Source organism: Crassostrea angulata, chromosome 2 (assembly GCF_025612915.1).
Source record: "Crassostrea angulata isolate pt1a10 chromosome 2, ASM2561291v2, whole genome shotgun sequence".
NCBI lineage: Eukaryota > Metazoa > Mollusca > Bivalvia > Ostreida > Ostreidae > Magallana > Magallana angulata.
The window spans coordinates 22,763,033-22,907,211 of record NC_069112.1 but is presented as its reverse complement, the minus strand read 5'-3'; the positions used below and the strand labels follow the sequence as shown (position 1 = coordinate 22,907,211).

Here is a 144,179-nt window from a genome sequence, read left to right as displayed (position 1 = left end):
AAAAAGATAAATAAAATCGAACCCAATCAAAAATTCGGAGAGGGTTACAATTTATTCTAAGTGCGTTACCAATTGATTAATGTAGACATGTCTATAGCTGGGGAAATTTAACACAGCGTTGTAAGATTTCAGGGTATTCATGTTTTATTCCAAAAAAAAAATGTTTAAAAACATGCCTCTATGAAACTAAAATCGGAAATATCAGTTTTCACGAAATTCTCTAACTTTAAACATTGAAATTAAATGAATTTTGTTTCAAGGAGGCAGTTTTCACAATAATGAGAATTCCCCAATTATAAATTGTGAAATCTGCTACGTTTTTCTGCGTCACCAGTTTCAAATTTATTTATCCAATGTTAATAATGGTCAAAACTGACAATTCCTGCATATAACATTATTCCACGCATATTCCTATAGAATAAGTAATCTTAATCTGCTCGAAATTGAACTACCTGAGCCATTCATCTTTATAGAGTAAAATATCACAAAACAAATAGGTATAATGCACTCTGCCATTTTTGTGACTTTATTAATTAACAAACGTTGGTTTTGAAATAATCGGGGAAAAGATGATTATGTAACAATACGTTCTATTTTAAAGTTAGCTTTCACATTATGAATATTTGATTCTTTTTGCCATCAATATTTACAACTAAGATACTCAATAACTCTCATTAATCATATAATCAATGATGTGATTGATAAGATAATATTTCCAAACCATAATCCTTGTGGTCTTGAAGGACCAAGCTAAATCAAAAAATAAAAGTACTGATTTTGTTTTATATATGTATACTAAAAAAGGTGGAGAAGTGGATGTGGTTTTGAAAATTTTAAATGCTTAGCTATTGGCGTCTTAAACGAAAGTGAGAACTTAAGCTATTGAAATAACGCTACCACAATTTTACCGCAAAACAAATCCATTGGTTACATCCTGCGACGCCGTTTTTGTGTCCATATTTGAAGCTGTTGTATAAATTTCACAATACCGCAGCAACATTTACTCTCGCAAACTAAACAGAAAAAAAAAATCAATATGCATTAAATATCTTAAAATCTAAAAATTCCTTTACCATAACTGATAATGTCCAAAATAGACAATTTCTGTAAAACAACAATTATGTTAATAATTGTATTTATGTGTTGAATGCTATAATTTTATTTGCTTATTTATTGTATTTTTCATGTATATGTTTGATTAGATAAGTTGCATTTCTTTCCCAGGCCTTGTAGTGGTCGTTGGCCATATTATGTAATTTCCCTGCAGTGGTCACTGTCCATGTCTATTTTTAGCCCAAATTCTTAGTCTAAAAACCTCCAAGTGACCTATCATGTAATTGATAAAAATCCAATGGTGAAATTCTCCCCAAATTTAATTTAATAGCCAATCAAATTAAGCGATACGGTAACGTGGTTTGATGCGGTCAGTATCTGACCGGTGAGATTAGGGTCATTCTGTCTTCATCTCTGATAGTGTTAGCACGAGTAATGTTTTGATACAGTAAGTTTTGAAACGCAGTTTCTAGTTTTTTGTTGTATGCGATATCGCATGATTATTTGTGCTGGTTCCGGTTGGGGTACAATATGTAAACAATGAGTATTTTAAATGTGTGCGTGATTGGACATTCTTACATCAGAAGATTAAGAGATTATGGTATGCAGACAGAAACAGACAATCTAAATTTGGACCCTGAAGTGTTTAAAGTATCATTTAGAGGAAAAGGCGGTTTGAGATTAAACAAGCGTGTCTTCAGATCGGAGATTCTGCATTTTGACTCAATTCCCGATGTGGTGTTTTTACAGATTGGTGAAAATGATATCTGTGAAAATACAAACAGTGAGCAATTAGCTAGGGATATTATATCTGTGGGACAGTATTTAAGAGATGGGGTTGGAGTAAAGGTAGTGATAATAGGCCAGTTAATTCGCCGAATGCAGTTTGCATCATGCCAAAATTTTAACGTCTTTGTGGTTTAGACTAATGAACATTTGAAACGTTTTGCTGAGCCACTTGGTGGAATTTATTTCTGGGGACATCGGGGTTTTTGGAAGGATTTTCATTATTTAGGCCCGGATGGTGTCCATCTGCTGTGTACCCCTGCCGAGGACCAGCCCATGAGGAAGTTTCGCCGCAGCATTAGGAATGCGGTGATCCTGCACTCAAAAGTTTTGAGGCCAGTATGATTTTAGATCTTATGTGCTATCACTCTAGAATAATGATATTCAATAATATGTGAATGTATATATCCATATTGATATATATTTACATTTTATTTGTTTGAATTAAGACAGTGTAGGGGCACTTTATGTATTAAGTCCCTGAAATTTAAATGCGTGATTTTTCGTGTTGATGAGCATCAGTTCAAATTCTACCTTTCATTTTAATTAAGCGTTTTGGCTGGAACTGATAAATTTTATGTTTGTTGAGTTTGCATACTAAAGAATGATGAAGGAATATTGGGTCTGTGTAACCCATATGGTCAGTGGGACATGTTCCTTACAATTATGAATTTAATGTTACCTCGTAATTAAAAATCAGGTTGAGAATTTTTAGTTACATGAATGTTTGGATCTACATGTACTGTTAATGATGAAGGAACATTGGGTTTGTGATACCCATATGGTCAGTGGGACATGTTCCTTACAATTATGAATTTAATGTTAATAATGTTATGTAATTAAAGTCATGTTGTGACTATTTAGTTACATAATGTTTGAATCTTCATGTACTAATAATGATGTAGGAACATTGGGTCTGTGTTACCCATATGGTCAGTGGGACATGTTCCTTACAATTATGAATTACTAATAATGATGTAGGAACATTGGGTCTGTGTTACCCATATGGTCAGTGGGACATGTTCCTTACAATTATGATTTACTAATAATGATGTAGGAACATTGGGTCTGTGTTACCCATATGGTCAGTGGGACATGTTCCTTACAATTATGAATTACTAATAATGATGTAGGAACATTGGGTCTGTGTTACCCATATGGTCAGTGGGACATGTTCCTATTATTATGAATTTTATGTTAACAGGTACATGTAGATCAAAATCTTGTTGGTATGCGCTTAACTGATCAGGTCAAAATACCAAGTACATGGTTGAAATCATCTGTTAATGCAAAAGTTGATTATGGAAATTTTTTTTTATGGGTTAGGCTAATCATATATGTGAAAGGATAGGATTCATACCTATTATTCTTATTATATATTTAGCCATTATGCCACCCAAAAAGAGAGCCAGGAGAGATGATGTGGCAACTGGAGGATTACCACCAACAACACCACCAACTGAAGTAAATAAGGGGAAAAAAAGGGCCAAAAAGAATCCTTCAGCAGTTCAACTTGTTTTACGATATCATAAATCACAAAAGAAAAATGATCCTATAATCATATCTATAGAAACCAACCCTGTTTCCAATTTCTGTCCAGTACAGTATCTCTACAGATATAGATCACATTTTCAACATGTTTCAGGCCCCTTTTTTCAATTGATCAATGGCTCTCCAGTCACATATTCTTATGTTAGCAGTGAGCTTTCGAAAGCCATAGCATTTGCGGGTCTTGACCCCAATAGATATAAAGGGCACAGTTTTCGGATAGGGGCAGCAACACATGCTGCACAGTTAGGCTATTCTGAGAGTTTTATTCAGCATTTAGGCCGCTGGAACTCCAATGCATTACACAGATATATTAGAATACAATCGTTTCAACTGTAATTATTTGTATCTACAATCTTTCTTACCCCTGCAGTTTATTTATAGCAAGCCAGTGAGTAACTGCTGCTATTGATCTGTACCAAAAATGTCCTTATGTTTGTTACTTTTTCCATAAGAGAATCTTGTGCGTAAAATACGGAGGGTGTCTCAATTAATTTTGTTAGTTACAGTATGTTTACAGGTGTAGTAATGTGTAATGATAGGTCAGTGTTTAACTGCTATTTTGTAGTTGCACATTGTGTCTTTAGATATTGTTAGTACAACTTTTAAGTTAGTTTATTAGAGTGCCTGCGGGTTTCACCTTGGAATTGCCATTCATGTTACGTTTGTACGAGTTATAGTATAATGAATTATATGCACTTATTGCAAGGTCAGTGTGTAACTGCTGGTAACACTATGCCAAGTCAGTGTTTAACTGTTGGTACATTTGACTATAAACTGTGATTTGTGGATGTGTTCACATCAGCATCAACAAGTGCACAACTCACCTTGGATGGCACAATGGAATTGCCAATTGTCATTATGCAATTCACATTTGGTGGCATATTTAATTTTTGAGGTGCCATCTTTTTGCTGGTTTTGTATATATTGTATATAATTTTGAACAAAATATTGTTTTTCTGTATTTTAAGGGGATCAGCATATTGATAAGTTATTTAACATTTTGTGTGAACAGCTTTGGATCTGATCCCCTACTATGTTGTTTATATTTTTCTTTACTTTCGTCATTTTTAATAAATGACATATTTCATCATGCACAAGTGTTGAGTTCATTTATCAGACAGCAAAAACCGAGCTGCGGTGGGGTTGTGCAGCATGAGAAAACATAAAACAACAATTATGTTAATAATTGTATTTATGTGTTGAATGCTATAATTTTATTTGCCTATTTATTGTATTTTTCATGTATATGTTTGATTAGATAAGTTGCATTTCTTTCCCAGGCCTTGTAGTGGTCGTTGGCCATATTATGTAATTTCCCTGCAGTGGTCACTATCCATGTCTATTTTTAGCCCAAATTCTTAGTCTAAAAACCTCCAAGTGACCTATCATGTAATTGATAAAAATCCAATGGTGAAATTCTCCCCAAATTTAATTAAATAGCCAATCAAATTAAGCGATACGGTAACGTGGTTTGATGCGGTCAGTATCTGACCGGTGAGATTAGGGTCATTCTGTCTTCATCTCTGATAGTGTTAGCACGAGTAATGTTTTATTACACCCACCACCATCCCCGTTTCACCACTCCAATATTCGAAAGTTGCATACATGTACAAAATATTGTTCTTTTGCATATGGCATATTTTATTTTTGAGGTGCCATCTTTTTGCTGGTTTTGTATATATTGTATATAATTTTGAACAAAATATTGTTTTTCTGTATTTTAAGGGGATCAGCATATTGATAAGTTATTTAACATTTTGTGTGAACAGCTTTGGGTCTGATCCCCTACTATGTTGTTTATATTTTTCTTTACTTTCGTCATTTTTAATAAATGACATATTTCATCATGCACAAGTGTTGAGTTCATTTATCAGACAGCAAAAACCGAGCTGCGGTGGGGTTGTGCAGCATGAGAAAACATAAATAACATTGTTGCACGCACTTGCCTATGAAATAATAAACTCCATCTGCTCGAAATTGAACTACCTAAGCCCTTCATATTTATGAAGTAACACATCTCAAAACAAATAGGTGTGTTGCTCTCTGCCACTTTTGTGACTTAATTATTTAACTTAATTTGTTTGCAATAATCAGGAAAATGACAATAGATGATGTTGTAAGAATAAGCATATGATACTAATTATCAACATATGAATATTTGAATCTTGGTGCCCTTACTCTTCTGATCAATAATGTGACCAATTTGATGATTTATCCTAAATATAATTCTTGTGGTCAGAAAGCGCCATTTACTTGATAAGTTCTAATTATTGTAAATTCCTTATATTACGCAAGTACTTAATTCCCCCTGTTTTGTATCAGAATATAAAAGCGGGAACGCGGATTTTTTATCCTTATTTCTTATAGTTTTCAACTCTCAAAATATAATGGCGAGATTTTAAAATCCGCGAAGGGTGCTCCTCGCGATTTTACGCGGATATATATATTCCTCGCGTTTGCATAAGAATCAAGAGTAATGAGGTTCAGACGCCAAATTAAGGGAAAGTTGATTCCTATACCTTTAAAAGTGGAATAATATTTACCAGAATTTACATATGCCTAACACACATACGTCCTATATAAATGTAAAAACATAACAATATTATTAATGTAGGCAGCCATGGCCAAAATCGCCAATAAAATCATTATGAGGTAATGTTTGTATCGATTCTTTATTATTCCTACACTTATGCATCTTTAAATTAATTATAATAACAATACATTTTTAGCATTAAAAACATTAGGGTGAATTTTTTTTGATACGGACAGCCAAATATTGAAACGATGTCAAGGACGAAGAAAGATTTAGATATGTACGATGTGTCGTAAAAAAAAAAACAGTTTAAATACGAAAATTGAAACGGCTTTGGTTTTTCCCCAATGGAAGTTTGGCAAAGTTTAAGATCAATTCTATGTAAGAATCAATGATTTATAAAAGGGTCTGGCCACGCATAGTCACCAATTTTCCTTATATTTCATACATTGATACACCTAGGTGTAAAACGCAAAAAAACACTTAAAGTTGGTTGCTGGGGGTAACCGTTGCCATGGAAATCGAGGCTAAAGATTGGAAAATAGCAAAACATACCTACTTTGAAGCCATATTAGAATGCTTTGCCCACTGATGTAAACTATCAAAGATATAAAATAGCCCTTGTCCTTTTTTCAGTAATTTAATATAAGAACATTGATGGAGAAACAAATACTTTTAAAATGTTACCATGGAACCCGTTACAAATTTTTGAAATAAGTTTTCTGCGTTTTTTAAAAAGCCCAAATGGGAAACTGTTAAATTTTTACATCCATATCAATGTCCATACAATATATATTTTATCATGAAAATTGACATCCGTTGCTATGGCAACAAGGCCAAAAATTAAGAAAAACTGAGAAATTGAACATTATTTTGATATGCTTTCATTCCTGATTTTAGAATTAATTTGCAGTTGTTTCAGTTGGAACTTGTAAAAATATATCTAGATTTTTATTATACACCACAAAAACCTTTGTTATGCAACAGAGAAGTATTGTTGCTATGGAAAATTAAGTTGAGTAAAAAATCACACAGAAATTCTTACTTTTTGAAAAGTCAATAGCAACGGCAGTTATTTTTAGAAAATTTCAGATTTTTTTCAAGTGTAATTAAAGTTAAGGACATACTTTATTTTTTTCTCGCATTTGATTTTATATATTTATTCATTATAAGTAAATATTATCCATTTAAAGATGCCTAAAAATATTATAATTTTCCTTATTTATAAGCTTTTTACCTTAGCAACGGTTCTCAATTTTTATATTTAAATTTTTAATTGCACAATCATAATAGTATTTACCAAACAATCCAAGATTTGCACTTTTTATTCAATTTAGATGAAGAAAACAGATTTTAAAATTTCTGTTTAGTAACCATGGAAACGCTCTAAAAATATGCGTTTCTTCATGATTTTTTTTCTTTCTTTTGAAAAATGACAACTATTTTTAATAATATATTCTACCCTGGAAACCAAGCTCTGCACATTACTCACAATAAGCATTAAAATGCCATTTTTACATCTTTACCCTCGGTTACCATGGCAACGGGACCACCTAGCAACAAACAAATGGTGTTAGGCTTTTTTACTCACCAAAGCCTATCAAATTGTCAAGTATGAAGAAAATCCGTGACTATGCATGGCCACCGAATTTTGATTCTTACATAGAATTGATCTTAAATGTTATAAAGTGCAACTACAATACATGTAAATTGCAAAAAGGATGCAATTAATAGGAAGCTTGTTCTGAATTTTTTCATTTCTTGTTTTGAGTTGCCCCCACGCTTTATTGATTTCAATCAGTATTGCTTTATTTTATCTATGCTACAATTGAGAAGCCATATTGGTATCATAACGTGAACTACACCTTGGTAAATTTTTGTTGATTACTTTGTGAAAACTTACCTGATTCCTTTTTGCGCCAACGACAATCTATTGCATTTCTAAAACACGCACAATAATATAACTCAGAAAGAACTAGGTACAGTCATATTTTGCCCAGTCTCAGAGTGATTTTTGAAAATAACAAAAGGAATTGAAATGTAACGTTGATTAACACAAGAATACCCATACATGAAGAATCTATAAATAGCACAGGGCGAAAAACCATCTGTAAGCAAGTCCTTAACGGTGGCTTAAAGGTGACTTAAAGGAGCTTAAAGGCTATACAACCTTTAAGCCGCCTTTAAGTCATCTTTAAGCAAGTGCTTATAGGTCCTTAATGTCCAAACTTCTTTAAGCCACCTTTAAGCCACCTTTAAGCATCTTTAAGTGGCATTTACGCTCTCTTTACACTGCCTTTACACTGTCTTTAAGTGGCCTTTAAGTCAATATTGATCAAGCTGAACAATAAAAACATATATTAAATGCAAAAGCTCTTTTATAGAGATGGGAGGGGTCATCCGAGTGATAATATAATTTCCAAGGAAGGGGGGGGGGGTGTTCCAGGCGGTTTTAGTCGTCGCTCCATTAAACATAGATCGCTATCATCAGCACCGCTCCGATGGACACAGGTTGCCGTTATAAAATTCTTTATAATTTTTGGGGGGTTTCAAAACTATTGTAGGGATGAGCGCAGTCTCTGTATCTTAATATGTGCATAAAACTAATTAAGGTATGTTTGTTTCCTATTATAAATTAATCGGTGAAAAATCTCTCTCTCTCTCTCTCTCTCTCTCTCTCTCTCTATCTCTCTCTCTCAGTTCATCCGATTATTAAACAAAATAAAAATAATGAACCAAAAATGCATGATTTAATTTGATAATCGGTTTAAGGTTTGTATTTTTTTTTTTCAATTTTCATTATTTCTAACTCTAGATCTGCTAGATACATGTTAAAGATGAAAAGACTCTCAACTGCCTTTGTTATATCGGGCAGGATATTACTGCTTTGTTTGTCTAGAGTGACATAGTTTTGTTTGTTTGTGTATATCTAATTAGAGTTTATTGTTTGTCCAACTTAAGAAAACCCCTGGAACTAACACAGAATATACAAGATATACACAACAGTTGTGTCGTGTGCCCAGGTGCATGTTTGTGTATATCTAATTAAAGTCTATTGTTTGTCCAACTTAAGAAAACCCCTGGAACTAACACAGAATATACAAGATATACACAACAGTAGGTCGTGTGCCCAGGTGCACGTCAGGGTTTCTAAAGGCGTTGAATCTTAGTATGTACGAGTATACGATAAGTCTAGTGAATAAAAGTTAATTTACATTTGTAATTCATTTTCAAAGTATTATTTCCTAGCTCTGGGTTTCAAAGATGTTACGTCTACAAATTAACAATACATGTATGTAAGAGTAAAATCTTGAGGCTAATTAATTAATGTACCGGTGATCATAAATAGGGGTTGATTATTTGAATATATGTATAAGGGTAAATATATCAAATATACCCGGCCTGGCACATCATACAATTGTATGTACAAGTCATTTGCAATTGCCACATGCAGTAAATACGTCACCGGTAATTGGTATTTTTGTTTGTTATAGAATTGATAGTTTAAAAATCATGTACATACAATTACATGTAAATATTCAAACATATTGGAACGGCGCCGCGATCATAAAACCGGGAAATTGCGGGAAATTGAACAAATACCCTAATAGTATCAATGCATTTAATAAAAGAAATGATTTCATTTTCTTTCTTACATTTTTATAGCTATAAATTAGATGAACGTATATCTACTCGGTTTAGATTTATTAACTAAGAAAGCCTACTATAGTGAACCTAACGGTTCATTTATCCATTTAGGTATAATATATTTTTGTTCACTGAAGACCAAGTTCCGTATTTCATTCTAAATACATGCATGCATGTAATTTATGAATAAGATTTAATTGATTGTTACAAACTGAATGGTTTGTCAAAATCTTTTCAAGTAAACACATTCAATACAGTGATTCAATATCCACTGATTTATAGGATATAAAAACGCTCATATATATGTAAGTTGCCGTGGCCCAGAGGAAGTGTGGTGATGCTAGTAAACTAAGGGTCTAGGGTTCAATTCTCGCCGGGGCCCGTTTTTTTGGTGTTTTTTTTTCATTTTTCTTTCTAGAACAAAAACCGTTTTAATACCTTTTCTTTCATAAAGTTAATACATTTTGTTGGAAATTAAGCACACTATTGAATTAAATTTTTTAATGGCTTAAAGGTGGCTTAAAGGTAGCTTAAAGGTGGCTTAAAGGTGGCTTAAAGAAGTTTAGACATTAAGGACCTAAAAGTTGTCCTTAAAGGTGGCTTAAAGGTGGCTTAAAGATAGTCTTTACGCTGCCTTTAAGCCATCTTTACGCTTTCTTTAAGCCACCTTTAAGCAACACATATAGCTTAAAGGTGGCTTAAAGATCGTCTTTAAGCTACCTTTAAACACCTTTAAGCTATCTTTAAGGAGGACTTAAAGATGGTCATTCATCCTGTGTATTTACCTGATTAGACGTTCACAAGTTAAATTGTGACGTAACAGTCAGTGCATTTTCCCGTTCTTTTAAAAAAAAAACGAGCAGAAGACAGCAGTTACTTAGTAATTTTTTCTTTCAATAGATAAATATGTCCGCAGCTGTAGTCCACGATGAAACTCTCATAATAACTTTATTTTGCGACATCACATAAAATATATTAATTTCGTTGTGGTTGACTGCTGCGGACACATTTTCCTCTTCAAAAATGTAAAAGAAAATGTGCCATTTTTCATCAGTTTTTACCAAATCTTAAAAATATGCCAAAATGCATGTATAGCATTTAGTAAATATTAAGGATTGAAGTTTTTGCTAAAGTTGATAAGTTACTTTTATTATACCTTTGTTAGTATTTTCTATGTTAAATTACACCGAATAAACAAGCTAACAAGCTAATATATCTAACCGTGAACTAGTTTCCGTGCTAACTAACTATGGTGAATAATCATCGAAAGTATTCACCGACGGTATTCGATTTCTCTCTTTTTTAAACTCGGAACACCTCTTACATAATCTAATCGCTACATAAAATTCATATGGTATATGATGTTAGTTAACCACAATGTGCATTCATTTTATTAAAATAAAATCATGTTTTATCAAAAATCGTGAAACGTATTAAATTACCTAAAAGGATAAATTTTAAAATTAATGAACTGATAAAGAAAAACATAAAAAGAAATTCAATTTATGCTTAAAATGTCCATGCTCATTGGCTGACAGATTTGTTTCAAGCTGATATGAGAAACATAACAAAATTGCAGATTAAAAAGTTTCGTCTCCCGCACGAACAATTCCGTAGACGCGGAAGATCATAATTCGATTTTTTATAACTCTATTTACTTTTCTATTTAAACGTGTGATAAATGAACCCACAGTTTCAACCAAAACCCATTTGGCGGAAAAGGTAAATACTTGTACAAAAGCATCATTAAGTTCTGTAGACTCGAGATTGTTCAAATCATTATCCCTGGGGTAGTGTTAACCACAATGGAAACCCCAATTTTTACATATGTTTAAACAAGAAGAACACTTGAAAACGTTTCTTTTCAAAAGTCAATTGGTTAGAAAAGTAACTCAAATTATGATCTCAAGGACAGTGTGGGACTACAATAAGTGATCAAATTTTCACATAATGATAATTATAAGAAATATTAGAGGTTTTTTTTTACTTAAAAATGCCAGAAAAACTGTAACATTTGCGAAAGTATCATTTGTTGGAATAGACTGAGGTTTGTTCAAATCATGATCCCTGGGGATGGGGCGAGATTGGCCACAACTGATGCTCAAATTTTTACATTTGAAACTAATAGGCAAGAAAAGCTGTTATTACCGTGAAAGAACTAAATTCATTTTTTTTTTATCTCAAACCCTGATCCTCAGGGGTAGGGTGGTGCTACAATAGTTGTCAATTTTTCTCCTAAGAATTTAGCAAGAAAACATAAAAGATACTTTTTGACAAATAAGTTCAGTTAAAAGAACAGTTTACTACGATTTAACAATTTATACCTTGACTAATGTTTGCTACATTACAATTTCATAACATCTTTATATAAACTTACGTCAATAATTTTAGGCCGGTCACGTAAAGAGAAAACGGTGATAAGCTGAGGTACGGATTACAAATATATAATATAACGTTACCAAAACTTTAAAAAAATATTTTAGTATTCAAACACCTCAACACAATTCTAAAAAAAACTAACTTACTGTGTTTTAAGATTCACGAACCATTTAAATCCATGCTTGATCAATTAAACCTTTAGCGCTTATGCTCGAATGAACAAGTTTATTTTTATGGAAATGATTCAAAAGTACTTTGGTTTGACTTGGAATTTTATGACAAAGATTCAGATACATGTATACAGTATTTGAATAGAAACCCATTCAAAATGACAAAAACGTTGAATACCAACATGGCGTTTGTCCAGGGATTTTTTTGGACAACCCTATAATTCATCTATTTTTAAAAATATACCTCGGACCCCCGTCCCCGGCAATCACAATTATTTCCCGGACTCCAACCCCCTCCGAAAATGTTCTGGATCCGTGCATGCACACATAGGGGCTCGGTTTTTGATAAATAGAGTTCCTTAATATTTGCTCTCGAAGACAAAAATGATAAAAATTATTAACCTTAAAGTGGTTTTTTGTGTATTACATTAAACATATTTACAAAGACTTCACTGAATGTTGTAAAATGCAATATACAAAAATACACTTATATTAGACCTAGTACATGCTGATTCTAATCAAAAACAAGTAATAGAGACCTCCAGTATTCGGTAACCGAGGCCCTGTGAATGCACCCCTTAAAATATTACGTGCCATGTCGACATCTTATTGTTAATTTGGATCTGAAGTTTTTAGTAAATATGTTTAATGTAATACACAAAAAACCACTTTAAGGTTAATAATTTTTATCATTTTTGTCTTCGAGAGCAAATATTAAGGAACTCTATTTATCAAAAACCGAGCCCCTATGTGTGCATGCACGGATCCAGAACATTTTCGGAGGGGGTTGGAGTTGTTTCAATTCTACGCGCCTATATAAAAAAGGAATTTTTCTGGTAGATAATTACTATACCTAATATGCTAACACCACATTTGATTTATATCTTCACATTGCTGTCCTCTCTGGATTTAAGAGAATTTCATTTTTTTTAATCATCATAAAATTCGTATAGTATTGTCGATATAAAATTAAGGCATATATCATTTTCATTTCTTATTTGGGAGAAGCCGAAATTGTTTATTAATAGTTGTTCATCAATCCAAAGACACAATCGATATAATTTCAAATCACAACCAATATGTACGATCCTTTCAAATCCTGATGTATTTGCATGGAACCAGAATATCTTGTAGTTCATTTCAAGGGGCATGGTCACGATTTTGGTCAAATTTTGTTTTTCTGTTTTTATTATTACCAATGCTTTATGAATGCATTTCTAATGATCAAGTGAAATTTGGGTGCCAGTCGATGAGTTTTAAGCAAGATACAGGGTTCACAAGTCATGTAAACAAGGCTCGTGCCCTGTTTTTGTTTACATAGGTTCAATATGCCAGTAAAAAACTGTTTCAAGCTGATTTGTCTATCTTTTTATTCATTTTAGGCATATATAAACAGTTTCTAACGATTAACACATTTATTTGAGGTCTAAAACTGGAATTTCCACTTCAACATCCAAAATGTAAACAAAAGTTTTGTTTACATAGCGAAGAATTGTAAGCTCTGTAACTCGCTTATAACTTTACAAATGTCAAAATTTTGTTTGCCTATTTAAAATGCCTTACTGAAGCATTGTAAACATTAAAATCGGAAAAATTATTTTTGACCAAAATCGTCACCATGCCCCTTTAAACGTTTGTTTTTGGCGGGTCACACTTTTTGATTTCTTTTTTAGAATCTGCTGAATAGATGAAAAAATGGCTTTATAATTTTCAATACAATACTATTGCAATAAAAGCAATTAAACAATTAAACGTCAATCAGAAATGGTTAGAACTATTTACATTGCATTTTTTTTTTATTTACTAAGCACATCCTCTAAAAAATCTAAGGGGCATAATAATTCATAATATATCCTTTAGGATTGATACGATAACAACCCCTGATAATTCAAATATATTTTCAAAAGAATTTAAACCATTTGATATTTGTGTCCTCATTTGGTTGACGACCAATAACCCTGATTTGAAACAACGTATCAAATGCTAATTTCTCATTTGGAAATAGCAGAAAATGTTTTGCACACTAATTCATCCTATTCATCAAAAGCGATTGACAAATAAAGGAACATTTATGTTTCAATTTGTGGGACATGGTATTGATTGATAGGTTGACATAAGATGTATATAAATAATTAATTGCACATTTGTTTAAATGAATGGAGGAACATTTATCTCTTTTCTGGTATTCTGTATAATTGTATTTTCCCGCGTTTCGGTAGTAATAGCGGGAACATGTTATATTTCCGGAACGGTGCATTATTATGGAAGGGTCCATTAGTAGCCTATAGAATTGGAGAGTAGAACAGGTTTTAGACAGGTGTTATTCAGGTATTCACTTCTAGCCGCCGCGCGTCAGGAGTTCTACAAAATTTAATAAAAATACCATATATGTTGTGAGGTCTGTTCACAACCTCCCTGCATCCAGCGGCACCTGGCAACAGACACAGGTTTTTTAGAGTTTGTATACTGCGATTTTTATCGTTTTATCTCTAGTTTTTTCCTGGCCGGCCCTGATGCATTGTGTAAAGGGAGAATAATATGAGATATTTTTTTTATGACTCTGATATTAATTTTTGATGTATATCGGTATACTACTAGTAGTAGTTTTCATATTTATATATGCTAGTTCATCATGATGTTTCTCTGCAAGTTTGTCTATATAGATAGCAATATTTAATAAATCAAAGGCGTCCAGCAACCACGGCTGGCTGTCAGGCATTTTGATGTTTGTGTTTGTTTTTTAATGTAAGTAGTAAAGTTAATACTGTGTGGCGTTATGTGACTGTGACTATCTGTCTATTTTCAAAAAAAGAAAATATTGAAATACATATAAAAAGCAATAATAGTATTTATTTATTTAATGTCATAATATAAATTGTGCCTGTGATGTATGAACATTTAGGGAGGTTGACACCTTATATATTACATGTAGTAATGTCAATCATCCGAAAACTACTTGGATTTAAAGATGGGGACATAAAATTGTCATTTTTTTGTGACCCATGTCACTTGCCATTTTTTTAAATATAGGGCGCCAATCAGAAATGATTATTTGCCTGAACGTTTTGCTAAAATTTGTCATGGAAATTTATCATTTGAAGAAATCAAACAAATATTTATAGTTTGACTCATAATTTAGTTCTGATTTTAATACAGTTTGAAGTTGAACACATATAGTGGCTATAAAAGTAAATTTTAGTCAAGGTTTAAAAAATCTTGCCTTACTGGTGGCTTCAAAGGCTAGTACATACATGTAATAAACACAAAAAAACAAATGTTACAAAATTTTGGAGTAAACAGGTCATAACGCAAATTAAGAAATAAATAAAGTAATGTCATCTCTCCACTACTTTGCATACAAATAGATATACAATTAATGGCTCATTTAAAAGCAAAACAAAGTAGAGGTCACATCTCAAACATTTGAGATCTAGCATGAAATAAGCTAATTTTTAAATTGGAGCTAATTTTTGTCTTTACTTATATGATTTATATAATATGCCGAAATATATCGATAGAAATATCAAAATATTGATGAAATATGTTTTTAGAACATCATGAATATATCGTAATACACAAACTACATGTATCTAGAAGTTTGGTTTGCTCTGAAATGGGGAGCTTAAGTAACAGTACTCTAATACTAGTGAGTTATGATTGTTCATTTCATTCTTGAAAACACTATGCCACAAATTTTAGTCTCTTACTAAAATCTGTAAAAATGTAATTTAAAACAAAATTATTTAATAAAGTTTATTTGACATTGTAAAATATAAATATACGACTAGAATGAATATGTGGTGGAGAATTTTTAGATTAAAGGTGACCCAAACTGGTAACCCAAAACCTAAGGAGCGAACCTCTTTAACTTTAAGCAGTTAACTGACATACAGTTGAGAGCATGTTTTCTGTCCATTGTTAGCAGAGACAGACTTGGTATATCAGATAGCAGGAATAATGAAAAACTCATCTTTAGCAGTGCTACTTAGGGGAGTAGCAAGTCATACTTGTAAGTTTTTTTTTTTAATTTCTAAAAGGATAATCAATAATGCCCTGCAATTGATAATTAGTTCTCATCTCAAGTCTGGTCTGCGACAGTAAAGTATAATGCCCTTTTTTCTCACAGTTCATATGGGTAGACTTCTATTCTTAATATTTCTTCTATAAAACGCCAAGGTATTGAAAGGAATCAATAAAATGATTTTTTAAATTATGTTTAAGTTTGATCATTTGATAGATTTATTTTTATTCTATTTCAAAAGAAACTGTATTTTCACATTAAATAGACTATTCATGTTTATTACAGCAATATTTTGTTAATAAAGCAGATATTAGAACAAATAATGATCACTCAGAACTATCGATTTTTATTCTATTCTTGGAAACAATTTATAAAATCATTTTCCCCATTATAATTGACTTTTTAATTAATTTCAATTTCAAAATTTTAATTTTAAAAAAATCGAAACAGAAACAAGAGGCCAAATTGGCCTTAACGGTCAACCGAGTAGCATATAACCCATACAAATACTTGTCGAGGAGTCTCATACATATATGCATTAAATTAGGTTTCATTCTGGAGTTGAAAAATTATGAATTTGTAATAACGATCACCTCCCTGTCTGAAATCTTTCAAAAAAGAGCTGTAAAACCTATAATTTTGGCGAAAACTTAAAGATCTGGTCTACAAAATCATGAATTTAGTTATCCTTTCAGGTTGTGGGAGTAAAGAAGTTAAAATGCATTAACACCCGTACATTCATTTTGGCCCTGCCCTAGAGTCAAAACCCATACTCGAGTGGAATGAAATTTAGAATTTCAGTAGATGACTTCCGGGTTAACAATATTATACGTCAGTTTTTTAATACAGATGTGCGAGAATAGAGAAGAACATTTCTAAACAATATATCAATAAACACTATATTGCCATTTTGCCCCCCCCCCCCCTTTCATGTCCTGAACCCCTGACCCAGGGGTCATACATTTCACAATTTATGTAGAAGAGTCTGTGGACATCGTAACCATGTATTCAGTTTTTTGCCCACATGTGTGGGAGTAGATAAGTAGATTGTTAAATATTTAATACATTTTTACTTTATGGCTATAGTTGCCCCACCCTAGAGCTTGAACCGCTGACACAGGGGTCATGAATTTCACAATTTTGGCAGAGGGTTCCATGGACATTATAACCGGGCATTTAGTTTTTGTAACAAAAATCAACAATTTTACCCGGCAACGAGTCTGTAACTGAACGGGCAATGGTTTTAACTCAGAGTAAAAGTTGTTCTTCCTGACATACGATTTTATGTATACAACAATTAGCTTTATTATTATAAATCAATATGCAATATACAACAATTAGTTTTATTATTATAAATCAATATACAGTATAGGCCAGCGATATAGCCAGACTAGGAGGTTTCATAAGACGTCGATATATAATATCTATAGAATTGATCATATAAAAATTCAGTACATTTTACATCAATGATGAAAATACCCTCAGCGTAGCCTTTTTTACTACAAGAAAATCACATGGAAAAGAAATATATGTTTATGAGCTAGGGTCATGATAGTTTATACCTCTCCTAAACTTTTGTCATGTCTCTCTGTAAAATCACACTTCTTTTTTTAACCTTTATAATTTTACAAAATATCAACAACATCTCCCAATGTTTGAAAAGAAAAAGTGGAAGTCATTGTAGTATTTTCCCAAAAAATCGCAAAAATATTAATCATATACTACTAGTGAAAACTTTCATATAAGTTTCATAAATTAATTTGTGTGTCCCGTGTTTATTTCTGACAAATGTGTTAGAAGAAATCTTTCATGTGTATGTATGATATATTTACTTTAATTATATAGTGCTGATTCGTTTTCCTTATCTTGTCTGCAAATTTACAAAGTTAGTGCACGACAAGTGTAATATTTATAATGCTACTTCTATTTTCTTATGTTGTCTGCATATTTATAAAATTGGTGCACGACTTGTGTAATTTTGAAATAAAACTTGGTAGTATCAAAAATGACATTGTTAATTTCTTTTCATTAACATTGTGCCTTCTAAGAAAAATTTTGTATTTTTTATTTTGTAAAGCAAATAAGGATAATATTTAAGTTTTGGTTTATTAGACATAGATAAGATTGTGATCTTAATGATTATAACATACATGTATATAAACCACGTGAAGAGTTAGGAAGAATTTTGTTCCTCTAAATCTCAAATTATTAACATTTATTTTTATCGCGGTAGAGCTAAACTATTTCATTATAATTTCATTATCTTGTTTTCATTTGACAACAAAATTTATATAAATAAGTACAGATAAATAAAAAAAAAATATTGCCTATGATATATATTGATGATAGGTCTTACATTATACACTCAAGCGAAAGTGCGAAGTTGCGAAGGCGAAGGAGCGATACTACTATCGCTCCTTCGCCATCGCGACTTCGCACTCTCGCCCTCGCATCTTCGCGTTTTCGCCTTCGCCTTTTTATTATTGTGGATTTTTCCATCGTTTAAAGACAATTTTAGCTGTATAAAAGGACATCTTAGGCAGACGATGAATTTTTTAGAATTTATTTTCAACAGCCTGCGCAGATCCATAACTTATTCCAGGGGAGTCGAATGATAATTTTGTTTGTTGGGGGTGGGGGGTGGGGGGGGAGTCCGAGACATATAGAGATTTTATTATATATAGTTAATAAAATCAAATTTTCCCCCTCTCCCCCTCTTGATCCATACATGAGCAAGGAGTGTCGCATAATGAAATTAGAATGTTACTGTTTTTGATCCACGGTAAACAAACAGCTGGTAAGTGAAAGGAGTCTGGAAGTGCATAATATGTATACATTATGGCGGACATTATATTTTATATTGAGCATAATAATGATTAGGCATACACATCAAAATTTTCATAAACATTCATAGTAAGCACAATGGCCTAGCGCATGCGTACCAATAATGGATTAATCGGAAAACCTTGGCGAGTACGGTGCCTGCATCAAATTCTATGTAATCGACGGAGACTTTCTGAATGCTATCAAAAAAGGCATGGGCGAAAGTGCGAAGTCGCAAAGGGAAGAATGCGAAGTTCCGAGGGCGAAGGAGCAATAGTAGTATCGCTTCTTCGCCTTCGCACTTTCGCAATCGCATCTTCGCTCCTTCGCCCTCGCACTTTCGCCTTCGCAACTTCGCGCTCTCGCATCTTCACTCTAAAGGCAAAAGTGCGAATGTCGAAGTGGCCCATCGGAACACCATTCAAATCCGATATTTTCTTCTTGCTTATTTATTAGATTTGTTACAATAACAAACTGTTAATAAAACTATAAAAATTCCTTCATAAGAAAAATGTAGCAGCAACCAATCAGGTTCTTCAATACTCCCATTATCAATATGTGAACGTTTTGAGTTGGAAATAATCAATATACATGACAAATAGCAAACCAGTGCACGTGTAAAGACAAACAAAAATAATGAAAATTTCTGTTGACATGAAGAAAAGCAAAAAAAAAAACAGGCGATTGAAATGGTTGAAATCGATGAACTTCATTTATTAAAAAGAAAGGCAATTGTTTACATAGCTTATTAGGTGATGGTTATTGTGTAACGTATTTTACTGGCAAATTCCCTATATAGGAAATGAATTACTGAAGTCCATATTACTCAAATTCCCAGTAGAAATTGTTTAGAAAAGAACTATATTTAATATGAGTTAAATTTGCCTCCCATAATTCGCAAGTTTAAAAATTTAAAATTTTAAAATTTCATCAAATTCTTATGTTATTTTTTGGAATAGTTTATAGATTGTTTTGTGTGTTATGTCCCTTAATTTTAGTTTTTACATTCGCTTGCAGTATATAACATCAAAAGTACGCTATTTTTGCAACTCAGTCAAAATCAGTCCAAATCTAACATTTTTCTTTCTTCTTTTTTTTAAGTGATGCTTTACAAAATGAACAAACTTTTTGCCGCTTATAAGTCTAGGATAAATACATCTTTGATGAAACTATTTTGATTGTTTAAGCAATTGTGTAATATTTGTTGAACAATTATTTGAAAATCGGCCGTTTTAAAATTGCTGGAATGCGGGAAAGGGTTTAAATATTTATGTCATATTTAATATTCATATTACAAATTCAGAGGAGACTGTACAGATTTGCTTATTAAATCTTAACTGCACATTTGGATTATTTGATTCCCCTTTGAAGAGAATAGCATTCTCTGAAAATGTTAAAGGTTTTATCCCGTCATTGTTAGGAGTAGATTCTGATTAATTTTGTTTTATATTTTTAAGGTCCTGTTACCAGCAATTTTTAGTTTTCCTGACCAATCTATATATAGATGTTGCATATCTTAAAATCCCTTATTATTCTATTCAAAAGTATCAGATACATTTCTTTCTACATGTTAACTTACTGTACTTCATTTTCCTTGTAATATCTTTTATTTGTTCAAATACGCATCAGCTGACAGTTATTCGTTCAACTTAAATTGGCGCGATGAGTAATAAATTGCAATTCATTTCCCATTATTACAAACTTGTTATACCTGTAGTAACAATAACATGGACTTCCTCTTGGTGTGTACCTTCAAATTGAATACATGTACATGTATAATAAAAACATCTTTTTCACATCTACACTCTCTCACATCTCATGTTCATAAAATGTGATTGTAATTAATAAAACCTACTTCACCAGTACTCACATATTTGGTAATAAGCAAAAAATAATAATCTATAACATTACGTTAACACAAAAGTACAATATAAAACAATGCACGTTTTTTTTAATATCTATTAGCAGTTATGCTGGTTATAAAATCTTGCCTCCCTTTTTTAATGATGCAATTAAAGGCTTCCTCATTAAACAATAAAATGGTCAATCAAACATAATTTTCATTTTTGAGTGGGTGAAAGTTTTAGGGATTTTTTTTAATTTTTACGCTGAATGACTTAAACATGAATTTAGTATGTACCATAATTTAATTATAAAGAAATTAAAACAATGAATTAGTATGTTTCTATTCGCAAATTAGTAACAGTTATTATTAAAAAAATGGTATATATTGTTGAATTTAAAAGAGGCTGTTGTATAGTTTATATACGTGTAGCAGACGCTGATTTCCGCCAAAAATACTATACAGAAAAAAGGTTAAATAGTATGCATTTACTAATGTTGTTTTTTTTCAAACGATGTGTTGCCAACTGGCTGTCCTCAGATTAAATATAAAATGTAAGCATATTGATCAATGAAAATGTCAATAACAAACTGTCAACCATCTCATAAATCCATAAAATGAATTGCAACTTCATAACAAAGCATCACAGATCTCTAACATGTATTCCTTTTAAAGGAATGATCGGCAATAATGATATATTGATAGCTAGAAGCAATCAACATGATCAGTTTGATGTAAAATAATTAAAAAAGTACTTTTTTTTTTGTTTTTTTTTTTTACAAAATATAGAATATTTGGAATCTGTACACCATAATTTCATCATTATAAACCGTCAACAAATTTAATTATGAAATAAGTTTTGGGAAAGCCGTTCGTAAACTCCTTGTCTAGTTTTTAATTTTTAACGTAATTATTAAATGTTAATGTATCTTCTTCTTCTTCTTCATAATACAGAGTAGGGCTCTTCAAAGAGCATTAACACGTACACAAAGAAAACGTTGTATTAAAATAATTAAATGCGACTCAAAAACATTGAATGCCATCATAACGTGCTATTGAGGTCGCATTAAAACGTAACCTTGTATATAAATCAAGCTGTCTTCCTAGCTACTATTATGCAACATCAATAGATCGAGGTCAGTTCATGGAGCATCTTCCTATGATTGAGGTCAGTTCATCGAGGTCAACTGCATTACTGAATGAATCTTTCGATCGAGAATCTTACGCGTGAGACAAAATGTGCATTCTTGAATTAACAGGTTGAACTGTATTTTATATATGTTTGCATCTCTTAAGGTAAATGAATTGCAATAAAATTGAGTAAAATGTTATAAAAATACTAACCCAAACTTCAAGTTTTTATAAGAACTACTTATGCAGGCGGAATGTGTGCGCACGTGGAAGCATTTGCCGGATGCCTCATATGGACACAACAGTAATCGGCCGAAGCCGATCACAAAAATAGGGATAGGATCAGCTGCCTAGGAAAAGTGAGCATCCTCTACTGACCGGTCACGCTCGCCGTGTGCTTCTCGTTGTATTCGGGAAAAAACGAACAACATAGGAAATCCTCTCTGTATATAATCTGTATATAATTAGATCTGTTTATAAGGAGGTCTAACCATTACGCATTTTTTTCACAGATGAATGGCTTTAAATGAGTACACACTCTGTCATTCCATTTCCCATTTCTAAACACGTCGATGCAGTCACGAACCGCAGCCTTATCAGGGGCGCCTAAGCTTGGCTCTGTTGGTTGCCAGTAAGAAAAGCCGATTGTCGTGTTCGAGTGGTCCCACACGTATTGACCTTCAGAGTCAAGGTCATTCCCACCGGTCCAAGCTGAGCATGTTGTGTAAACGTTAGGAGGACAACTTTCTGAAATTTTATAATCAATTCCTTTTGAAAATATAATTAGCTAAAAGACATTGTCAAAAAGCTGACGGTAATATTTAATCAAAGACATAGTTTGAAAAAAGCAATTTATGGGAGGCATGCGTTTCTTGGACATTTAAAATGATTAAACAAACACCGAATGTTAGAAAAAAATGTTGTCTTGCAGCGAAACACAGTAGACATTTCATTTCGTTTTGAAAAGAAACACTGAGCATTGTTTATGTTTTAGATAAAGCAATGTACAAATGTAAAGATATTGACATACTATTTACAAAAGAGTAATGCTTAATGTGAAAGGCATGTAACCTTGTTTTATGTTTTTAAATATTAATATTAGTCATTATCATAAAGCAGCGATATTTAACAGAATCTTCTGTCAATTAAACACATCTGTAAACCAAGAATAAGACTCGTTGTTTGATAACAAAAGAAAAAAAGCTTAACTTTGTCTATCTTTTTAGGTAGAACATAGCATATAAACCAAATTTTTTCTATAAGTAATTATTTTTGAACATATATTATTTCGTACCTTTTTATGAAACCAATATTTGTTGTCATATAACAGAAATTTGATCTCACATGTTCATCTATATTGTACTAAAGGTATCCTTTTAATATCCGTTCATTATATTGTAAAATGAAACGAAAAAAAAAATTCTAAAATTTAAATATGCTTCAATCAAAGCTTTAATTACAAGAATAAAATATTTTTCTTAAATATATTAATAAAATGATAAAATCACGACCCTTTACTGTGTTTATCTTAAATTAAACACAAGTTTACCATGTAAAACCATTCTCTGTTTTAAGCAACATTAAATGAATTCTAATCTCTAAGGAATATATCTGATATGGGCTTAAAATGACATCATAAAAGGAACTCCCTTATTTTCCTGTAATTCTTTGTTCTATTTGTACAGATATATGTGAGTTTTTTGGATAAATTTCATTTTGATTTAAGTGTATACAATTTAGAAATATGACATCGGTAAGATAACCTTGATGAACAAACAAAATATTTTCATCAGAGATGTATCTAGCCAGATTAATAAGTGATTAAAAACTTCTCCTTGTTTAAAACGTCGCTCTGTATTTCCCATGCGTAAAAAGATAGGAGAAAATGGTAATTTTCGACCGATTTTGATTGACTTATAAAAATAGCATCACTTCTGATGTCATATACTGCCAGTGAATGCAACTGAAAAACATATTCTATAACAACTCTTCTAGCAAATCATATAAAAATTTATTGTATCCAAAACACTTTAAAAATGGCGAGTTATGGGGGACAAATTTGACCCATATCATAAATAGTTCTTTAAAGAAAAAATTATGCTTTTTTTTATTTACAAGGTTTTTCCCTTAAAATGGTTAAAGGAAATACCATGTTAATACTGTATCTTTGTTTCTTTTAAGTGCGATTTGTTCCTTCAAAACACCAACACTCTGATGTCTGTTTAATGATTAGACTTATCAAGTTACCTTTACTACTAAGTAACATGACTGTGGTTTACCTTTCATAATAAACGTAGCCGCCAACCATTCCGATTCTTCTTGAGTTTCAATTTCTACCAGGTATGCACATAGTTTCTGGCATTCTAGCTATTAATCAAAAAATCAAACATTTAAGAAAAAAAAATGAAATTAAGGAATAAGCTGAATAAATACCTAACTATTACCTTAGCTACTCTATGAACAAATACTCTCAAGAATTAAAAAAAAAAAACATTTCCCAAAAATGAATAAAATAGGAAACCAGGGACAATTTTAATACAGCAAGAAGCCGTAGAAAAAATCTTAAAAGTTAAGCGTGAAGCGTTTTATTTCTTTCTAGGAGGTGATTTTTTTTTTTAAAACTATGAGAGAAAATTTTTTCGGAACAAGTCATTAACTAATTTAGATATCAAATTGTATCAAATTTTACATTTATTAACTAATTGATATATGCTCTATTAAAGAATATTAGAAACTGGAAGTTCTAACTGGGTATTTTAAGTGAAATGATAGGGTCAACTAAGTGAAATGAATTCTCTAATTTAGCATTCCTTTTTTTTTTTTAATAAACAAGCGTTTTCTTCTTTGATGCTATTATTTTACTTATATGTCTTTAAAAACTGAATGTCACTGCGTCCCTGTTGTGAATACCAGAACATTACAAAATATGATTAATTTTATATTGATATCATATCTTCCCGATTACGACAAAGAGCACACGGTTGGTGTGACCGTTCAGCAGAGTATGCTAGCTCCTTCTAAATGTAGGCACCTGATCATACCTCTTTTCAGAGTTCCGTGTTGCTCTGCTTTTGGATTTGTATTTCGTTACATAGATTTTTGAGATGGTTTGTTGTTGTCATTTTTCATATAGAAAATATTAATAAATTTTACCGAGTCTTTAAAACCCTTCGATTTTATGTCATTGAAATTTATCTGCTAAATGTAGATGATGTTATCTCAGTGATGTAAGCTACCTCTATATCTGCACGACACTTCAAAGAAACAGATTCTGGCACGTTGCGTGAATTACTATTTCCTCTTATAATCCAATTCCTAACAAACAACCCTTGAAATTATCACTTATTGTCTCTGTATACTATTGTACTTCAATTTCCTATTTTGACGGCAACATTACGTTGTTTGATCATTACTGTACCTTTGTAACACAGTTTCATTATACAAGACTGGTTGCTCTTTGATATTTTCTTTTTATGTATATCGTTTTTGTAAAAACAACCACCTTTTTTAAGAAATGATGTTTTTAAAAAATGCAGTTGTTGTCAAATTGATACTGAAAACTGAATACCTTATGTTATTACAACTGATTTGGTTTACCTTTAAACAAGAGTGCGGGTTTTTTTTGCAATAAAAAAAACATTAAAATCGGTCATTTTTCAATGAAAACATTAAACTAGTTTCGTTAAATAAAAAAGCAGGTTTCAGGTACACAAACACTTCGGTTGCAGTATTTAAATGGTTATTTTAATTTGTAATGCAATAAGAGAAAAACATGGGTTTTGAAATTTAAAGAAATATTGAACATACAACAAACTAAAACAAATACATTAATACATGTAACAGTAATATTACAATACCTTAGCGACCGCCCATGTTAGTTCTTCTTCTCCATAGAAATAATAGTGGCCAGAATGTTCTACCCAATTAATGTCTATAAAGAACAATGACATAAAGATAAGCTAAAGCAGACAGTTCTTTTAAAATGTGACTTATAGGCTTATACGTTTGCATTACTCTCAAGAAATTTTTATGAGTGAAAATATAGGATCGCTTTACTACAACATGTTCAAAACATTTCTGCACAGTTTCTCTTCTCACCACACATTTTAAACATGTTATGTTTTCTTAAAATTGATTCAATATTTAATCCGAACTTAATCAGAATTATTTTACTTATAAAAAAGACATTGATTTTTTATTTTGGAACTTACAAGCAATATGTTATTATACATATTTTTTGTAAGAAGATCGTTGATAAGTCAGCATGTATATTTTGTATCAAATCGCAAGAATATAAAATCACGAACGCAGAACATTTATCCATAGTTCTTATAGCTTTCAACTATAAAAAAATAATGACGAGATTTTTACATCGCGATTTTACGAAAATATAAATTCCTCGCATTGAATTAAGAATTTACAGTATTTTCGTTATTGTATGAACGACACGTAATGGCATCTAAACAAGTAGAGTATTGATAATTCATCTCAGAAAGAGAAAGGATTCTTTGCAAAGAAATATAATAAAAAAAGACTAGACTCTAGTTTCAAAAGCAACAAAAGATTACCTGTTCTTAGATACATGTACATGTATGAATCTGTGAGATATTGATTCTTTTATCGGGGAAAAATGGATATAATATTTACTGTGAAGGAAATTTCCAGAGCTTACTTTCATGTAAAACAACAAAAATAAAACAATAAAAATTCATATTCTGGAGTACTTCCTGTGAAAACCAGAAGTTACGCCGATTCAAACAAAACATGTTAATCACATTGACATACATAAGTCGTGTTCGTGGTAAAAGAATTGATAACAAATTCAATTGTTTTCTATAATTTTAATTCATTCAAAAATTACTTCTCCTTGCAACTTTCATTTCATTATGTTGATCTTAACTTTTCGTTTTTGACGTTGCGCTGCATGTCGAATTTATGATCTAGCATGCTTTCATTTCACTTTTTTTTATACCAAACAATACTCGGTTTGAAAATATAATTTAAATGCAAACCCTTTGCGGCACAAATTTAATTTACCGGTGTCTTCGATTAACTAAATAACGCCACTTGACTACGTTAATTTGGGACAACCCTCGTATTGCATAGTTTTTTAACATAAATGTCATGAAAATATTACTTAAATAAACGGTAAACTGATTTCGAAATAATGATGCCTGGCTTATAATGACACTTAAGGAAACTCATGCTAACGAAATGAAACGAATTGTTTTTTAGTCTGACTTCGAAATGATTAACATAGCACGTTATATTGAGAAGAGCCCGTTTCTAAAAGTTTGGTAATACACCTAGCATTTTATAATGCATAAATGCAACTCAAGCATTACAAAACAAGAGGCCGATGGGCCACATCGCTCACCTGAGGAACAAGAGGTATGATAAAATCAGCTCAATGGAGTCATAATACAAACTATCTGGACAATGTACAATAATTCATGTAAATCCTGTATAAATAAAATCCATTTTCCCCTGGATATTCTTATGTTTATAATCATTAGTCCCTTTTCTAACAGGATGATTTTATAGTCATATCATATGTTGAGTATTGCAGATCTAAAAAAGATCCCTAACAATAGTTTATATATGGGATATAAACGTACATCAAACTCTGAACCTTCTAATTGTCCTGGGGCCAAAGTCTTAACAATTATAAAGAATCATCTGGCTGATTAGTTTCTGAGAAGATTTTTAAAGATTAACCCTATATATTCCTTTGTTAAACTTTGACCCCCCCATTGTGGCCCCACCCTACCCCTGGGGATCATTATTTTCACAACTTTGAATCTACACTACCTGAGGATGCTTTCACACAAGTTTCAGCTTTCCTGGCTGATTAGTTTCTGAGAAGAAGATTTTTAAAGAATAACTCTGTTTATTCCTATGTAAAACATCGACCTACCATTGTGGCCCAAACCTACCCCCAGGGGTCATGCTTTTCACAAATTTGAATCTACACTACCTGAGGATGCTTCCACACAAGTTTTAGCTTTCCTGGCTAATTAGTTTCTGAGAAGAAGATTTACTGTATATAATCATATGTTAAACTTCGATCCCCCATTGTGGCCCCAACCTACCCCCAGGGGTCATGATTTTCACAACTTTGAATCTACACTACCTGAGGATGCTTCCACACAAGTCCCAGCTTTGCCGGCGAATTAGTTTCTGAGAAGAAGATTTTTAAAGATTTACTGTATATATTCCTATGTTAAACTTCGATCCCCCATTGTGGCCCCACCCTACCCCCGGGGGTCATGATTTTCACAACTTTAAAATTTACACTACCTGAGGATGCATCCACACAAGTGTCAGCTTTCCTGTCTGATTATTTTCTGAGAAGAAGATTTTTAAAGATTTACTGTATATATTCCTATGTAAAACGTCGATCCCCTATTGTGGCCCCTCCCTACCCTCGGGGGTCATGTTTTTCACAAATTTGAATCTTCACTACCTAAGGATGCATCCACACAAGTGTCAGCTTTCCTGGCCGATTAGTTTCTGAGAAGAAGATTTTTAAAGATTTACTTTTTATATTTATATGTTAAACTTCGACCCTCCATTGTGGCCCCACCCTACCCCCAGGGGTCATGATTTTCACATCTTTGAATCTACACTACCTGAAGATGCTTCCACACAAGTTTCAGCTTTCCTGGCCGATTAGTTTCTGAGAAGAAGATTTCTTAAGAGTTACTCTATATATTCATGTTAAACTTCGACCCCCCATTGTGGTCCCATCCTCAGGTGAGCTAAAAAGGTTAAGTTTACAATTCAATAAGAACAGATTTTGAAAATTTTCGTAATAAATATTGACAATTTTTTATACTTTTTTAATCTTTAGCTTTTAAGATCTGTGTACAAACATAAAATTGTGAGCAAATCTCTGTATCTTGCTTATAATTCGAAGCTTAACACTCAAATATGGTTAGTAAATAGAAATTGTAAACAACATGCACTACATGTATAACAAATAAAGAAAACAATTTATTTTTTCGAAATAAATCATATATAATACATGGATATACCTACATATTTCCGTAAGCGATATCAAACTCTATTTAAACTGAATAAACTAGAGAAAATGCCGAGCATCTCAACAAAACCTATTGCATTAATCTACCATTACGCAAAAGATAATGCCGAATTACCGATAGAATGAATTGTATTTCAGTACCCCTACATCAGACTTTGCTTAATATGCGCAGGTAAACAGTTAACGTAACTGTTTGATTTACCGAAGTCTCTGATTGATTTGATACGAAAAATCACGAAATACAGACGATAGTTTCCAGGTTACAAAGCATAAATAATGAAAACGAAACGAAAATCAGAACAAGCTAACACCAACGTCATGTGTGAAAACTGTCAACGCATTGAAATATTTAGCCTCAATTTACTTCACAAAATCGGCACCAATATATTTTTCATGTTTCAAAACTTCCCTTCATACGCGAACTGTTGCACAACAAGCAAATTCATCATAGTCAGATCGACCCTTTTTCGTATAATGTCATGGCTGCTTTAAACAAAGAACCTCGTTTTAGAAGTATGGAATACGAGTCTTGGTAAAATGGGTATGCAAACCCGGGCCGTGGCAAAATAAATGCCAGGGCAGATCGGCAATCGTCAATTCCAAATACGCATTATTTTGCAGCAATATCTACAGCGAATACAAATATACTAGTCCATTAAAAATCCTGAAATTTTAATGAGATTGGCAGATTAATAACTGCCAATCTTTTGTTTTGCCTACCCATTTTACCGGATGCCGAGCCCGATTGAAATACGCCTTTCCTTTATTATTATTTTCGTAATAACTTCGATTTGAAACAAAATTACACCTTAATTTTTGCAATTTATATGTTCCTTCCCATAAGGATAATTTATGCTAAACTACGTTGAATTTGCCTCGGTAGTTCTTGAGAAGAAGATTTTTAAAAATGCACCCCCCTTTTTCTACAGTTTCAAGGTTTTCTCCGCTTTGAATACAGATCGGACTTTAATTTTTGCAATTTATATTCGCCCTCCCATAAGGATGCTTTGTGCCAAATTTGGTTGAAATTGGATAAGCAGTTTTAGAGAAGAAGTTCAAAATGTAAAAAGTTTACAGACGGACAGACGGACAGACGGACGGACGGACAGACGGACAGACGGACGACGGACAAAATGTGATCAGAATAGCTCACTTGAGCTTTCAGCTCAGGTGAGCTAAAAATTGAACAATTAGCTCGGTGATATTAAAAATGAAATTACAGAAAAGAGATATTGGGACATGTCCAAATTGAATATCAATTAAACATAAGCAAAAAAAAAAATCCAGCCTAATAAACGATATAAGATATTCCGTCGGAGTTTTTATTCATTTTTTCTTTGAAGTTTTAAACTTATTTGCAAGTGGCCCTTAAAATATTAAAATAGAATGTTATATACAACTGTGGTTTTATCAATATTCTTTGAATACGATTTCCGTGAGTTTTGCTGTTAAGCCTACTGAATTTAAGTTCATTGAGATGCAAATACAATTTCCACTAACATTTTGTATTGATATGATCATAAACCACGAATATACGCATCCTTGAAACTGTTTTTTTCTCATTGAATCCATGAAAACAGATACCCTTGAATATTTCTGAAACCACAGTATTAGTATATTTTTGATTAAAGATTCACGAATTTTGTGTCTTAATATACTATAAAAATTGTCAAAATAGAATAATATAATTGGATATTCATTTTCATTGAGAAATGACGATTTACCTTTTTCATAGTGTAGACATTGTAGAGATTCCAGGACGACATACTGGTACGAGGAGCTTCCCTTTTGTACACAATGTAGTCCAATACACCGTTGACTCGTCTCGCTGTAAAGAATCTCAACACAGTATTCGTCTACCAGACAATGTCCTGCACAATGAGCAAGACTTGATGCGCCACTTAAAAACACTGCAAGGGATGAATTGGCCACTTGTTTATCCAATCTGGAATACAGAAATTGCCTTTGCAGACAATGAACTGAAAAGAAGAAACCAACAAGAAACCAACACGATATTCTGAACATGGTCTAAAATATATGGTAGTTTACTGTTATTAGTAAAATGTTTAAACTAAAAGCAAATTATGAATAAAATATCATGGCACACAAATTCTAGCATTGATATTTAGCTAACCTGAGCCGAAGGCTCAAGCGAGCATTTCTGTTAAAAAGTTCGCTGTTTCGTTGTCATCAATGATCTTGTTGTAAACTTTTCACATTTTCATCTCATTCTCCAAACAACTGGGGCAATTTAAATAAGACATGACACAAAGCAGTATAGGGTGAAGGAGATTCGTGTTTGTTTAGGTAAAGAGCAACACCATCTATAAAGGGAAGAACATTTTCTATCATTGAAAATTCGTTTGTATGTTTGAAAATTAGAATTTTTTCTCAAAAAAATCATTTGGCTAGAAAAAATTAAACTTTCGTGGGAAAATCACCAGGTAATGTATATTCAAATGTAGCCAAATAACGGTCCCCATGGGTTGTGTGAGGCCATAAAGGACAGGAGGTCTATGTAGGAAAAGACAAATAAAAATCTGTTGTTGTTATTTAAAATACTTATTGGCCAGAAAATCTTACTTACTTACTTTCGTAAATCGTGCCCCCAAGGTATATTTTATTTAAAATTATTTGAAAAAAAACTAATCTTTTCAAAAACGTATATGTCCAAAAAACCTGTAACTTCTGTTGAGGCATTCTCAGGTATTGTAGATTTGTATAAATTGTTAAATAAACAAATAAATTCAAGGGTATAGAGAGGGGCTTCAATGGGGGAGATGTCATTTATTTGTACAATGCAATACAATATATATTGATATTTTAAAAAGAATTCTCTTATTAATACCTATTTGCTTTTGTTCAAGTTCATATTTCTGCAAATTAAAATAAATAGAGCAAAATCTTTAAAAATGTTTTTCTCCGAAACTTAAACAAGAAAAGGAACTCAATATTTAAGTTAATACTGTTAGAAATATTCTGAAAGTATTTTTAATAAAAAATATACTAGGTTATTTTAACACATTTTGTATTTCATACAATAGAGACCGTCAAAAGTTTTTGTTTTAGCCCCTAGGCCCCTTTGTATACTAATTTACTCCTTCCGATTGATGAAATTCTGTTTAATTTGAAACCACAATCCACTTCTGCTATTCCCAAATGAGAAATTCAAATATATTTCCAACATTTGAGTAATTGGCAATTAACAATACGGTGACTCATATTGTCCAATTTCAAAGAAAAAATGATTTGCAGTGTTAGTTTCTAATCTATCATACAAAATATATAATGAATAATGAAGACCTTTCAAATTCAGAGAGAATAACAATAAATATTCGTGCTTTTATACCTGTATGTACAGAGATATGTATCAAGGTAATGTTATTCACATTGACCCTCTCATACTGACGTTTTACAGTATATCGACTTTTTCCCAAAGGTATTGTAAAGTTATGAACAGTATATATAACCTTATACACTTTTTTCATGTAATACACAGTTGATTCAAGATTATTCAAATTCTGATTCCAGGGGGTATGGTTGGATGACAATAGGTAACGGTAGAATTATATGATAAGAAATATATCGCGAACGTCTATTAAAAACTTCTCGGCACCAATACGACGAGAAAATATGTTACTTATATGGACGCATTTTTAGGTTGTAGTTTCAAACTTGTATAATTGTGATCCGTGGGGTAAAAACGAGGCAACAAATAAAAGGCTATTTTTAACTATTGATATACTGGAAGAAACGTTTTCAAATTTTTCTACAAACACCATATTGCCACAGAAGGTGAAACTTTTGTTGCGGTATTTTTAAGTAAAGTAAATATAATTCAGTTTAAATCATGTCACAGGAGTATGTGATGTAATATGGGGTGGGGGCTTTTTTACAAGGAAAATAAAGAAAACATCTTTATAAATCTTTTCTTTTCAAAAACAATTTAGTCTGATATGTCGGCAGTTGTGTAGAAACATATTTAGGTAGACTGAATTCAATTTTGTTAAATGATTCATGGAAATGGGGAGGGGAGGGTGAAAACCATAGACCATAAAAAAAAGATACTTCTGTTGAAGCATTCTCTGGTAGTGTAGATTCAAGTTTGTTTAAATAGGGATTTCCGTGAATAAGCTGGGGCCTCAATGGTGGAAGGGTAAATCGTTTTATAAAGAATTGATACAACATTTTAAAAGATATATGTTTTTATGAATATTGAATTTAAAGGTAAATGTCGATCCAGTATCGAACAACATGTTGTATTGAGGGTACTGTCAACCAAGAATCTAAGTGTTTTTGAAACTCTCATTTCCAGCTTATAATAATTATACCGGAATGCATGAATCATAAATGAGTTATGACATCTGATTGATTAGAAACCTCGATGTTGTCATGGACGAATCATTTTGAGTTTATGTATTTGTAAAGGAAATTGTTGATTGTAAGAATAAGATCTCTTTCAATTTCTTTGAAAGTTTTTTATTTTGAAAAACAAGTCACTTTTATATGATTTATGGTTATAAACAAGTGAAAAAGTTTCTTTGGTGTCAGCAATTGGAAGTGTTGGATTATTAATGACAACAAATTGTTTTACTCATTCCATCTAACTTCAATGGATTTTTAGTAGGTTTGATTATGGAAAGTAACAAGTAAACAAGTCAATTACATGGTTTATGGTTTTAAACACTTTGTAAAGTTCCTATGATGTTAGCAGTTAGCACTCATGAACGAATGGTGATTTATTTTTACTCATTTAGTCATTCTATCTAATAACTGTACTCATGCAGTAAAATATATCGTTTTTTATGAGATTTAGTTAGACCAGTGTTGGGGAGGAACTGTACACGAGCACATGTGCATACACTTGTTAAAAGCACCAGTTTCGCTAAAGTTCATACATGTGTTTCTTCTAAAGTTTTTTTACAAGCACCTAATTTAAACACTGGGATTGGATCAGCTACTCACAGTTGCAGCCAATCATAAAACAGAACTTGTCACCGACTTTCTGTAATGAGATATGTCAAGGGTTTTTGGGGAGCAGAGTTGACCAAAAAACCTTGGCTAGCGAAGATGATGTCAACCGAAAGCTCTTTCAAATGATTATAATGGCTATTACTTTATGAAGGAATTATAAATGTCATTTAAAAAATTCTGCTTATCATTTAAAGATTGATACGGATTGAAAGAAAGTTAGAATTAATAACTGGTTTAAATATATTTATTGCATTTTATAAGCTTTCTTTATTGTCAATTTATTCATATGCATAAATTTAAGTTGTTTATACTGTAACTTAACCAGCATGTTGTCGTAAGAAAAAGCTAACTAAGATTGAAATTCTTAAAATATATGAGTTACAACCCACTTGTTTTGAAATGCAGTATTTGGACTAAGATCAACAAAATGAAGTCAAATAATATGTTTTTACTATCCTCACTCTAAAGGAACTCAATTCAATGATTTTGCTGCTAACCATTGACCGAGAAAACGAGAAAACAGAATCAGAGTGATGTATGAAACATTATATAAACCATGTGTCTCGTTTTACTTCTAATGTTTAAAACATGTGCATGTTAAATCGAGGTAAAAAGCATAATTCAATCGTACGACATAAGATAATCAAGTTATATTTTCAACAATCCATTTTTCTTATAGGATTTCGAATGATGATTTACCAACAAAAATAATTGCTAAAATTAATAATCACTCTAATTGAATGTAAATGGATTTGAATGGTTTATAATTACACATTCTTGTATTTTTGTCAATGTCAACATCGCAAATTCATTTTTCTGTAGTTTTAAGTCAGATACAGGTCTCACAATTATGTGTCATGTAAACAAGGCTCATGCTCTGTTTTTGTTTACGTAGGTTAGATAAACAGTAAAGTGTTTTACAAACTGATTTTTTTATCTTCTTATTCATTTTAAGCATAAATAACAATTCCTTACGTTTAACATATTGAATTTAGGTCCTAAACTGGAATTTTAACTTAACATTCAAAATATATACACAAAGAGTTGTAAGCTCTGTAAATCGCTTATTACTGAACGAATGGTACTCGAATTTTGGTTGCCTAATAAAATGCCTTAGTGAATCATAGTTTACATTAAAATTATGATTTTATAACATAACGTGACAATGCCCCTTTAATGTGTTTCACTTTTCAATCTGTTTGTTTATTCGGCTGGTCTGTGTTTGATCACCACGTGCAAGCAGAAATCTGTGTCGCCTCAGTGCACACATATCTTGACATAGATATCCCCTGGTTACTTTTGGCTGTAGATCAATTCCTGTGCAGGCACTGCATTAAGGTGTGGGGGGGGGGGGCAAGGAGGGGGGCCTGCTCCCCCACCCCACTTTTTTTAACAGCAAAGATTTTTCTTAAATTTCAGATACAAAAAAATTGATTCAAGATGGAGTTGCCTCCCCGCCCCCCAACACTTTTCTGTGACATATTAAAATTGAATTGAGAATAAGGTAATAAACAGTGAAATTAATAAACTGTAACCTTGAAAATTAACCTTTTTTTTCTTTTCTGTTTTTTCTTGGAAGGATTTTTTCTACAGCGACAGTTGTTAACCAATAATAATCTTATTCGAAGTCAATCACCTTCACATTTAAGGTGCGATATCGTAAAAAGAATGGGGTTAATTGAACTGTTGAATTAAATAAACTATAGTGATAAATAGAATTGACTATATATCAACTAAAACGTCTTAAATAATAATTATTTGTTTCAAAGTTTTAAAAGTTTTGAAATACATTATGCAAGGCAATCGTTTGCCATATAAATACTGCAAATGTCGACAGTTTTTGTTTTCTTTGAAATATCTTGGAACAAAATTCGTTAGACATACAGACTAGCGACGCATTTACCCCTCAAAAATATATGCATCTCTTAAAAATACACTTTAGTGAGATAGATATGTGTTCTTCGAGGGATTTATTTATTGTTATATGCACATTGAAAGTTACATCTTGTTAATGAAGTTATGAGGTTGACATAAAGCCCTGCAAAGTATTTTATTTTTAAATATTGCTTGTCAAAATGGAAGATTGTAAACTTGTAGCTTGTCAACTCGAAAACAGTCTAAAACAGAAGTATGACGTTGTTGTGGCTTACACTCCATCTGCTGATACATGTTTACAATTGTGTAAAGGTTTTTATTTCATTCTATACCAATTTTTTTTTTACCTCTAACTTAGAACTGTAGAGATTCAGTATCTTATCTCTTAAAAAAAAAACAACTTTTGGAAAACATTTAGAATTACTTATGAACACAAGTCTATGAGGAACCATAAATCGTTCTTCGTACTGCAGTAAAGTGGCGAAACGAATTTTGATCCAGTGTGAACCCTCCAATTCTTTTTTTTCGCAGGACTGTAGCTCCTAGCTAACTTGGAGCTACAGTGTCAATAATGGAAAAAAATGTGTATTAATGGCACACAATAACATACACTATTTTGTGACTGATTAACCTTATGTATACGCAATATCTGTTGAAAAACATATTACAGTTAAATTCTTAACACAGGGCGAAAAATCACGTTTAAACAAGTTCGTAAAAGTAGCTTAAAAGTGGCATAAATGTGGCTTAAAGGATATGTGATCTTAAACCCCTACACACGAATGTAAGTGTTCTTGAAACTCTCATTTTCACAAAATTCACCAATAATATTTCCAGCGAATATTAATGATACCGAAGCGTATTATAATCAAATTTAATAAATGCGACCGATCGATAATAAACCTGGATAGGAGTCGTGGACCAATCATATTAAGTGTATGTACATGTAGGAGAGATTATTGATTGGAAAATTAAGGTTTGTTTCAAACTCATTAAAAGGTAATTCTGTTGAAAAACAAGTCAGTTACATGATTTATGGTAATAAACTTAAAAAGTGTTTCTTTAATGTTAGCAATTAGTAGTGATGGATTATTGGTAAAATGGACCTTTTTTACTCATTACATCTTACCTTACTCAGTTTCCAGTAGGTTTGAAACACTATTTAACATTTTTTTCAAAACTTATAAAGATTCAAAGAAAGGAGATAAAAATGAATATAAATAAATACGTGTTATCTTTATTAGTAGTCAAAAAAATATAATACCCTAACGTTTATTCATTTATCATTTACTGTATATACAAAAGTACCTGAGATGTACGGTTTCTACAGTTGGATGAATGATTTGTGAACAAAATGCATTCCTAAAGCACTGTATATGATAAAAACCTAGAAATAGAATTTGAAAAAAAAAATCTTGACCATGCCCCTTTAATTAACATTTTAATTCTCCTAATAACACAAAAACCAATTTAATTATCTTCGATGCGAACTAGGAAAGGGAATAGACATAATATAACATAAAAAAATTAAACAATCATACCATCATTACTTTTGAAAAGTCAAAAAACTTATAAAAATCGACGTTTTTTTTCCTGTATAATCATTTGCTTTTCGGTATAATAAAACGTTTATTAAAAAGGCGTTACCCTCCGGAGTTTCCTTTTGGGGAATAAATAAGGAATAAATACGTATATTTTCTAAACCATCATTGAATAAAAGTATATCATTAACAATCATACAACATTAATCGGGTACGAATGTTAATATAATAAATATTTACTGTTCTCAGTTTTTTGGGTTATACGTCATTTTTCGATGGAATACCTTTGTTGATGTTCTGCATACTAGTAAATGTGCATGTTTTCTTTAATATTCAAGGGTATCAATTTTCGTGGATAAAACAAAAATGACAGTTTCACGGATACGTAAATTCGTGGCCAATGACCCTATCAGTACAAATGTTAATAGAAATTGCACTTCAATAAACACTTGATAAAGAAATCCACGAAAATTGGTATTCAACAAACATTGATGAAACAACAATAAGTGGTAACTTTTCTTTTTGAGTTCATAAAGACAAACATGAAGTATTTATGTCGACAACGTTAAATCTGGATTGGTTCGTCTGGGTTTTATGGAGAAATCATTACATAATCTTTGATGCAAATTAGCAAATAAAACACTTTTTCATTTGGTGTCATAAGAAAGTTAAAAATACAAATACCTTTTGGAACAATTTATTTCTATTTAATCGGTATCGGCAGCTATAACAATACACAAAGACATGGACAAGATAAGCATCATTTAAGATTTAGAAAATTAACAAAATACTAAATAGCACAAGGAACGGTCACTGACATACTTAATATGAAAATTAAATGCTAATATGTCGATGCAGCCATGATTTAATTGATTGCAGAATGGAAATATTATTCAATGGTTTCGTCACATACATGTAGGTTTATGACATGCATGTACATCCAAACATCATTTAACAACAACAAAGGAAGTAAGCGCCTACTGAAACACTTGCATAAAAGTTCAAGGCATGCCGAATATGAAAAAAAAAAATGTGAAGCAAAAGTGAGCATGCATTGGATGCAATTTGGGCCTTAAATGGTTTTTTCACAGATGAATGAAGTGAGATAAGAACACCATCTACTCTTCCATTGCCCTGTCTTGAGCATGTCGACACAAGCACGTCTAGAAGCAGATGTATCATTAACGAGGCTGGGTTGACCTGGATACCAGTTCGTGAAAAGAACGTTTGCGTTAGAGCTGTCCCATACATATATACCCTCTGTGTCAATGTAGTTCAATCCCGTCCAAGCAGAGCAACGATAGTCATTCTCACAAGTCAAGTTGTCTGAAAATAGAGGATGGATTTACTTTACCTTACAGATTTCACCATCAGTGTTAAGCAAGGGGTGACAATTCATGGCTTTGTATAGACTACACTGATCTCGTGAAGAAGAAGAAGAAGAAGAAGAAGAAGAAGGATGAGCTTTTTTTAAGAATTAAAGGGGAAATATTTAACGTATTCAATAAAAAGCTGTACATGTATATCTGTATTATATTATTACTAATTAACAGTTTGAGGGGAAAATATCAATAATTTATGTAGACTTAATTGGTACATTTTAAGCCACCCAGATTCCTTTATTCTTATAGGAAAGTGAGTTCCGACAGATCTTTTGTTTTTATTCCTTTCAACATCTGAAGAATATTTTTTTATGTTAAAAATATTTTTAATAATTGTGGAAACTTTCGTGATATTGCTGTATAAAGTTAATGAACCTTTCATCAAAAATTCAGCCACTAGCCACTCAGATTCTTCTTTTCTTTCAATTTCCACCAAGTGTGCACCCAATTTTTGGCATATAATCTATTTTTTGTAAAGAATAGTTCATTGTAAATGCTTGAAACTCCACTTTGTTTTCTTAAGATGAAAATTTACGCATGAAAATCTATAAACATTTAAAACTATATTCGCTCTAATCTGCGTCAATTTGTAATGGGAAAATGCATGTATTAGACTACTTATAAATATTACGTTTATGCTTATAATCATAATACTCAATTCGATAACATAACAAATTTTGACCAATAAAAAATATTCATTTTCCTGCCAGGAGAGTAATCCATATGAAATCTTATGAATATCAATCTATCACGTGATATTGACAGCTAAATTTAGACTATGAAACAGATAATTGCTTTAGTTCAACGAATAAAAGGGTACATTTTTTTTTTTTAAATGAAGCATTTCTTTAAACGAGTAGAAACGAGGGAAACAAAACCACAAGCATGTGAACATGTGTAAACAATGTATAAACATGTATAAACAATGACGTGTGTGTTTTCCCTAAATACTTTGTTTAGCTTGTGTCTGCGTTATCTTATTTAAACATGTAAGAGAATCGTGAATGACAAACGCAAAGCACGTATACACATGTTTGTCAATATATTTCAAATTAACAACTGTTTAGCATATACAAAATCCAGACGATATGTAATTAAGCAAACAATAACGGTCACCAGTTTTCCCGCGCACATACACAAAGAGATCAGAATTCATGAAATGGAATTACTTTTCTGGCAGGAAAATAAACAATTTGATTCTATATCTTTGTGACGAGATGGAATTCTTCAATGTTATTTACAGAATAAATATAATTTCTATAAGTAAACAAACACGTGCGCTTTCACTGTCATTAAAAATTAACGCAAATCATAGCGTGTATAGCTTTACATGTAAATCTCTAATCATCAAGCAAAACATATCTTTATAGAATCACATCTGACATCATTTTGTTGAATTTCTTTCAGGTTATTTTATTTGAAATATTAAATCAGTTATGTTGCAATTCGTAAAAATAGTTAAATATATTTTCTATAAGAGATATGGATATACTAAAATCTCAGTCACCATTGAGTAACAAAATCTGTTTATGTAGAAAATATAAGATCTGCATAAAAAGCTAATTTTCGTATACTACAAGATTAAGGGTGAACACCAACCAACTAAAAGGCGACTGACAGAGATATGAAAAGAATCCTAATGCTAAACCTCTGCCATCAGTCATTTTAATTTTCCAAATTTGAAAGTTAACATTGGATATCTGAAGGTTACATATCCTTTCTTATTGCACAAAATATTTTTTCTTCACCTTTGCGTCCTTCCTCTTGAATTTTGCCTTATTTCCACCATATAAATATAGGTGACCGGCATATTCTATCCAATTGAATTCTGTAATGCATAAAAATATTAATTATACTTTTGGTATCTTAGATTGTACCACTACCGGCTCTCCTGAGTTAATTTTTTCTAATGAGCGAGGGTCTAAATCGTAATTGTGGTACTTCATATTATTCAATTTTAATTTGTATATATATATATATATGTATATATATATATATATATATGTATATATATATATATATATATATATATATATATATATATATATATATATATATATATATATATATATATATATATATTGCTTTAGTAAGGTTAATTTTCATTAAAAACATATATGTGTCTCCTGACATATTACAAGTTAACACTCCGTACAGATAATTGAAATGAGTTATGACTATTGATTATTGACTGCTCTAAATTAACCAAACTAAATATACTTGTATAAGACATTATAAATTAATGCAGCTAGAAAACCGATTAAATAGGTTCGCTCCTCTCTTTTTTGGTAACTATCTTATGTCACCTCTTTTTTTGCATCAAATTTTGCATCATATATTGGTTTTATTTGTATATTCAAATTTTACAATGCCAAATAAACCATATTGAATTAAATTGTTAATAGAAAATTATATATTTAGAGAGTTTTTTAAGGGACTATATTTTGTAGCAGAAGATTTTTAAAAAATTAACTTTTATAATTAAAATGTTTTAGAGCACTGATGATTTAGCCTCCTTATTTTCAGTGCAAACTAAACTTATAGATAAATTGAATTTTACGATATATTCATGTTGTTCTGGAATTATTTTTGAACAATATTTCTATCGACATATTTCGGCATGTATTTTAACTTATATTTCATAGAAGTCTAAAATAATTAACATAATTTTTGCCTTAAATTAACTGATTCCATGTAATATCTCATTTTTTTTACCCTACTTTTTTTTTACTTTTATATGAAACATTAAATGTATGTCTATTTGTATGCAAAATTTTAGAATGTTGGTATTACAAGTATGTTTTTTTATTTGAGTTATAGATTTACATTTGCTGTTGTATTCATTATTCACTGGCATTTGAAGCCAACAGTAAAGGGTCGTTTTTTTTTTTAAACTTTGACTTTAATATTACTTTCATAGTCACTACATGTGTTAAATTTTATTCTGTATTGATATCATCACTAAATAATAGTTCAAACCATAAATATCATTTTGATTTCTTCAAATAATAAATTTCCACGCCAAATTTAAGCAATAATTTCCGGAAAATTATCATTTTTGTTTTGGACCTCATATTTTAAAAAAATGGCATTTGACATAAGTCACAAATAAAATAAATGAACATCGTAAGAACCATCTTTAAAATTATCCAATATGTTTTTGGATTATTGACATTACTAGTATTTCAGGTGCTAACTGCTAACCTCTTTAAGATGTGCTTCAAACGTTCAGAAAAGTGATTATGTTGATTACTGTAAATATTATTTGATTTTTTTAAGTCTTAAACGATTCACATTGCTTGTTTGAAGTTTGTAATTAGAGTAATTGATTTATGATATAAGGTAAAATAAGGGTGTTTTTTCTCATTAATTTCCATCTTCTTATGATTTTCGTAGATAAGAATACTGTTTTTTTCTTTTTTTAATGTATATCATGTACTTTTAGAACGGTAACACAAATGGTATTAGATTAAAAAAAAAAGCATCTTCATTTTTTCAAGGTCAATTTATAGTAAAAAATCCCAGTGTCTTTTCGGTGCTAGTACCATTATGACGTCAAAATTGATTTGATGAATTTTTTTTTATTTCTGTACTTAACGACTTTATGGGGATTATGTAGAAAATGAATCAGGTTTTTTTCAGTCCATCTAAAATCTTGAGAAAAGTAGTCCCGATATCTATATCCAATTTAATATCATCATAAGAGAAGGATGTCAAGAGCTTGTTCATACTGTTCATACTTGTTCATGTTTGTTCATGAGACTATAGACATTCTCCCTCTCTCTCTCTCTCTCTCTCTCTCTCTCTCTCTCTCTCTCTCTCTCTCTCTCTCTCTCTCTCTCTCTCTCTCTGTGTATCGTTCCGATTCTCTCAAATTGTCCTTTAACTGTATTCCACCTGTATCTCAAACAACTGTGTAGTGCGCGGCCAGCGCGCTAGGGTCCGTTCGTCATCGCAAGCAACATTTTTAGAGGTCGTGAGTTCAAGCCCCGGTCGGGGCGGCGGTGGAGAATAAAAAGTGAAATTCCTTCTGCTTTATATATATTTATATATATATATATATATATATATATATATATATATATATATATATATATATATATATATATATATATATATATATATATATATATATATATATATATATATATATATATATTTTCATTCCAAATATTTTTTGCATGTAAAGTATATGAAAAGCTACTGCATTTTAAAAAAAACGAATTGTCATTGCGTTTACACAAAAGTAAGCAACGATACATTCTATTAAACAAAGCTATTTTAAAGAAGCATCATCAAAAAATGTTTTATCTTGAATTTCAGTAACATGGAACATCATTTTGATTCATGAGCAATTCCTAGTTTCCGTAAAAGCTAATATATAATATTTGATAAACACATATCATATTTAAACCATTGGCAACCTAAATTAGCCTTAATACATGCATTGAAACTTGATGTGCAACTTCGAAACATTATTAAATTTAAATATACCTCTTTTAAAATGGAGCATTTCGGAAGATGCCGGGATATCATTCTTGTACGAGTAGTTTCCTGTTTTAACGTAATGAATTCCAAAGCACTGTCCACTTGTTCCGCCGTAAAGAAACTCAGCACAGTAGTTGTCTCCAAAACAACGTCCTGCACAATGGGAAAAATGTTCTTCTGTTCCATAGAGCACAGCTAAAGAGTATTTGGTAACCTCGTCGACCAGTCTAGAATACAAAACTTGTTTTTGTTGCTGACCATTGACCACAGACAACAAAGCAACAAGAAAACAGGATGTTGTTTGCAACATGTTCTTGATCGTGTGACGGGTTTGCTTCTATATGTAATGCTTAGAACATATGGATATAAAATGAAGGTAAAACATAAATGTTCTGGATGGTAATAAATATAAATTTTCTTTTTTTTTTTTTAGCTTTTGAATGATGTCTTCAGTCCTACATCTAAAAGAATTGTTAAAATCTTAATTACCCTAATTAAGTATAAAATGTGAAGGATTGTTTAATAGTAACACAATGAAAACATGACAAATACTTTGATTTTTTCCTCTATTAACTTATATTTTTTATAGTTTCAAATTGGCGTTTTCAATTATCAATTAAATCTGTTGGGGAGTTATGTGCGTAAAAAAAAAAACTTTGTCATTATGTCAATATCCATAAATCATCATGATAACACTTCAGTACTCTGTTCATTAGGGCGAACAAAGCGTCGTATTTCCCGGGAAATAAATATTATATTCCTATTCTTAGGATAATTAGGGATTTTTCATTTCAAATGTATTTGAAATGTATTCAAACAAGCCAATATTAGCATATGATGTAGGCATATGATTAAGTCAAAAGTATGTTATCATTTTTTTTATTTTCGTCATGTCACAAAAACCGAATTTAATGATCAATGATTCGAATTTTAGAACGACAAGAGAATTATAAATCAATGTATGTAGAAAATATAAGAAAATATAAAGAATATATTCATTGCATATTACGAAAATTAATTCCTGAAAAGTGACTGGCATGGATATGAAAAGAATCCTAATCATGAACCTATCATATTAAAGCTGTTGAATTTATAAAAACATTTGGTCGGCATACCAGTTTTGATCGGTCATCAACTGTTACTCGGGTATATAAGTAAGTAATAGTAAGTTACTAAGTATCTATAGTAACATGTGTATACATTTTCAATTGTAATGTCAACAGTAATGAGCATCGTTTCAAAACTCGACCCGTGGGGGTTACATGTAAATGCCACTTTTAACACATTATAAATGAACAATAAATGATAATACACAGCGTTAAGAGGTAAACACAGATATGATTAGAAATATGCATATACATCGTATAATTACGAGTTTAGCTATTAAAAAAAACTTACCGTCTTAAGAGCAAACCCTAAACAGCAATTAGTTATCAAAGACAGTTTAATTCTTTTTACATTAATGTCACCTTCCTCTATATAGCATGGCGAGTGGAACATTATTATGTCATTGTGTGTCTTTTAAGCCTGGGTGTCTAAACTTCAGAAATGCGTACCCGAACTTGTAAGTTGAGGTCGACTATTGTAGGGTAAAAGAGATCTCTGGAAGGGTCGTAGACTCGTATTATTTTGATAAAATTAAAGTTATATCACTGTATTCAGCATCCTGTATTACTGATATTAGTTGTACCTATTTAAGGTCCAAATAACTTTACCGATATTAGCCATACCGTATCAATTTTCGTGAATAAACAATACTAAAAGAAAACCAATAATTTCAATACATATTATAGAATATTACTTTCACCTAGTTGGACCTGAAAATCAAAGGATGAATTTCATTCATAGTAATTTGTATTGCTTTTTCGTTTTCTCACTTTTTAAGGAAGACGGTAATAAAGATAGAATTTTGCATCCCAGGTTTTGATTTAACAGTTTTAATACAGTAATGTTTATTTTAACAACATAGATTGCCTACGTGTAAAAGAATAATGTCAGTATTTTGCAACCTGCTGAGGGTAATGTGAAATAAGTACAATTAGTGCATCTATATAATACAGACCAAGAAAGTTACGGTCGGTTGTTTTCCGATCGGGGCATTCATATTGCAATGACTTTGAAGCAATATAACCACACAATGAAGAAATAAGTTCGTAAAAACAACATGGGAAACGACGATTAAAAAAACATGAAAGATGGTTTATTCTTTGAAATAATTTCCAATGTTTTCGCAGTATCTTGCAGAGGTAGTGCTGTCTTACATAGCGAGCGCATTGAACACGTGTGTCGTTAATACATAGTGCACAACGCTTGCATCTTATTGTAGATCCCAGCCTCACTAAATCAAACACAGTAAGTTAGTAATAGTTAATCCAAAACAGTAACTGCGTAACATTACTGTCTTACCTTTCTAAAAAAAAACCACTCCGTTTTCCAAAGTTCATGCTGTCACTTCACAACCTCCTATTGTGTGTTAAAATTCAATGCGCATGTACGATGTTATAGCAGTTCGAAACAGGAAAACGTTCTACAATCACTGTGATCAATGGTTTTTGAAATATGTGTGCCTTTATTTGAGTCTATTTTGTTTTGTTTTTCATTGCATATTCTCTTCAAATGCAATGGTAGTCATCTTTTATCTCCTTTTTTTTTGCTGTTCAAAATGCTTCTCAGCAATTATACCCGTCCAATGTTACGTAATTGGGTGAATGAAATACCTGAAATTGAATGTAATACTCTGGGCCTTACTAGGGGTAAGAAGCTAGGAATAAAACATGCAGGGTACGGTTTCTACATCTTATTGATAAGAACAGGAAAAGAATTTATATCCAAATTAAAATTGCATTTATTTTTCTAATAGCTACTAGTAATGTTTAATTAAGGAATTTGACAACATCGATCGCTTAATTCTTCTTACCGTTCAAAGATTGAAATGGATTGAACGATTTTAAAAATTGTAATTTGTTATAGATATACTTGTTTCTTTACATTTAAAGCAATTATTAAAATCATATTCTACTACAGTTATTTCCGAGATCAAAGAGATGCCGCGGATATTATTCTCCAATATACCGCGAACGTCTTCAGTAAATTATCAGATCAGAAATACCTATTTGTCTCGCACTGATCATGGAAGTACAACTTCAAACCGTAAAAAGTTTTAAAACCATGTCAATTTCACGTGTTAGTTCCAGTCAAAACAATGTGTATTGCCTCAAAATCTTTATTTTAAAGAGATCAATGCGGCTGTTCCAAGGACCTCCCTAGCACATTTTCACTGCGTGTTTTTACATAAAATTATATAACGTGTAGTAGTAATAATCGTATTAAATTGCCCATAAAATATTAGGAATGTGACTCAAAGATATTTTATAAATAAGTGAAGGGTATTTAAATACTAAGAAAAAGTATGTCGTCTGCATGTGATTCCTTTGATCGATACACATATAAACATTACTAACAAAACCGTTGGGGTTACACGGAACAGCCGTCAAAATGACCAAGATCGTCTCTCTATAGGAGAAACGATCCGTAGAATACTGGGCTGTTAGTAGAATAGAAATAAAGTTCTTGTTTTCGTGAATGTTGCAGGATAACCTCCTCGGTCGAGAAATGTTGTTTTTATATTTCAAAACAACATTTCTCGACCTCGGAGGTTATTCTGCAACATTCACGAAAACTCGTACTTTATTTCTTAAATAATCATCTTTGGCAAATAAAGCAAAGATAATGGTCCGTTATGTTTTTCATGTTTTGTTTTTTTTTTTTTTTTGTTTTTTTTATATCCTCTGTTATAAAACACAGCAGGCCGTGCAGACAAATATTGAATACCGCCCGTTAGTGGGATATGATTATAATATGTCTGCATGGCTAAGCATGCAATGCTTTCATTGATATTGATGTTTATTTGAATGAAAAAATTGAGTATTTTCTCCTTTACGGCATTATTTACGTATGCTATTTGTCTGAGTTTAATAAAATCATCTATTATTAAGAGTGAGGATAGTGAAATTCGACCGAAGGGACAAGATTCACAAATGACCTAAGCCTCGGTACACCCTATCAAACACAGTCATTGCTTTTAGACATTATTGAAAGAATTTATAGCCTGAACTTTATATCTTAACCTGTAGGCATCTTTCATTTACTAGTTTTTTTTTTTACCTTAAAAGAGAAAATAAGGGGAAATATGCACTGACTGTAGAAATGCTTCAATGGTGATTTTATTTATGACCAAACAAATGTTGATACCGAGTCGTACCTGTAAAACAGACACAGAGCTCACGATTGTTTGTTACTTGTATGTCAACAAGGTTTGTGTCATGGTTTTGTCTATTTTGGTTGAGTATACAGGTAAAAGCTGTTTTTCAATGCTGAAAACAAGTACCATTAAAGTTTTTTATGAAATTTACTCCCGATATCGTCTCTTTACTTGCCCGCAAGTCCAAGGTCGTCCATCCGGGGTTTTTGTAGACCAGGAGCTACAGACCTGCAGTTAGATAAAGTAAGAATATTTCATAGTTTTCGATAGAATATAGTATTCATCAAACGAGTTGTCTGTGTTCTTTCCCTCAGGATTGCGCTGAATAAAATCATTTAACACCGTAAATCATCATTGTCTTTTTAGCATATGTTATACCACGTCTTTTGTTACTGTAGATTCCTAATTAAACCCGGGGAATTATTATCCGCGTAAAATCGCGAGAAGCACCCTCCGCGGAATTTAAAATCTCGCCATTATTTTCTGAGAGTTTAGAACCATAAGAAAACGAGAAAAAAAATCCATGTTTGCGATTTTATATTCCCACGATTTGATTCAAACCGAATTAAGTACTCGCATAATATAAGGAATTTACAGTAAACCTCAATCTTTTCTACAGGTATAAAACTTATAGCTGTGGGTCGCACAACAAGTTTACTTCAAGAGGTCAACAATTGTACGCAAAAAAGTGTTTCTTAAAGATTACAAAAGAAACATCTTGTTGTCAAGCATATTTAATCAATTCATGGAAAATATTTCAAACAGCATTTAATGTTTCATATAAAAAACAATACACTTTTAAACTGAATTGTTTTGTTACTTTTTTTATTTTACGTCAACCATTCGCATGAAGTTCCTTGTTCTGAGCATGTCGAACCAGCCAAGTTTTAATTGATTGGAAGTATGGAAATATTGGTCACTGGTATCGCCACATACATGTAGGAGGCTCTATGGCATGCATACAGAGCCAAACAACATTGTACAACAAATGATAAGCAATCACCTTCTGAAAAACTTGCATAAAAGTTCAAGGCATGTCGACAGTGAAATAAAATCTAAAGAAAAAGTGAGCATGAATTGAATGCATTATGGGTCTAACATGTTTTTTTCACAGATGAATGAAGTGAGATAAGAACACGGTCTATCGTTCCATTCCCCGGTTTGGAGCATGTCGATACAATCACGTGTCAAAGCATCGGTGGTATCTTTATGGAGGCTGGGTTCACGTGGATACCAGTTCGTGAAGAGAGCGCTCGCGTTTGAATAGTCCCATACGTATTTACCCTCTGTGTCAATGTCGTTCAATCCCGTCCAAGCAGAGCAACGATAGTCATTCTCACAATTCAAGTTGTCTGAAAATAGAGGATGGGTTTACTTTACAGAATTCACCACCAGTGTTATGCGAGGGGTGAAAGGTCATGGCTATTTATAGACTACACTGATTTTGTGAGGAAGAAAAGCATTATTTAAGAATTGAAGGGAAACATTAAACGCAAAGCTTTAATATTATTTATTATGTCAATACTAAGTTTAAAAGGAAAAAAAATTGTCAAAAAATAATGTTCGCCTGATTGGTACATTGTAGACCACCTAGACACTTTATTCTTAAACAAAAGTGATATCCAATAGACATTTTATTTAATATATTGCTTTCAAAGTCTGAAGAATGTTTTCAATATCAAAGATATTTTTACAACTGTTGAAATGTTCCTGCACTTTGTGTTTAAAGTTATTAAACCTGTCATCAGGAATTCAGCCGCTAGCCAAAAAGATTCATCTGTATTTTCAATTTCCACCAAGTGTGCACCCATTTTCTGGCATACCAGCTATTTTTGATAAAGAAAATAAGTTACATGTATATATAATCACAGGGCGAAAAACCATCTTTAAGCAAGTCCTTAAAGGTGGCTTAAAGGAGCTTAAAGGCTATACAACCTTTAAGCCGCCTTTAAGTCACCTTTAAGCAAATGCTTATAGGTCCTTAATGTCCAAACTTCTTTAAGCTACCTTTAAGCCACCTTTAAGCATCTTTAAGTGGCATTTACGCTCTCTTTACACTGCCTTTACACTGTCTTTAAGTGGCCTTTAAGTCAAAATTGATCAAGCTGAACGATAAAAACATTTATTAAATGCAAAGGTCTTTTATAGAGATGGGAGGGGGTCATCCGAGTGATCATATAATTTTCAAGGAAGGGGGGGGGGGGGGGGGGGTTCCAGGCGGTTTTAATCGTCGCTCCATTAAACACAGATCGCTATCATCAGCACCGCTCCGATGGACACAGATTGCCGTTATAAAATTCTTTATAATTTTTGGGGGGTTTCAAAATTAGTGTAGGGATGAGCGCAGTCTCTGTATCTTAATATGTGCATAAAACTAATTAAAGTATGTTTGTTTCCTATTATAAATTAATCGGTGAAAAATCTCTCTCTCTCTCTCTCTCTCTTTCTCTCTCTCTCTCAGTTCATCTGATTATTAAACAAAATAAAGATAATGAACCAAAAATGCATGATTTAATTTGTTAATCGATTAAGGTTTGTATTTTTTTTTTCAATTTTCATTATTTCTAACCCTAGATCTGCTAGATACATGTTAAAGATGAAAAGACTCTCAACTGCCTTTGTTATATCGGGCAGGATATTACTGCTTTGTTTGTCTAGATATAGTTTTGTTCGTTTGTGTATGTCTAATTAGAGTCTATTGTTTGTCCAACTTAAGAAAACCCCTGGAACTAACACAGAATATACAAGATATACACAACAGTTGTGTCGTGTGCCCAGGTGCATGTTTGTGTATATCTAATTAAAGTCTATTGTTTGTCCAACTTAAGAAAACCCCTGGAACTAACGGTTTATTCCCACTTAGCCAACATTCTGAAATTCTCAATTCCCACTTGGCCAACATTTTGATTTTCACACCTGAGTGATCAGGAGGCTATAGTCTGTTTTCACATGTCATGTAAGTGTATTTGTTATCAATTACCTGAGAATAGTTTATTGAAAAAAATCAAATAAAAAATAGCATTTAATTTTAGCTATAACATGCATATGACAATTAAAATAAATAATTAAATAAAAATAACCAAAGCATATTTTTTTTCAAAAATAAATCAGCAATTTTCTGCGAGATTATTACATAACACATTTTATAAGTATTAACTAATGGCAGTACTTGCATGATTAAAACATGTATGTAAATTAACAAACCGTTTATAAATTGGATGTATATATGCATAAATAAGATAGATCAGCAGTTTTTAAAGAATAGACTGGAAACATGTATTACTACATGTATGTTCTAATATAATATTATATTTAATTAAACTTTTGACATTACAATTTAACGCAAATAACACAGTTTTGTACCTCATGTACATGTGTATTTTAATGGTTTGAGAGAATAAACAAATTGAAATTGATAAGCATTATTAATTATGATTAATTTACAGAATCAAAAGCATGAAAATTATGACTTCTTATAATTGTTTTATGGACTGTTAGTTGAAAGATATAAAAAGTAAAAATGCCCGATATTCAGGTGCAGGTCAACTTGATTTTATCTTCTTAACTAATGATGTATTCATTATCATTCAATGAATCTTATAGAATGTGAAGTAGGAATATAATTAAGGGCTAAATTTACTCAAGCGTTTTATTATCTAGATTGGAAATATTCAATATAATCATAGAAACCAAAGAAATTAAGAGGACGAATGAAGTTTTTATAACTTGTGCCCAATCCCATTGCAATAAATGATGCAATAAAATATGTTCAAATCAGAACCAAAGAAAATTGAAAAAAAGAAGAATTGAAGTATGACCCATATGATTTATAGATAAAATTTCAAACGTGACTCTTATAATTACAATATTTTTCAATGCCAAGTTTAAAAGGCAGCCTTTATAATTATCTCAATAAATGATGAAAATAGACAAACCATATTATTTGTACCTTAATCAAGGGCATAAATTATAAGGGAATATATAACAGTTAATTTTTTAAAATTATATTTTCATCTGAATTAATTATATAATGTTCTAGGACAGAAGCTCAATTCATATTTTATTTCTACGAGTTTTATCTGAAAACAGACTATAGCTCACCAGTAATTAAATTCTTTTGTTCTCCACCTGCACCCCATTCCCACTTAGCCAACACAAATTTACCTGTATTTTACTTGTATTTTTTCAAAATGTTGGCTAAGTGGGAAGACACCGAACTAACACAGAATATACAAGATATACACAACAGGTGTGTCGTGTGCCCAGGTGCACGTCAGGGTTTCTAAAGGCGTTGAATCTTAGTATGTACGAGTATACGATAAGTCTAGTGAATAAAAGTTAATTTACATTTGTAATTCATTTTCAAAGTATTATTTCCTAGCTCTGGGTTTCAAATATGTTACGTCTACAAATTAACGATACATGTATGTAAGAGTAAAATCTTGAGGCTAATTAATTAATGTACCGGTGATCATAAATAGGGGTTGATTATTTAAATATATGTATAAGGGTAAATATGTCAAATATACCCGGCCTGGCACATCATACAATTGTATGTACAAGTCATTTGCAATTGCCACATGCAGTAAATACGTCACCGGTAATTGGTAATTTTGTTTGTTATAGAATTGATAGTTTAAAAATCAAGTACATACAATTACATGTAAATATTTAAACATATTGGAACGGCGCCGCAATCATGAAAACCGGGAAATTGCTGGAAATTGAACAAATACCCTAATAGTATCAATGCATTTAATAAAAGAAATGATTTCATTTTCTTTCTTACATTTTTATAGCTATAAATTAGATGAATTACGTATATCTACTCGGTTTAAATTTATTAACTAAGAAAGCCTACTATAGTGAACCTAACGGTTTCCATTTAGGTATAATATATTTTTGTTCACTGAAGACCAAGTTCCGTATTTCACTCTAAATACATGCATGCATGTAATTTATAAATTAGATATAATTGATTGTTACAAACTGAATGGTTTGTCAAAATCTTTTCAAGTAAACACATTCAATACAGTGATTCAATATCCACTGATATATAGGATATAAAAACGCTTATATATATGAAAGTTGCCGTGGCGCAGAAGATGTGTGTTATGCTAGTAATCTAAGGGTCCCGGGTTCAATTCGTTTTTTTTTTTTTGGTGTTTTTTTTTCATTTTTCTTTCTAGAACAAAAACCGTTTTAATACCTTTTCTTTCATAAAGTTAATACATTTTGTTGGAAATTAAGCACAATATTGAATTAAATTTTTTTTAATGGCTTAAAGGTGGCTTAAAGGTAGCTTAAAGGTGGCTTAAAGGTGGCTTAAAGAAGTTTGGAGATTAAGGACCTATAAGTTGTCCTTAAAGGTGGCTTAAAGGTGGCTTAAAGATAGTCTTTAAGCTGCCTTTAAGCCATCTTTACGCTTTCTTTAAGCCACCTTTAAGCAATACATATAGCTTAAAGGTAGCTTAAAGGTGGCTTAAAGATCGTCTTTAAGCTACCTTTAAACACCTTTAAGCTATCTTTAAGGAGGACTTAAAGATGGTCATTCATCCTGTGAATTTGCATTTTACATTTTGATAGTTGAATAAATTGTAAATGAAGTTTATTGTTGGGGACACTCCTTTTTTATTCAAAAACAAAATATGTTTATAAGCATTTAAAGTTCTAATTATCAAAAATATCTTTATAAACTTTTAAATTTCTAATCATCAAGTCAAAACTCATCCTTATAGATCAAAATATGAATCATTTTATAACAAGTAAATTTCATTGAAAATGTCGTAATTTATATGAAATATGAAATAGGCCATGCTGCAACTCGTGAAAATAGTTAAAAAGATGTTCACCTAAGGGAGACAGATATATCATAATCTACATCACAACTGAGTTATAAATCTCTGTATGTAGGAAATATAAGAACTGCATGAAAAAATATTATTTCTACCAACTATTAGTACCAACTGAAAGGCAATTGACTGACATGGATATGAAAAGAAACCTAATGCAAAAGATCTGCAGATAGTAATTTTAATTTTCCAAACCTTAACCTCTGCATTTGAATTCTTAACGTTACAAATAGCCTTCCTAATTGCTTAAAATATTTATACACCACCTTTGCGTCCTTCCACCCGACTTTTGCGTCTTTTCCACCATAGAAATATAGTTGACCGGCATATTCTATCCAATTGAATTCTGTAATACATAATAGTATAAACTATACTTTGTACTTTGTTTTTTTTTTCAGATTGCACCACAACCCGCTCTCCTGATTTCAATTCTTTATGCCCGAAAAATCAACGACTTAATGCGCATGTTGAATTTCGATTGCGAGATATTGTAATCATTTAACTGTAAACTAGACAACATCATAATTAAAAAAAGAAATAAAATAAACTCTAACGTATTAAAGTATTTTGAAAAATTCATACGATAAAAATTGCTTTTATGTACATTTTGAAATTGTCTAATGAATGAGGGTATAAATGGTAATAATTGTGGAACTTTTTATGATTAAATTTTAATAAGTATACCGATATATATATATATATATATATATATATATATATATATATATATATATATATATATATATATATATATATATATATATATATATATATATATGTTGCTTTAGTATCGTCTATATTAATTAAATAAAATTGTTGTGGATTTTGTTGTTGACTTGATCGACGAAAGTAAATGTTCATATCAGTGCAATATCTAATAACATATCGTATTGAGAGCATTATTGTCACATAAATAACAAATATTGCTTCCACCCAGTGTATGGATTTACCGAAGTACATAACAGAACTAAATTATGACACAAAAAACGATTAGAAACACCATCATTCATTTTAAGTTTATGAACTCGAAGCAGAGATAATTGATTTAGATTCTTTGAAAGGTAATTATGCTGCTAAACAAGTTAGTGATGTGGTTTAAGGTTGTAAATAATAATTAAAGTTTTCTGAATGATAGTAGTTCGTATTCATCGATTATTGGTCAAGAAAACATTTCTTTTTATTCAATACATCGAATATCTTTGACTTATTCATAGTTTAGGAACACTTTAACATGGAAATAAAAATGAATAAAGATGAACCCAGAATATTTATATATGTATTCATATGAATATAACTTGATATCCATGTAATTATTTTATTGTATGCACAATTAAACGGTTACGGTTTCTAAAACTTATCGATAAATTTATAAAAGAAAAAAAAAGGTTATGCAAAACTTAAAATTTTACAAATTAAATTTTAAAAATCTTATTCTTTCTTAATTCATAGATGTCGGTCGATAAATTCTGCTTACCGTTCAAATATTTAAACGAATTGAAAAAAGGGCAAAAGTGATATTTTTTCTGATTCTCTAGGTTGCTTATTGATAAGCTTTCTTTATCACAACAACCATATGGTTTAGTAATCAAATCCCGTCCAATTTTTAGAAATAAAACTCTGAAATCTATAGCTCACGCGGACAAATTTTCAGAGTAGGTTTTCTCACAAGCAGTAAATCCGCGATCTATCTTAATTCATGAACAATGCCTAGTTTCCGTTAAAGCTAGAATATAAACACACACTACATTTTAACCTTCACAAATTATACTTATTACATGCATTAAATTTTGAAATGCATCTTCGACACATTATTAAGTTACAATATACCTCTTTTAAAACGAAGCATTTTGGGAGTTGCCGGGACGATATCCTGATACGAGTAGCTTCCCTTCTTAGCATAATGAAGTCCAGTACATTGTCCATTTGTTTCACTGTAAAGAAACTCAGCGCAAAAGTCGTCCTCACAGCAAATTTCTGCACACTTGGAAAAACGCACCCCTTTCCCGTAGACCACAGCTAAGGAGTAGTCAGTCACCTCGTCCATCAGTCTAGAATACAAAACTTGTCTCTGTTGCTGACCATTGACCGCAAACAACAAAGCAACGAGAAAACAGGATGTTGTTTGCAACATTTTCTTTACCAATTGTTACATGTAGGTTTGCTTTAAATAGTTAAAATGTTTATAAAATAAGGAAAACACCTACATATTACGGACAGTTATACAAATAATCAATGCGACAAAAATGTTCTATTCTTTTCATCTTCTGAATGACTTCTTTACATCTAAAAGAATTATTAATGTTAATTACACTTAATTTAGATAAAAAAAAATGTTGACTTGTTTATAATTACGCTTCTCGTGTTTTTGTAAATGACAACTTCAGAGTTGCTTTTATCCTCCAAATCTGATAATTGTCTGAGTTTGAAATCGGTGTTTTCATCATTCACGTGGCGTTAAATCTGTTGATTAGTTGTATGCATATTAAAGACAATGTCATTATGTCAATATCCATAAATCATCGTTATGATACCTCATTATGACAGGGTGAACAAATCGTCGTGTTACTCGGGGAATACTAGTAAATAAAATATAATCTACCTCTTTGGAAAACTCGGGATTTTTCATTTCAAAGGTTTGAAAAAACCCAATGTGAACACACGATGTAGGCACATATAAAAATATTTTATCATTTTAATTTTGGTTATATCACAAAAATCATTTTTTTTTTATCAATGATTTTAACTTTGTGTATGAAAAATAAGAGTTTAAATCACTTTAGAAAAGAATCCCAATGCTCAAGCTCTGCCATTACTCCTTTTAATTTCCAAAACGTTATCCTTAGATATCTTAAGGTCCCAAATCTCCATAATTGCTCAACATATTTATACTTATCTCTCCATCCGTCCACGTGAATTTTGCCACCACAAAAATATAGGTGACTGGCATTTTCTGTCCAATTGAATTCTGTACTACATTATACAATCAAAGTATATCATTGAGGGAGTCAGCAAGATTATGTTAGTTTGAACGTTTCATTTAAAGGGGCATGGTCACGAATTTGGTCAAAAATTATTTTTCCGATTTTAATGTTTAAAATGCTTCAGTTAGGCATTCTTAATAGGCAGCCAAAATTTGAGTGTCATTTGTTGAGTTATAGGCGAGTTGCAAAGCTTACAAAACTTGCCATGTAAAAAAAGCTTGTGTTTACATTTTGAATGTTGAAGTGAAAATTACAATTTTAGACCTAAAATGAATATGTTAAACGTTAGGAACTGTTTATCTATGCCTAAAATGAATAAGAAGATAAAAAAATCACCTTGAAAAATATTTTTTTGGTATATTGAACCTATGTAAACAAAAACAAGACACGAGTCTTGTTTACTTGACACAGATTTGTGAGCCCTGTATCTTGCTAAAAACTTTCAAGACTGACTCTCAAATTTAATTTGATCATTTGAAATGCATTCCTAAAGCATTGTAAATAATTAAAACAGAAAAATAGAATTTGACCAAAATCGCGACCATGTCCCTTTAATCTTACAAAAATAAGTCCATTGAAAACGCAGGGTGACTTTTATTTGGGCTCATACGCCGTAATCGGTCTTGGCGTGTTTTTGAAAATCTATCGTCAGAGATTTCCAATAGGATACTTTGGTGCATGTAATAATTTGCATAATTATAGTAAACGCTGCATTGGCCTAGGTAAATTTTTAAGGCCATATAAACAAACACCATTTTCGGGTAAATATTTTGTTTATCGATATATATTCACAGTTCTTACTGCTTGGAAGGGTGTCATTTTTTTAATGTTTCAATCTAAGTCAATCAGTTGCCTTGAAGTTAAACAATATTGAATCTGTCTGAATTCGGATGCTTATTTTTAAACGTTATGAGCATAATGCTCTACCTAGAATCAATCGTTTTTTAGATTTTGGATCCGCACTACACATTTACTACAAGAGATGAACAACTTTACGCACGAAAAAAAAGTTTCCAATAGATTAGCACATAAACATTTCATTTATCGTTTTCTAGGTTTTGGATCTATCACGTCACAAGCATTGTCAAGTCTGTCAAGTTTGTGACTCCAACTAAAAGTATGTGTTTTCAAACACAATTTATTTTCTGGGTGAATCAAAACCTGGCAGATCCAGAGAACTGTTTGGGCGCTCAACACAGAGTTCGCGAGAATTGTGAAATATGCACATGGTGCTTTCTTTTCCCCTAGCTAACCCCTTCCCTCCTCGGAAAAATGGCTTAATAGCAGTCCCCCCCCCCAAAAAAAAAAAAAAATAATAACGGGAAAAAGGTCTTTCTTCGCTTGAACATATTAACATGTGAAATTATCGCCATCCCTGTTTGAAAACCATGCCTTGATATGTAAGTTTTTGTTGTTCTTTTGTTGTCTTTATGTAGTTATCTATCATTCAAATATTCTAAATGTATTTTTATGTCTGGCCAAAAGGCTATGGTTAATTTGTAATACCTCATTAATATTAGAGAGTCAATAATTTTTTTTTTTAATATATAATCGCTCATTTATTCACTTCACGACGCCATTTCTTTTTTCAAGTGTGCATGTGCAATAACGTCGATAGCGCGTTGTGCAATAAGATGATGTCGGTAGCGTGAGAAAACCTAACAATGACCCGATACAGCATCGCGTCTTCGCTATCGCACCATTGCAACAACGCTATCGTACCATCGCAGTAACGATTTCGTACCATAGCGTCATCACTATCACTTCGTCGTTCCATCGCAATGCGCCATCTCATCATCGTCATCCCGCTATTGCACCACCGCTTTATCGTTATAATTGCATTATCGCGTCATCGCACTATCGACCCAAACGTCGCTGATGCGTTGCTGCGATAGTGAACTTCATGGCCCGTTCCGGATTCAATAAAATCACAAGATCAAGGCATGATTTTTAAACAAGGGGGAGAAAATTCACATCTTAAGTAGGCAATTTAAGAGCTTATTCCCCTAAAATTGTGAGCTATATTAGATTTAATAAATAATTTGCTTACAGATGTCGCTATATCCCCCCCCCCCATGTTTAAAAGTGCAGAGAGAGAGAGAGAGAGAGAGAGAGAGAGAGAGAGAGAGAGAGAGAGAGAGAGAGAGAGAAGTACCAGTCTATGCAACAAAGTTTTTTTTATAACAGTTTTTGAGAAAGTTTAATTATTTGGTATATGTTATATATAGCTACGAACTGAAACTCAATCATATAAAGGTAATATTCCGACCATTAGATGCGTACTAGGGGCCAAACACATCAGAAGCAGAATTTTATGGCAAACCAAAATAATTTAATAAAAAAATAAACAAGGATTTTGTGCGCACAAATTTTTTTTTTGTTTTTAACTATTTTTTTTTATTTTGCAAATAACGTTCCTCGGATGTTGAACGGGGAAGAGGGGAAGGGGTGGGGGTTGTAAAAGGACGGGGGAGGGGGTATTCAGTCACATGATACAACAATATAAATCTTTAAAATATTCATTCGTAATTGGGGTGGTTATTATGATATGTGTTTATGGCAGTGGTCCCTTTACTCAATCTCGATACAGTTGACTTAATGACAGATTTGCAATTCTTTTTGCCGTGACCTTTTATCAGAATATAGGGCTCGTAAACTGTCTCTGTTCGTTCAAGCGACCAATTGTTATTTGTTTGTCAACTTCTGAAGTTTTTTTTTAAAGCCTGGACTTTTTTTAAGACAAAAGAAAAAGTATATGTTTTTAATGTCGAATGAGCATATATCACTGTCACTTTATTAACACTCTTTTTAACGCATAGAAATAAAGCGGTGACTATTTGTCGATTTCGTCTAATTAATCTTTTAACTCATGTAAGCCAGAGACTCCCTGCCCACTTTGCATTTAATAGCATCAGTAAAAAACAACCAGTAAATCAGGCTTGGGGTGAAATCAAATCCATGGTGTTATTGAATGAGTAATAAATTAGTACATGTACACATAGTAAAATATCACACAGTTCACGTGTACTACATTTTAAAAACCAATGAGTAAAATAAAACCATACTCCAATCACCCAAGCCTTTTCGTCTAGTTATATTTTGGATTGTGTCATTGAGTAAGATAGAAGGTAGGTTATCGATCAGTTTATTCTAAAGACATATCGGCACTTCTTAAAAATAGGAGACGGTCCCTCTTACTTTTTTACACCAACCTTTTTTTGTATTTCTGCATATTATTTTCTACAAGCAAAGCTATTCTCTTTTTTCTTCCCTTTTTCTTCCTTTTTTTATTCTTTATTATGAATTTTTTTTTTTTTTTGGTCAATGTATCTTTTGTGTGCTATTCCCTACACACTTTAGAAAATAGCAAAACTACTGTTTGATCCGTAGTGTACTTAGGTAATAAAACGTTTTTAATTTTCAATTTCCAGAGCTTAACATTGTCATGTAAATTGTAAATTTCAAATTTTCAAGGCGGTGTGAAATAAAAAATTACAAAATAATTCGTATTAAAAATGTTGTTTCTAAACTTTCTCAATGAATTCAAACTTTAAGTTGAATTGTCATATTGTAACTTTTGAATTAAACAAAGGAGTAAGTTTATTCAAAATTTAAAATAAGACGAGATATGAAGGCGGTTGGTAAGTTAAGGGTTTTGGTATTGGCCATGCTTCAAAAGAAAAAGCCCGCGAGTGCATCTACAACAAACAATTTAAATGGGTTCAGACAAAGAAAATGTACATTCCGAGGGATATATCTTAACAAACCAATTTGCCACGAAAAATCGCAATGGTCAAAAAATTAATGTTTATAAAGTATCGTTAGATTTAACCCTTAGGCTTTTTCCAATAAATCATATACTTTTGATAAATATCAAGACAGCATGATTTTTTTTTCATTAGCTCTCTGTCGCTCTTGGCTTTTTCTCGATAAAACTCAACAGCTCTATTTTTTTACTCGGAATAATATTCACGATTTTGATATCAATAAGACAATCAGATTTCTTTCGCTTGTAAGAAATTTCATAAGTTGAATTCTAGCTTTAAAATGCTCTGTTATAACAGTTACCGAAATCACGCTGTTGCACGGGATTGTCCGATTACGCAGTGTTTGGTAGATATGTATTCATGCATTGATTATTAATGATAGCAAAACATAGGCAGCATGAACAAATCAAAACAAGGCATCCTATATATTTGACACCTATAATGTACTAGCTATCTTATTTATAATAATAATAATAAAGAAGAACATTTAAGCAAGAAACAGTGGAAAAGGTAGGTTTTGATTTAAGGTTCTCCGATCCTCAGCCCCAAGTATTTTTTTTCATCATAAGAATGACATTTTTCTTTCAACCTTTATAAATGAAATGATATTTAATGAATTTTTTAGAGAGTATCAATGCATTTTACAAAGTTATTGTAAATTTGTCTACGATTGATATGATGGAATAAAAAAAAAAGTTGAGTTTTAAAAAAAATTCCAGTGGATCGATTAGCTCGAACTCTATACCAAGATGTATATATAATTATGTGACAGTGCTCCGTGGATTCACTACACCAAGCATGCAGTTGTGAAACTGATGGTTATACTAGCAGTAGAATTGTAAACTAAAATTGTAGGTATAAAAGTCAGATTTATGGTACGAATAGAAGAAATTCGGATGATTTAGAGTTATCGAACTTTGCTGAGGATTAGAGATCGTTAACTCAAATAAAAAATTATTTTAGCTTTTGACTTCCGCGAAAAAATACATCGAAGTCAATTTTTACTTCGGGGTCTCTCAAGATTCTTCCGTGATTTTAAACGATCTTGGTCGTTCGGAGTTTTATAAGTATAGCGTAGGGTTATGTTTTTTTTTCGTCAGAGATAAGTCTATCGAAGGCAGGCGACATTCGCGCGTTTCTCGGAAACACCTTTACATGGGGATAATGAATTCTTAAAAGTATAAGACTGAAAGCCAGTCGCTGTTTACATTTACAGGATCAAGAACTGCACCCCCTTTAAGATGCAGAGAGGAGTGTGGATTCTAGCATTAGTTTCAGGTAAGCCACGCTTGTTTTCCCAGGTATTTATATTACACCTGCATTTATAGCACGTTTTATGGATGTGAAGTTATTAATATGCGGCGTATTTGACAAGAGTGACATTTTCTATTGTAAATATTTACACAAGTTGGCGATTCCCGCAGACTTCAATTACACTATGTATACTAGTGTCCATTGAATTTTATCCACATAAATCGCATGTTTTCTCATGTGTGTATATTACACGTGCATTTAATTTATGCGTGGTATTTAACAAGACGAAGACTGTCAATTCACGTTGTCAACATATATTACACCTTTTTGTAAATGAGGTCTTCTGTTATATTCAGAATACCATATTTTCGATTGTTTACCTTGAAAATGTTGACTGCGTATTTAAAGTGCATATATACACAGTAGGTTCTTGCAAAAGTGTGTGTTTAAATGAATATGAATTTACTACATCAAAACGGCGTGAAGAACAGTGTTTGGTTTTTAATTCTTATTTTGCGGTGGCAATCATAAAGTAAAATTCATTCATGGATGTAAATCAATGAACTCCGGCCATTTTGAGCCCCGACATTGGTAAAAAAAATGTAATAGCTACAATCAAAATTTTCACGCATTAACATTTTTCAGTTCTGGCATTTTCCTTTTGATTGACCCTATATCTATATGTCCCGACATTTAATTTGTGCTTGGGTTTGCACATCATAAATAAACTTTGAAAATGAATACCCGTGAATAGATTTTCAAACTGATGACTAGCTCGAATACTGCAAACGACAAATGCGTCGATTTTTAAACTGACCTAAATATACACTATATAAATGGTTGATGGGTGATACGTACATAAACATAAATTTTTTTTACCCGTTTGTACCTAGGGACCCTATCTCCAGCCAATCGTGATAAAACTCTTCAACTGATATGTATATGCATACATCTCTATTATACTTTTTGTAAGTTTTATAACCTCCTGAGGGCCTCCTTAAGATTTGTTCTTTAACAACAAACTTCGTCTATAATCTAGGTGGTAGTCTTGATTGACCAGAGGTTAAACAAATATATCTATACTGTATACACAGCCCATGTTTTGTAGACGTGCTAGTATATACAGCTACATCTAATACACTGTGCAGTTATAAGGAATTTCGCATAAAGTCGACGAGTTCAAAAAGCCTCTCCCCGCTTGAATTGAATTGAATATATTTTATTGATGAAATCAAATGGATTAGACACACACAAGTTCTGAATAACTAATGTAGTCTTCTACTAAAAATGAAGTTCTATAAATATTGCCAATAATAACGTTATATATGAATATACATAAAATTATAAATGAATAAGCAGTCTGCTACAAATATAATATCACATTTATAAATTTAGGCATTTTATGAGAAGCAACCACATTCACTCATAAAAATTTGTACCATCTTGAAAATTTCAGCGTTTTGTGTATTTGTTAAAGAATCACCCCCCCCCCCCCCCAACAGTAAATGTGCGTCTATAGTGTGTACATAACGTAATGTCAAGAGCTTATTCATTAAAGAATTCCGAGCTATTGTATACTTTTTACAGATGATATGCATCTTCTAATAAGCCACACGAACAGTTTGGACTGGCTATTAAGTTACAGCGGAATAAGTCAGAATTAAAAGTACATGTACAGTTGTGTCCCAGTCGGATATGAATTATGTTTAAAAATCTTTTTTTTTCGAAGTGAAAGATGTTTCTGAGGCTTTCCCATATCATTTAATAAACATTTTAAAAAATATTTTAATAGAGGTTGCCCGCTTCTCCCCCCCCCCCTTCCCCCATTTGGAATTTAATATTGTGAATAGTGAATATTGTGAATATAGTCCAATCCTTAACTAATGTACAATCTATAGATATTTAGTTGATCATTGTACCTTGCAGTCATATCTAGCAAAAAGTTTTCCTTTACAATATAAGAAACTTATATGCAAATTAAGATTATCATCCCATTGTCTTACCATCGAAACTGGCAGATATAACAATGTTCCATTTCAAAGACGTTTATGTCCTCTATGTACTTTAGATATAGAAGATGAATATCATTTTATATTGAAATGTCCCTATTACTGTAACTTAAGAGAAAAATTCCTTAAGAAGTTTTATTATATTAAACCCTCTGTCTTTAAATTAATTCTATTATTGTCAACACAAAATGTAAATGATTTGTGCAATTTAGGTAAATATATTAAGAATGCTTTTGTAATCAGAAAACTTCATGTATAAACTTGCCTTTTTCAAGTGACCAGTATATGTATTATAACATGTGTATATTAATTGTATATGTCTATGAGCTGTACAGCTGTTGACTAATAAACAATACAATACAACTATCAAACACTTAACATTCATTACACCTTTATGCATGTACATACTTTAAATATATTTGTTAAAATAAGTTTAGAAATCTTCGGTCTTAAACTTTTATTGTAACATATTCTCTATCTTTTTTCTTTAAATTATAATTTGTTTATGTAATGTTATATTTAGTATGGGGGCTTTGACCCCTTCCCTTCCTACAATGTGATGTGTATGAATTTTCGTTTTCACTTTCTTCAAAAGGACAGGAGTAAGTACAACAGTATACTGTCATCTACGTAGTTATAGGAGGAAACGTTACAACTTTATCGAACCTGTGCACCTGTATTTACAAAAAAAAACCCCGACAATTTATTGTTTTACTCCAGAATACAGACGTGCATCAAGGTCCAATTATCGGAAACGTGCTCAAGTACATAATCTCAAAAAGGAAGAAATATAAACCATTCATGGTACACTTCTCTTTAGATAACAGACAATTGGATAGATAGCGATATTTACAAGCATTTCATGAATCGAGCAATATATCATTGAAGTACTTTTCTTTCGGCCATAAATTACGGGTGTCCTACAGAATAAATTGACACATAGATGCATGAATATTTTTTTTTCTACCAAAAGATTGCAAGCTATTGCGACTGTCATAAAAATATTGTTGTGTAGTATGAAAGACGAATTATTTTCAGGCTATTTTTATTATGAATGTTTTACGATAGAATATATTGTGTGTAGTCGGGTGTATAAAAGCATGAGTGTGCAAAATTATAAATTTTATATATATTGATTTTGTCGAAGTAAAATGTCATACATTTTTGTGTTAAATGAAGGGATTTATGAAGATTTGAATCAGGCACGGATCAAACTTACATTGTCTTCAAGGATTGGGGGGAGGGGGGGGGGGGGGGTTCCAGAGGGTTTTTTGTTTTTGTGTGTGTGCGTTGTTTTTTGTGTTTTTTGTGTTTTTTTTTTGCTGCAGGAGATCCAACTGCAAGATCTTTTTATATGTCTTTTGAGTTTACTTTATGTATCTAACAAATATAAAATGCGTATTAACTTAAAAGTTTAAGTATATGTATTATTCCCATAAGGTACGATTGATATACATGTGTATTATATAAACATATGATACATATGATGATCCCCGCGTCCATATTTGAGTTGTTTTTCCTAGCTCTGCCAAAAAACCCACAAAGTTGCAATTGTTTATCGAGAGTTTTGAAGGATAGTCCTGAACATTTGTTTTCCAAGGTTTTGGCCCGATATGTTGCGACTGATGACAAAAGTGGTAATTTTACTCAATTTGCATTAACATTATCTATTAATGATAGAACACCGGTTGAATAATTTTACAGAATGCAAGTGGCTTAAATACTTGTTAATATGACAATTGTAATTTGTTATAATTAGAAGTAAGTTTAGAAAGACACAATTAAATATGCTTATTTTTATTGACACAGGTTAAAACCCTGTACATTTGTTTTTTTAGACAATCATTAACGTTAATTAGGTCACAATGTGGGATTACCTTCTCCGATCCTAATTTTTGGCATATATGGTCGTATCTAGGAAGTTGAACTGCGTACACTATTTCCCAACCCTGCATTGTCAAGGTGATCCGAAAATCTGCACTACGCACATCTCATAGCTAGGGTTTGTACGTGTATAACCACAACAACATTACGAACATTGGATAATGTTACTGGGATTAGCTGTTTACACGTAAACAAAATAATAAAACCCAACCAGGTAATACAAATCTACCTTGGTGTGCTGTTGGACATTTTTAATTCGCGTTTTAAGGTATCCAGGTGGTCGTGGCTACCAGGACATGGGCCCTGTATTAAAATATAGTAAACTGTTTAAAAAGTTGTAACCTTCAGCTAAACTTGTTTTTTTTTCCTATTCTAAATACATGTGATAGATATGTGTATAAAATTTAAAGGATTAAGACAGATCTGGTAGATACTTTATTGATCAGCAGCCCCACTTAATTTCACCTACAAAAAGTAATAGAAATGTACTTTCATCAACATGTAATTAGGTAAAAAACAAGTCTTCGTTGGTTGTTCTTATCTATACTGCATGCATCAAGTCGTATGTTTTAGATTAACGCAATTAAATAATGATTGATGAAAGAAAGGATTTGGGGAAAGTGAAAATGTTGGTATTGGTTAATTCTTCAGTTTGTTATTGTAGTTTCGTGACAGATAGCTTTTCGTTAAACATGTAATTTGTTTTAAGCTTTTCTAATTTGTATGAATTCTGCTAAAATGTCGTTTGATAACCATCGTTACTAGACCGAAACAAAATGTTTCAGAACATTTTTTAATAGGTGACTGTATAAATAATTGTAAACATGGCTGTTAAAATTCCATTAAATGTATGCCCTTCCAAACGCTTTCACTTGTAATAAGAAGAGAAATGAAGGTTAGAATAAAAAATCTTAATCTAAAATAGTCCTAAAAGTACAATGTACATGTAGCAAGACCAGCCATTCGTAAACTCTAAGTAGACATATAAAGAAACAAATAAAAACAGCCATATACGGTCAAGTAAAGTAGCAGTACATATGCATGCGGAAACAACAGGGTGGGGATGTGCATTTGAGTAAAGGACATGCGCAAATCTAGATTTTCTTTTGAAAGGCAGACGGGGGGGGGGGGGGGGGGGGGGGGGTGAAGGTTAATTTTGTTTGATACTCTTTCTAAGGGGGTAGGATGGACCCCATCCCCATTTCTCTTTTTTGGGGGTGGGTGGGCTACAATCATAATTCGTTACTCTGTTCTTAACCTTTCGACAAGTAAGATTTCCTGTTTATTAACAATCTGAATTGTTGAGAGGGCAGTAGTTTTAAGGGGAAAAATACAACAGTTGATTAAATTATAAGATAAAAGATCGGGGAAGATCTTTAATGTTTTTTTTAATCAACTTATACGATCAACCAACCATTACTGAACTTCTCTAATGACAAGGAACATAAAAGTAAGGGTCCAGGAAACTTATGACTGTGGGTTTAAATATCCGTTTGCCCATTCAAGGCTATGATTCTCTACATGCAGTGAACCAAAGTTCTAAGCGTTCACCCAAGGTATCATTTTTTTACTACATGAAATAAACACTTTTGTTTTGCTGATAGAGATGTACTGGTTTTCATTTAACTTTCAAGGGGCTTAAAAAATGTGGAGATTTTTACTCCTGGTTACGAACTAAGACCTTGACCTTTGTTAGTATACCACGAACACTTCCGGTTTGGTTGAATTTCGCCAAGAGCTTGAAATGGTTTCAGGTTTCCAACGAAAATGACGATACACTTACAAAAGAAAAAATATATAGATATTTAAATTACTTTTCATTCGGATTGCTGAATATCTGGGACAATGTAAAGGACAAACTAAACAGCAGATTTAAAGAGAAAAGAAACGGCTCTGGCACTTTTGTCAATGGCGATCTTGTTTATTTCAAGTTTTCACTTTTGGAACTGTTATTTAAGACAAAAATGAATTGAACATATGCTTTTTACTATAATTTTGAACATTAATATATTTATCCATAATTGATTATATTCAAAATAGACCATTCCTGCATTATTCCACGCACATTCACATGAAATAAATAACTTCTATCTGCTCGAAATTGAACCACCTGAGCCCTTTATCTTTGTACAGTAAAACATCACAAAACAAATAGGTGTATTGCATATTGCACTTTGTCACTTTTGTGACTTTATTATTTAACCGCATTTGGTTTGAAATACTTAGGGAAATAACAAAAGTTGATGTATAACAATAAATAATAAGTTTATAAAATTAATCATAAAATTATGAATATTTGATTCTTAATGCCATAATATTTTACAAATAAAATAATCCACAAGAAATCATATTGACGCAAGCGTCAAATGGGCCGCCAAAAATATAATTGTTGTATGAATCATTGGTTGTTTACAAAAAAACACACCACAAAGAAGAAAATAAGAGTTGGTTGTACTAATTTTTATGGTAAATTCTAATATACTTTCAGCAACTTGTTTTGAAGTTTAACATTTTACTATTATCATAAAGAATCGATTTTGTTATTGTTAGCATTTCTAACGGAAATTGTATGATCATTGCCATAGTATGAAGTAATGGAGAACATATTGATTTGTACATTACTCTAATACAAAGTTCAACTCATCATTTGAAATTTCTCTTGGAGATTATGTACTTCAAACCATTTTGGTTTTTTTGTTGTTGCATTGTATTGAATGAAAACTTAGTGCATTAGGTTAATGTATAATTTCTAGGGACCTCATATTGAAATAAAAATAGATTAGTTCAAATTTTCCAGTCAATTCAAATTTTCATTTCTGTCATATTCTTGCGTAAATAATTGATATAATGTCATTCCATGATATTTTCTACCACATGTTACATGGAAATATAATAAATACAAACGCAAAGTCATTTTATTTGACACGGCACATAGAAATTCAAACAATTTATATCATTAATTTAATGACATTCAGGTCTTTAGTATTTCAGGTCTTTAGTATGTCCTGCATACCGATCCTGATGCATTGTTTTGAAAAGAATGAAGAACTCTGAAATTTTCCGAATAGATTATAGTCTCGATAAAAACGCGCCAAATACGACAATCTACTAAGTATGACCTACTTTTCATTTACGAGTAAAACAAAAATATGTGATATTTTCTAAAAGGTATAAAAGATATTTCTACATGCAAATTTACTTTTAATTCATGAAAATAAGCATAATATTAATTCTACTAAAAAAGAACTATCCCGCAGAAACGCAGTAACAATATCTAAATGTGTATTAAATAACGGACCGCCTTCCGGCGGCCCGTAATAACTCCCATTACTGATGTAATCAATGATGTAATTGATTAGACAATTTATGAAAGACATCATCCTTGGGGTCTGAAAGCGCCATGCTTAATTAAAAAATAAAAATACGGAACAATTATACCCACGCTATTGAAATGACGCTCTCAATTTTACCGCGAAATAAATTTATTGGTTACATCCGGCGACGTTGATTTTGTGTCCATACATGAAGATGCTGTATAACTTTGACAATACCGCAGGAAAGATAACTCTCGTAAACTTAACAGAAATTTTCAATATACCTAAAATATTTTTAAAATTCTTATAGTTTTTGTTTTAGGTCAATGACTAGCGTTATTAATTTCAATTGGTATTGTATCATTTTATCTTTGCTATTTATGAGAAGACATATCGATGAAAAAGTATTCATTATTTGATCATTTCACGTTATTTTTTTCAAAGTTTTCAAATTATTATTTCATTATACCTTTGTAGAGAGAACAATACATTTTTGTTTATAAGACATATTTCTTTAAAAGAAGTAAAACCCCAGTATGTATATTAGTGATTTATTTAATATAATTGTATATGAGAGAATGTGTAAAGTCTATTGAAAATCGTAGTTCTGAGATAGATTCCTCAAAGAGGGGAAAGCAAAATGGCGTCAATATGTCATTGACGCGCAATGTGTCAATCCATTTATTCATGTTTCGGAACGATGCGCAATAATATTCAACAAGTATTGGAACAATGCTGAGTAATATTCAACAAGTATTGGAACAATGCTCAGTAATAATCAACATGTATTGGAACAATGCTCAGTAATAATCAACATGTATTGGAACAATGCTCAGTAATAATCAACATGTATTGGAACAATGTTCAGTAATAATTAACATGTATTGGAACAATGTTCAGTAATAATCAACAAGTATTGGAACAATGCTCAGTAATAATCAACATGTATTGGAACAATGCTCAGTAATAATCAACATGTATTGGAACAATGTTCAGTAATAATTAACATGTATTGGAACAATGTTCAGTAATAATCAACATGACGTTACTTGTGTATGACTGTGATTCTATAGGCACATATATGTATAATATTTTTCTTCTATTTCAGTATGTGTTGCTGCAATCCAACAGGATGACCTAAACTATATAGGAGAAAACTTGGACGTCAAAATATCTGTCCACAATGACTTAAGAAAAACTGACTTGGCCAAACACAGGTTTGGCCTCACTTTGAAAAACACCGGAAGTAAAACAATTCGCTCAGACAACTGGGCCATATACTTCTGCAGCTTCTTCGCTATTGAACCAGGTAACCTTGTGTCTCCCGTAGGCTACGTTCTGCCGAACTACAATGTCAAATTCAACCACATTGATGGCTGCTTGTTCAGCATGGCGCCAACTTCAGATTTCCTGGATATTCCTGCAAACGGTTCCCGCTTCATTGAGTTTTTCGGTCAATGGTGGGCCGTGGCGAGGACGGACGTTCCCCCGAATTGGTACATCGCTGCCCCCTCTCTTACGCCCGTCAATATCAAATCTACGGCGACAGGTAAGAAATTTGTAACGGAGTTTAAAACTGTGGACCAATGGAAGCGATACCTAGTGGACCAGTATAACCCTTTTACGGCACAAGATCGCTTCAGACGATACAAAGTTAGAAACTTTAACACTCACATCAAGCTCGTCATCCCTACGCCCAAAGAGATTGACGTCAACTCTGAAAAGTTTATCAACATAAAGGATAAGATTGTTGTGTGCACCCAAGATGCAAACCAAGGCTGTTTACTTTTGAAAGGTAAGTTTTAACAATTTTTTTTGGAAAGATATAGTTGTACACATTGACCACCCTTCACGGTAACTAATTTACTGCTCTTTTGCAGGGCAGATTGTTTACTTGACCTATGTTTTAGTAGGTAGACAATAAAAGACATAGATAAAGCAACAATTACTGCCAATATGCCCTGTAAACTGTGAAGGGGTTTATTGTTTCTTTATGGTACATATCTTTTGCATAAGGGTGATAACTCTAGTTATTATGAATACCTGTCAAGATTTTAGATACAGATTTTGATAATGTTGAAGTTGCTTCCTTAACATAGATGTATGCTTAAATTTTGGTGAGAAAATTTAAAAAGCTAAAGGAATACAATGATGGTTATTTAGATAAAACCATAGTGGCCGGTGACGTATGATGTGTTTATACTACTTTTGTAATTATACAATGATGACGTCATATCAAAACATCGTATGTTACCGGTCATTTGGAAGGAACTATACTTTACAGTTAATAATTAGTATTCTTTTTTAATTAAATACAACAAATGGTTTTTATTGTAGAGAAACTTGGTTTATCCTATACAATAAACAATGATGTTGCGCAGATTCAAAAACAAAACGGCATAAGGGTATGGATGAATTCTTCTCTTGGTGAGAATCAAGGTCTTTATCATCTCTTCACCGACTCAACCAAAGGGACGGTCACTGTGATTGGCCAATCTCCCGTTGCTATTTATCACGGCATCCAATCACTTCTAAGCTTAGTGTCGGGATCGCCTGACAACGACAGTGTCCCGGATGTTAGAATTGAAGACGAGCCTCGGTTTGAACACAGAGGCATGCATGTTGATGTATCAAGGAACTTTAGAACAAAAGAGGATCTACTGAGACTGATGGAAGCTATGTCGATGTATAAGATGAACAAACTTCATCTACATCTCACTGATGATGAAGGCTGGCGATTAGAAATTCCTGGTATTCCAGAATTAACAGAGGTATAACATCCAATTTTGCATATTTTCTACAGCTTCGTTATTACGCAGTTGCATTTCTTCTCAAACTTGATATGTGAAATGTCTTTTCATTAAATTTTGTTTTTGACTTTATCTCTGTAGAAGTTTTCCTTTCTATTAAAAAAAATCTCTGAATTGTGACTTGCGGGAAATTTTTTTTAACAATAATTAGCATCGCCGTATAAGATTTTTATAATGTTGATGTTATACGTGTATATTTTTTAACAATTACTGGTTTGATTTTTTGAAGATGTTAAGAATAAACTTACAGATTAAACTGTAATATTTCACGTAGATTGGGAGTAAACGATGCCACGATCCTGATGAGACAAAGTGTTTAGTTCCCCAACTCGGATCGGGCAGCGACCAAACAACTTCCGGTTCCGGCTTTTTCACAGTCGCAGATTTCCAGGAAATTTTAGACGAAGCATCAAAACGTTTTATCGACGTCATACCGGAAGTGGACATACCAGGTCATTCCCGCGCTGCCATCAAATCCATGGAAGCAAGATACAAGAAATACGAGACAAGCGACCCAACACGCGCAAATCAATACAGACTAGTGGACCCGGATGATACCAGTAAATACCAATCAGTTCAGATGTTTGATGACAATGCAATAAACCCGTGTATCGAAACCACATACGCGTTCGTGGAGAAAGTGATCTCGGAGATCAAGAAAATGTACGAGGGACACCAGACTCTCAAGTTCTTCCATTTTGGCGGAGACGAAGTGCCCGAATTAGCGTTGGTCAATTCAACAAAGTGTCAGCAGTTTACGAGGGATAATCCCTTTTACAATACGACACACCGCTTGAAGGAGTACTTCGTCTTACGTGTGTCCAATATAACCAGCAGCCTAGGACTGGATCTGGCCGGCTGGGAAGACGGTTTACTACAAGAAGGCGGGGTGCCTTTTGAACGGACAGAATTACCTAATTCTGCAGTGTACGGAAACGCATGGCAGAACATTTGGGAATGGGGTGCTGGAAGACGAGCATACGACTTAGCGAACAGTGGATATAAAGTATGTATAACTTATGAAGTCATTTGAAATATAATGAAACGAATTTTCACAGCAATGACCCGTTCACGTGGACTCAATGCCCTTGTCAATGTACTGTTTAAAAATGAACCCCAGTTTTTTGTTTGTTTGTTTTTTTAAGGGATGGGGGGGGGGGGCTTAGTTTATAACGATTTTTTTCAAACATTAAATCTATTAATCACCCATGGTTATAACACTCAAACTAATTAGGGGATTTCGGTAATTTTGAACTTATAACTAATTATTTACCTAAAAGAATAAAGTCAAATTAAGAATTGAACCTATTAAACGGCATTTTTAATAAATACTAGTAACCGAGATTGTGGCAGTTGTGTTTTGCACTATGGTTACATAACTATTAATGTAGAAACACAGGAAATTCGGGTTAGTCTTTCAACTCAAATGTTCTAGTACAGCTGCTTAGAACTTCAGATACCCCGCAAGAATATAGAAATATGCCAAGTTGTCAGCTCTTAACCTAACAATGAAAGATTCGAAGAAAAAGAATGAAAGGTGTCGATTGTCTAATTGTAAGAGTAACTGAAATATAGAATCTAGGGGGAAATGCATAATTAACATAACAGAAAAATGATAGGGACTTGTTTGATATTAATATATTTTTTTGTATTTAGCGTTACTTGAGTTTTGGGATTAAAAAATAACATCTAGAATGAAAAAAAAATAGGTCAATATATAATTTTTTTTAAGTAGAATATGTTTTTGTTATATAAAGTATATCTTTATTGAGCTTGGGCACATTTCTCCTATAGAAGAATGTAACGCTAAACGGAACAATTCCTCTTTTCAGTAAAAAAAAAAAAAAAAATTGCAGATACGGGATTTCAACATTTTCTTCCTTTCTCATCTTGTTTTATTACGATAATGTTTTTATTTAGGTCAGATTTTTTAATGTTTTGAAATACATCTAGAAAATACTGCATTTTCGGGACTGTTCCCGAAAATCACTTAAAAATCACTTATAAGAGGAATAGTTCCCGTAGAGCGTAATCATTAATCATTCCTCTCTAGCGGAACTGTGCCAATCCCATTTAATGATGATCCTTTGTAACTGAGTTTAATATTCGTTGGTATTTGAATAAAAAAAAATCGAAAAAAAAATATAAGGTCTATAAAAAAGAAAAAAAATAAGAATATGTTGTATCTATATTTTTTTAATTTACTTAAGGTGGTTCTTTCCCATGCCACGCATCTGTTTTTCGATCAACCACAAGAACCCGATCCCGAGGAGCCTGGTCTCTATTGGGCTACTCGCTTTACCGACGCCATGAAAGCTTTTCACTTCCTGCCAGATAGACTTTACGACAACATCGCAGAGAAAAGATCGGGAGAGCGGCTCACAAAATCAGAAGCGTGTGGGGAAAATATGGAGAAATGTCCTCCTTTAGTAAACAAAAGCAACATCATTGGTATGTGAGACCCTCTATGTTTTAAGACAAGTAATATTTCAACAAAAACTAAAAAAAAAAGAATAAGATACATACAAAACAAGTTTCTCTCTAAAATAATCAACAGTATGAATGGGACAAACAAAACTGGGACAAAAACAATTTTAAAAAAATGAAAAAAACCAACCTTACCTTAAAAAATCAACTTGAAAATTAAAACAAAATCCGTATTCTAGGTCTCCAGGGCCAAGCATGGGGAGAAACATTTATGACGTCAGAAATATTTGACTCAATGGTCTTCCCAAGAATTCTTTCCTTGGCTGAACGAGCGTGGCACAAAGCATCATGGGAAGAAATGGAGCAACCCGGAAGGGGCGTGGCAGCGCTAGAAGATTGGGAGTCGTTCGCAAACACAGTCGGTCATAAAGAGTTCAAGAGGCTGAGACAGTTAGGGATAAACTACAGGATAGCACCGCCCGGTGCTATGTAAGTTGTTCTAGAAATGTTTTCTTGGGTTTCTACATTCAGCTTTTCTTTCATATCATTTGCGGTGTATACTGTATACGTTAAAAGTTAATTGTTACATTATCATTATCGTGTTGTTTTTTTTTAAGTCACAAACAAACAGACAATCAAGCAAACCCTTAATAAAAACATTACGAAATACTAAAAAAATGTATGACTGCATCATCCAACCAATTTAAATCAGTTAAAACTGATGCGGAGAAAATGTATATTAATATTAATCATCCAACCAACTACATGTAATAACTTGTTCAAATGGGAGTGAGTACTAGCTTCAAGAGAGTTAATTTTCGTGACCTGCTGAGATCATGTTGTCATTGACAGCTGCTGTAAAAAAATCCACACATCTTGAAATTTATTCATTATAGAGTTATTTTTCAAATAAAAAATGTGATTGAAAATCATTGGTTTTGGTCAACAGACTTGAAATTAACGAGGAAACGGATTAAAAAGCATAAAATCAAGAAAAATGGGCTAGTCCCATTATTTAGGATGCAAGATTCGTAAAGTCTAATACAAATAACAAAAACGATAGAGATTTTGTGATGCATTATTAAAGCTAGTAAGTTTTTGATCGTAACAATATATGTCTGGAAAAACTCAGTGTCACACCCATTTATGTGGTTTTTACAGATTTAATTCATTCATTGAAAGGGTGTGGGGGGGGGGGGGGGGGTCTGAAATTGTATCGATGGTTCATCGTATCATTTAAAAGAAATCAAACGGAAGACGTACTCGTTACTCGTAACGAGATTGTATCTAGTTTAATAAAATTTTCTTTTTCTCTTTTTTAAAGCGTTGAGAACGGATACCTCAGAGTAAACACGGAATTTCCAGGACATTCGTTACAATACAGCAGGGATGACGGTGCCACGTGGTTTGATATCCCGCATGAGTGGTTTCTCCGAGACAAGCATCCTTTTCTCCTGCGAACTTGGTAATATTGCCTTATTGTGTCTTTGTTGATTAAGTTAATTCACAGTTTGCTTGATTTTGGTAAATTTTATGAATATTGCGGTCACTATGCTAACAATTTATAGTTTCGATAAAGCCTTCGGCAAATCACGGTTTCGGTCATTTCACAGATTTTTGTGAAGCTAATGAATGTTTCTTTTCTGTTATTTTTTTCGAACTACAGTCTTTTAGACGAAACCAGATGTAGTAGAACAATCAAGTTTTACCCAGGTATGTTTATCAATCACACAACTTCTTTCTTTCTTTCGGTATTTAATGACTATAAAAACAAGCATCTTCACTAAAAATGTGTTAATTAATTTTTGAAGATGAACCTGCGCCAAAATCAGAGCAACATTTAGTAGATTACATTTCCGAAAATGTCGAGACGAGATATGAGGTGATAAGTAACCTTATCAACGAGTGGCAAAACTTCAGCGCAAGAATATCTCTATACAACAAAGGAGAGAGGGACCTGTCCTATGGAAACTGGGAGATATATTTCAACTCTATCAGACTTATTCAACCTAATGACTATCCTTACCCGTCTGGATATTTACTCCCAGAATGCAACATGACTGTTCATCACGTGAGCGGAAGTCTGTTCAAACTGACGCCGACGGACTATTTCCGTCTCAATCAAAAGAGGGGTCTGTCTTGCACGATCATCTGCAAGTATTGGCAATCCGCCATTACTGACTCCATGCCAAACTGGTACGTCGCGGCTGACGCAATGAGACCGAAAAATCTGACTTTTACCGAAGGCGAGGATTTGAATTACGTGGCGTCCTTTGTTAGACGGGAACAGTACATTCGATATCCTACGGACGGGTGGAAGCCATTTACAGCGGAAGAAAGGTTCGATAGAAATCAGGCGATGACGGTTTCCGGGATGCCCGAGAAACGGATTATACCCACTCCTGTCGAAAATATACTGCAATCGCAATCTGTGACCATTGACTCATCTTGGGTGATTGTAAATTCGACGAACTATATTAGTGAAATTCAGTTGATTTCTGGTAAGCCATTTTTATCCATTAGTCGTTAATAAAAAAAACCAAATGCTGGATACATCTCTCTTTTTAGTTAAATTTGGTCTTTATATAATTATTGCTGTGGAATTAAGAAGTTTTTGTTTCGGGTTATATGATTAAAAGAAAAAAAGTACCTTAAAACCCCAGTCACATGATTAAAAATCATCAACAGTTAACGGCGTATGAAGCAAAAATGGAATTATTTGGGCAACAGTCGCCATTTCATCAGCCGTTGTCTTGGCCGATATCAACCTCATTTTTTCCTCAGCCAACCAAATTTTATGTACGTCAGGTCAGGTTATAATTTTTTTTCGGCAGTGGCCGATTTTTTGTTGAAACAGTCGGTGAAATATTTGTCGAGGAACCCTCGAACTTAGTCCGACCATCGGTCGACAGTTTTCATGTCTGTCATCGGTCGGTCGACTTTTAGGCATTTGAATTTTTCTTAAATGTCGGCCAACAGACACCGATCTACGGCGGAAAATAGACATAGGTCCGACTGGTGTTTGGGACAATTTTGACAAATGGGCTGAAGAACGAACGACCGTATACGGTTTACGTTAAACTTCTAACGTCTATCAATCGATAATCGGCGGCCGGGCAACAAAGCAATACCAACAAAGTTTACAAGTGGGTATTTATCAATTAAAAAAATGTTTATGTATTCGACCAACAATAAAAATCAAACTGTGGCTCAATGTTTAAAGATCGAGAGACGATTCACCGACCAATAGATATTTAAACTTTTGAAGATATCGGTGTTGCTAGTAATGTGACAGCTCTGCGCCTACGATACCGATGTTGGGCAATCATGTTTCTTCAGCCGACGAAACGAAGTAAACTTCTTCGCCCGACCATCGACGTTAATGTGACCTAGGCAAAATCTTACACGTGCGCAAATTCACAGACTAAAAAAAAATTACTATCTGCATTTATATTTTCTACTGCAAAGTTAGACCGTATGCAGTTTTTATGTGCTTTTATTACAATGTATGATACCTAGACATAACTAGTTTGATAAGTTTTTACTACTTCTGCAGATTTGCTGACAATACAAGTAGCAGCCGCGAAACCAGCTTCAAAATACATAGAAATAATCACAAACAATAGCATGACTATCCTCAATAACCAGGAAACACAGGACGAATCATACATAATCAGTATCAACCCAACCAATATCGCCATTACTGTAAGGAAACCCTGTGGTGTATTTTACGCATACCAAAGTCTACGTAGCCTACTAAACACTAACAAAGCTTTACCCATCGGCGACATCAAAGACCAGCCTCGTTTCCAATACAGAGGAATGCATGTTGATGTCGGGAGAAACTTCCACACTAAAGAGGAGATCTTGAAAATTCTCGACGCGATGGCCATGTATAAGTTGAATAAGTTTCATTTTCATTTGACGGAGGACGAAGGCTGGAGACTTGAGATTCCCGGACTTCCTGAGCTAACAGAGGTAAAAGAACCGTTTTAAGAAAAAATTGAACTTTCGGTGGGAAGTTTCTATCTAGTTTGCCCATCAAAACAAGCTGTCAAATATTGACCTCCTTTCTTTTAATTTGCTAAGAGATGCTCATTAATATTCATAGACCTTTTTGTGAAACCGGCGCTGTTTCAGCGAAATATACATCTAAGTGTCATTGCTTTCAATGTATGCATATCTTTTAGCCAATGGCTGAACAGTTGACCTTGTGTAGACCCCGCCTTCATCCAATCGTTTATCACGTACTGCCCAAAGTCCAGTCTCTTGTTGAAATGGCTCTAAAAGTATACGCTGTCTTATTATTATTCTTTTGAATTGTTGGGCATCAAAACTGTGTGGCAAACTTTGATTTGAATTTATGTTTTCAGAGAAGTAGTTGTAGCTCACTGTTGAAATGTTCATTTTTAAGAAAAGGTCATCTATCGTCATATGTCTCCATGGATAAATACAGACCTGACTATTCAGAGGTCCATGATATCCACATATCCACACCATACATTGTGATGTAAAATCTAATTAAACGCAAAACAGAATTTCTAATGAAAAAGGGAAATTCAAATACAATTTATGTCGAAATGGCACGAAACCATGATTCACAATATGTATATGTTATATAAGTAGTGTTCTTTTTAGGTGGGATCGAAGCGATGTCACGACTCAATGGAAGAAGAATGCCTTCTCCCACAGTTAGGCTCAGGGTCCAATGGCTGTAAACTTGGCTGTGGGTTTTACACGGTCGAAGACTACAAAGAAATCCTGAGATATGCGAACGCCCGCCATATTGAAGTCATACCGGAAATCGATATGCCCGGTCACTGCCGCGCAGGCATCAAAGCCATGGAGGCTAGATACAGGAAGTACATGAATTATGGGAATGAAACTGCTGCTCGGGAATTTCTCTTGACTGACTTCGCTGACAAAACTCAGTATCTGTCTGTTCAGTTGTTTACGGACAATGCCATCAACATCTGTATGGACTCCTCCAAAGTCTTCATACGTTACATCATACGGGCTATTAAAAAGATGCATGCAGATATACAACCATTGAAGGTGTACCATTTTGGAGGTATATACCAAATTTGTAACAGGGACTCTCAAACGAGTTTGCAGTTATGATTTATAAAACAAAGATTCATTTAACGCGCCACGATTTGTTGATCGACTAATTAAACTTCCTGTTCACTGCGGTTGACTCGATAGTACATTACATACCTGTCTGTAAAGTTATCACCATACAAGGCTAACACATGTAGTATTCCTAATTCTGATATTTCTGACATGTAACATCGCCATACACTCTGTAAACTCTCCTCGATTAAATTGTTCATAACACAACATATAAATTAAATCTTTGTAGCAATTCTTTTTTTCCCATCACCCTTTTATGACAATATTCCCGTTATTCAGGTGACGAGATAGCTGGAGCGTGGAAGGACTCGCCAGAATGTCAGACCTTTGTGGCAAACTCAGCATTAAAGGATGTGGGCGAATTAAAGAAGTATTTCGCCCATTTGATGACCCAGTTAACGAATGACGAGGCGCTGGTTGTAGCGGCCTGGGGCGACGGGTTGAAGGAAGGACTGACTCCATTCAATCGATCCGAGTTCCCTGGTCAAAGGTAATGAACTTAAAGATCTTTTGTCTTAACAAGCAACAACAATACATTGCTACACATGCTATTGTCACTCACGTGATTTTAACGTTTATTTCATAGGGAATTCACATGAAAAAATCCACGTGAATTGTTGCACTTAAAATGAACCTCACGTTAACTTTACCTTTATTTTGATGAAACCACGTGAAATTTATACAAGGCTTGTTTCACGTGAATTTCACCCGAGACAAAAAAGGCTATGTATTTATACATTTCTATGTATTCAACTTTGTGATGAGGTACAGGATTTAGCTAGAAAACCGGTATTACACTCAAAATTCAAATGCTTTTTTGTCAGGTTCAAATGTTTGATTTAGCACTGTTCCAAGAGAAAATGATGGAATTTCGAGTACTAAGAAATAAATTGTTTTGTCTATAATAAATATACATTGATTCTTAATTTAAACATTGGAATATTTTAGAGATGTGATCGCCTATAATTGGGAGAACGTCTGGGAGTGGGGCCAAGGAGACAAGGCGTATAAACTGGCTAATGCTGGATATAAGGTAAAATGCTGGCTATAGGGTAAGGATGGGATTACACAGACTAAAGTATGGCTAATGCTGGCTATGAGGTAAGGGCGGGGATACACAGACTTAAGTCTGGCCAAATGATGAATATAAGGTAAGGACGGGGATACACAGACTAAAGTTTGGCTAATGCTCGCTATAAAGTAAGTACAGGGATACGCAGACTAAAGTTTGGCTAATGCTGACTATATAGCCAGGATTGGGATACACAGACTAAAGTTTTGCTAATTCTGGCTATATGGTAAGGACGGGTGTACATAGACTTAAGTTTGGCTAATGCTGACTATCATGTTAGGATGGGGATACACAGACTAAAGTTTGGCTAATGCTGAATATAAGATAAGGATGGGGATACACAGACTAAAGTTTGGCTAATGCTGAATATAAGATAAGGATGGGGATACACAGACTAAAGTTTGGCTAATGCTGAATATAAGATAAGGATGGGGATACACAGACTAAAGTTTGGCTAATGTGTGCTATAATGCAAGAATTGGGATACACAGACTAAAGTATGGCTAATGCTGAATATAAGATAAGGATGGGGATACACAGACTAAAGTTTGGCTAATGTGTGCTATAATGCAAGAATTGGGATACACAGACTAAAGTATGGTTAATGCTGGCTATGAGGTAAGGGCGGGGATACACAGACTTAAGTCTGGCCAATGATGAATATAAAGTAAGGACGGGGATACACATATTAAAGTTTGGCTAATGCTGGCTATATGGTAAGTACAAGGATACACAGATTACAGTATGGCTCACAGTTTTAGGCACACCCTTTAACGCATTATTTGTCTGAATTGCATATGCAATTTTGCCTCACGTCAATTTTACTTGACCTTAAACATTGATATTTACATTAAATAACACCAAGTCTTAAAGATTTCGTTATACCTAGAAAATATCAAATTCTAACATGATATTTCGAATCAAGTACATATTATTTGGATTATCTCCCATGATCTACATGTAGCGCAACATGTATGTTTTTTTTTCAGATGAAATTCACAATTGAGAGTGAATTTCGCATCTTTGCCCATTAAATTTGCGTGAGACGTAATTGATTACATGTACATATAACGTTTTGAAAATGCGTTTTTATTGCAGGTGGTGCTCGGTCATGCCACCCACCTCTATTTTGACCATCCTTACGAACCGGATCCGGAAGAGCGTGGATTCTACTGGGCGACTCGGTTCACTGACACTCGGAAGGTCTTCGGCTATGTACCTAGTGATATATACAAAAACGCCGATATTGCGGGAAACGGACAACCATTAACACATGATCAGATATGTACAAACAACGGAACGTGCCTACAGTTGGAAAGGCCGGAGAATATTATTGGTAAAATGGTTCTTTCTATCATATATCACTGCTATATGGGATTTTCAGTATAAATCTAATATTTCTTTTTACACCTGAATTCTTTATTCTTTTGAACAGGTAATCTTATTATATTTAGTTGAATCTTGTTTAAAAATATGCGATGTATTCTACCTGATTTAAGTTATTACATGTCTTAAAATTTCAAAAATTCAAATTAAGAATAATAATAATTTTGTATGCTAAGCTTTATGCATACAAACTTTGCTTCTGTCATGTTGTAAATTTTGTATTTACACCCATCCAGTGAATTCAAAATTTAAAACATGGCACTTTATAACCAACCTTGTCAATATTTCCCAAAGAGAAGGAGAAGAATCATCGAATCTGTTAGTTGTTAGAATTTGTTTGTAATCTTTTTATATGAATATAAGATATGTTCTAATCATTTATTCAAAAGGCATGCAAGGACATATTTGGACAGAGACAGTTCGGACGACAGACCAGCTGCAGGAAATGGTGTTCCCTCGCCTGATTGCCCTGGCGGAGAGGGCGTGGCACAGGTCAGCGTGGGAGGACGAGGAAAATAAGAGTCAGAGGGTTGCCCAAACCAATGAGGAGTGGACCTCGTTTGCTAAAGCATTGGTGAATAAAGAGTTGGATCGACTGGAAAAAATGGGAATCAAGTACAACGTTCCTAAGCCTGGAGGAAGGTCAGTCCTTATCCGCCACATACCTCTCTCTCTCTCTCTCTCTCTCTCTCTCTCTCTCTCTCTCTCTCAGTAAATGACTGATTGTGTTGTTATGGGATATCTTCTTCAAACTTTATGTTATAAGGGAATTAGTAAAATTTTATATTTTTAAATGAGTTAACTTGGTACCAAATAAAACCGCTTTGAAATTTTTTTTTTAAAGTGCGTAATTTGTTCAAAGTGCGTTGCCACAAAGGTTCTTCTGGCAATAAATGCATATCGTTTTAACAGAATTAAGACTCAGTGGCGGATTCCAATATGCAATGCCTCAGCAATTCACACACAACTCTGATCAACTCTTCATTTTTACATATTTTCATTTTTTTTTAATAGCCTTATAATAATCAAATTTTATAAACAGGCTGAATAATCTCAAAGTAGAGGTCAACACTGCGCTTCCCGGTTTAAATATTCAGTATACGGAAAAGGGGAGGTCTAATTGGCGTGACGTCACTTCCGATACCAAAATTTTGCCGGGAACAGATATAGAATTGAGGACTACGTAAGTATCTTTACAACACGGTTTTAGTTTAACGGTGCCTTAAAATGCAAAATTGCAAACAAAAATGGTTTTTATAGTTAACAACAAAAAAAGTTTAGTAATGGTTTCTATAATGAATTTCCTTGAAATTTGTAAAAGACTGTGTATTTTATTAACATATTCGATATCTTTTGTCATAAAATACGGATTAACAGAACGGTACAGGAGAAATCGTAATTATTAAAATCAACTTGTGAAAAAATCAACAAAATTTTCTAAAATCATTTAATATTTTATCCTGGAAAGCTTTTGATTATTTATGCTATCAATATATATATGTTGAACACGATTTACATCCAACAATTTTTTTTTAAAACAGGTCTAAAAGTGGGCGTGTGCGCAGCTTTGGTCGTACGCCTGTTACTCTACGATCACCGCAATTAACTTCCGCTTCCAACCGGAAGTATCACGGCGTAATTCATATTATCATTACTTTAACTTCACTGGTTTGTATGTTGTATGTGTGATCATTGCTTGGACTAAAAACCTTAAAACCTGAATGTTTTTTTAAATTATTTAAGTTTTTTTGTTTTTACTTTTTTTGCATACAATACTTTGATACATTTGATACTTTTTATAAAAAATGTTGTACACAAGTAATTTTAGTTCGTTTGATATAATAAGAGGTAATATGTTTTTTGATTGAATATTCCAGAAACCCACATGATTATGCAGCTTTCGAACATGATCTTATGATTTAGTTTTCCCAGTTTGTAAGTGTGTTTTGCACTGGTTTACATGTTCTGTTATTATACACATTTCATGGAATATAGTAACCCATACTATGCACGGGTAATGCTTTTCTTCCTTATTGTGTTGTTATATGTATTGTTAGTTGGTTTTTTTGCAGCTCAACTTTATTCAATCTTTTATACTTTTTACAGGGGATCGATTTTTTCATTTAGTATGTATATACCTTAAATAGTTTAAGCAGAGATGATAATTTGATTTACAATGATAAAAAATAATAATAGTCTTACATGTATTTTACTTCTTACAGAAATGTGCTTTTATCATGTTCGTCATTATGAGTTTTATCATGTTAACATGATCATCAACATTATGTCAATCAACATACGCATTATCATGACATTATGATCATGACAAGTGTAGCATCACATAATAAACATCATAAAATGATGTTCACAATCATCAATGTATCTATGTCATCATAAAAAGAGTATTAAATAAAATCAAACGCAATCTCATTCTTGTATCATCTGATAATATAATTGGACTCGTTTGATATTGCATTCAGTGAGTTGGGGTTTTTTGGTGAGATGAAAATCATTTGGCTAAATAATGCAAATGATTAAACATTGAACCAAGTTTGAGTGAGCGAGTGATACTGTAATGGAAAAAATGTATCCACATACTTCTCGTAAAGTGAGGCACCTCGAACAAAGTCATTCGCGGATCTTGACGAGAGGAGACGGAAGGATGGGATGTTAGGGTTGCGGGCTATTTCCTGAAAATTAAAGTTTATGAAAATTAACAAATAGATTCACTGAAAAATCCTCAAACTCCCCTTCTTTGTGATAAAAAAGTATTACCCTTTCCCTTTAAAATGTACAAAGTAGATTTTTAAGCATTACAAGTCATTCATGATCAATTAATCAATTCTGATTGACTGATATCGGTCACGTGAAATCAACAGGTTCATATCAGGTTGCTGAAACGATTTATCTTTTTTGTTGTGTATTGATTAATGGAGCCCTCTCCAGAGAACGTCAAATTTAAAACCATTTATATTCGTAGTGGGCAATCTTCGTGGATTGTGGGCTAATTCGCGGGGATGTAAATTCGTGGATGCCTCAGTTTTCAGTTTCAGCAAAATTAGTTTTCGTTAAGGATATATATTCCTTGGAGTGGGCTACACATGAAAACCCAAAGTTGAGCCTCAACGAATATTAATGATTTCACAGTATTAGACCGTGTATTCACATAATGTATTTGTTCAGCTTCTATCAAAAAATAGATGGGCATGCACACATTTAAGGGTAACCATATATTGTGTTATTAAATCATCGGTTTGATAAAGATTTTCACAAACATGTACACGTGTAAACAAGCAGACCAAAGAGAATATCTTGTAAGTGAATACATTGCCTCTTAGATGATCATACACATTATTTATTTAACTGGCATCGCTGCCGATTGCTGGAACATGGTTGTGGCAACGCAATATACCGTTGCCGATTAGGAAACAATATGGCGTCGATGCTATCGTGTTCTACAAAACCAGTGTTTCTTAAACTACAATTTGTCATACTACATTAAAATACATTAAAATTGTAAATAGCCCAAATTTCTGGATCAAATTTTAAGATAAGGATCAGTTTTAAGCTGCAATCGTCATTGTTGGATCATTGTGACGTTGCCAACCGTTCCATTAACGAGGCGAGGCAAAGTATCAGTTTTAAGCTGCAATCGTCCTATAGTTGGATCATTTTGACGTTGCCAACCGTTCCATTAACGTCACTGTTTCCCGATTACGTCGCTGGCGAGGCAACGTTAATGGAAAGCGCCCATAGTGAACATGTTCGTAAATATATATGATATGGCATCTTTCGTATTGATAATACAGGCGGTAAATATCAAAATCAGGCTTTGAGCGAATTAATTACATTGTGAAGTACTGCATTACATTTCCATTATTCATGAATTTTGGCATTACATGTAAATTACCATTACCATTACTTAATTCTCTTGAAATAATGCATTACCATTACCATTCCTTTGTGAAAAGTCAATAAGTTTTTGTGTGTTTTTTTTTAAAGTATTGTAATAGCTGAATGAAGAGTTTTTGCATATGCTGCATAATATAAAACACTCTTAAACATATTTACAGTTTCATGTTCACTATCAGGTAAAAATTTAATGACCTTTATAAGATTGCTGTAAGTTGCTCTTTTTGATCATCAAATTTTCAGAGGTTTCATCTTTAAACTGGATCCTGTCGGATTTGAAAATCTAAGATATAATTGTTGAAGCAATTATAGATAAATACATGAATCTTGTATTTTTTATCAGTCCAAACTATTTTACTTAATATACAACACAGATATTGGGAGAGAGAGAGAAAGAGAGAGAGAGAGAGAGAGAGAGAGAGAGAGATTATTTTTTCAAATAGGATATATAATGTTAAAATACTGGGAGTAATTTTTTAGCCTCCAGAATTCATGGTTGAGCAGTGCATTCTTTTTTGCTTTCAAGGATGTTTGTCTGTTCTCTATTCTAACGGAACACAATTAAGAGAAGGGGGTGGGGGTGGGGGGTTAACACCTCTTTAAACAATAGATTGTTTTGACACTTAGGTTATATTGGGGGCATTGTGTGTTGTTGACACATTTTTCATTGAATGCAAAAACTAATTTGAGTGAATTTTTCAAATGATATAAAATTCTTAATAACAGCACTCTTGAATGTTATGAAATTGTGTTGTTACGGATAGTTACATTCATTATTGACAATATAAGAATTGGTTTTTAATTCTATTTTAATCATACAATAAAAAAAATTTTTCTCAAGAATTATTTTCCATCTTTAAAACAATTTTTAATGAAATATAATTTCAGATATTCAATTCATCACAATTTTAAACAATGAACACCCATAGGAATGTAAAATAATGCCATGTAATGACAGCATTACTCTAGATTTTGGAAAGTAATGCATTACATTACCATTACTTGTAAGTTTGTGGCATTACACATTACTAGCATTACTTTGAAAACATGCAATGCATTGCAATGCATTACCATTACATTTAGTATTACCCCAAGCCTGATCAAAATATACCAAAAACTGTACATGTGTTGGTTGATGCATGGTTAAATGCATTGAGACATTAAAAAAACAGGTTTGAAAATATTACGTAGCATATTCGATCAAAAGATTGACCAAGCTTTATGTGTTATAAGAGGACCACCTAGACTGCATGGTTTTGGGATCTTTATTTTACCGCGTGTACATTACTTAGTTAGTGGTTGGTATATTATATATTGACTTTTACTTTGGTGTTGGTTAAATGCATCGTTTTGTGTGTAACTCGGAAAGACAAACAATAATATTTTATATGTTAAAATAAAACAATTTAGAGGGGGAAAAAAATCTGAAGATTACATGATTTATTTTTTGGAGGGGGGGGGGGGGGGGGGGGGCAGGAAGTTCAGTGCTCAATGGAAAATTGCAATCGCAACTTCTCGGGCCTTTCCGGCAAGCTCGGAAAAACACCTAGAATGTATTAACTAGGCGTCCATGACACCCCCCCCCCCCTTTTTTTTTTTTTTTTTTTTTTTTTTTTTTTATAAAACTTGATATAAATACAATACATTTTACGATCTGTTGAGATGTGATCTATACTTCATTAAAGTAAACGATATCCATTAAAATATTACACAGAAACGACATACAACATAGGCGTCGGAACCGGGGGCTTAGCCCCCCCCCCCTTTTTTTGCAAAGTTATACCTAACCATTAGAAACATAGCATGATAGAGGGTTCTGTCCCCCCCCCCCCCCACACTTTTTCTCGCGGAAAAGATTATTGTTTCTAAATTTACCTTGAAAGATTTAGAAGTTGAATACTAGCCCCCCCCCCCCCCCTGGATTAGGAATTTCATGATTTTGGGAATTAATTTTTTCTCAATAATTATGTGGAATAGTCTAGCCCCCCCCCCCCACTTTCAATTTGCTTCCGACGCCAGTGTACAAGACTGTCTAGCCGATACTAATTTTAATGGGAAGTGACTCCATTTTGTATAAAATTCTTACATCCGGTGATGTTAATACATTCAATGTGTTTTTTCCGAGCTTCCCGGAAAGGCCCGAGAAGTTGCGATTGTGGAAAATTGAAATTTATAGATGAATTAAAGAGTTATACTGATAAAACAATAGTGGGTTTAGTAATTGACATTTACGTGTAACAACAATAATGCATGTATAATATAGTTTAAGAAAATGTCTAATGTATTTTGTAGAATAACGTCGTCACCGACTGTGGCAGATTTTCTCACGCATATGACCAGTGTAGTCTCAACATTATACAATAAAATAGTATGCAGAGCACTTTGTGTTGTTGTTATTTTAACTGCAAACAATTAATGTGAGAAATCTGAACAGAGAGAGGAGACTTGGGCTAAATGTAAGAAATGAAGTGTACAACATTATAGGTTTTAGGTTATTTTTCGATGATGAGTGTTGGAGTCAACATAATGATATGGTAAAAGTGTATAATTTATGTATATTTCGGCGTATAAAGAACTAAAAGTAACCTGAACTATCTTATTTGAAAATGCCTTTGTGTAGAAAAAGGACAGTATATTTTTCATAAGTACATGTTCTATATAGAGATAAGATTCTCCTGGATATGTTTGTTGATAAACAGAAATTGACACGTGCTGAAAACTACAAGATCTTTATCTTTATCATCATGGTATACGGGGGTAAAGGGACTCTCAAAACAGAACACAACATCACTTTCTCGATAATTTATTAATGGTTTTATATTACAAATTTTGGTCCATTTTAAATTGAACAGACATAAATATGTCAAAAAAACCCTTCACGAGCCCTGCATGTGGTTTGTTTACAGTAAATACGCATGCGCAATAGTATAGAAGGTTGAACCCCGTAACACGTTGCGATGTAATTATGTATGTGGTATACGTAATTATTAATTTTAATGAAATAATTAAATTTATTCCATGGAGATCTCTGTAATTTTCTGAAAGTTTATACATTTATGAGTAGCCTAAGCAAAAAAAAAAAATACCGAACCCGATCAGAATTTTTTTCCAAGTCTTTTTTTATTTTTTATTTTTTTTTTTTGGGATAAGATGCGCCATACTGTCTCTTTTAGGTTTCGATGTCGTTATTTCAATGCTGCACAATACAATTTAGATAATGATGGTGTCGGGTGCGGTTCAGGATTTTTATAAAAAGGGAGTATTTATGTGATATCAATGCTATTTTCTTTCTGAATTCAAATTATATATGGCGTATGTACAGTACTTGAATGTCAATTAGATATATTTCCCCGAAAAAGGTAACATATTGAAACAATTAATGAAAAATATTGATTTCCTACTTAAAGTAGAAAAAATAACAATTATTAACTCTATCAAAAACAATAAAAAAAAAGAGTAACACATGTTTGAGTAAAGGCAAAGACCCATAATAATTAAACTGTTTCCAATTCAAGTTCCCTGACACCCCCCTCCCCTCCCCTCGTCCCCTTATATTTATTATCAAACCCTATCATGATCCTCAGAGATGCCGTATACTTGTATTTTACAGAAATCTCCATTAAAAAGCCAACAACATTTGTCACCCCAGAATTTTAATTACATGTATTGGACAAAAATGATTATCTTTCAAAGCGCTGCTCCCACGCTTTTTAAATCAATAAATCGTTGATATTCGTAAATTGACGACTGTGTATTCATTGTATATCATTGGAGGTAGAAAACTATGTTTATCGTGCTTGCATTGCTCTATGTATTATTGTCTAATATGTTAAATAAGTATAAAGACCAAAAAATACAATTGGACGATTTGAACACATGAATAATTTTAATGCTTCTTGTCTTTTACTCTTGTATTGTCCAGATTATCGTCAATATACACTTGTATTGTAAACAAATTCTGACTAAACGTACATGTAACGTAAAATTGACCAAACCATTTTTCAGTCGTATGCAAGTTTCGCCATTTCAGACTTTTTTAAGGAAATAAAAACAGTCATTGTTCGCAAATATAATTCCACAGTGTTTTTTCCCTTAACCATGATAACAATTACCAAAAAGTGGTCAATGATGCAACAGATTCAAAATGAAATCTATAAATAGTGTTCCCTCAAAAAAAAAAAAGCAGTTTAAAGGTGGTATGGGACACCTACATGTTGTGACCTATTGTTTATCAAAATAAACAATAAAGTGAAGTGATATCATGTGAGTTGTTTCTTTCAAAATATTACAATCTAACTGCTTGGCGCAGTGGGTTGGAGGGCTTACTACGAATATGTAAATCATGAGTTCGAATCCCGTTGGGATTTTTGGTTTTTTTACCTCTTCGAATATTTTTAAAAGCTAATATTTGGTTAAAAATTGTAAAGAGATTGGTGAATAAGGCGTATAAAATGCCCATATAAGGAATGATTAGATACTGCAAAATTAAAATGTCATTAAATCTGACACTCTAAACAAAAATTAATTAAAAACAGTGCATATTTAACGTAACATCGGTCTGTAACCCTTAAATATCTTAAATACTTGCAATAGATTGATTTAAACTGGCGTATGCGTGTCAAAACCTCAAAATAGTGTCATTTTTATAACTTCAATGCATTTTCTTTTATAGAGTGGGTCAATCGCAACTTCTCGGGCCTTTCCGGCAGGCTCGGAAAAACACCTCGAATGTATTACCTAGGCGTCCATGACAACCCCCCCTTTTTATAAAACTTGATTTAAATACAACACATTTTACAATCTGTTGAGATGTAAGCTAGACTTCATTAAAGTAAATGATATACCCTCAAATATAACACAGAAGCGACTTATAAGGCTGTCTAGCCGATAGTTATTTTAATGGGAAGCGACTCCATTTTGTATAAAATTCTAACATCCGGTAATGTTAATACATTCGAGGTGTTTTTCCGAGCCTGCCGGAAAGGCCCGAGAAGTTGCGATTGTAGAGTGGGTCTGAGCTCCATATTTTTGTCATAGTCTAAATGCCGTTTCATGGAATTTAAACCGATTTTAATCAACAAAAATGTGGAGAAATGACCCACTATACTTTAAAAATGTCATTTTGTAGCCAAACAGTTGAACGTTTAAGAAAAATAATGCAAGTCCGTAAATTCGTGGCCAACGTCTCATATAGCATTTAAACAGCTCACTTTCTTGTGAATGAAATGGCTCAGTGGTTAGAGCTCCAGAAATTATGTTAGTTTATAGAACTTGGGTTTTTAGGTTATGGGTTCGATACCACCAACACTTAAGGATTTTTTTTAATACGTTTTAGAAATATTTCAAACTGAATATAGTTGCAAATTACCCTTTTGTAAACTAAAATTATAACATATCAAATATATTTAATTGAAAAAAATGTTAAATTTGAAGTTGTATTTTAAGACTAAACCAAATGTGCATTTGCACCATCTTATTCCCCCATCTTCTTTGAAAATTCTTAACCGTTGGGAGTACTCTAATTATAATTGTACTTTAATACACATCATTAACGACAGATGTCCCACACCACCTTAAAAGCAATCGTAAAAAATCGTAGAGAGGTTGATAATAGACAACGAGACAATACCCTAATCGATATAAGATCAATTGAAAAACTTTAACACAGACAATAATAAAAGGACACCTGAATTATTGTATCTTTATGACTAAACGATAGAATATTCACTTGGCAAATAGTTCAAAATGACAATCAAGTGGGGAGACGGGAAATGATGTATAGCATTATGTTGGTAAATTGTCAACTATGGGCTAATTTTATAATTGCCCTGTGGGTCTACAATATATTTTGAATTGTGCAATAAACACCGATAAAACATGTATGATGCTACATGTACAGTAAAGCGTCACCGAAATCGAGCGTTTTACCGCTGAATTTTGATAAACGACCTTTTCTCGGAATCACAACAGATAATACATCGTAACAATGATCGAAATGAAACTGACATGCGGTGATGTTTACGGGAGTTTGATCTGGCAAATAGTTCCTAATAAAGCATGCATCTGCGCATTTTCTTTGTCTTTTTCACTATCTGTTTTTGTTTTGTTTTCCACGAATAGTGAATAATAATACCACACGACTCAGCTGTTAAATGTGAATTTACGTTGTATAACTTTAAATTAAAGATTAAAGAGATCAACATTTCCGCAATTCTTGGAAGCGACTGAAGGACTAATAAGCAAATAAATGTATATATATACAATATATTTATACATATAACTCATTAGCAAGCAGTGAAACCCTCACTTTGCTGGTGGCCTACCAGACAAGCGAATCATGCTATACGAGATCATATTTCTTGTTGCAATTGCAAGTAAGTGTATGTGGGGTTTTTTATATTATTTTGATAGGTGAGATGCATACATGGCAAACCAATGCACTCGTCGCATATCAAATATAACGTATATTTTTTATTTGTTTCTTTTTTGTAATTGTTAAGTGTTTGCTGTTTACTAGTTTAGTATTTATGATTTTTTTTTCTCGATTGTAGAAAATATATTTTGAGTTGTGAAATGTTTTATAATAAAGGATTCGAATAGATTTTTACAATTCTGAAAATGGACAGAGAATTTGATGGAAAAGAAGGTGTTGCAGTTCATATGCTAATTTTCCCTAAAGGAGTTAAAATAGAAAAATCTTATTGAATTCGATGAAAATCTTTTTTTTTTTTTTCATGCAACGTTGTACGTAAAGCAGTGTAGAATTTTATTTGGAAAGTTTGTACTAACTTATTTATGACCATGAAATAAATTTGAAAATGGTTACACAGACAAATATGGCAGAATCCACGCTATAGAAAAGGGGAATCATCATCATTGTGGAAAAAAATGCCTCCTTGAAACAAAATTTATTTAATCTTATCGTTTAGAGTAAGGCAATTTCTTGAAAACTGCCATTACCGATTTTTGTTTCAAAGATGCATATCTTTAATAAATCTGACTTTTGGAAAAAAAATCATTAATACAGTCGAGTGGTAACGTAGTTAGAATAGACTAAGACCGTGTCTTATATTTTTGACTGGGTTCGAATCCCGAAAAAGTTGGAATTTTTTTTAAAAATTGTATTTCTTTAAATCGCAAGGAAAGGTAATGTATAGAGATAATTTAAGAATGTCAGAATAAAGTTATTTAAACTCTTGTTAATGTAATATTGTGCATGCCTGCTTATATTTTTTTTCAACATTACTGTGTGAAGTCCCCGTTATAAACTTGAAAAACAGTTTCATCTGAACAAGAGATTTTAAAACAATGTACTTATTATACATCAATGTAGAAAGTAGATTTTCCACCCTTTTTATGAAAGAAACGGGTATGCTGATTTCAAATATACATGTACAGGTCGTTAAAAGCAAACAAAATCATTTTAGAAAGTTGTTTGAATAGGTTACAGAAAATATGTATGTAAAAATTTGTACTTTTTTACTAGACTTAGCGTTTATTTAGATACTATAGAAACATAGGATGGTTATAATTACAACTCTGACGGATTTGAAGAGCCAGAATAAGATTTATTCATGTATCTCAAGAATGGTATTTTAAACACGCTGGACAGTAGATATAAAATTGAGATATGTTAACATTCGAATACAGAAAACATGTAAATGGTTACAAGCTTATCTTTTAAAAAGATTGGTGAGCTAGCGCCGTAGCCATCCTGAAACACAGAAGCAGATTTCTAAAACATTGTTTTAAATTCCTGAATCGATTAATTAACAATAAGAAGGCACAGTGGTGTACTGGAACTGTGCTGGAGTGTGGTCTCAATTTAGAATTGTGAATCTAGAGTGGGCTTCACATCGGCAATGGCATAGCTCATTGACTGTGCCTTAATCATTATGTTTCAATTTCGAGGTAAATATTTTCAAGAACCATTGGTACTGTTGTGTAGCAATCGTATCTTCTCGGGCCTTTCCGGCAAGCTCGGAAAACATATCCGAGGTTGTTTTCCGAGCTTGAATGAATTTAAGATAAAGCTATCTATTTATTATAATATTTAAAATAACTTTGCATTATAAGATCTAAGCTATTGTTACTTTTTTGACATTTTAAATAAAACACTAAAACTTCATGTGAAGATGATAAAACGAAATTCAAATGGTACAATTTATCTATAGTAGTACAGTATTCCCAGAATCCCCTTCTATGGAGTCGAGCATGCGTATTCCAGTGAAAAAGACTAACGTAGTTGCTAGTGCTCGAGAGCGCTAGCAATTACCGAAGACGGTATAAAGAGTTGAAATAGTTTACCGTCTCCGGGTTTCGCACTTCCTCTCCTTTGTGATTGGTAGAAACTACATGATGTGAAAATTTACATTTGTTTCATTGGTTGAAATATTGTTCGGGGCAAGGGAGATAAGTTTCTGATGATCTTTTTTACGTTCGACTTAACAAATTTCTTAGATTTCAAATCTTAAAGAGTGAGCAAACGAAAAAGCAATACAAATAGCTATAAATAAAATTCAGGCTGAAATTGTTCAGTACAACTTGTTGAAAGCAATATTCTATAATATCTATATAAACTACTTGTTCTTTTCTATTTGTATTGTTTATGCAAATAGAAGAAAATGTGAACATTTTTGATACGGTATGGCTAATATCAGTAAGGAGGTTTGCTATCAAATACGGTAAAACTAATATCAGTAACAAGATGCTGAATACAGTTGTATGAACTTTGATTTTTTTTTAAATAAACGACCATTCCTAAGATCTCTTTTCCCTACTATAGTCAATCTCAGCTTACAAGCATATGATATGCATTTCTCTATTTTGGACATTTTTAAAGGGCTCATATCAATAAAGTTCCATACACCATATGGTATGTAGAGGAAGGTGACATTTCTATAAAATAGAATTAAGTTTTCTTTGACTTATTGCTGTTTAGGGTTTGATCTAAAGACGGTAAGCTTTTGAAAAAAGCTAAACTTGCCTTTTTAACTGTATTTGGTGGCTGCCGTGTTCGATAGAAATGCGCGTAAAATGTTTGTTTATTTTGCCTCCGTATGGAACATACCCGCTATGTAAATATAGTCGTCTACGTAATGTGTCTATATTTAGATATGGCTCTCAAGCGATAAGGATATTTAAAGGTCCTTTCTACGTTTAGGAATAGTCCCACTGTTTTGCAACATCTTCTTTTCCGTAGCATACATCTAAAAATTCTTTTAACAAACTAAGATGGATTATTTGGTTGTATTATTTACCAAATCATATTCCAAATGCATTAAATTTGCGCTGATCACAATTTGCTTTTACAGAGTGTATACATGTCCATAATAATCTGTCAAATATTGACCTTGATTGCAACGTGCATTTATTATATACAGCGAAGTTCAACATGTTTTGTAAGCACACATATGTTTGATTTATAAACTGTTTACATGAATGCATCATCTATAACTGATTGATAGCCTTATCAATCTGTTACATTGCAGATATCTTTTTTTTCTCTTTCGGTTTGATTGTTTGACTAAATTTGTTTTTCTATGCTTGTTAAAACTCCAATGATGATTGGTCCGTTTAATATCTAACTTCATGAAGGATTTTAAAGGATAATGTTTTATGTCCATGGTTAATTTGTTTACAAAAAAAACCTTTATATAAATGGTTCTACGTTAATACAACCATAATTAAGATTCGAGTCAGACCTCGGGGCAAATATGATTGTCGAAATAAAAAAAATATTTCAAAAGGTTATAATAAATCAATAAATAACATCTGTACATTTAATTACACTATTATTTCTGAAGTTGTTAAGCTCACAGCCGATGATAAATAAAAAATGTGGGTTTAATAACACATGCAATCGTAGGACAAATCTGAAACAGTAAATTTCTGTTTCTAAACTTGCTCACTATGCATTTGCTTTATTTTTCATGTTTTCTTGTTGTTGTTTTTTTCATTTTTGTGTTCACATACAGGATTTGCTTTTATTTATTTTGAATACATTTTCTGTCTTTGGCTGCTAATGAAAAATAGGTAGAACCAAATAACACTAATATCAAAGGTGATTGGTTTCTTTGCCATATTGTATTAAACTGTACATGTAATAGCTACGATATTGGACCAAGGAGATGAATAGGGTGATAAAAGCGCCCGCCAGAGTGGAAAAGAAATAGATGGTTCGAAAATGAGTTGGTAGGAATCATTGAGAAAAAAATTAATAGAACCATTTTAACAAGAGCTTAGACTTTGAGTAGTTGTGTCAAACAGCAATGTTAAGTAGACCTGTCTATTTTATTACTGGCCATTCAGCCATGGCTCTTTGAAATAAGAAAGATTTGTCTGGCTTTTGAGCTAAGACTACGCAATCAGTGCATATTTCGCTTGAAACCGCGTCATTTTTAACGTGTGTTGACGCAAGAAATAGATAGCTACATATGTACGTCCAACCGAAATTCCAAGGTCTTTTCAAAATGGTTCTATTTACTCCAGTCACTTGTTTGTTTTGTTAGAAGGAATATATAACTACATGTACCTGTTATTCTTTTTAGCGTCCGCTTTTGCCATAAAGCAAGCTGATGTTGATTACATCTCCACAAACTTAAACGTTAAGTATGACGTCATAAACAACCTCCTGAACGGAAAGAGTACGTTTGTCTCCAAAATCACGCTTGAAAACACGGGCGGAAGTGACATCAAGCCGGGAAGCTGGGAACTGTTTTTCTATTCCCTACACTTAATTCAACCCAACAGCTACCCGTACAAAGATGGATTCCTGTTTTCTGATTGCAAAATGAAAGTCTTTCACATAAATGGTAATCTATTCAAACTGAAACCAGAGAATACATTTAGACTTAATACTGGTGGAAGTGTCGAGTGCATTGTTGAGGCTAGCGACTGGCAAAGCATCCGATTCGAGAGCATGCCCAACTGGTACGTAGCAGCCGAAGGTCTGATCCCCAGAGACATTATTTCAACTCAAGGCGAGGCTCTGAACTTCGTGGGACCTTTCGACACGCCAGAGAAATATCTCAGGTTTCCGGGCGACAAATTCGCGCCATTTACACCGGAAGCTAGGTATTCTTTGAACGAGGCCATGACGATTCCTGGAATGGAGGAAAAGCGGATTATTCCCACGCCTGTCGAGATGTCGTTACAAAGAGGGACAGCAAATATTGATTCTACCTGGGTAGTGGTTGGGTCAACGAAATTCTCCAATGAAATCAGTTTGTTATCAAGTAAGTTTAAAATCATTATTTGAATGCTGTTCATTGTTACGAGACTAATTTTAATCCGATGCTCATCCGATTTTAATTTTATCATTAATATGATGTTGTGAAATGAACAAAGAAGAAATTCTTAAGAAATAATATTAAACAATCTACGATAGAACGTACAACATTACTGATTTTGATGATTTTTTCATGCATGTTCTTTTATATAGACAGTGCCCGAGAAGGAAAATACCGTTGTTTAGATAATATATACTTTTTTAAATTAATGGAGTTTCCAGTTTCTTCAAGCATTTCTTGACATTTCTATATACATTAATGCTATGTGATGATAAATAAGGGCTTTTTTGACTGAGACAAATAGCTCAGGGCATATATTTTTTTTACGTTAAAGACCCAGGGCCATAACATGTAGCAAGTTAGTGCCATTTCTTTTTTAAATATGGCTTTCGTTGGGGTTTTTTGTGGTTTTTGTTTGGGGGGGGGGGATGGTTAAGTGTAAATTAGTTGGTCAGCAAACATAAATAAATTCATAAGTAACAAATAATTTGGTTGCCTATGCAGATGTTGCTCTTTTATTCTATTCATTGAAATGTTAAATTGATAAGATTGTTTCGAAAGTTAACAAATTTTGATCAAGTGATGGTCACAGCCCCCCCCCCCCACCACCCCACCTTTGTTTTTGATGTTTAAAAACTCTGAAGCTATTACTCACTTTCCTCCCATGGACAAATTCTGATTTGCATAACATTTCATAGAAAACTATTTTGACTTTATGAATGTTTATTTTTTAATCGCAAATTTCGACCTGCGCATTAACAGAGAGTGTCATATGAAACACAGTATCCTAAAAAAAAAAACAACAAATAAGTTATTAGTACGTCATCAATAAAGTATTATGTAAAAAAAATAAATCTTTAAATAATAATGAAATGTGATTTCGCTTTGGATATTTATTAAGATTTAAAGGACAAGAATCGGATAGGTGGAGCTGTGCTAGTGTTGATTGTATAAACATTGCTCCACAATTTTCTAAATCTGTCAATTTACATTTAGCACTGTCTGCTTCACTTGCTCAATGAAGCCAGTGTCCCATACATTCTTACATTAGGAAATATTTTTCCCATTCTATTAAAAAACAAAGATGACATACTTATACGTTACATAATATTGTATTTAATGAATTAAACCTATATTTTTCAGACCATTTTGGTGTAGCTGTTCAAGATACAAAACCAGGCCGAAAATACATTCAGATTACGGAAGTAAACAATCTCAACATCCTTAACAACACCGAAACTCACGACGAAGCCTATCGGATTGAAATCTCCAAATTCTCTATTGATATATCCGTCAGAACTGCGACGGGCGCGTTCTACGCTTACCAAACTCTGCGAAGTTTAAGCAATGGCGGAAATGAACTTCCGGTCGGCACCATCAAAGACCAGCCTCGATTCCAGTACCGGGGATCCATGCTCGATGTTGCAAGGAACTTTTTCCCCAAAGAAGAAGTTTACAAGCTTTTAGACGCAATGGCCATGTACAAGTTGAACAGGTTTGTGTTCTACTTGACGGAGGACGAAGGCTGGCGGCTGCAAATTCCAGGACTCCCGGAACTTACCGACGTAATCGGCTTATTTCTTGATGTTTTTGCTTGTCTCTTATTTTCTCTTATTTATTCTTTGTCCTTTTTTTTAATCTTTTTTGTTTTTAAATCTTTTTGAAAATTATTTCTAAATCAATGATTATATTTGTTAACTTATTTAACTTGTTTACCGTAAAGGCCAAACGTGTTGCGATGCATTTCATATCTCTTAATCTATTTTTATTAACCTTATATATATTAATATTCTAGGTTGGAGCACAGCGATGTCATGATTTAACCGAAAACGAATGTATTATCCCCCAGCACGGATCTGGGAGCGCTAAAGGTGGATTGGGTTCCGGCTTTTACACTGTCAATGATTACAAAGACATTCTTCGCTACGCAAACGACCGCCATATTGAAATCATTCCGGAAATTGACATGCCCGGAAACATGGCTGCCGGGATCAAAGCTATGGAGGCACGATTTCGAAAGTACATGCAACAGGGAAATAAAGTCGCTGCAGAAGAATATCTTTTGACAGACTTTGCGGATACAACTCAATATTTGTCAACCCTTTCTACAGATAATTCGATCAATGTCTGTATGGACTCCACGATAGCGTTTATACGCTATGTTATCAAGGCCATCAAGAGAATGCACGAAGGTATACAGCCGCTCAAAGAGTATCACTTTGGAGGTACGTTCTTTTCGCAAGGTGGGGTCATATGAATTACTTTGTTTGCAATGAGTTTGAGATGGTTTGAAGGCTATTTTGGTGATTTATATTTATTAAGTTGGAAATTTCACGCATCCCTCCATACCGTAAACCTTTGTATGAGCATAGGATAATGAAGCAATAACTTACGTGAAATCTTATTCAAAACGACACCGGTGACAGACGCAATTTTTATAAGTGTGATACAATTGTATCTTTTTGTTTTTACCAGCGCTGGTAAAAAATGGGTGTTTTTTAACCTTTGTGGGTGAAGGAGACAATTTATTTATCAACACATGAATCAACCTAAGAGTGACACACCCACAACAGAAATGAATTAGGCATAGATGAAAAGACATACATTTACCTTAACTTTATGTTCTTTTTCGTTGATTGGTTACGATATTTAAGATCTTTACTTCTAGCTGATGAGAAACGTGGTCTTTGGAAAACGGGCCCAGAATGCCAGGCATTCCTACAGAGGACTGGCATCAAAGACGCTGACGAACTTAAGAAATATTTCCATCACGTAATGTCCAACTTAACAGACCATGAAGGTTTGAACGTCGCTGGGTGGTCGTGGGGAGACGGGGTTACTCCATACGACCGGACAGATTTTCCTCAGAACAGGTAACACAATCGGGACTTCTCGGGTCCCTTCAACAAGCGGAAAGTGTCCCGAACTCTGCCGGAAGTTCCTGATAAGCTGCTACTGCAGGCTAAAACTTAGACCTTGAGGACGCAATGCATACCAAAACGTCTCCAATCAGAATCACCATGTAATACATGTACTATCAAACACTGTTGAGATACACATGACAATTTTTTACGTTTTCTGAAAAATTTGCTAAACACTACTGTTTCTGTCTAAATGTCCATGATTTTAACAATCAATATCACCAACATAAATTTGTTAAAAACAATGAACATGGATGTCACGTAAATGTCTTTATTTTAGTAAAAATATAATTGAAGGAGGAATTGTACTTCCGTTCTTCACATAATTATGAACTTAAAATAAGCAAATCTCCAATTGAAGTTAATATTCCTTGTCAAGTTTAAACTACTGTGTAAGGGGGGAATCCTATGTATCCTATAGCGCCATGTAAAGGTTGATAATAATTTTCCTTTAAGTAATCAGGTTATTGATTTTTTGGATGAAATTAAACTTGTTTTTTGTAGAGATATTACGGTGTACAGCTGGGAGAACATTTGGGAGGAAGGAAATGGAGACAAAGCTTACAAGCTGGCTAACGCTGGCTACAAGGTAATAGTAACAACGCATTAACGCTGGCTTACGCTGGCAACAAGGTAATGGAGGAAAAATCTTACAAGCTGGCACATGTTGACTACAAGGTAAAGGATCAAAGCTCACAAGCTGGCTGACACTAGCTACAAGGTATTTGAGACAGAAGCATATAAGCTGGCACATGCTGGTAAAATGTAATGGAGACAAATCTTACAAACTGACTTAACCTCTCTACATAGGTAGCCAACGTTTATCCGGCAGATAAAACTTACAAGCTGGTTAACACTGGCTTCGAGGTAATAGAGACATTACTAACAAACTGGCTAACGCTGGCTACAAAACTAATGATCACAAAGACCACAACATTGCTAACGCTGGCTACTAGGTAATAGTCACAAAACTACAATATACCATTTGCTACAAGTAGATTGAAGTGGGGAAGCCTGCAGGCTGGCTTATACTGGCGAACAAAAGTAAGCCTAGGACACAATACTACATAGCTACTACAATAGCTAATCTGCCTATAAGAGATGGACATTATGCCAATTTATTGATGCGTGCTAAAATGTAAGGACAGAGAAAGGAAAACCTTTTCATCGCTGGTTACACGGTGATCAGCGATGTAGTAATCCTTCTACAGATTGAATTTTCGAAAACTAACGTCATATTTGGAGAGTATAACACACGCTAGAGTTATCTAAATTCATTTGCTACAAGTAGATTAAAGTGGGGAAGCCTGCAGGCTGGCTTATACTGGCGAACAAAAGTAAGCCTAGGACACAATACTACATAGCTACTACAATAGCTAATATGCCTATAAGAGATGGAAATTATGCCAATTTATTGATGCGTGCTAAAATGTAAGGACAGAGAAAGGAAAACCTTTTCATCGCTGGTTACACGGTGATCAGCGATGTACTAATCCTTCTACAGATTGAATTTTCGAAAACTAACGTCATATTTGGAGAGTATAACACACGCTAGAGTTATCTAAATTCACTCTCGATCATTCTCGAGCACTTAAGAGGGTTTGACGCATGGTCGTGGCCATCTTTAGACTGTATTGATCTCCTTTATAAGGAGAGCTCTTTATCAGAGTTTAGGAAAATGTCCAAATTTAAAATGTTAAATATTTTGACTTTTTCTTTACTTAGTAATAGTTCACAGGTAAAGAAATTCTTATCTTAAAATTTAAACAAGATCTGCTCGACAATTGGTTGACCACCCAGCCTCCAAAAAGTAAAATTAATTGAAATTAAAATTGAAATTGAAATTAATTGAAAGCATACCGGGCTTCTGAAGAGTACAATACGTAGTTATGTTCAATACAAACAGACGTGGATTCCTAAGTCTGTTTTAACACATTAAATAAAATCGTACCAAAATAAAAACAACTGAACGTTCCTTACATATTACTGAAGCGCATAGATAATCCATAAAGGCCAATTATAGGTATTATCAAGTTGACTAAATACCAAATATTTTACACTTCACATGTTTTAGAATCATACATATGTCTGGTTATATTGCTGTCTCTTAAAGGTATGTGAATTAATGTCGATCCATGTTTTGATAGCGAGCTCTACCGGCAAGGCGTGTGTGAATAGAAAATTCGGACCAGTTGCACATTCATTTAACGGATTTTTTTTTATGTCAGTTACTCGGACCAGTAATGCCCTGTTTTTATCGGACTAGCAGTTTCCTGTTAATATGGTTTCCCATTTTACATTCTTACGAGAAAATGCAAGATAAAAAATAATTTAAAGTAGTCCGAGTATCGCACTTCGTCATAATACGGATTTTACAATATTGGTTCGACTTTTACAAAGCGTTTTAGATACCCGGTATTGATTTTGCTCTACGTCGCTGTTATAAACAATGGCAATAATATGCAATTAGAACGGTAATATATGTATTCTATGAGAGATAGAAATAATTAATGTTGAGAAACTCGATTCTGTTAAAGTAAAATGAAAAACGAAGTTTCTGATTAACCAGGATCTCAGGTATGCTTATATCTTCTTTGTTTTGATGCCCCCCCCCCCCCCGAAATTGTCTTTTTCTTTTACTAAAACCGGTTTAAATTTAGACACAGAAGATATTTCGAATTTAATCAATCGTCAATTAATTAATGTTTAAATGATATCTAACATTGTTGACAGATCTAGGCAGAAAACTGTAGCAAAATGTGATTTTTACGGATTTTTTCATCAGGGTCTACTTGGTTTAGAGCTAATAGCGTGAAAAGTAATCCGTCAACATATAATTTATTTTACCAAATTTTTTTTCTTAGATGTCAATCTATAGAATAAACACCATGAATTTAAGTTTGAGTTCATAAAAAAGTAAAAAAAAATACCAAACGCGATACTAGCATTGCATTTTTTGCATTCTATTTTGATACATCAGGTCCATAAAGCGTACTTACTTACAAAAATTTGCCCAAAATTATTGATGGGATATGGCTTAAATAAATGTTTATACTCTATTTTGTATGTTCAGTTCTAATTTTCCCAAAATTGGTAATTATTTCTAGGAAAAACGGACGTCTGGCAAATTTCATAATTGTCAATAATTTTCGCAAGGGGTACACCCGTCTGAGAGGTGATAACAAACAAACTAGCATGTAAACAATGCATATTTTCTTTTGTATATGTATTGCTAGAATGTATATTTATCATTTAAAGCTAAGCTTTTAATGATTGAGCCCATTTAGTGCCGAGTATAGGACTACCTTAAGACTAATGTACACATATTGTAAATATACAGCTGACACAACGTACACAGACCCATTGCATAAGATTAACGGAGTTTTCGCCCTTTAACCTCTGTGCACTTTCAAGTACATTCGAGTGATATCACAATGGTTTCTTGTACATCGATCAATCAAAATTTTTCCTCAGTCAGTACATTTCGACCCACAATAAAATGCCAAGCATTGCAAATTACGTTCCTGTGTTCTCGCGAGTATCAAAGTAAACCTTTTGAGAACCAGATAAAATGTGTAATTGTAAGAACCTCATGCTTAATAGATTTAATACGACACTATACTATAAGTTGTTTTGATATAAGGAGCCAGACGTGACGTGACCTTGTACATCACAGTTACGTTAAATAAAGGGAAATAACTCTAACAGTAATTACTGTAGATTGAATAACCGAAATCTGAAATCCTCTCAAAATCATCAAAAGCTAACCAATGAGAATATTTCTTCAGAGGTGTGAAACAATTGTAACTTGCACTCATTTAATTATTCAAATTTAAAAGATTTTAAGAGGATCGGGGTGATTTCCACAATTTTCGAGTTTTCCTGACCTTTGATTTTCGGGGGGGGGGGGGGGGGGGGGGGGGGGCTACAATCACTTTAAAAAGAAATGAGAAAAAAAACTCTGAACTTAACATAACGTCAAAAAATTATTCAGCGAAATTTTATTCTAGATTAAGCTAGCTCTACAGTACTAATAGAATCATCATAAATTATGTCGAAAAAAAATATAATGTAATTTGTATTCATTTGAAACCATGCTATTTTATAATGAATTTATTATAATGATTATGGATATACATATTTAATCATACGCTGCGCTCGTCCCAACGGTCGCACCGTAAAACATATTATTGATGTTAACGCGTACTATCATCATTTCGTACTATGTCAATTTGTACTACTATCTGTCTGTACAGGTTGTCTTAAGTCACGCTTCCCACCTCTATATGGAACATCAGTACGAACCGGATCCGGAAGAACGAGGCTCTTCCTGGGCGTCTCGCTACATCGACAGCCGCCGGACGTTCGGATACGCCCCCAAAAACATCTACTATAACGTGGACAAAGACGAGAATGGAGATCCGGTAACTCTGGAGAAGATATGTCCCAACGGAAACTGTCTACAGCTGGAGAGACCGGAGAATATCATAGGTGGGGATTCCTATTTATAGTGATCCACGAATATTGATAATTCATTTACAGTTGATAATATTGATGGTTTATAGAACTGCTTCATACATATCTTAGTATTCTCTCTCTCTCTCTCTCTCTCTCTCTCTCTCTCTCTCTCTCTCTCTCTCTCTCTCTCAAAAATCAATTGCTATTGCTCCTTTTCTATATATATCCAAAAATTAAAGTTGATTTACTCAGCGTTTTTTTTTTATTATTTTCTATTTAGAAACGTACATGTTTTAAACATTGATTTTTATAAAGTATGTATGCTAAATGGAACATCAACTCGAATCAACTGTCTTTACAGGGTTACTAGGGCCGGTCTGGACCGAGGAAACTCGAACGGCGGAGCAGGTGCATGAAATGCTATTCCCTCGTCTCATTTCACTAGCGGAAAGGGCGTGGCACAAAGCCACGTGGGAAGAAACAGACAATACACAGGAGCGGATTCAACAGACAAATATGGAGTGGACATCTTTCGCGAAATCGATGGCAATCAAAGAACTTGGTCGTTTGGAGAAGATAGGAATTCAGTACCGTATACCCTTACCTGGGGCAAGGTAGGCAATGATGTCTTTTTATTTCAAACGTGTCTGTATGTCTGTTCGACTGTCTGTCTTTATGTCTCTAGTCGATCTGTATTTCTGTCTGTCGGATCAATCTGGTTTGTTTTTATTTATTTTTTTTATCTTTATTTTTCATTAAATTTCAACACTATTTTCACCAATTCTGACACGTTTACTACCAGTGCTGATGTACATTGTTTTTTTAGTCGGTCAATGTATGCAAGATCACGGTTTATCTCTTCATTTGGTGACTGATTTTTTCCCTCCAGATTAGTAATAGTAAACCGTAGCAACAACAAAAAAACAAGTACTAAGCAGATCACTGATTAAAAGATATTTAATATATTACAAACTTTAGTTTGAAAAAAAATCTTATAACCTGATACTTTAAAACATGTTTCGAACGTTTTAGAACATCCATGGGCAAATTGGAGACTAACACAATTTTCCCTGGCCTCGTTGTGGAGTATAGTACGGACGATAAACAAACATGGCGGACGGCTACAACCGATACAAGCATTGTGGGAAGAAATAACGTGTATCTGAGAACAAGGTATTTGTGGTTGTTAAACTCATGTTTATATTCTTAAACGTTTGCTTGTTTTTTCTTTCAAGCGATGTTGCTTATTTTATGAACTGTTGTTGATAGTTCAAAGTATTTATACATATACATTTTTGTATGTACATTTTGTTAATGAATATTAGCCTTATTAGAAAAACCAATTTAATAAATAAAACAAAAATAATCTTAGTTAGTGATACATAAAACCTACCCTAGCTATGGCTTTGGCTTCAAAGTAAAATCTTCGATTGATTATGCTTATTTGATAAATTTAAATCAATTCGTCGCTAAGTTTTATTATGAATATAATGAAACAACTATTGTCGTTTTTTAATCAAAAAGATGATTTAGCTAACATCGAAGTACAATATCAATCTCGCCTTCGGTCCAGTGCATAGTATACCTCTCGGGTAGCTACATCATCGTATTGACCTCAAACGCAGCAACAATTGTATAATATCCACGGTAGAATTGACCTGCTGTGGACCACGATTTATTGATTTGTATATATGAATTATTACACAGTAACTGCCTTTCTGTTTTAGGTCCGTGGACGGCACTAGGTACAGTCGAGTAGCTCTTTTGAAGACATAATGGCTCGTGTGTAGGCCGAGCAAGAAGACAACTGGACTATCTTTTTTTTTCTTTTATAAAACTGAAGTATAGCCATATATTAAAGGTTTACTTTATGCTTGACAATAATCTCCCTTAGATTTTTGAATATGATAAATTCAGCTACATGTATATATATGTAATATCATTTTCACATAATTTCTATTTAGATATAGAAAAATGCCATTAAATTAGTGCTAGCTGTATGTTTTGAGTATGTGCCTATATGTATCTGTATTCATAGCTATTCTTCTTACGGAGATTAATTTAGTTTATACACGATTTAAAAAATCCAACCTTTTTGGTATATTTGAAGCGTTACTTCAGAATAGGAATACATATATTGATAACGAAATAAATCCCAAGTGATTTGCTCACATTCTTAAGTATATATTGAACTTGTGCATGTAAGATGCCGACTTAAAAGGTCAATTGTGAAATAGAACATGAAAAAATTCACACTTTGTTGTCAAAAAACTTGTCGATCTATGATCCATTCATACAAACCTCACTTTCAAATTCTAGAGCACTATGCTTTAAGCACCTTAAAACATCGATAGTTTTTATACTTTTAGACAGAAATGGCATATTTTACATTAGGTGAATGACTTTATTTTCCATTTCTTAAAGTCGTTTTAGTATTAAGTCGTTTTATAGTAGATTGTAGTGTTAAACTGCCATCTTCCTGTGCATACGAGTATATTTTATTTTGTTTTCTGGTGTATTTCTGATTTGAATCTTTAATATGTTGTGTAAACATTTGAGTTTGAGATGTATGTGTAAGGATCTTTTTTGGGGGGTTAAATTGTATATCTTTGCTTGATGCTTTGGTACTTGCTAATTCAATAAAAAAATAAACAAATGCAAACTTGATAGGTTTTACTTGAGGGTAATAGAACAGATTATGAACTGCGTCTAAACCAATCAGATTTCAGTATTTAACATGAAAGTATAACAATCTAAAATATCACATCTCCCTACACATTAATGAGTTGGCCATTTGAATAAGACTTCCGTACACAGGCAATTGTGCCTCACGTGAAATTCACGTTAATTTCACGTGAAAAAATTCACGTGAATTTCACGTGAAAAGAGCACTCACACGAATTTCACGTGAAATTCTTCACGTGAAATTCACGTGAAAATAACGTGAATTTCACGTGAAATTCACGTGAATTTCACATATGTAAACTAGTACACATGCACCGGCATGCTTTTCATACCTTAGAATTTTTTTTAGCCTCTCCAATGATTTCTTTGTAAAAAAAATTAATTAATTTGGTTTCAATTTTATCATGGTTAAAGAAAGCATTTTACATCCCATCAAAATGTATAATCAAAACAAAAAACAAATGTCATCTTATATGTATAAATTTTATTTTTCCTACGTAAAATTTAATAAAAAATTGTTCTCCTTCACTCTCAGTCATGATCATCTTCACTCTCAAAGTCAACCTCGTGCACCTAAAATTCAAACGGATAATTATAATATATATCAAGATACTAATATGATATCATAATCATGAAACAGGATGTAATATTTTGTACTGTGTATTGTACATACATCTAAAGCTTCTCATATCTCTCAATCCGCTTTTCCTCTCGGGCTTGGAGTTTCTCCCATTTAAGAGGATCTTCATCTGAGTCTATCCTTTCCTTGTGCTCTTTCAATTCAACCCAGAAATCCAAGGAGACTGGTTCCCGACCTCTGAGTTTTTTAAGGAGCTTCTTCTCATGGCAGAAGGAGCGCTGAAAATAGATTTTTAAAAATCAATATATTTAACAAGTATACATACATTGTGTTTTTTGGTTCATGCATTTTAATGTTGGATGTCGTAGTCAATTTGATCAAGGTACAGCAATTTTGGTGATCAGACATATATTAATACAGTGTATATAGTAAATAACATAAATAAATAATAATTACCAAAATGATGGTCATCTTGATAATTTCCAAGTTCCCAGCATCTGTGAACTTGGAAAAGATGGTCCTGGCCAGTTCTGCCAACTGCATTGCCCCCACATCTAATTTTTCTGAAAGCAACTAAAAAAAACCAAATCTATTTATGAAAATGTCTTACAACACACCATCAAGCCAATTTGTTTGTGTGAACTTCTCAGCAGCTTAGACATATTCATGACATCATAATCATTACTATACAAGCTTATGGTTCTACAGAAATACAAGCATAACACACTTTTATAACATGTCTTCATTACTAATTATATTTTTATTGCAGATGATCCACAACATCACTGTTTCTTATTATGATTATCATTCCTTGGAATGTGGCCATTTGTCTGAACAAATTTGAGAACCCTTAAGAATTCAAATTTTGTTCATAAAAGTGATCCCTTTTGCATTTATTCAATATGGGCTAAAAACTAAAATGATGTAAAATAAATTTAAACGTTGACCTTGGATTTGGTCTGTGCCCTGAAGTCAACGAACTTTCTTGCCGCATACTTTCGAACACTTCTAAGAACTACAGGAAGATCAGCGGTTACCCCGTTCTTTTGAAGAAGTACTGTCACTTTAGCCTGTAGTAATAAAGATTATAGTAAATGTAGTGCAGAGTACTCACTTTAAGTAATTTATTCATGCACAAATAAAACAATAATTAACTAATACATTTCATAGAAATTGATAATTTGTGTTATTTATCAGACATGCCTATCAGCTGATTACTTAATATAATTGCCTGCTTAATTTACTTTTCATTAACTTACTTTTAATTCTGTGTCTGGATTGACTGGGAATAGCATGATAGGGAACTTTTTCTTCAGGTGTTCAACAAGAGGGGCCTTTGATAAATAATGAGTATGAAGAAATTATTAATTCAATTTGTTTTGATCATAGACTATATGAGAGAGAGAGAGAAAAACAGAGAGAGAGAGAGAGAGAGAGAGAGAGAGAGAGAGAGAGAGAGAGATATACCTCTATGGGTGATTTCTCTACAGTAAATCCAGTAGTGTTTGGACTTTGCTTATTTGTGTTCTTAGACAGTTCCTCTTTTAGTTCTTTTAATTCCTGTACTATAATGAATTAAAAAAACAAATCAAATTCATTGAAAACAACAATTTTGAATCAAACTATTTTCAGAAAAAAGGAGATATTTTCCATGCATGATGAATGAAATATTTAGAGTTATGCGCACGTACAGACACAGAGAGAGAGAGAGAGAGAGAGAGAGAGAGAGAGAGAGAGAGAGAGAGAGAGAGAGAGAGAGAGGGATAGAGAGAAAAAATTATCCGTAATTCTTTTTTAATATAAATATATATACATACAGACTTGTTTCAGAAGTTTTGTGTTTTCAACACAGCCATGGCAGGAATTTGAGGCACCCAAATGTCTGCTTAATAGTCTTGGGCTCGGGGGCTCCGAGTCCGAAAACATTGTCTCGCTGTTCTCTATTGTTTTCTGGCTATCCTATAATTTTAATAATATACTTTAAACCAAATATATGTTCAGTAGTAATAAGTTTTACGTGTGTGTTGAAAATACTAAATTGAGTATGGGTGTTTTTCACTATTGCTTTTTGATAAATTAATAGATCCTATATATATCGTTTATTTTTAACTTGGACTTTCCCTATGGGCGGAGCTTATGCAGTAAACAAAGGCATGCATATTCCTTCAGCGTAAAACAACAGCTAAAACTATGAATTTGATTATCCTGCTGATGAATTTTTTGATGTTTTTTTTATAAATAGTATATACATACCTCATACATATCTTTAATTTGACACTTCCACTCTCCCTTTCTTAATGTTGACAGTATTGTCTGCTTGACCTAGTTGTCGTCTGCAAATCTCGTGCAACGAGAATCTTACTCTTTAAAACGTTTCAAATATTCAGATAAGGGTTAATATTTTTCAAGGAGTAGATTGACGTCGATGAGCTGTCAAATATGTATCGGACAAAATTCAAGAAAAAAGAACGTTTCATTTGTGAATGCTGCGATTTTTCCACTGACCGATTTAATAACTACAAGCGACACTGTGAAACAAAAAAACACAGAGATTGTTTAGATTTAACAAATCACGAGGAAACTCTCTCAGTTAGCGATATTTATCAGGATCAGCGATCACAGGCCGATGTTGATCTGACAAGTTCTGATTCTACAGACTATGCTATAGACAGCGATGGCCCATCTTGTTGTGATTATATTGAAGATCACAGCGTCACTTCAGATTCTGATGAAACAAAGGGAAACAATTCAAAGCAAATGCAACACGAAGTTTTGGACGATGACGATGATGAAGAAATCGATACAAGGATTACGAACGACCAAGAGTCCGAGCCATCCGACTGGTTTCCATTCGAATCTAAGTTGCATTTTCTTTTAAGTGTTTTACACAGCTCTAAAACTCACCGAGTTGTAAGTATTCTCTCTCTCTCTCTCTCTCTCTCTCTCTCTCTCTCGTTCAATATTGACATTTATATCGGACATTTTGTTTTAAAACACTTTTTCCCTACATTTTCAGAGTGACGAAACACTCTCATTTATTCTCTATATTTTGAGAGAGTGTTGTGTAAAAAATGTACCTTCATTGGATAAAATCAAGTCATTTTGGACAGAAAATCTTAAACTGGATGAGATGATACAACAGGTAAATATTTTTATTATAATTTAAATTATAATTTATTAAATCCATTTGTTTAAGAAAAATTAAGAAAAAACTGGTTTTTTATATGAACATATACAAGTAAGTACATGTACATGTAGAAAAACATACATAATATATACATAATATATATTCTTGACATACACACACAGATATATATATTGCATGTAAAGCGGTCCTACTAAACAAAGAACTCTAGAGAACCCAAGAGAACTCTGGGATTTTTTCATTTAAAAGGGCTAATAAATGCTTTATTATGCATTTATCTGTTTAGTTCCATGTTATACTACATACATAAACTCATTAAAGTTGATTTTAAACTAATTAAAGACAAATTCCCGAAGGAAATCTAGTCGGCGTGATTGTCAATTTCCGATCCCGATCTAATGTCATTTAGATATTGTTTCTATATACAGGTTACCTCAAGCCATTGGTATAATAATGCACATAAAAACACAACATAATATATATTAAGCTATCACATTTCAATGATCATATTCTGTTGTTATAAATATAACAACTTACGTACGTTATTATTATTGTACAGAAAAAATGTATCTTGCTTTTTACTTAACAAATGACTCTTAAATTTCATTTGATCATTAAAAATGTATTCCTAAAGCATAATGTAAATAATTAAAACAGAAATATAGAATTTGACCACAATCGTGAACATGCCCCTTTAATTTCTTCTGTAAGGAAAAGGCAAATCATGCACTATTTTTAAAGCCTTTATATCAATTAATATTTACAATTTCTAGTGTCTTTGTCTGCGATAACACTACAAATCAATTTTGTTATGCATGTACAGTCCAACAAATTCAAATGACCTATGCTTTGATGCTACCCCTGGTTATTTTATGACGTATGCCATGAAGAGACAACATCTCGACACATCTTTGGTGCATCTAATGTTTCAATCTGTCTGTGTTGTGACTTTGCTTCCATTTAATATTGACTAGTTAATCATTCTATTGCTCACAATTGATGTTTTGTTTCTTGTAAAAGTTATTTTTAATGATGCCTTATTTATCGAAAACACATATATATCATATCTTTTTATTGATACAATCGACATGAATTTTGGTCTCTGTATGTTTTTTAATTTTTCTACAAACTGCGTGTACATGCAATTACTTGTATATAAGGGTGATCAAAAGTATAGATTAAATGAATACTTTCATTACTTTTTGAGACTGTAGGGAAATACTAGTAAGTCAAACTAATTCATTTAAAATCATTTCTGTCAGACTGTTTTATCGTTGTAAATTTTAAATTTGATGGCAACTCCCAGCTGAAATTCTTAGTATCTTTATGTGTTAACACACCAGAATTGTGCCATAGTGGATCCCGGATATTCTTTCGATTGTCCATTTATAAATGCATATTCATGGAGAAGAGTTGTTTTATTACACTCAGGTAAAACTATCAAGATTTGAAGTTGACGACATGCAAAAAGTCAGTATCTTAATTAAAATCATAACAAATCACAAACGGAGAATAAAGACACTAACGCTACAAATTATAAAATATAATTAACCTTAAATAAAATCCATATCAAGAATTATATTAAATGTTGAAAGAATTTAAAAAAGAGTAATTTTAATGGACTTGTAAACTGCTTGGGATCGAGATCCTTTGAATAATTTAGTCTCCCCCAACTTGATGTTTTGCGTGAAATAATTAATATTTACTTAAATCCAAATATTTTAAATATATATTTCGACTAAAATACAACTTTTTTTATCATATAAAATGCAAAAATAGGTTCTAAATACTTTAAATATGAAAAAATCGCCAGAGTTCTCTAGAGTTCTCTAAAGTTCTCTAGAGTTCTCTGTTTAGTAGTACCCGCATGTAAAGTGTGTGGAAAGCTACTGCAGTTATAACACTGTAACACACACAGGGTACTGAGGGACCAGGCAAAATTTATCACAATGATGGGACCTGAACAAATTAAAATATCCATTAAAAAAATTGACATGTCCCATGGCTTTCACATTGAAAAAAAATATGTGTCTCATGCCTTTACCCTTTTATTGTATATATGCATCAAAAATGTAGAACCGCATGCAAAGTTTGAACATTTTTCATGAAATTCTTATTGGTTTCCAGCTACCCTGCATGGTGTGTTTGATTTTTTTTAAATTTAAGGCAGGCATCACACTTGTAGGTTTTACTGTTTTAGCATGGTTTAATTAAAGGAGACTGAAATCAGAATAGATATTAAGATAATCACTAAATATGATTGTTAGCTTCCTTTTTCATGGAAACAAGAAACCACATGCAGGACGGCATGTCTATTTTTAAATAAAAATGCTACAAATCATCCAATTGACCAAAAAGGAGCAATTCTTAGCATCAATGATGATTATTCCAAATATTGTGAGAAATAACTCAAGGAAATTGCCACAAGTTTCATAATATTAGGTACCGTAAAATATTTCAAACTATTGCTTTTTATGAAAATCAAAAGATAGGGGGAGGGTATACATGTAAGGGTTATATTTCTAAGTGATGTGATGCTATTATCATGATAATATCATGTAGATGTATGAAGCATTTGAATAAGGTTTCTTATTAAAGGAGGTAGAACAATTGACCTCTAACAGATTAAGTAAATATGCTTTTTTGAAGGAGAGCCCTATGAATCTGTGTTAAATAGGGGAGAGTGGAAGAATCTGTGTTAAATAGGGGAGAGTGGAAATGGTGGGTTCACTTAAATGGCCATATTTCTCTTAAACCTCAATGGAATTGGCAATATGAGGCATACCTTTTCTCAGAATTGCATAAGCTTTCTAATTTTAGGACAAGATATCTTTTCATAGAATGTTAGTGTAAGTTAAAGGTAGCGCAGTAGCAGTAGCAATAACAAGGGGAGTAACTTACTCTTAAATGATTTTTTTAAAAGATTTTTTGTGTTTAAGAAATGAAATGTTTAAAAATAATAAATGTTTTTCTTGAGTTGAGAACTGTAATTCATTTAAAAAAATGTGCTCGTCCCATGGGTACTTAATACTAAAAAAAGTATTAACGCGCTTTACTCAATTTGTATGCACACACTGCTGCAGTTATGAGACAATGTCTTTCAAAAATAATGATTCAATGCTTAAATATATATATGATGTATTATTCCCTTGTATATTATTAGAATACAGATGAAAATGGGAATATCCATTGGATGGTCAAACCATCTGCGATGCTTCAAATGCTTATAGCAAATCCTAGCACTGCACAGAAAATAGACAGGTATTCACTTAAATTAAATTTCTTTGGTGAATTGTGGGATTTGTTGGTTGATTTATTTAGCTTAAAATTACATATACATTATTTTTTTTATATAACATGTATTTGTTCCAGATATCCAAATATCTTAAAAATCGGCACTCATAAAATCACAACACAAAGCTCTGCTGAAAAGTGGAAGGAAATGAAATTCCATTGGGGCAAAAGCAAAACAATGGATTTTATTTTGGGAGAGATTATTGAATTTTCCCACAAAGAGAAAACACTGTTGGGGAAAATTAGACAGTTCATGGTAAAGGAATGTGACCAGGTAATTAAATAATTCAATAATATTGTCAGACTCACATAATGTATCTCTTTGATCTCGGCAATAACTGTAGTAGATTTGTTCATATTTCTATATCAATTGTTTGGTATATCAAATTATTTACAGCGCGGGGGTGTTAAGGAAGCATATGGACAATTTAGCGTCTTATTTTGACTGTTATATTCAAAATCGTGAAATTAAATAATTATTTGGAATAAGATCAAAAACTTAGTATTATCCTTTAAAATAGATGTCAGTGCAATAAAATCGTGTAGTACATTACTGCCACATTGGTGCATTATCACGTGACAACTATAAATAGCTTACGTATATTCCTTAACATAAAATGAGATAGAACAACACTACCCCGCGGTTAAAAAAATAAAATAAACATACCAATTGAAAGCAAAACATCTCAGTTTAATCAAAACCGCTGCTAGAATCCTATGTTTTTCCTCATTAAAAAGTTATTAATCCGGTTCTCGTAAAACCTTCCTAACTTTTATATAGTTTGCACGGAAAACGGCAAATTGCATCAAAACAACACACAACTTGGGATTCTAGCAGCACTTTTCAATTTAAGCATTGATCAAACTAACGATACGTATAGAATTTCAAGTTCAATATATACGGGGTAGTGTTGTTCTAGTTGGATTTTTATATCGTAAACAACGACAGAGGAAAGCCTGGCCGAGAAATAAAAGCAAATTTACATACCTTTTAGCGAATGATTGATTAAACTAACATCTCCCCCAGTATTCGTATGTTCAATTCTCAATAAATCACAACACAATACTTTATTAGAGTTCTTTGATTAGTTATATTTTGAATATGTTTACAATGCTTTCCGATCAAATTCACACGACATTCAACTTTTAGTCATGACGTCATCAATGTGTAAATCTACGTAATACAAACTAATTTCTGGAAAAAAATTGTCTTCAGTATTTTTTATTTGTTTTTGATCTACGTTTCGTTGCTTAGATATTTGAATATGTACATAATAATTAAGATTTGTGATTTCACGGAATTACATGTAACTCAGATTCCATATGCTTCCTTAACACCCCCGCGAGGAAAATGGTGAACTCTGTGTTGAAGTTGAGGAACTCAGAAAGGGTGATCACCCCTACTTTGAAGATTTGTTTAATGAAGAAGAAAATAGGTAACTGGACTATTAATATTAAGTGCCAAGCTCAGAATTTTTTATCATGCCCCCCGCAAACAAAGTAGAGAAACATTGGAAGCTCCTACTACACATACAGAGTTCTTATGACCTGAGGATGTGTCATTAACTTAATTGACCATGGGTCAGTAAAGCAGTTTAAGGTCATTGTTTAAAAAATGCATAATTCCTGTCTAGGCCATATCTTGTTATGGAAAATGATTAGAAGCTAAAATTTGACTCAAAGGTTATTATGTCTTGACCTTGAGCTTTGATCATTTGTGCAAGTTCAAGGTCAAGTTCAAGGTCACTATAAGAAAGAGATGCATCCAAGAAGTAATCAAGTTATTATTTGCTCAAAGTACCTCTAGTTTATCCAGATTTGTCATTTGCATATTAATATGGTTTGAAATATCTTTTTGCATGTAGAACTATTTGCTCTGATTTTTAAATTTTATACTTTTTAAAGGTGTTTGGTGATTATGAACAAATCACTCTGTGTCCCAATAGTCCATTTTCGAGTTACCGTATTCCGGCAAGATTCTAACATTTAGTTCGCACAAAAGTCACGTGATTTTTATTAAAATGCGGGGCGCATCACTTCCGGTAAAATTGTTTACATTAGAAACGACATCGTCTGCTACGACATGCCGCGGTATTACTGTGTCGCCGAAGGCTGTTCTTCGGATTCAAGGAAAAAGGGGAGGTATGGGTTTATGGCAGACGTAGAATTCTTCCCTTTTCCCTCGTCAAAGCATCCCAAAGTACGCAGGAAGTGGCTTGAGTTGCTAAGACGCCGTGACTTCGAGCCTTCTCGACATGACAGGATATGCTCCATGCACTTTGTTGACGGTCAACCAACACAGGACCACCCATACCCCGAGCTTTTCCGCTACAATAACTTTAAGTGCTCGTTGGGAAATCGAGGTACATCTTCCATTGAAAAGAGGTCCCTTCAACAAGCCGCAAATAATAACAACAAAGTTACGTCTGATCAGGAGAATGAGCATCGACCTACTCAGGCTACTGCAACGGATATTCTTTTAGTGGTATGTACTCTGTTCGAATCACAGTATATCTTCTTTTTGAACAATGATTTATAATTGATTCTAAATAAATGACACACCAATGCATACGTTTTCATTCTAAATTTGTATATAGGGCATACAAAAAAGAATGTACGTTGCACTATAATTATGTATTTGTAGGATGAAGATGATGCATATAGAGAACAGCTCTTTCCATTCCCTGTCAATAAGGAAATCACTGTGCAATCCATACCAGCAGTAGAACCAACAGCAAGTATGTTGATTTGTTTTAATAAATGTGAACCTAACGTATTGAGGGAAAAGAGGAATGAGTATACAAATACAATGAACCGGGAATCGAGCCAGGGACCCCTGCAACTCTAATCAGGAGCTCTACCACTGAGCTACCCAGGGCGATATCCACAGTCCATATATATAACCCCAAATACTAAACTAATACATGTAATGCCAAAAAAACCCAACAACTTAATCATATTAAAATATAGTAATAATGCAAAACTAATGCTAGTAAATAATAATTACATATTGTATATATTTTCTTTTCAAATTTTAGCTCCCAGTGATCATGATTATTGTTCATATGGGAATGAAAAGGCCCAACCCCAGACTTGTAATGCAGAATGCCAGACGAACTTGACACTACAGGACATGGAAAAGTCTGAAGCTGAACTGCTGCAACTGAGGGAGACCTTTAGGGACAAGGATGATCTGAAGCGATACTTGCTTGTGGACAAGATGACAGACAGTGATAGTTCTGTCAAGAGTTACTTCGGATTGCCATCGGTCGTTACTCTATTTGGAATCTTTGGTATGAATAATGCTTAATACACAATATAAGTACATGTAATAAAATAAAATTTTGACTATATCTATATTTACAAACCAATAATGATGTGTATGAGAAATAGTGCCTCAAATTATAATAACAATATTTTATGGACAAATTGGTGCTACAAGCTTAAGTATGATTAATATTTTTAACTTACTAATAGTTTTTTATTACTTTTGCAGCCATCCTTGACAATCTTACACCAACGCTGGCTTACTGGAAAGGTGGGTCAGGAGTATACAATGCAACACCAGAGAATCCCTCCAAGAAGACTGGACCAAACAGGAAGCTGACACGTTTTCACGAATTCCTTATAACACTGTTAAGACTTAGATTAGCTTTACCAACTTTTGTCATAGCAGATATTTTTGGGATTTCATGCACTAGAGTGTCACAAATTTTTGTTACCTGGATTAATTATATGAATGTTGTGTTTTCACCTCTTTTGAAAAGACCATCTGCTAAATGTATGAAAAAGTTTTTGCCAAAATGTTTTAAATCAGTTTTTCCCAAAACAACTTGCATAATTGATTGTACTGAATTTTTTATTGAACGGCCTTCCACCCCAACAGCACAGTCTAGAACATACAGTTCTTATAAGCAGAAAAATACCTTTAAAGCTTTAGTTGCTGTTACTCCTTCGGGAGCTTTCATGTTCATTTCAAATCTTTGGGGTGGAAATGTGTCAGACAGGTACATAACTGAACACTGTGGATTTTTAGATATGGTAAAACCTGGTGATGAAGTGATGGCAGATAGGGGCTTTTTGATAAGAGATTTACTGTTAGAAAGAAGGGCTACATTGAATATACCACCATTTACCAAAAAGTGTTCATGGGGGAAAGGTAAACATCTCACTGCACATGATGTTTTGAAAACAAAAAAAATTGCAAAGCTTCGTATCCATGTGGAACGAGCAATAGGTAGATTAAAGAACTACAAAATTTTATCTCACACTATTCCACTGAAAATAAAACCTCTGTGTAACCAAATTGTAAAAGTGTGTGCCTTTTTAAGCAACTGTCAGGAACCTTTAGTGAAATGAAAAGTGAAAAAATGATTGTATCAGTTGAAACTATTGCTCAATGTGTGATTTTTAAAGCAATTATCAGGAACTTTTAGTGACATAACATGTAACAAGATACCGATAGTTCATTGTATACCTGATGAGTGCAAGTTGTATGCATCTTAAATGAAAATTTACTCATGTTACAGAATGTTACACATTGTTTTTATTTTTTCTAACGAAATCTCATTGGCCAGAAATTGATTGTATAGACAAATGAAAACAGCCAAACACCATAAAAATTTGCTTAAAAGAACAATAAATATAACATATTTTCAATAAACATGACCTTAGTGTTTTTATGCAAATTGGTACATAAAACATTATGAATTGAACTTTATGAGAGTTGATCAAATGATTGACTACAATCAGGAAGTTACATTTAATGCAACAGTGAGTTTACAACGTATTTATCAAAAAATTTGTTGCATTTCTGAACAATGTCAAAAAACATATCACCATCAAAATTTATTCTGTCAATAATAATTCCCCTTCTTGTAAAGAAAACAAAATCACACCATAAGGATTTGCAAATTCCCATTTGCCCCTGAATTTGAACATACCATGGTGAAGTATGCTTTAACCGAACATCATTGTTTTCATCAATGTAAAGATGGTAATGATCATCTTTACAGGCCTCTAAGGGTTCGACATTTTGATACGTAAAACTACATTTAACCTCAAGGAGCCCCACTCCACAACATTTGCAAGAAACTCTTCCATCTGGTGAAGCTCCCATAAAAGGATATTGTTCACTAACAAACAAACCACATTGATCTACTTTTAAATTCTTGTGTGATTTTTTGTGTTTTTCAAAGTACTGTTGTCTGGCTACAGGTTCATACTTTTTACCAAATGCAAGGGAAGGTACAAGAGAATGAGAACTATCTACAGAAGAGCTAAGTATTTTCTTCAAGATATAATTTTCAGGATTGTCGGTAAATTTAAAATGCATGACAGAAGGAAAAAGTGATGCTGTAATCCTGCCATATCTATGTTCGAACCAGGCAGTGTTGTCGGACTGACCTCTAGTAATCTTTTCTATTTCTAGTACAACATCTGATGTGTAAATCATTTTTAAATGTTCTAATATGGAACATTTAAGTGACAGTGTTTGTAAAGCAGTTTTTAGTGTAGGAATATCCATTTCATCAGAAGAGCTGTCATCACTTGGAGGATCTAAAACTTGTAAAAGTAATGAGTTGCTTGATTTAAACAGAGTAAATACATTTTTCTCAACCTCCCTTAAATTGATTTCACCACAAGGGGAGTAATTTTTGGGAGTTGGCATAACTTTTTTGTCAGTGGTTGTATTTTTCTGCAAATCAATGTTGTCTATCTCCATTGGCTCAGATGTCTTCTTCGGCTTGTCCCACATACACACAGTGTCAGTACATGCCTCGGAATAGCGATCCTTGTGCCTATCACTAAAGCTCACCAGGGAGAACAATAGGGCAACACAGTGTTTACATGTCCCATTACCTCTGAAAAGGAAAATGCAAAATATTATCAAGTAAATCATTTATATTGTTCTTATCAAACAAATTCAAATGAATTGGATGACTGAATGATATGATAAAATGAAGATGATAAACCATACCAGATTCATACCAGATGAATGGCTGGTTACATTAAAATGGTTACCGCCAAGTTGCCAGCACTGGGGTAGATGATAGGTGATGTATGAATGTGAAGTCAACGATTAAAGTACAAAAATGACCCATTTAAATTAAGAGCCTCTTAAGTACTTCTCTCAGTTGCAACACAAAAATGAGAAAAAAAATGTCTGAAAATGCTATTAATGAAAGGAAAATAAATGCACAATCTATAACTCTTACATGATTATCATAATGTCATGCACAAAATACAGATAAACAAAACTTGCTTACACAACACAAGAACAACCACCACCAAATATCTGTCCGTTAGTTCTCAAGAGTACCCAAGTGACATATGGGGCCTCAGTCTGCCTTGTTTCTGGTACACAGCATGCCTTCACATAAAAGTATGGTGAAGAATCAGATACCTCCGCAATAGTTACATCACTGATGTGGTTGTCTCTGTGTAACTTGTAACCATTATCCTTTCTGTAGGATGTTAATCGTGAAGCTTCCCAACCGCAATCATTCAAGAGATACACCATGACGTCACATGACTCAACTGATGGTAATGTTGCCAAATTTACTGACCACTTTGTAACATCTCCTATTGGCAAAATATCCTTCTCAGTACTTCCACTTTGCAACTCGTCTAGGAATTTAAAATACATTGTATTTTATTGTGTAGAGGTGGTAGATATAAAAGGTTGAAAAACTTTGTGACGAGCCCTTGTGTGTATTATTGTATTTTATTGTATAGAGGTGGTAGATATAACTGTTTGAAAAACTTTGTGATAGGCCCTTGTGCGTAACGTGCATAAATTGGCTAGATATTGAACTTTTAATCATCAATAAATATGATGTAATGAAGTTCATTATAGACCTAACCATTTTACATTCGAAAGGTTTAACCGTAAGGTTTATGTATTGTATTTAGTGTGACGATTTCAACTTGTTCAAAGTGACTGCATTTTTAAAATTCCGATACATTACCTAATTCGTCGTTTAAAACTTCCAATTTTAATTCCTCAGCAAGTTTGCACAGCCTTAAAAGGTGATCTCTTCTGTAAAAGTGACATGTAACTCCGCGATTCTGTAAAAAACGCTTTAATTGTGGCACTTTGAGACTTTCGAAAGTCATTTTGGCGAAACCGGATGTTGACATGCCCGCATCGAGTACAAACTAAATGTTAGAATCTTGCCGGAATACGGTAACTCGAAAATGGACTATTGATAAATGTTCTAAGTACACAGTATCTCAGCCAATTGATGTGTACCTGAGAGAGTATCACTAATAAATGACTCAATTCTGAATGTAACACATATACCATATATTAAATACTGCAAGGAAAGGCACATTAATTTCAAGCAGATATATAGATGGTTAACTATGAATGTGGCAAAATACTTTCAATAAAGGATAATAGGACGGATATATATATATAATGTAAATTCATGGCACATATATTATATCTTGTAAGTTACCATATGGTAAATCATACATGCTTGTACTTAAATGTTAGATTGTCTGATCTTGTTTGATAATTGCAGTCTGATGACATAATAAGGCATGGCCATCCTCTTCATTTCACTGAAGACGTGTTTGAAAAAAACCACAAATCAATAAGAGAGAGTATTCGTCATCAGAACGGCCATCAAAGGTCAAGGGATACGGTCATCCAATTTGCAAAGTCAGAATTGACAAAACATGTGGTGTCTGGAGGTTTCTTGCATTTGAATGATACATGGTAACAATTTTATTGTTTAATTTATGTAAATATCAGTAATTTTTTTCAGTTCCATACGCAATTTAAATCTAATGAAATGTTATATGTTCAAGCAATATTTATCTGTTATGTATAGTTATGTCAAACCATTAGCTCATGGAAATGAAGTGTAAATATCAAAAATTTATTACATGATAGATACATTTTTTCCCCCGCATATTGATCGACTAAACAACTGATAAAAAAATTATCTTGCAGGAAACAAGCTAGCAGTTTTGTGCTGTCATATGGAAATGACAAGAAAATCAAGTCTTTTCTTGGAGTCCCTGACCAAAATGAAAATTTTAAAGCTGGGGAGCTGCGGAACGTGACCAGAACTTCTTCAAGGAAACCAATGGCAAGTACATATATAATTAATGATTATAGGTTAAGAATAAATGTATAGATTATTACCTGGCCATAGTTTTTATATCGCATTCCTTATTAGCCCAATGCCACTGTATATTCAGCATGAGAGCCGCTAGGCTCGAAATCAGAGTTGAAAAAGGCATATATACCAAACTCTACATCATAATAGCTGATGGTTGACGAAAATTTTATGAAAAAATAATTAATGTACATGAATCTGTCTTAATTAAAGGAATGAATTGTATTAACTCTAAAAATGAAATTTTGTTTGTCTTTGAGGGTTTTATATATTGCTTCATCTGCATTAAACAGGGTAACCCCAATCTACTGGAAGAGTTGGAGTTGCTCACAATATCTGTTGCCATTGACACTGATATTGCTAAAGATGCAAAACTATACAGCTGCCTAGGATGCATAACAAGCGAAGGAGATTATGCAGGCATTCAAAGCTTTGTCTTATATTCAGAAACTGTAAAGGTAACTTTTAATTAAGTATAGATAATATAACAAATATGGATATAATGAATATAATGAATTCATTTCTAGGTCACCTGAGTAAACTCAGGTGACGTATTGCTATCTGTTTTCGTCCGTCGTCATGCATGACTTCTGTCGTGGGTTAACAATTTTACATTTTTAACTTCTTCTTAAAAACTACAAGGCCAATCGTTACCATTTTTGGTGTGAAGCATCTCTATGATAAGAGGAATCTCATTTATGAAATTTATGGGTCTACCACAGGAGAAGTGAGTAACTCATGATGATTTTTAAAGCTGTTTATTTGTTTTTTGTCTAAATGCCCACAGGGAGAGCTTCTGTCTGCCCCTGGGGATGGGGGATGGGAGGTTGTTTTAGATAAAACATGTATACTAACCACCTTGTTTTACATGTAGATTATCCATGAGAACATATACACATAAAACCTATCCTAAAAGTTAACAAATATGGGATTATTATTTTCTGTCAGAGGCTTGCAACTTTTTAAAATCAGGTCATGCACTCTATTATGATCTTTAAGTTTTTCGCTAAAATTATAGGTTTCATAGTCCTTTTTGAAAGAATATTTCAGGCAGGGAGATGGCCGTTATTACAAATTTATAATTTTTTTTACTTCATAATGAAACTTAATTAAATGCATATATCAGACTCCTAGACAAGTTTGGGTATGGGTTATATGCTACTCAGGTGACCATTAAGGCCTATTGGCCTCTTGTTTTTTAAAGTATTAAATTGATTTTATTTGTTGATACATTGTCTACATCAAATGGAGAATGGTTTTGTACATACAACTTTTAATGAAAACCATATAGCTATATTGAGCTTTATGGCCAACTCGGATTCTTATCATAAACTGCAATAACAGTACCAAATGTAAATGTAACAAAACATAACATCATGTAGGTTGATATGTTTTTTAAACAGAGATATTGTGACATCATTAAAAAAGGTTTATATAAGCGTTAACTTTTTAAATTAGCAAATGAAATAGCATATCACAAAAATATAATAATGTAGTTATAATGTAGGAACTAAGGGTATTGTATGTAATGTATATTCCGATATTTGTTTCAGGACAGGATTGGAGTGATTCAGAAGCTTCTACGTATAAAGACCAAGACAGCAGAACACGAGATAGCTTTTTTGAAAGTGTGCAACATTTCCTTTACAAGTTGCAACCAAGTGGTGCAGTTAACAAATGAGACTCACATTAAGAAAACATGCCACATTCGGCATGTTGTTCATGTTATTCATGACTGCAAACGAGGTGGCTGCAGAGTTGTAGAGAATCACAATGAAAAATCTCTAAAGCACAGCAATCACAATGGTTACATTATTAACAGATTTAGAATTTCCAAACTACCCGATAAGCTACAATTATAATTGTTGGTGCAGATCGATACAGTTAGTTCAAATGCAGATTAATGCTAGGTACTTTTAAATGAATATTCCAAGTCTTGTAAATGATTTTTTTTTAAAATTTACCAATTGGAATAACATTGTATTAATAAATAGATAAATTAAAGAAAAATTTGCTACAGCAAAAATCTCATTATAATGACATTTTTCAAAGAAAACCAATGAGTTTTGTCAGTAATGTTTACATATGACAACAGCAAAAGATTCTTGCCTTATTTTTTGGAAAATTATCTAACTAGTGTTATTTTTGATTTGTAGTCATTCTGCTTTGAAATGTTCACTTATCACTTGTAAAGTTTTACAATAGAATAGCATTAGCAGTTTTGTGTGCCTTTATTGTGTATAAAGCACCTTTTCTAATCTAAATAAGTTTGTATTTCTATTCTTGTTATAAAAAAGGTTTGTATTTCTGTTCTTTTTATACATGTTAAATAGGTTTGTATTTCTATTATTGTTATACATGTAAACTCTTTATTATATGATGATGATATTGTATTACTACCTGAAAGCAAAAATGGGTTTACATAACTGTTTCAATATTCTTGAAACAGTTCACCCTTGAAACATATTGTTCTAAATCAAAATTACAGGTCAATATTGAAAAATCAAAAGTTCTTTTATTTAATTCAAATGTGAAATCTTGTATTGATAAATTAATTTACTTATAATGGAAATTTACTTCAAACTGTGTCAAAATATTGTCATTTGGTTTAACTTTAATATGTAATGTAAATTTTTCACGTGAATTTCACGTGAAACTGTTTTCACGTGAAATTTTAGTGAAAAATGTGTGAAATTTTCACGTTAAATTCACGTGAAACACATTCACGTGAAATTAACGTGAACAAATTCACGTGAAATTCACCTCACGTGAAATTCACGTAAAATTCACGTGTATTTCACGTGAAGCTTAACGTGAAATTCACGTGAAGCTCATTTCACGTGAATTTCACGTGAGGCACAATTGGCTGTGTAAGGAAACACTTATCTATATCTCTCACCATAACAAGTTTCAAAAACAAAACGCTGGTACGCACAGTTTGCGTAAAGGCCAGACAAATATTGTTGATTTCAAAGAGCCATGCCAGATGCTTTGCAACTGAAATAGACAGGCCTACGTCACATTGCTGTTTGACATCTACACCCAAACTCCAAGCTCTTGTTAAAATGGTTTCACCGAGGATGAACTACTGAGCCATTTCAATGACTTCTTTTATTTTCCTGCCTGAAGTAACTACTTACTCCATGCCGTAATCCAATTTCTTGCTAATATAATCCTAAAATGTTCAACACTTTTTTGTTTGACGAGGCTCATGCCTGGTAATCACAAATCATTTGAGCAAATATATACAGTGAATTTTTATATTTAAAATTTTTTATTAGTAATTTTAGTTCTTAATTTATAAAATTGTTCCGTTTGTTATGGATATACGGAACCCCTTTTTCTCATGAAAATATTGATGCTTTTAAAATGCCCAAAGATAGTACAACCTTTGCAAGTATTCCGACAGTGTTGTGTTTTCCTACAGAAGTTTACATAATATTGTTGACGTGTCAGATTCAATGACAAGTGCTAGGTTTGAAAGTGGTATCGATTATCACTATGCTCAATAATTATCGATGCACGTCGTTCAAGGTAATTGAAATCAATGGCATGCACTTTAATTTTGTGTCAGCAAGCTTTTGACCAGCAGTTAATAGCGTCGAGTAAAGGTCACTGTGATTCGCCGTTGATACTAATCATAATTATAGCTTTAGGATTTTGGAATTTTCCTTTATCTTTAAGCAGACCTCTTGTTCATAAGAAGGTAAATTTTAGCCCTCAGATGGTCACGACCATCTAGTCCTCTTAATGAAACAAATGGCGTTATTATGTATGCTCAAGGATCCGCAGACTTCCGACTTACCGGAATACTTAATAGTGTAGCGGATAGTGGATGGAATATTGCAGCATCTTTTTAAACGCATGCGCAGAGTGTTCATATATGAAATGAACATCAAATTATATCATACAACAAATTCGTCTTCATAATTTCACAGAAAATAAAAACATTACCCAGAAATATTTAAAATATCATGAAAACCTTATGAAAAAAGACGCCATTTTGAAATAAGAGGCGGCCATCTTGAAAATGACCAAAACTTGAATGGCCAACGATATTTTTTGATCAAGTTATGTTCAAGGAACCTTCATGCAAAATTTGGTGCTTGTATCCACAAGTGAAATATCTTGCTGAAATATTGACCTAAGCCGCTACACTATAACACGTCAACAATCTGAGGAGTTTCAAACAAAGCCAATAGAATGGATATCGACTTATGCATTTTCTCTGCGTCAAAAATTTCAATTTTTGAAATGATTTTTGAATTTTTTCGCCATCAACTCGTGTTTAAAAAGGCCAAAATGGTGTAATATTTGCAGCAACTGTCCCGTACAGACTTGTTATAGTTTCAATTTTTTTTAGCAAATAAGCAAAGTCATAATATACAAGACATACACTCTGTACACACTAACAGTAAATATTACCCTATATTAGGCATAAATCGTTATTAACATTTAATAAAGCAAATACTTGGCCTTACAATATTACATGTACTACATTCCCCGTGTATTGACTATTTTCTGTTTCCTGTATTGGACAGCTGATATAAATGAAGTAGCCATTGTTCAAAAATCAGAATGGAACGGAAAATAGATCACAAAGTTCAGTGTACTTAATGAAGGTCAAGTTAACCACTCATCATCACACTTAACATTATTGATTAATTAAGAAAAATCAATCGGTACAATTTGATGTCCGGATTTTCGTCATGATTCGCGACCATTAGAACATACTGAACAGTTTTAACTTCAAATTAAAATAAACATGTTGATGTTTGTTTTTGAACTGTGTATGTACATACATTTTACACCTTTTATTGCGATTCTTGCCCCGTTTTGTAGAAAGCTTGTTGATAAAAAGTCTTTCATAAATTTGTCTGTTGAGGAGTTCGTTCGTACATTTGTGAAGTTAAAAAAGAACATGCAAGATTTTATGCTATCATTAATCCTCATTTTCATGGTTCAACATTCTATTCTTAACGGTGATGAACGTCACAACCAATTTTCAAATCAAGGTGAAGACGAGCCGGCAGGGGCGGTTTTTGCGATTTTTGACCGTCAGGACTACAGCCGTGTTCGTTGTGGAATTCTGTGTTTGGATGACCAATGCTGCAAGGAATTTTTGTACAGTGCGTCCACTCGGCGATGTATCGGCCGACATTTTATGTGGTTTAGCAGTAGTAGTTCGGATAACGCGGTTTACACAACGTATGAAGGAATGACATCGTATAAAAAAGGTTCGTATAGTCATAGTGTATACCCATGCGCAAAATTTAGACAGGGAATTTGGTATCAATTGGTTCGGACCATCAACCCACTCTCCACACTTGAAAATGTTTAAACATATTATACGAATAGTAAATAATGTGTGTTTATGTGATGTAAAATTAGATTATCTAAATCAGATTAGCCCCGGTTTTCCTTCCTTTTTTTTCTAACCAAACACTGAAATAACTAAACCATACCGCTTACCAATATATACATAGTACCTGTTTTGGAGGATAATATTTGACAGTTGAAATTGACACCCATTGAAAACCATTGTCAACCTCTGCTTCATCTTCCCAAACAGGCGGTCTTTAATAAATTCTTCTAAAATTTTAATGTCTTAATTTTAGAGAAAACTTCACCGCTGACGTGAATTCAACGCCATACTGTACGCAAATGATCTACGCGCATGTAATGATTCGATTTGTCTCCCGTTGCCAAGCGTGTTGCTAACGTTGAGGATAATAGAACAGATTATAAACTGTGTCTTAACCAGATTCCAGTATTCAACATGGGAGTATATAGCTGCAGAACTGTAGCTCTCCGGGAAAAAAAATATCGTATGTTCACTTGCCTCGGATAGTCTTTTAAACATCATCACCAGTCCCGTAAATTCATGTGGTGCACTTTGTTTACATGTAGAAATGGCGACGTGAATCTCGATGTAAATTCAACATACTTGATTTTCCGAGGTCGGTAGCGTGTTTCGATGAAAATCTGAGGCAAATAAAGAGGCGATATCAGTAGTAAATTGCATGAAAAATTTAATGGTACTAATTGTTTTCACAGAATTTGCGTATAAATAAGGTAAATCAGTCCAAATCTAGCGCACGTTTTTCTGCGCATTAAATATACCATTTTGTCAATGGGTGGCCCTGTAGCTCTCCGGTCTGTCAATATTTTTTTTCACGGAGAGCTACAGTTCTGCAGCTAGGGAGTATAATACAAATGTTAGATTGAGCATTAATTATTTTGTCAAAATAAATTTTTTTAATTGGTTAGACCCAACTTTAAAATGGTAAGATAAGTATACCCACCCCTCTGCAAATATTTCAGTCTGCTTCAATGTTCAGTATAACAAAAAAAAATAAAATAAAATTCATGAAATTTGATATTGACATCAAACCTACTAGTATCATTTTGGCTGTCGATTGTTGTTCTACGTGTGCTAGAAATATTTTGAAACGACTTATGGAAATTTGTTTATTGATGTACCAAAACGTGTTGTTAAATCATACCTTTAGGCTCTTTGACTGTATGGTTACATTGTAACAAATTAACAAAAAATAAAGTCACATATTTTATTGATGTATTTCGATTCAATAAAAACAAATACTTTAAGCCTGAGTTTTCAAAAAAAAAAAAATAAAAAAAAAAATAAATAAATGGGTACAAAAATTTTCAACGAACACAATTTATACAAAACCGATTACCTTGTATATTAAAAAAAATTCATATCGCGTACGTATGTGCAAGGTCGCTGGATGGTCACCAAATTAAAGGGACATGGTCACGATTTCGGTCAAATTTGATTTATCAACCAAAACATTGAGTGTCAGTTGTGGGGTTATAAGAAAGATACAGAGCTTAAGATTCTTTGTTTTGTAAACAAGGCTCCTGCCATGTTTTTGTTTACATTGGTTTAATATAGCATAAAGTTTCTTTATTGGGCGGATTTCTTGTTAGCTATTCGTTTTAAACATAAATACAGTTCCTAGCATTTATCACATTCACCTTAAGTCCAAATCTTGTAATTTCAAATTACTAAATGGTAAACAAAAACATGACATGAGTTTTGTTTATATAATGAAGAATTGTAAAATTTGTATCTCAGTGATGTTTGGACTTTGGGTTGACTATTAGAAATACCTCTGTAGAACATTTTAAATCTTAAGAACGGAAGAGTAAATTTTTACAAAAATTGTGCTCTTATAAACTTTTCATTGTTATAATTTTGGCCATGACTGTTTTTTTTGTAAAAAAAAACAAAAAAAACCCAACAAAATATTTCAGCTTTTAAAATTTTAATATTTTCTTATATCTTTAATCAAAGTTTTGTGTATAAAAAGGGCAAATAAAGCCGAAACATGGCCATGATCATCAAGTCCTTCATGAGATTTTCTCGCGTCCAGACAGTACATGATTACATATGAAATGCATTAGAAAAAATTGTGGCTTCATTAGCTTTTCGAAGGCATCCAATTTTAATAAATGATTGGAATATTCGATAGCGACAATGAATATAATTCGTCGCATATATAGTTAAATAAATTTGTATTATTTTGTGGTAACATGACAGTTCATTTTTAAACAAGGCTGTGGGTTTTATTGACTTACGTTAATTTCTCTTTGTAGGCTGTGAGACTGGTTGGTTGGAGTTCAAAGGTCACTGCTATTTTGAAGGTCAAAGTCTTGCTACTTGGAATGACGCCAATGTAAAGTAACAACTTCGCAAACTGTAAACTAGCTTTTTATTCGCGACGACTTTATTTTGCGTTTTATTTCCGGTAAACTTGTTTGGGACGAAAATTGTTCGCGACAAAGCTTTATCAAAACCCGTGTTGTATTAACAACTATATAGCAACGACTTGTTAGCGGCGAGAAATATTCGCCACGACGAGGTTTTCGAGTACCTCTTAACGATTTCTTGCACCTGAATAAATGTCGGTTAACTTTACAGTATTCTAGAGGTCACCTTAACTTCATTACAAAAATATGTCAAACGTTAAATTCACTGCGCACATGATCATACATTATTCAATAGTATTTTATCATTCTTTAATACTCAATGATATCTTAAATAATTTAATTATAATTTATTTGTAAACCTTCACAGTTGCAATGCAAGAAAATGTGTTCCCATCTGGTGGAGATTGACTCTCAGGATGAAAATGATTGGCTAACCATGACAATGTTAAAGAAAGGTGATCATTATTTTTTCAATGCTGTTACATTTATAAGAAACCTGTTGTAACAAAGATAACAAATATAGAGATAACAAATATATTTGTAATATATGCGCTTCTAGGTGATTATCTTTATTTTGCATTTTGAGAAATATGTTCTTTATGCCATATTTACTATTATATAAGTAAAGAAAGAAAATCAAATCAAAAAGTTTCTCCAGTAATAATTTTTAATGTATAGTAGATTTACTTAGCTAAAAACAGCCACGGCCATCATCTTCATTGGGTAAATATTTAGAAAATTTCTATAGACCAATCTTTTTGTTATTCGGAATAGATCCTTTAATGGTTCATATTGTGGATCAGCACTAGTGCTTATACCTTCCAGACAACAGTTGATTTCAATCGTTCATGATTTTTTTTAGAAAACTGTGGAACGTATGAGTATGAGAATTGCACATCGTGGACCGGGGGTAACGATATCCAGACCGAGGGTTCTTACATGTGGGACCATTCGAACACGAACATAAATTTTACCAACTGGCATTCAGATGAGCCCAGTCTAATATTCCCGAACGACACCCTCACAAGAGACTGTATTGATTTACTGAGGACGGGGCTTTGGAACGACCGTCCCTGCTCTTATTTGAATTCGTTTATCTGTGAAAAGTTTTCAGAAGAAAGTGAACTTGTGATTTTAGGATGAATTGGGTAGATGTAGTATATTAAATAAAAAGCCTATAATGTTTCGGATGAATAAAAAAAAATGTATAGTATGAGATCCTTGTGATGTGTAATGCAGAAAGTTTAAGAAATAATCCTGTATGTCTTTTGTATTAGTCCACTTAATCATTATTTATAATGATAATGTTCGAACATGTTTATGTGTGAGAACTTTTTTAGAGCTATTGTACAGTGTACTGTCCATAACAGTTGCATGACTTTTACTTGAGTTTTAGCTTTCGTTTCCCCTATGATATTGATTATATATGCTTTCCATATTAGAAGAATAAACAAGTAGCCATTGACGTCGGTGTTTATTGAAAGACATCCTCGTTGCTTTGCAACGAGCTCGGCTCCAGTTTGGTATTATGAGTTTAATTCAAAGTTTCTAACTCCAGAGTTTACATTAACACATGGTAAATATGCCAATCAGTCAATTAAATAGCGAAAATAGTGAAAAAAAGTAATAAAGGATGACAAAATGACATATGTTTGCTATTCAGTTACCTGTACCTCTCGGTAAACATTTGTGACTAAATTGTACAACTGTAGCATGTGTATTAAGCATTTGTATGAATTTCTCATTAGATGATTTTTTGTTTGCAAAGTTATACTTAACCATAACCGAAACTCTTTTTTGGCTTTTGTCAACATTTTTGATAAGTCACCCCCTCTCCAATTGTTGCCGACGCCACCGTGTTTGGAGACGAGTCATATTGTACCAGATTAACCACAGCCACAGGCCATACATTTTGACTTTATGACCAACGATCTCTTAGTGATCGGTATATATATATATGTCCGCAACTATTAAATACATGATTCTATTTAGCTTTCAGAGTTTATTATTCATTATTGTTTGCACATAGATAAGCTTCAAACAATTTTATATCAAAAAACGTGTGTTTACATGCCTTTTATTTTTTTTGTTACATTCTTATTTTTCCATTCAACGAATATAATATTCCTCAATACATGTTTGTTCAATTGCTCTGTCCATCTATTCATATTTGGTGTTATTCAACCGTGCATATTGATAATTCATTTGATAGGGAAAATGTTTAATTAACTAATACCATAGACTTACATTAAGTGTATATCTCCCCTTATGTTTGCATCAGAAATATGCAACTTTGAATTCCCTGTGAAAACACCTTGCTAATTAGGGCGCAAGGAGCACAGATATCAACGTCATTACGCCTGTTGGGTATATTTTTAATTAGTTTAAACGTTTAATTTTACATAACCAATTTCATATGTACTAGTGGAAGATAATTGTTGGATCATATCTATTCGTCAATAGAAAAGATTTGCCAATAATAAGATCTTTTTGACAAAGATTTTGGCATTATTTTCAAAGTTGCGGAAGCGATCTAAATAATTTGCTAGTATGGATGTTCCATGAATGTTTCATTTCCTGGACTTACACATTGGCTTTATAGCGACGATACACACTTAATATTTCATACAAATAGACATCAGTATAAAACTACATATATATCAACGCTAACCCGCGGTATTCAATTTGTCTGCAAATAGGAACGACATCAAAAATAAGCATTCAATGCTTAATTATAAAATAATACCTTCTATATTATATATATATATATATATATATATATATATATATATATATATATATATATATATATATATATATATATATATATATAGACTCTTCATCACTGCAAAGCGAGGCAGTAAAATAAAGTAATAAATGTATAAGATCGGACGAAATGTCACGACCATTGACTTATTATCTCAAAGGTCGTAGTTGTAGTAAAATGGCACTTAACCATTATTGATATATAAATATAATGGTATGATTTCAATTAGTTGTCCGGGCTTTCATCGTGGTTTGCGATAATGAGAATTATCATTTATGAGACTACTTGAACTGTATATGTGAATAAATGTAGATACACAAAATAGCGTTCATTATGACATTTGTTTCATTTGTGTAAACTACACGCAACAAGCCGAAAAAAATTATACTGTTTTATTCAGATTAGTTGTTCTAATTGTTTTTCTGTAGTAAAGTTTATTCGTATTTCAACTTATAATGTAACCTAGAAAAAAGGCATGTATTCTTTTTCAAAACTATACATAACGTTAACGCTAGTATTTCCATACCATATTAACTGCGACTTACAACACTCCCATTTTTCAAACTCCGGTGAAGAAGATTTGACATGGTGGACTTATGATGCGATTTTTGATCGTAACAACTACAACCGTGTTCGATGTGGAATTCTTTGTTTGGAGGACCAGTGCTGCGAGAAATTTTTGTACAGCGCATCCACTCGACGATGTATCGGTCTTCATTTTATGAACTTTTACAGTAGTAGCTTTGTAAACTCAGTGTCCACAATGTATGAAGGGATGACAGGGTAGGTATGATATTTTTGTTCTCATGGCTTGCTGTTTGAGTGCGAATCTAAAAAAGAGACTGGGTCCCAGTTCCCTCAAAGAGTTTAAATCCAAAAAATAATGATACCAATAATAAGCCTTGTACCAACACCTGCTTCACGTGCGATCCAAACTTGTACTAAAAATCCCCCCTCATCCACCGGGAAAGTTTCTCTGAGTATTCGCCTATTGAATTAATAAATAGTTCTCCATACGAACCAAATCTTATCTTAGAATTTACATAATTGTACTAGTGTGCACCCGCTATGCCAGATTAAGGCCTTTTCAAGCAAGTATTTTAAAATGGTATTTACTTTCAATTGAAAATTTCGATAAAGCTTTTTGAATTATTGTTAGATTCAATAAATAGTTAACATAAAGATATTACAATGGTCAGGAAAATTATCAGTTAATAAATAATTCACTGAAATTAGACTTTTATGCATACTTTTTTCTTTATAGATACCACAGATGTTTTCAATATTTTATTGTATTCGATACTAAAGATTAACTTTATTTTCAAAACATTCCTTATTTGTGTCATCTAGTTTTGGTAGTCTTATCACCACAGCAGTCACAGAACACTAGTCTTCTTTCTCTTAAGGTACTTTTGACGGTTCAATATTTACCTGTTAAGAGTTGTTTAATTCAGTACATGTCCAAAGAATTAAAAAAGAGATCTCTCAATTATTTAAAAACGATTTTAACGCTACGGTCAGCCGTGGGAGCCACGACTTTGAAAACCCGTATCAAACGCACCATCCCCAAACCATCTATGGCTAGTTGTGACTGAGGCTTTCTAGTTTAGTGTATGTTTTATGCAGTATCATTCTTTGTTCAAAAGCGAGTGAACTTTCTTATAACTCACACAAAATTTTAATTTCAATTAAAATGTCACTTAAGGCCATTTAAACCTCAGTTGATAGAATTGATAGAATCTGTTTTTCATTAATATGTATTGTAATAGCCGCCATAATTAACGTGTAATATTGATAACATAGATTGATGCACAGCTACATATATCAATAAATACTATATTGAAAGAAAACTAACAATCATGCTTGCTCGGTTTTATCTTTTTCTTATAATTTTTATTAACTGGAATAATAATTAAAGAAGTCAATGTTCAGTTAAGCTGCAGAGTAATAATTCTCTTTGTAGGTTGTGAGATTGGTTGGTTTGAGTACAAAGGTCATTGCTATATACAAGTTCAAGGTCGATACACTTGGGATGAAGCAAAGGTAATAAGGAACTGTCATTAACTTTTAGTTCATAATTAGAATTATATTTGTTTCTAGTGAATTTAGATATTAAAATTTGAGAGTTATGCTGTAGAGTAATGACGTCATTATGACATTTTGAAATACATCGTCTCTATCTGTCGGATATTAAATGAGGCTTAATTAAAAAGGCTTCAAAATAGTTACTCGATAAAGTATGTGTGGAGACCAGACACACTTTGTAATTTCTTCAAGAAAAAAAATGTGTTTTATTTCTATCACTGTTTTATCTATGTTGAGAATTTGGTAGTGACTTCATCGGGAATCGTTGCACATCAAATTTGGAGTTTTTGTTATTTAGTATATATAGATTGTAACGTTAATTGAAGCATGAACATTGATATCAATGCTAATAATGTACATATTTCAAAGGTCCAGGAGTTAATTTATCTGCAAAACAGAAAATTCACAAAAAAATGATCCATTTGAAAATAGATGAAACCACAATTTATTATTTTCATGATTTTTTTTTACCAGAATGAATGCGAAAAAATGTGTTCTTATCTGGTAGAGATTGACTCTCAGGATGAAAATGACTTTCTAACCACGACAATAATAAACAAAGGTACTCCTATTTATTTCTTAAGATTTCATGAAATCAAATAAGACGTGGAATACAATAATTTTGTTTAATAAGTTCTTCATCATTATATTTCATCTTCATTTTTGTTATATAATAATAGTATTGATTATGTTAACGTAGAACAAATTAATGTAATAAAATAAATGATAAAATAATAAATATAATATACTGTTTATAACTCAGGCTTGGGGTAATGCTAAGTGTAATGGTAATGCATTGCAATGCATTACATTTTTTTAAAGTAATGCTAGTAATGCGTAATGCCACAAAATTAGCATTACAAGTAATAGTAATGTAATTTATTACTTTCCAAAATCTAGTGTAATCCTGGCATTACATGGCATTACTTTGCATTATTATGCTTATTTATGCATGTTCACTTTAACAAATGTGATGAATAAATGTATAGTTGAAATAGAATTTGATTAAATTTATTTTTAAAGAAGAAAGAAATAATTATTGAGATAAAAATGTTTTAATTGTATTATTGAAAAGATTTTTAAAGATTTATTTTTGAATTGTTGATATTACTAAATATATCGGCACAATTTCATAACATTTTCAAGAGTGTTGTTATTAAGAATTTTAATCGTTTAAACAATTTACTCTAATTAGTCTGCACTTCAATAAGAAATGTGTCAACAACACACTATCCCCCCCTCCCCAGGATAATCTAAGTATCAAAACAATCTATTGTTATAAGAAGTGCTAAACACCCCAACCCCCTTCTCTTCACTACGTCCCAATAGAATAGGAGACAGACGTGCACCTTTAAAAGCAAAATGAATGCACTGTCCATCCATGATGAAAATCAATATCACTTCCAGTATTATAACCCATTTGAAAATATTTTTACTTACTTATTCTCTCTCTCTCTCTCTCTCTCTCTCTCTCTCTCTCTCTCTCTCTCTTTCTTTCGAATATTAAGTACATTGTACATTAGTTTGGACTGATAGAAAATACATATTATTGCACTTAATATATCCTAAGAAAGAGATCGTCAAACAGTACTTTTCAATCCAAGCTTCGACTGCTCCTGTAAAACATTTATTTAGTATAGCTGGGAAGATTTTCAAACTAACAGGATGCAGTTAAAAGATGAACCCTTTAAAACTTCGACCATAAAGTGCAACAGCAATCTTTTATCTTAAAGTGTCCTCAGAAGAAAGAAATATGATTAAAATACCGTATCTTAAGATATATAACTGGGAAAAACCATCTGTCTGTGAATTTATACAATTAAGTGTCCAAAATTATAAAGATTTGTTTAATCTGGGGAAATATCTCTATTTAGCTTTTGATACCGCAACATTATTCCATAAATTGTTTTTTTGTTATGCATGTAATTCTGTGTCTCTGTTTCGTATCCTACATTGTATCATGCCAAATGTCTATAGATATCATTTTACGTATGTAATATGTTGTTCATAATGCCACAAGATGATTATATATTGAGCAATTAAAGAATAACTCTTGTATAGTAATTGAATTTCAACCTGATACTGATTGAACATGAACCTTTAGATATTTTAAAGAGTGTTTTAAATTTGAAACATTTGCAAAAACTCTTTATTAGCTTTACTTTTTAAACAAAGTAATGGTAATGCATTACTTTACTCATGTAATGATAATGTAATGCATTACTTCAAGAAAATCAAGTAATGGTAATGGTAATTTAATGCCCAAATTCATGAAGTAATGGTAATGTAATGCATTACTTTACAATGTAATTCGCCCCAAGCCTGTTATAACTTGGTAAACCGTAAGAATTGTGACAGCGAAATTTAAACAGAAATGTATTGTTTCATAAAGCTTGATACAAGTCAATAGTATTTTTCTATCAAATGTAAGGAATTTTTCATGTTTAATATTTATGAAACCAAAACTTACGGTAAATGAACAAGATCAACAAATCAAGCGTTTCTAATTTAAAGGACGCGGGGAAATCGAACTAATTTTTTTTTTCAAAAAGTTGTTGTTTATGTCCTGATTTGACTGCATAAACTTAAACATTTTCGTAACTGTAAGATAACTAATTACTTTCTGTCTTATTTATTCACAAAAATTTCAATTGGAAACCTTTGAGGATCTTTTTTTTTATAACGTATAATCAATATACCAAAGATACTTTAAATTCAAACTAAAACATTGCCGTTTATTTTTTTTAAAGAAACAAATAGTTTTACAATTCCAGATACGTGATATATTATCAGGATTGGACAACACATTTGTTAGTCTTGTAAATATCAATGATGGCGGAATTATTAGAATTCGTAGTGGCTCAATTTTTGTCGCGTTTGTGTGTTGCCCTAACACACATATATTCATGCTCTACAAAATATGATCATCAAGTATTTAGTTTTCTTACTGAAATTGAAACCCGACGAATCAACAAAATTACGTCCCAACCATTAAGCATTAAGCAAACATCCACAATCAACGTAAATTGATCCCCACGAAATTAAATGCGCAGTAATTTGACAGTGGTAATGATTTTTATAGTCGACTACTGTTGCACGAGTGCGAACTACGGATGTTCAAAGTAGTTAAATGAATTCCCAGTAGTCATGTTTTTCTTCTCAGATAACTGTGGCACAGAGACGGACTACAAGTGCTCCTCCTGGACCGGGGGTAATGATATCGAGATGGAGGGTGGGTACGTGTGGGACCATTCATACACAGACCTGAACTTCACCAACTGGTCCCCACAGGAACCTAGCGAAGTAAACCCAGACAGTGCCCTCTCAAGAGACTGCATTGATATTAAAAAGTCTGGGTTTTGGGTCGACCGACCCTGCTCCACTTTGAACTCGTTTGTTTGTGAGAAGTTTTTCGAGGATTTTGGCGATTTCAAAGTAGATTTTGATATGAAGTAATGATTATAACGAGGCTCGGGTTACAGTTTTTGTACTAAAAGTCATTTGAGAGAAAATATTGTTTTTTTTCTGTGTCGTTCAGAACAAAATTCGTCTATGTCAGATGTATTGATTCAGATACCTATCATTAACACGTATAAATAATAATTCCGAAACGTTCATATATGCAGAATATTTGAAGGCTAGTGTCCTGTCCATTAAAATAATGTCTTATAGTTAATGGATATAAAAAAACACAACTTTGGCTTTTGTTTGCTATATATGTTTATTGTGTAGTAATGGTGAATGTTCGGCCCCAGAAAAAATAGATTAAAATAACTAAACACAATATATCGTATATTAAATGACATATTTGTTTAAGCTCTCTGAAGTCATTACCAAATCCAAATGTTAATCACTGAAAAAAATGTTTGTGTTTATTTCAAACATGTCGATGCTGTATTTTCCCCTTAGTTGTTTTTCTAGTTTATTTGTATTTTATTATACCATAGTCTTACGTAAGTAGTGATTCAAAAATGTCCACTTTAGTTCATGTCTTTTTTTCTGCATGGAAATGTACCTGACGTGTATATATGTAATTCTTGCGATTTGTATGTTTGTATATTCAATATATATGTTTGGCTTGAGCGAATAAACTGAATTTATGAGATGTTTATGGTTTTCGATTTTAGTGTTTATTGGTAACATTATCTTAATGCCCTTAATTTTTAACTCATTTTATTTTGTTCCAAAAAAATGTAAACATCCAATGTCTTAAGAAAACTGTTTATTATATACCTCTATACCAATTCAAGTAGTCATGGAATAGTGAGTGCATTAACTAAAGAATTTTTAAAACCACAAATATCAAAATTTTTGTACTTTTAGAACAGATAATGATAAATTGCCTATAGAACGAGGTAGATGGTATGTAGACCTCGTGAAAACCGTAAATGTACCATATGTAACTGTATTGAGGTAGGATATGAGTTTCATTATTTATTTCATTGTACAGATATAACAATTAAAGATTAAATAGTTTTATACATACTTTCATACTTCTACACACAACCATAATGTTTACAATTTTTAACTTGATTATAAACATAAATATATCCAGGGATTTTAATATTATATTTCTTCTATATTTATTATTTATAATTATTATTATTTCTTTTACACAGGATCTACTTTTATAATACTACGTTGTCCAGATAATTATACCCGCACTTTCTAAAGAAAGTACGTGCATATTGTTGTTACCCTGTTTCGTTCGTCCGTCTGTCATGTTTTACTTTTTGCTCTTACATCTTATAAACCAGCAAATTGAACTCTTGGAGTTGATTTTGTGGTGTCGTGTTGTTTTGTAAAAAGGTTTCAAATTTCTCTGGTAGGCCAGGGGGTGAAATAATTGGTAAAAATGACGTGTTTTCACCAAAAAACCTTCGTCCCCGAACTCCTTCTAAATTTCTAACAAGAGATTAAATCGTCTCTAAGAATATGTTTTGGTGTGTCATATAGCTGCGCAATAGTGTTTCAGAAATTTTAATTTTGTCCTTGGGGTCATTCGGTGGCTGCAAAATGACTTTTTTACCACAGAAAATCTGGTTTCAAAAGCGTCAATTTTTTTTGGCAGAGCCATGTGCTCTGTTAGAATATGATTGAGCGTGTCCTTTTGACGAGGATGAGGATTCAGAATTTTTTTCATCACTTGGGCAACAGAAAATGACGTTTTTGGCTAAAATATGGTTCCTAGAACTCATCTTACAACTGTTTAGTAGCTACGTCATCTCTTGGGATATGATTGGGGTTGTCGTTTAATAGATGTCAATATGGTTTTAAAAATTTTAATTTCATCCAGGGATGAAGAAACTTTCAGAAATTGATTCTGAAATAATATTTTCTAAGAAATTGTACTCTTATATGCTGTCATATACCGAGGTTTTTGAATATGTATAGTTAATTCTCGAGATATTAGAATACTGGTATGAAATAGATAACCATCAAAAACGTGCTTTAGTCTCTTTATTGCACTGGGACTATCTAGTGGTTGGACCTGCACATAATCCGAGTTTAGAAGGATAAAAAAAAACCCGACAATTTCTGTGTTTAAAGAGTTTATTTTCTGTGTATAAGTAACGATCATGAAAAATAAATGAAAATGATATGAGATAGTATAAAAAAATCTAATAATGTGATAATAGGAATAATTGTAGATGGAAATTTAGGCCCAAATCCCAACAACACGTATAATCGATTAATATTTATATCACTGACTGCTGCTGATTATGAAAAAGCACACATCATATACATAATTACAACACATATAAGTCCCCGCCGGATACTATAAACCAGAATGCGCTTCGCATACTGTAGATTCCTTATTTTACGCGAATACTTAATTCCGCGATTCAACGATTTTCCATCAAATCGCGAGAACATAAAATCGCAAATGCCGAAATGTTATCATAGTTTCATGTAGTTTACATTTGTCCGAAAATTAAAAGCGAGATTTTAGATTCGCGAGACGGGCTTCTCGCGATTTTACGCGGATATTATTTCCTCGCGTTTAATTAGGAATTTACAGTATATGGATATATTTACATATTGACATAATTATATGGATAAAAAATAAATACACACAGTCAATAATATACAAAACCGTCGCAGTATTCTAAGTTTATTTATCCTATCTGCCACCGTTTTAAAACATTTTGAATTCGTAGACAAATTATCTTTTTTCGGGTTACCTTTTTTTAAAGGGTACTTTTTCCCCCTGATACCTCTTTGCTCGCCATCTAGCGTTTATTCAGTGCATTGCTGTTGGCTTTGCATATGTGATTGTTTGTTTTGCATCGTTGTCTGATGATTTTGCAAAAAAACTTGTTGGTTTTGTTTTAGGATGGTCCGTTTTGTAATTAGGTATGTTTTTTTAAAAGCTGTTTCCCCTTATGCCTTTCTTAAGTCAGTGAAGGTAAAAGCAGATGTAAAGTTTGCGAAATCGTACTTTCTGTGTTTATAATTAATACATTAATCAAATTTAGAAAACGACGGTGTGCTTGAAAAAATTAAGTACCTTTTGCAAAACAAACAAAGTGCGCTTGTTAATCAATGTTCGTTTTAGTTGCTGTTGCAGCTACATAAGGCAGCAAGCCTAAGATCATTAACATGGAAAGAAATTGTATATATATGGCAAACCTCCTTCTTCTTCAACTTTTGAGACCTGCAATTTTTTTCGTAACGAAATAACGGTTTCCTTCCAAGCGCTTATTTCTCCATTAAGTTTTACCAGCAAATCATGATTGGCTACAATTTTTTCACGTTCATCCCAGACCTGATTGTTTCTTGTTTCTTCTGCTTGTATACGCTCGATAAGATACTTTGCTACGGCTTCTACCATTTGGTTAAGTGGTTCAGCAAAGTGTTTTAGAAGATGTGTGCGAATTATTCTTTGAACTGTACTTTTGCATTTTTCGTATTCATCATCTATGTCTTTAGGTGTTTTGGAAACCCAACCAAGAAAAGACGAAACGGCGAACGCACAACCACCAATAATGGCAGCAGGTATACCAAATCCAAAAGCAAGCGCAGCAATCCAAATAGGAGACGAAATCAAACCAAGCCGTATTAAATATGTGAACGATTCAGTTTCTTCATCGTTCATGGGATGAATGTCTACCGAATTCTTTTGTATTATTTTGATACTGACTATCGTTTGATCATAAAAGGATTGTATTTCTTTGGCAATGTTTCTTTGTCTGCTTACAACAGCATTGGATGGTAAACAATTTTTAACATACAAATCCACCCTGGACTTGATTCTTCCTTCAAAATTTGTTTTATTCCAATCGGTGTCAGCAATAGATATTCTACCTGCCGGATTCAATATTCTATATTTGCCTTCCTCTGTCGACATGTATGTCTCACATTCACGTATAATGGCATTAACTTCCATCTCGATTCTTTTTCTGTAGTCTACCTTAAACTAAGATTTCAAAGCGACATATTGTATGAATGTCAGCTAAGCAACAGTTATTCGTTTCTGTTAAACACGAATTATGTTTAAAAAATTGAAAAAAAAAACTGAAATGCTAATTACATGATAAAATACCATAATATATAGTTACCTTATTGCATTCGCTTTTTAACAAGCTTATTTTTTTTTTATTTTCGTTGTATTTTTTTTCTTGTTCTTTTTTACTTTTTTCTCCCATTTCTTTTCTAACATTTATTCCTTCCAATATTTTCTTCAAAATTGTCTGCAGGAAACTGAAAATGAAAGCACTTATGTAAATACCGAACAGTATTTCTTCTAGGTTTACTTGATATACATTTCATTTAAGCAAACATTGTTCTCATTAAAGTAAATGGTATAGTTTTAAAGACTTTAATATTTTAGGTAAATATCATTATTTTAACAAGATTATCACATTTTTCTTCCTCAACTCTGAAGTAGAACACTAAGTCTGTAATCAATCTGGTTTATTTGTCAAAATTCAAATATGTAAAAAATAATGTAATTTCAATCTATCATTATGTATAAGTAATAAGCAATTATATATTTCTAGATGGAATGATACAAATGATAAGTAGGTTAGATAGAGCTGTATAACAATTTTTGATAAAAAGTTTAAAAAAGAAAAAAGAAAAACGAGAGCAGTCATTCATCTTTATGTCAAAACAATGCGTAATTATTTTGTGAATCGCCTGCCATATTTTGTACATAAATGTAAACCCTTCTCTTTTTTTAGAGATTCTGATTAGGTTACCTTAAACTGAAACAAAAAATAAATACCCATTTGAACATTCAGTCAGTTATTTTCTATTTTGATATGGTTATGAGCAAAGTGAGACCCATTTTTGAAATTATTAATTTACTTAATATGAATATTTTTTGGACTTTAAACAGTTTATACACGGTTTCACTGTGCCTCTCTCTGGTGACGCCCATGAGAGTGTTCAGGTGTGAAACTTGCAAATGAGTGAAGCATTAGTTTCATCTTTGACAAACCATATGCCATGTTTCGATTTGACGTAACATACGTTGTGTTCTGTTAACATTAGTTAAAGAAAGTGTAACTGTGGTAAACTCATAAATCAAAATCAATTGTCATGAAGAATTACAAAAAATCCCAACAACGTATTTAATTCAACCACAGTATCTATGACATCTTATCCTCGTTACAGAGTGCGCGTGTTATAATCAACCCCATATATGTGATTAAAACCAGCAATGGCACCGGCTATTAACTATAAAATCACAGTTTTATTGCTTATTGAGCGTTGATCGATATTTGACAATGATGATAAAACATGAAAGAGAAGTATTTGAAATTGAAACAAGGGCACTGCAGAGCGAAATATCCATTCGCAACATTAACTATTGTGTGAAATATGTATTAAGAACGGATATATATAATTGATAAGATCAAACTGTTTTGTGGAAAATCAATTACATATTATATATATATATATATATATATATATATATATATATATATATATATATATATATATATATATATATATATATATATATATATATATATATATAATTTAAATCTAAGTAAAAATGATATACAAAGTATTAATTTTCTTAAAACTACTTTAAAATTATTTAAAATCATGCTGTTCCATTGGGGAGGGGGGGGGGGGGGGGGGGCGCTACATATAAGTGGTTGCACATTACCCCTATTCCTATCAGAAACAGAACATATAAAGTAAAGCTTCGTTACTTAGCTTCATCAAGTGACATACATAAAGCATAAACAAATCATGTATGCAATTTAATGTTTCATATAGATGAAACTTAGCTATAAACTCTGCTTTGATGCAAAATTCGAGTTGTCATGTCACTTTGAAAACCAAATATCAGATCGGCAGCTGTTAATACGAAACGATTTAAAGGGAAATAGACACGACTTAACTTAAAATTTTCAAATTTTAGTTTTTTGATTTTTAACCGGGTTTTCCAACGGAAAAATCCGGTTATTAAAATGGTGAAAATGGCAGGCGGCTTCCAAAAGGGTACCCTCATTGTACAGATAACTCCTCCTACATTTTTCAAGATAGGAAGTTGTTCTTTTGCAGATCAATTGTAAATATATCAGAGATTTGCATATTGCTAGGATTTTGATTTTTTATAATTTATCGAAAAAATATCAGCTTTTGAACGTAGTCATTTTTTGGCAAAACGTTGCATATAGGATACCCTCATTGTACGGATAACTCCTCCTACAGTTTTTAAGATAGGAAGTTGTTCTTTTGCAGATCAATTGTACATACATGTATATCAGAAATATGCATATTGCTAGGATTTTGATTTCTGATTATTTATGATAAAA

At 32.7% G+C, this 144,179-nt stretch overlaps 10 protein-coding genes and 1 pseudogene across 13 annotated transcripts; 7 read left to right on the top strand and 4 right to left on the bottom strand.

Moving 5' to 3' along the window:
• The first annotated feature begins 1,114 nt into the window (after positions 1-1,114).
• LOC128172295 (uncharacterized) lies at positions 1,115-3,323 on the top strand (annotated as a pseudogene).
• A 19,108-nt stretch (positions 3,324-22,431) lies between these two features.
• LOC128172298 (lectin BRA-3-like) lies at positions 22,432-31,048 on the bottom strand. The gene is made up of 4 exons (XM_052838093.1): positions 30,708-31,048; positions 25,796-25,869; positions 24,218-24,305; positions 22,432-22,685 (listed from the first exon to the last, which is right to left on the bottom strand). The coding sequence occupies exons 1-4, from the start codon at positions 31,006-31,008 to the stop codon at positions 22,432-22,434; spliced, it is 717 nt and encodes a 238-aa protein (XP_052694053.1). The 5' UTR covers positions 31,009-31,048.
• A 17,174-nt stretch (positions 31,049-48,222) lies between these two features.
• On the bottom strand, positions 48,223-55,888 carry LOC128172625 (collectin-12-like). Its single transcript, XM_052838398.1, has 4 exons — positions 55,184-55,888; positions 53,623-53,702; positions 49,243-49,330; positions 48,223-48,856 (listed from the first exon to the last, which is right to left on the bottom strand). The coding sequence occupies exons 1-4, from the start codon at positions 55,485-55,487 to the stop codon at positions 48,591-48,593; spliced, it is 738 nt and encodes a 245-aa protein (XP_052694358.1). The 5' UTR covers positions 55,488-55,888; the 3' UTR covers positions 48,223-48,590.
• A 5,289-nt stretch (positions 55,889-61,177) lies between these two features.
• LOC128170875 (uncharacterized) lies at positions 61,178-87,686 on the top strand. Of its 2 annotated transcripts, XM_052836629.1 has the most exons (19): positions 61,178-61,382; positions 69,674-70,360; positions 70,903-71,336; positions 71,650-72,381; positions 73,586-73,826; positions 74,042-74,291; positions 75,127-75,267; positions 75,469-75,515; positions 75,614-76,303; positions 77,359-77,780; positions 78,441-78,873; positions 79,215-79,425; positions 79,884-79,968; positions 81,106-81,343; positions 81,783-82,035; positions 82,436-82,576; positions 82,935-83,028; positions 83,271-83,328; positions 87,598-87,686. In XM_052836629.1, the coding sequence occupies exons 1-18, from the start codon at positions 61,346-61,348 to the stop codon at positions 83,280-83,282; spliced, it is 5,148 nt and encodes a 1,715-aa protein (XP_052692589.1). In that variant the 5' UTR covers positions 61,178-61,345; the 3' UTR covers positions 83,283-83,328; positions 87,598-87,686. The 2 variants fall into 2 exon arrangements, with proteins under 2 accessions (XP_052692589.1, XP_052692588.1); XM_052836628.1 differs by lacking the exon at positions 87,598-87,686 and having other exon boundaries at positions 61,181-61,382; positions 82,935-83,395.
• Positions 87,687-91,605: 3,919 nt separating this feature from the next.
• On the top strand, positions 91,606-106,630 carry LOC128170876 (beta-hexosaminidase-like). The gene is made up of 10 exons (XM_052836630.1): positions 91,606-91,679; positions 95,856-96,542; positions 97,740-98,161; positions 98,392-98,821; positions 99,265-99,469; positions 100,022-100,106; positions 103,774-104,008; positions 104,337-104,589; positions 105,008-105,148; positions 105,703-106,630. The coding sequence occupies exons 1-10, from the start codon at positions 91,643-91,645 to the stop codon at positions 105,749-105,751; spliced, it is 2,544 nt and encodes an 847-aa protein (XP_052692590.1). The 5' UTR covers positions 91,606-91,642; the 3' UTR covers positions 105,752-106,630.
• Positions 106,631-106,849: 219 nt separating this feature from the next.
• LOC128170880 (uncharacterized) lies at positions 106,850-109,615 on the bottom strand. Its single transcript, XM_052836637.1, has 8 exons — positions 109,494-109,615; positions 109,058-109,199; positions 108,708-108,805; positions 108,500-108,574; positions 108,188-108,310; positions 107,697-107,813; positions 107,334-107,518; positions 106,850-107,233 (listed from the first exon to the last, which is right to left on the bottom strand). Exons 1-7 carry the CDS (start codon positions 109,500-109,502, stop codon positions 107,336-107,338), a joined length of 747 nt encoding a protein of 248 aa, XP_052692597.1. The 5' UTR covers positions 109,503-109,615; the 3' UTR covers positions 106,850-107,233; positions 107,334-107,335.
• Positions 109,616-109,671: 56 nt separating this feature from the next.
• On the top strand, positions 109,672-124,094 carry LOC128174035 (uncharacterized). The gene is made up of 12 exons (XM_052839680.1): positions 109,672-110,150; positions 110,257-110,382; positions 113,549-113,646; positions 113,758-113,962; positions 115,871-116,164; positions 116,324-116,417; positions 116,718-116,972; positions 117,176-117,289; positions 121,204-121,405; positions 121,643-121,781; positions 122,105-122,269; positions 123,365-124,094. The coding sequence occupies exons 1-12, from the start codon at positions 109,680-109,682 to the stop codon at positions 123,671-123,673; spliced, it is 2,472 nt and encodes an 823-aa protein (XP_052695640.1). The 5' UTR covers positions 109,672-109,679; the 3' UTR covers positions 123,674-124,094.
• On the top strand, positions 115,627-118,065 carry LOC128170878 (uncharacterized). Of its 2 annotated transcripts, XM_052836633.1 has the most exons (4): positions 115,654-116,164; positions 116,324-116,417; positions 116,718-116,972; positions 117,176-118,065. In XM_052836633.1, the coding sequence occupies exons 1-4, from the start codon at positions 115,763-115,765 to the stop codon at positions 118,036-118,038; spliced, it is 1,614 nt and encodes a 537-aa protein (XP_052692593.1). In that variant the 5' UTR covers positions 115,654-115,762; the 3' UTR covers positions 118,039-118,065. The 2 variants fall into 2 exon arrangements, with proteins under 2 accessions (XP_052692595.1, XP_052692593.1); XM_052836635.1 differs by lacking the exon at positions 117,176-118,065 and having other exon boundaries at positions 115,627-116,164; positions 116,718-117,150.
• On the bottom strand, positions 118,208-120,879 carry LOC128170877 (uncharacterized). 2 transcript variants are annotated; one of them, XM_052836631.1, is made up of 3 exons: positions 120,651-120,879; positions 119,949-120,309; positions 118,208-119,543 (listed from the first exon to the last, which is right to left on the bottom strand). In XM_052836631.1, the coding sequence occupies exons 1-3, from the start codon at positions 120,820-120,822 to the stop codon at positions 118,442-118,444; spliced, it is 1,635 nt and encodes a 544-aa protein (XP_052692591.1). In that variant the 5' UTR covers positions 120,823-120,879; the 3' UTR covers positions 118,208-118,441. The 2 variants fall into 2 exon arrangements, with proteins under 2 accessions (XP_052692591.1, XP_052692592.1); XM_052836632.1 differs by having other exon boundaries at positions 120,086-120,309.
• A 2,562-nt stretch (positions 124,095-126,656) lies between the features above and the next one.
• Positions 126,657-130,710, top strand: LOC128170879 (collectin-12-like). Its single transcript, XM_052836636.1, has 4 exons — positions 126,657-127,048; positions 129,435-129,514; positions 129,916-130,003; positions 130,411-130,710. Exons 1-4 carry the CDS (start codon positions 126,733-126,735, stop codon positions 130,689-130,691), a joined length of 765 nt encoding a protein of 254 aa, XP_052692596.1. The 5' UTR covers positions 126,657-126,732; the 3' UTR covers positions 130,692-130,710.
• A 3,573-nt stretch (positions 130,711-134,283) lies between these two features.
• LOC128170881 (lectin BRA-3-like) lies at positions 134,284-138,084 on the top strand. The gene is made up of 3 exons (XM_052836638.1): positions 134,284-134,358; positions 134,875-134,962; positions 137,564-138,084. Exons 2-3 carry the CDS (start codon positions 134,890-134,892, stop codon positions 137,854-137,856), a joined length of 366 nt encoding a protein of 121 aa, XP_052692598.1. The 5' UTR covers positions 134,284-134,358; positions 134,875-134,889; the 3' UTR covers positions 137,857-138,084.
• Positions 138,085-144,179: the final 6,095 nt, after the last annotated feature.

Coding starts and splice junctions, on each gene's coding strand:
- LOC128170881 (XM_052836638.1), top strand. CDS start 134,890: ATGTGTTCTTATCTGGTAGAGATTGACTCTCAGGATGAAAATGACTTT. Junction 134,963..137,563: donor CACGACAATAATAAACAAAG/GTACTCCTATTT, acceptor TTTTCTTCTCAG/ATAACTGTGGCACAGAGACG.
- LOC128170880 (XM_052836637.1), bottom strand. Junction 108,575..108,707: donor TAGAGAAATCACCCATAGAG/GTATATCTCTCT, acceptor TATTTATCAAAG/GCCCCTCTTGTTGAACACCT. Junction 108,311..108,499: donor ATCCAGACACAGAATTAAAA/GTAAGTTAATGA, acceptor TTATTACTACAG/GCTAAAGTGACAGTACTTCT.
- LOC128174035 (XM_052839680.1), top strand. CDS start 109,680: ATGTATCGGACAAAATTCAAGAAAAAAGAACGTTTCATTTGTGAATGC. Junction 116,165..116,323: donor CAACGGATATTCTTTTAGTG/GTATGTACTCTG, acceptor ATGTATTTGTAG/GATGAAGATGATGCATATAG. Junction 117,290..121,203: donor ACCAAACAGGAAGCTGACAC/GTTTTCACGAAT, acceptor TTGTTTGATAAT/TGCAGTCTGATGACATAATA.
- LOC128170876 (XM_052836630.1), top strand. CDS start 91,643: ATGCTATACGAGATCATATTTCTTGTTGCAATTGCAA. Junction 98,822..99,264: donor CAAAGAGTATCACTTTGGAG/GTACGTTCTTTT, acceptor CTTTACTTCTAG/CTGATGAGAAACGTGGTCTT. Junction 105,149..105,702: donor AACGTGTATCTGAGAACAAG/GTATTTGTGGTT, acceptor TTTCTGTTTTAG/GTCCGTGGACGGCACTAGGT.
- LOC128172298 (XM_052838093.1), bottom strand. CDS start 31,008: ATGTTCAGAATATCGTGTTGGTTTCTTGTTGGTTTCTTCTTTTCAGTT. Junction 25,870..30,707: donor ATGTCTACACTATGAAAAAG/GTAAATCGTCAT, acceptor TGTTCTTTATAG/ACATTAATTGGGTAGAACAT. Junction 22,686..24,217: donor GGCTACGTTTATTATGAAAG/GTAAACCACAGT, acceptor ATAAAATTTCAG/AAAGTTGTCCTCCTAACGTT.
- LOC128170879 (XM_052836636.1), top strand. CDS start 126,733: ATGCAAGATTTTATGCTATCATTAATCCTCATTTTCATGGTTCAACAT. Junction 129,515..129,915: donor CTACTTGGAATGACGCCAAT/GTAAAGTAACAA, acceptor AAACCTTCACAG/TTGCAATGCAAGAAAATGTG. Junction 130,004..130,410: donor CATGACAATGTTAAAGAAAG/GTGATCATTATT, acceptor GATTTTTTTTAG/AAAACTGTGGAACGTATGAG.
- LOC128170875 (XM_052836628.1), top strand. CDS start 61,346: ATGCAGAGAGGAGTGTGGATTCTAGCATTAGTTTCAG. Junction 75,268..75,468: donor CCTTTTCTCCTGCGAACTTG/GTAATATTGCCT, acceptor TTCGAACTACAG/TCTTTTAGACGAAACCAGAT. Junction 79,969..81,105: donor TGGCTAATGCTGGATATAAG/GTAAAATGCTGG, acceptor TTTTTATTGCAG/GTGGTGCTCGGTCATGCCAC.
- LOC128172625 (XM_052838398.1), bottom strand. CDS start 55,487: ATGTTGCAAACAACATCCTGTTTTCTCGTTGCTTTGTTGTTTGCGGTC. Junction 53,703..55,183: donor AATGCTTCGTTTTAAAAGAG/GTATATTGTAAC, acceptor TATGTATTACAG/AATTCAATTGGATAGAATAT. Junction 48,857..49,242: donor GGCTGAATTCCTGATGACAG/GTTTAATAACTT, acceptor CTCTATTTTCAG/ACAACTTGAATTGTGAGAAT.
- LOC128170878 (XM_052836633.1), top strand. CDS start 115,763: ATGCCGCGGTATTACTGTGTCGCCGAAGGCTGTTCTTCGGATTCAAGG. Junction 116,165..116,323: donor CAACGGATATTCTTTTAGTG/GTATGTACTCTG, acceptor ATGTATTTGTAG/GATGAAGATGATGCATATAG. Junction 116,418..116,717: donor AGCAGTAGAACCAACAGCAA/GTATGTTGATTT, acceptor TTCAAATTTTAG/CTCCCAGTGATCATGATTAT.
- LOC128170877 (XM_052836631.1), bottom strand. CDS start 120,822: ATGTCAACATCCGGTTTCGCCAAAATGACTTTCGAAAGTCTCAAAGTG. Junction 120,310..120,650: donor AGTTTTAAACGACGAATTAG/GTAATGTATCGG, acceptor TTAAATTCCTAG/ACGAGTTGCAAAGTGGAAGT. Junction 119,544..119,948: donor GGTGGTTGTTCTTGTGTTGT/GTAAGCAAGTTT, acceptor TTTCCTTTTCAG/AGGTAATGGGACATGTAAAC.